At 35.6% G+C, this 144,179-nt stretch overlaps 5 protein-coding genes and 2 long non-coding RNA genes across 29 annotated transcripts in view; 3 read left to right on the top strand and 4 right to left on the bottom strand.

Annotated features, from left to right (window-relative positions):
• LOC125673836 (uncharacterized) overlaps positions 1 to 383 on the top strand; it is a 22,464-nt gene extending 22,081 nt beyond the window's left edge. For all 9 annotated transcript variants that reach the window (XM_048910686.2, XM_048910679.2, XM_056158121.1 and 6 more), the window contains one exon: positions 1 to 383. This exon is cut by the window's left edge. The gene's annotated coding sequence lies outside the window, so the exon portion shown is untranslated.
• The window catches only part of LOC125673845 (uncharacterized), a 10,417-nt gene extending 2,347 nt beyond the window's left edge, over positions 1 to 8,070 (bottom strand). The window contains exons 1-3 of one of the 2 annotated variants that reach the window (XR_007369799.2): positions 7,955 to 8,070; positions 7,762 to 7,816; positions 4,490 to 4,646 (exon numbers count right to left, since the gene is read on the bottom strand). This is a non-coding gene — a long non-coding RNA (uncharacterized LOC125673845). The other variant, XR_007369797.2, reaches the window with a different exon arrangement.
• A 1,780-nt stretch (positions 8,071 to 9,850) lies between these two features.
• On the top strand, positions 9,851 to 13,116 carry LOC125673834 (snRNA-activating protein complex subunit 1-like). Its single transcript, XM_048910678.2, has 2 exons — positions 9,851 to 10,950; positions 11,467 to 13,116. The coding sequence occupies exons 1-2, from the start codon at positions 9,924 to 9,926 to the stop codon at positions 11,766 to 11,768; spliced, it is 1,329 nt and encodes a 442-aa protein (XP_048766635.1). The 5' UTR covers positions 9,851 to 9,923; the 3' UTR covers positions 11,769 to 13,116.
• Positions 13,117 to 20,152: 7,036 nt separating this feature from the next.
• On the bottom strand, positions 20,153 to 21,694 carry LOC125673842 (uncharacterized). The gene is made up of 3 exons (XR_007369794.2): positions 21,483 to 21,694; positions 21,211 to 21,307; positions 20,153 to 20,299 (listed from the first exon to the last, which is right to left on the bottom strand). It is a non-coding gene; the product is annotated as an uncharacterized LOC125673842 (long non-coding RNA).
• Positions 21,695 to 27,129: 5,435 nt separating this feature from the next.
• LOC125673838 (ashwin-like) lies at positions 27,130 to 42,446 on the bottom strand. Of its 2 annotated transcripts, none has more exons than XM_048910688.2 (4): positions 42,284 to 42,446; positions 34,409 to 34,602; positions 31,643 to 32,039; positions 27,130 to 27,431 (listed from the first exon to the last, which is right to left on the bottom strand). In XM_048910688.2, the coding sequence occupies exons 1-4, from the start codon at positions 42,410 to 42,412 to the stop codon at positions 27,369 to 27,371; spliced, it is 783 nt and encodes a 260-aa protein (XP_048766645.1). In that variant the 5' UTR covers positions 42,413 to 42,446; the 3' UTR covers positions 27,130 to 27,368. The 2 variants fall into 2 exon arrangements, with proteins under 2 accessions (XP_048766645.1, XP_056014095.1); XM_056158120.1 differs by lacking the exon at positions 42,284 to 42,446 and adding an exon at positions 41,382 to 42,174.
• A 16,879-nt stretch (positions 42,447 to 59,325) lies between these two features.
• Positions 59,326 to 131,631, bottom strand: LOC125673833 (palmitoyltransferase ZDHHC14-like). Of its 13 annotated transcripts, none has more exons than XM_056158117.1 (13): positions 131,423 to 131,631; positions 108,373 to 108,671; positions 104,155 to 104,315; positions 96,654 to 96,809; positions 95,565 to 95,702; positions 81,344 to 81,392; positions 77,837 to 77,939; positions 77,271 to 77,380; positions 75,484 to 75,613; positions 71,360 to 71,489; positions 69,905 to 69,958; positions 69,608 to 69,644; positions 62,564 to 62,739 (listed from the first exon to the last, which is right to left on the bottom strand). In XM_056158117.1, the coding sequence occupies exons 1-12, from the start codon at positions 131,480 to 131,482 to the stop codon at positions 69,619 to 69,621; spliced, it is 1,416 nt and encodes a 471-aa protein (XP_056014092.1). In that variant the 5' UTR covers positions 131,483 to 131,631; the 3' UTR covers positions 62,564 to 62,739; positions 69,608 to 69,618. The 13 variants fall into 13 exon arrangements, with proteins under 13 accessions (XP_048766628.1, XP_056014091.1, XP_048766627.1 ...); XM_048910675.2 differs by lacking the exon at positions 69,608 to 69,644 and adding an exon at positions 69,521 to 69,571; XM_048910671.2 differs by lacking the exons at positions 69,608 to 69,644; positions 77,837 to 77,939 and adding an exon at positions 78,384 to 78,486 and having other exon boundaries at positions 59,326 to 62,739.
• LOC125673839 (transmembrane protein 242-like) lies at positions 108,787 to 143,716 on the top strand. Its single transcript, XM_048910689.2, has 4 exons — positions 108,787 to 109,088; positions 112,289 to 112,392; positions 121,171 to 121,293; positions 140,953 to 143,716. Exons 1-4 carry the CDS (start codon positions 108,953 to 108,955, stop codon positions 141,121 to 141,123), a joined length of 534 nt encoding a protein of 177 aa, XP_048766646.2. The 5' UTR covers positions 108,787 to 108,952; the 3' UTR covers positions 141,124 to 143,716.
• Positions 143,717 to 144,179: the final 463 nt, after the last annotated feature.

Raw genomic sequence — 144,179 nt, 5'->3', positions numbered from 1 at the left:
CGATTAGGGAAAATTCCCGCTTCTGTGCAACATCCTCTTTGAAAAGAATTGGATTGGTAGTTATCAAGAAGTTAAAAATGTTCCATTGTTCACATATATATTTAATATCTGACCATTTCGGCCCCATCCTATGGTGTCCGGATAGGGCCATTTGCGAAAGCGTGACTCCGCGTTAGTCACAACACGCCGTCACGCCAACAAGCAACGCGCCTTCGCGCTCTCACGACAACAAGCAACGCGCCTTCGCGCTCTCACGCTAACAAGCAACGCGCCTTCACGCAGACAAGCAACGCGCCTTCGCACTCTCACGACAACAAGCAACGCGCCTTCGCGCAGACAAGCAACGCTGCGCGAAGGCGTAATGCTTGTTGGCGTGAGAGCGCGAAGGCGCGTTGCTTGTTGGCGTGAGAGCGCGAAGGAGCGTTGCTTGTTGGCGTGACGGCGTGTTGTGACTAACGCGCAGTCACGCTTTTGCAAATAGCCCTATCCGGACACCATACCATCCTGATACTGGGATCATCAAATTTACAATTTTAGTAAAGGACTACCTGCTCTTTCTAAATACCCGTTTATTTTAATTCAGTATCAATAGCACTAAAGAAGATTTAAATGTTTTACACATAGACGCTATGTACCAAGTTTGACCCCGCCCTGGGGTCAGAACCTCTACCCCGAAATGAAATTTACACTTTTGGTAGAGGCCTTTCTCTCTACATCACTATGTATTTAGTTTATTTTCCACATGTGCGGTTGTAGAGAAGAAGATTTTTGACAATAGATCAAATTTTGGCAGTTTTTTTTCCAGCCCCTCAGGCCCCAAGGGTGCAGGAGTTCTGAAATTTACAATTTATGTCCCCCTTGACCCAATGATGATAAGAAGTTAAAAATGTTAAAATGTAAAATTTGTTAACGCGTGGCGCACGACGATGGATGACAACCAATTGCAATATCTATGAATATTGGACATGCAATATCTTTCTATATAAAGGTTCCACTTATTTTATTTCCTTCGTTGTTTTTAAGGTAACTCCATAATCGTAGTGTTATCTGATAAAAGTGTATTTATTTCCATCTGTTAGAGTTAAAACTAGTAAAACTAGACGTCACCAACTGTAGGTAAAGTACCACAAATTTATGCTCACACTTCTATACCTAGGTAGCAGGGGACAGTTTCGCACTATAGGCCCGGTCAACTTCTTCAAAAAATGGAATTACCCCGTATTTGAAGTGATATTACACGTGTAAAAATGTATACAATAATTTTAGGATGCATGTCAAATGTAGCTGAGTGCTTAGTAAAAATGTTGATATACAACATGTAGGTGTCACCATGATTCCTAGCATATAGATGGGTGCAAATACGAAACTAAGACACGTGGTCAGTTGCTGAAGAAATTCCGGTGAAAACATGCAGGGTCTAGCAAAAGGTCTGTAGCTGTGAGGGAAGGTGGATGGCCCCATATAAGAGGTAGATTTTTGAGAAGGGTAGATAGAGTTCTTGATTGTGCACAGTGTCTAAATCCCCATGTTTGGTACTGTGATGGTGTGGGGGTGGTGCGGATTAGCCCAAATGAGGGAAAATCAAAGCAAAAAAGGGGAACCTGCTCAGAGCATGTTTTGTGCACCAGCACCAGTATTTATAGATTACATGTAATTTAGGGTCATAATTTATTAACTACACTAATATGAAATACAAGTATTGACATAAAATGGAAATATGATTTTTCATTAGTCTGTCATAATCTGACTTTGGTGTATACCCCCTATCCACATGTTTCAAAACCAAAGAAACTGTCCCCTGCCACCCTAGCGCCGTAGCAATGAGGTTTCTTTTAAGTGCCAATGCTTGCCGCGATACGGGACATTCCTCGTGTGTTTTTGTGTGTGTGGATTTTTTTGTTTTTGTTTGTTTGTTTGGGTTTTTTGTTTGGTTTTGGGGGGTTCTTTTTATTTATTCTGCTGTTGTTTTCACTTTAGGTCATATCTGAAAGACCCGTGATTCCCATTTCTAAATGTCGAGGGTTTCCGTATCATTACATGTTTACGTTGTACATGTAGGTCATGCGAACGCAGTGGTACGTATCGTTTTCCAGAGAGGGAGGGGGTATGGAAGTGGGATTCTTAAAAATACTGGAGCAGCCAAAAAAGGAGAAGTTTTTCGCTGATCTTCAAAATTCTAAAATCCTGATTCGGGGGATGAGGGTAGGAGGAGAAGGGAGCGTTGGAGTATCTTATTATGACTCACTACAACAAATGAATATCCCAGACCTCGTTTTCTTAAATCGTACATGTAAGGGCGTGGGGTAGGTTTGGGTCTTCTACCATGAGTGCTTAAACATTTTTCACTTGATTCCTTTTCTTAAATTGTGGAGGGGGTCTTTTACTATTACAGCTCAGTACTTCGCTAAATAATTCTCATTCATAACTGTTATGCTTACATTATTCCCATTCACTAATATTGTTAAAAATAGTTGGGGCGAGGTGGGTAGTCACCCAATATATCTTTAATTTGCATTACAAAATAACAGATGGTCAGTCAAAAAAAAGAAGAAGAGGGGGACAGCCTGCTCTACCATTGAACTACCGCGTCCTAAAATGAAAATACATAATGTACATGTATGATAAATGTTGAATACAACAGTGTTAATTATAACATGTTTCATTTGTTTCAAGCACCAATAGCAAAAAGTTCCAAGTAGAGAGTGCACCTTTTACGGGTAATTTATTTTTAATGTCGGACAACAACACCTGCGATACTCTTTAACTCCTAGCGAACCCCCGTCCCAACTATTTGAATTTAGTTTTTTGTTTTTTTTTTTAAATCAGGCGTCAATCTCTAATAATATTTTTTAAAAGTCAAAACATGAACAATCAAAGCATAGGATTTTCAGAGATATGTATCGAGATGTGAATAGACAGGAAACATTATCTTGATAAATGTCGAAGTGAAAGGTGAGGGTAACAAACAGTGATCAATCTCACAACTCCCGTAAGCAATACAAAATAGAGAGTTGGGCAAACACGGACCCATGGATACACCAGAGGTGGGATCATTTGCCTAAGATTTCATTATGATTTCATTTTGTGAAGCATGCAATTTTCATATGAATATTCTTAAAGATACATGCACTACTAGAAATGATACACTTGAATACTACTTGAACATCTTTGAGATTTTACATGAGTAGTTGTACTCATGTACATATCATCCGGTGCGTAATTTCAGCCAAATAGTCTCGAATGAATTATGAATATTTTAACCACATATATTCATAACCAAACAAACAAACAATCAATAAAAAATGCCCTAGTCATCAGGTGAGTCTGAAGGTAGTGCTATATTTTGTTAAACCTTTGTAAAGACAAACGCCGATGACAAGACCCACCCTGCTTCTCAAAAGTTCAAAGCAATAAAACGACGTCATTGGTCATATATAGTTATTGTCTTTGATTACCTGTAAAATATTAACGATACTGAATATATCTTTAATATATTTAGGGAATGATGCCCATGGAGTATACATTCATTCAACATCAAAAAATAATTTTCGAAAAAAATTCACATAAAGAGGTTTTTGGGTTGGAATGCCTCAAATAATTATCTCATGATTACGAGATAGTGGAATGTGAATTAATTTCTTAACAGGATACCAATAGGCTTTCGTACTATTGATAATGTTACACTTGTGTAAATCTTAGTTGGTTGGCAGTCATCTATTTGCGTAATGAGTTGATTGACATTTAATGTAAGTTACAGAATTGTAATGTTTGATTCTACATGTAATAGATTCTATTGTTTTACAGCATCTGGACTTCCTAAATAATTCTACATTACATCTTGGAACAATAAACTGATCTTTGTTTCGGGTATAGTACTTACATGTAGATACATTTTCATGCTTTTGGGCAATAATATCGCGTAGAATATTCACTGGTTTTCCTATATTTGCGCCCAAAGAATCACTGTACTTCGAAACTGGCTGAGAAACTTTAAAAACAAGGCGTTATGTTGCAAAAATGACTACCATCTTCAAAAGTAACATTGGATTTAATTTTACATACCTGAAATTTACGCCATATCATCCTTAAACAAGCATGAAATTGTAAATATCCAGGTACGTTTCCAATGTTAATTTTAAAAATCGCAGTCATTTCTGTGCACATACAATGTAACGTGTAATTTTAAAATGGCGGGAAATCTACATGTTTGTGATTACGTTAAGTAATTTTAAGGTACCAAATAGTTATTTATATCAAACTTACTCAACAACTAATTTACATATACTAGTATACATTTATTTAAAAAAAGATTGTCATTTCGATAGCTTTTTAAAAATCATTTCACAATTTGGGCCCCATCGCTAGTCTTTGGGACGAGCTCAATCTTCGTTACAATGCGGTAAACATTCGAAAGAATTACACCTACCATTATCATAAAACTGGTCCATTATTTCATTATTCGCAGAGCATATCACAGAATTGCACCTACTATTATCATAAAACTGGTCCACTATTCCATTATTCGCAGAGCATATCACAGATATCGCCATATTCATCACAGAACTGGTCATATTGCAGATCCATCCTCATCAGAAGAATTTCAAAGCAGAATCTGATAGCCTCTTTATTCCCTTCCACGTCCGTTACTACAAAAAAATTGACACGTCGATTCAATACAAGTATGTCATCTATCACTATAAGTTCTATCATTATAAGTTTTATCATTATAAGTTCTATCATTATAAGTTCTATCATTAATTCTCTCATTATAAGTTCTATCATTAGTTCTATCATTAGTTCTATCATTTTAAGTTCTATCATTAGTTCTATCATAAGTTCTATCATTAGTTCCATTATTATAAGTTCTATCATTATAAGTTCTATCATTAGTTCTATCATTATAAGTTCTATCATTATAAGTTCTATCATTAGTTCTATCATAAGTTCCATTATTATAAGTTTTATCATTATAAGTTCTATCATTAGTTCTATCATTATAAGTTCTATCATTATAAGTTCTATCACTATAAGTTCTATCATTATAAGCTCTATCATTATAAGTTCTATCAATAGTTCTATCATTATAAGTTCTATCATTAGTTCCATTATTATAAGTTTTATCATTATAAGTTCTATCATTAGTTCTCTAATTATAAGTTCTATCATTAGTTCTATCATTATAAGATCTATCATTATAAGTTCTATCATTAGTTCTATCATTATAAGTTCTATCATTAGTTCTATCATTATAAGTTCTATCATTATAAGTCTATCATTGTTATAAGTTCTATCATTAGTTCCATTATTATAAGTTTTATCATTATAAGTTCTATCATTATAAGTTCTATCATTATAAGTTCTATCATTGTTATAAGTTATATAATTAGTTCCATTATTATAAGTTCTATCATTATAAGTTCTATCATTGTTATAAGTTATATAATTAGTTCCATTATTATAAGTTTTATCATTATAAGTTCTATCATTATAAGTTCTATCATTAGTTCTATCATTATAAGTTCTATCATTAGTTCCATTATTATAAGTTTTATCATTATAAGATATATCATTATAAGTTCTATCATTAGTTCTATCATTATAAGATATATCATTATAAGTTCTATCATTATAAGTTCTATCATTATAAGTTCTATCATTAGTTCTATCATTATAAGTTCTATCATTATAAGTCTATCATTGTTATAAGTTCTATCATTAGTTCCATTATTATAAGTTTTATCATTATAAGTTCTATCATTATAAGTTCTATTATTATAAGTTCTATCATTATAAGTTCTATCATTATAAGTTCTATCATTAGTTCTATCATTATAAGTTCTATCATTATAAGTCTATCATTGTTATAAGTTATATAATTAGTTCCATTATTATAAGTTTTATCATTATAAGTTCTATCATTATAAGTTCTATCATTATAAGTTCTATCATTATAAGTCTATCATTGTTATAAGTTATATAATTAGTTCCATCATTATAAGTTTTATCATTATAAGTTCTATTATTATAAGTTCTATCATTATAAGTTCTATCATTATAAGTTCTATCATTAGTTCTATCATTATAAGTTCTATCATTATAAGTCTATCATTGTTATAAGTTTTATCATTATAAGTTCTATTATTATAAGTTCTATTATTATAAGTTCTATCATTATAAGTTCTATCATTATAAGTTCTATCATTAGTTCTATCATTATTAGTTCTATCATTATAAGTCTATCATTGTTATAAGTTCTATCATTAGTTCCATTATTATAAGTTTTATCATTATAAGTTCTATCATTATAAATTCTATTATTATAAGTTCTATCATTATAAGTTCTATCATTAGTTCTATAATTATAAGTTCTATCATTACATGTTCTATCGCACAGTGGGTAGGAATTGTGTTTGAAGTTAGCAGAATCGTCTCTTTTCTGATTACCTAAACTTGCAATGTTGAAATACATTTAAGTTTCTGTTTATATATATACGAGTATATATATAGAGAGAGAGAGAGAGAGAGAGAGAGAGAAAGAGAGAGAGAGAGAGAGAGAGAGAGAGAGAGAGAGAGAGAGAGAGAGAGATCAGTCAAAAGTTTCACATTTATTCCAAAGCGTTTTCACTTTACGGCGCTCTTCAGTGGAATTTGAAAAACAACTGAAGTTAGAGATGTGAAATCTTCAACCGATTCCCCCCCCCACCCCCTATAGTTTGCCTATACCAAGGACTCCATTCCAGTTCAATCCCATGTTAATATACGACAATCAACAAACAAATCAACGTTGGCTCGGAATTTGTGCTAAAGGGGGGAAAGCGTCTGGTTAGCGACGACACATGAACCAGTGAGGAATTTATTTTTAAAAATTATATCTATGGAATTCTATTACTGCCATGTGTTCCATCGTACCACCGCCACAATGATGCTACGATGGCGATGGCACTTTGCTAGGCCTACCATTGTATTATCACCATCGTCCAATTGCTTTTCTTAATTTTTGTATTTACACATGCGTAAACAACTAAATGCGCAACCGTTCACGAGAGGAAGGGTGATATGAAGAAAAAGCTCAAATTTTCAATACATTTCTTCTATAAGCATTTTCACTCTTCTCTGTGGTTCAAAAAATATATCTATACATGCAGGCCAAGTAGTATCTATTATAGATTCTGTTATATATGATATTTTTTCCTAATCTTTTATACATTACCCATATATTTATATATACATGCAATCGTAACTGGGATGTCAGCAGTGTCCCGCTCGTGTCATGGCGGCGTCAAACCTAAGACATTTAAAAAATAGTACAGTGATTGCTCCTTCCCTAAACGCTCGGCACTTGCAAGTGAGAATCACGGGTCTTTCAAATATGACCTTAAAAACAAGAGGTCCTGTGTCGCGGCAGGCGTTTAATAACTCTCCCTACTACGGCCCTGAGCCCTAATCACAGGTCTAAAGGTACTTCACCTAAAACAGGTGACTTCTCAGTATGAGTGAAAATTCCTCGACTGGACGCAAAACAAACAAACAAAACAAAAACATATATAAGCATTTGTATCCCGATAAGGTAGCATCGTGCCACCGCCATAGTATCATCGTGTCATCGTACCTAGGATGGAGCACAGGACAGCAATAGGGTTCTATATATATCCGACGACATTTGGATTTCCCACAGGTGTGTGAAAACAACAGAGTACTTGATCACAAAGACAAAGTCTAACCTTTATGAACAAAGCAAAATTACCGCGGCTCTTTACTTACCGAACATCAGTAAACAGGCTATAGTACAGATGTACACAAAGAGTCCCATCTTCTTCTATTTTAAAATATGTACAATCAATGCAAATATGAATGATCAATATATCAGTCATTAATAATAAATCATTGAACATTGTGCTTTTTCAAAAATATCAAAATTTGAGTTTTTATTTAATTTAAATTCAACCACACATACCTATTTTGAACGCTATGCTTTGAGTGACCTGAAAAATCTCGATCGGAGAATGTTTTATACTTTTTTTCTGTGTACATGTTATCAATACATTCAAACATGCTACAGTTTTTAATATAACAAATTACACAAACAGTTGTTAAGGAGTGTGTGGTGGTTATAAGTTTTCTGATATTTCTCATCAGAAAAACGAGGTCTTCATCGATTTTGGAGAGATAACAATGAAGCGAGCCTGCTGTCGGGACGTGTATGCACGGTCTGCAGCAGGTCAAATTGACAAACTAATATGTTATGATGACCCTAACTGACACCAACCATTATACATGTTGAATAATTTTTCTGCGCAAAGGTGTTTATGTTTAAGTCATTTTTCTTGAAGAAAGCCTCAGAATCGATATCTTTAACTGAAAGAGTGTTGATGTTAGATTTGGGGAGCGTCTATTCGTGTAAAGAGAGAAAAATAACCAGAAAGTGAATTTTCCACCGCATGGAAATGGGGTACAGTGCATGTTTCAAAATTTAAAACGATTTGGTTTAAGTAAATATATTTCAATGTAAGCATACATTTCACTCACACATGCACGCACACGCACGCGAATATAAATAAATTTCAATCGCTCCTGACGAGAGAGAGAGAGAGAGAGAGAGAGAGAGAGAGAGAGAGATTCTACTACAATTGTAAAACACAAACTCAAATACACACACTATATATAAATCATGACACGAAGATTTGTATAATACAAACTCAAACACACATCATGACACGATGTGAGAGAGAGAGAGAGAGAGAGAGAGAGAGAGAGAGAGAGAGAGAGAGAGAGAGAGAGAGAGAGAAGGGGGACTAAACTCAAACACGTCATGACACGATATAAGAGAGAGAGGGGAAGAGAAGAGAGAGAATTACAATTGTAAAATACAAACTCATTTACTGTAATTAATTCAACAATGTCTTACAAGAGACTAGCTATGACACATAGTAATTTGGTATTTTGCTAATTTCTATAGAAATATACAATCTGCAATCAGCTGTGAGTTCATACTATCATTAAGAGATCGTCATTTGAAAATTTGGACACATGCAAGTGTGGTCAATTAAAGAAAATAGACTGTACCAGTTAGATCGTGACCCCCCCCCCCCCCCCCCACCCCCCATCGATTATTAGGTTTCATAGAAGGCAGGCTTCAAGTAATAGATAATATTTACATTCATTGAATGTTTTCTCTTAAATTTCTTTTGAAATTCACATTACTTTCATCCTCGACAATGAATACATGTTTTGTTGCAAACTAGTTTGATCCGGTTTTCTTTGTATATACCAACCTTTATCAAATATGGAACGTCGTCAAGATTTAAAGGGTTAAGTTGAGTTGTTAGTTTGCCGTTTTAACATCTATGTTCAATAAAATATCTTAGTAGAAGAAGATGTGGAAGAATCTGAGGCGTCTTTTAGTTCACTAGGATATAACAAATCGACATATGAATGGAAATCAATTATGATTATTGTTAATATATTGCTGTTCCGTTTAAAGGAATGGGTCAACGATATGATATTATATATATACAGGTCAGTGTAGTTTATACTTTTTAAAAAGATACATGAAAATATAAATAAAACAATAAAATGTATTTCTATGTTGCTTTATTGCAGAATATTTTTTTCCCTGTCCAGAATGCTTGCTACCTTCGTCACCCGATAAAACAAAGAAAGCATTTATTGTTGAAATGAAGACAATAATCCCCAAAGATTACTCACTAGAAACTTATTTTGGGGAGATTTTCGTCAAATTGTATTAATTACATGTATTTGAATATATTTTAAAACTTAATTTTATTTTCTATCATGACAGTGAAAATATACGCAGAGAAATTTTTCTGCACGAATAAGTTTTGACGCGAATTGCTAAAGAATCAAACAAAGTGAAAGTAGGACAATATAAGCAGCACAGACTGACAGAGCACAAAATCGTGACAATGAAGCGCCGATTTCCTCCATATAATCCAGCAAATGGTGTACGGACAGATTTTGAAGCTCTTTTACAACGATTTACAGAAACTGATTCAGTAAGATATGAGGAATTCGCTGAAATATGGAAAGACATGAAATTTTCCCAAATATACGCGGGACGACAAGACGATAGAGAAGCGCAGGACTTTGTTGACGAGTGTTTGAAGATAGCATTAAAATTTTACTTACCACCATGCAGTTTTCAAATTCGGGTCGGTGGTTTGTACATCTTATATGGGATATACTTCACCCAGCCAATTCTTAGGAAACGGAAAATTCGAGTGATACCAGATATTTGGAATAAAATACTGGAATTTCAAGCCGAGGCTCATTTACAGGAGCATTTAGATGTTGAATTCATATTTCACAAGTTGAGATATTTTGAAGCGTTTGAGTTTTGTGCAACAGAGTCGCATGTGTACCCAAACAAAAGTGACACTATAGTGGAGGATGCAACGACACGGGAGGAGTTCAAAGAAGAACAGAGCATGTTGTATGACTTATTCTCCACTGACGTGTTAGAACAGTTAGCGGCTGTCCATCAGCATTACCATCACATGAAAGTGGCCATGGAGAACCAGAAAAACATCAGCCGTGGAGGAAAAGAGACAGACATGCCAGCAAAATCCTTAGATGTTATTCAACAAGACTTGGTGCCGAGCATCACAAAAGCTGTCATTCACTATCAAGAAAAAAGGAAGACTGTGCTCAACACTAAGAAACACACTGCGGAGACAGAATCTGAGGATGAACATGAAGGGGATTACTCTGTGTTTTTACATATAGGAGAAGGATCATCTCGTCAGTCATCTGTTAAGTCTAAGGCCTACAAAAAGTTGGCCAAATCTAGCAGGTCGAGGAGGCACAGACAAACTCAAGAGGATAGTAGTGAAACTGAGGACAGTCCACAGAAAAGAAGAAGGAAGCAGAGAACATCCTCCACAGGGAGGGGCCAAAACCAGGAATCACAAATAGAGAGCAGTTATGATACAGGTGTGATGTGTTTTCATTTCTTTCAATATTAGTTTACTTGAAAATGTGACTTGAATCGATTTAATGGTGACAGCATCTTTTTGAATACTTAATTTAAGTGCAGCGTCACTCAGGTCAGAGTAAAGCTGCAACAGAAATGTCTAGGAATAGATTCTAGCTAAAATTTGCCGATTTCAACATACTGTATGTTTTAAAAGTACATGTATTATGGATCATTAGGTTTTGTCTCTGAGCAAACTAAGTGTATAACAGATTCAGATTACATCCATACATCTCCCTCTTGAAAATCTTGTCAAAAATCAAAAAATCATTTGTTTTATATGTACATGTATCTCTTCTAGTTAAATCCTTCAACTTTTGTATCTACCTATACAATGAATGAATATTAATGATAAAGAATATAAATTGTAACTTCTAGCAAAAATTTTTAATCAGTCAGTCAACTTTCTACAGTCAGTTCAAATGACTTTTCTTTTAAAATAAAACAGTCAGTGTTCAAATGACTTTTCATTGCAGATGGTAATCAAGTCAAAGATGAAGCTGCAAAATTTGATGAACATGGAGACACCATTTTAATGAGTATGCCCACACTTACTGAGGAGGAGCCCTCCAAAAGCACTGCAAGTTGCAAAGGAAAGTCCCCTCAGAAGGGGAAAAAGTCTGCCAAGACCACAAGGTCAAAAGGATCTAAGGGAACCAAGTGCAATCCACCACCTCGGGTGGCTCCTGATGAAGATTCAAACATAAAGCCATCAAAGCTGAGAGTCAAACTGAAATCTGGTGCTAAAGCACGGGGTAGACCCCAAAAACGTACATAAATGGAAGAAATAGAAACAGAAAGTGATGTGACACTGTACTAAATAGTGATGCTGATGGTTTAATGTTATCGGTGCATGATGAATGCAGACATGAAGGCCTTGTACAATTCATAAGATATACATCAGCGATGCAGCTGTTAAGGCTAAAAATATAAATTATTGTGTTTTCACTAACATTCAAGTCACAAACTTCATTTTAAGAGTTACAAAGAAACATTCTGAATATTTTCTGATCACAAGATAAATGTTGGAAGTCTATTAACATAATCAACATGAGGGACTCATTTTCAATGCAGCTGTTGAATATGAGCACTTCAGTATATAACCCACAAAGTAATTTAAGGTCAGTTGGGTTAGTGGAAACGGAGCAATTTTTAACAAAGTTTGGGGGTATACTGGAATCACCCTGTCCGTCTGTTTGTCCATAGACATCATTTTTCCAGAGGATATCTTTAAAACACCTATGAACAGATTTCATTAAACGTTATGTACATATCTTTTATATGAATTGTGAAGTTGTGCATCTGCTATTTTGAGTGAGATATTTTAATATTCAAGGAGTTATGGATATTTTTTTCCATTTTGATGGGGTGTTGTCAGTTTCCAGAGTATATTTTAAAAACTAACGAACAGATTTGATTAAAATTTTGTGTATATATTATGTATATAATGAAATTGTGTCCCTGACATTTTTATCGAGATTCAATTTCATTAACATTCAAGGAAATTATTGATATTTTCATTTTACGGGTGTTTTTTCAACTTCATTGACTTAGTCGTTTTCATTTACATTTTGTAATGATCAGGGGGTATTAGTCCCGGACCCTCGGTAGGACAGTTCCACATGTAGTTATTTTAGGCCTGATGTATTTTCAATATTCATTGACCTACGCATTGCAATCTGTACCAGGAACTTATTAAACATGTTTAAATCTGTACTAAGTAATTCTTGGTAATTACTTGGAGATGAAACAGTACTGATGTTAATGGTTTCTTGTTCATGATGAATAAATTTTCTTGTGTTGATGCTTAAAGATTGAAAATTTAGAGGGGGTATTTTGAAAAAAAATATTTTTATTTTTTTATGTTAAACATTAAAAACTGAATTCATTTAATGTTGACTGCCAAAATTTGGACCTTCTGAAAGCATGAATAAATTTACAGCAATATGTTAGCCTTAACTCTGCTATTAGATGACACATTTTACTGAAAGAATACTTGAAATGTGATAGATATAATAAACTGAGATCGATATCCACTTATTTTGAAAACTTTGTAAACAATAATATACCACTATCTTTGTTTACAAATTAAATAATAAACTCTTTAAAATGAGCTTCTTTGGTCATGTATGAATTCATGTTTTTTGTGAAACCTTTTCAACACATTAGACAGTAGATTTTGATCATAAAAAGTGAAAAACAAACTTTGGGGGGAAATTGTGAACCAGTCCCTTTTACTGTCTGCAAGTTTAATCTTTATTATAGGTATTTGAACTCTTAATTAAGATACATTTAACTGGGGAATTGTAAGATCTAGGTCAAAAGTATATATGATAATGGCCAATGACATTCTCAATAAGGTCACTACAAAAGAAAAGGATAGAAATATTTATCTGGATCACATTGACAACTTCGTAATTGAGGAGTGGTATAATTCACATTTACCACAAAGTTTGCCTATGACTAAACAATATGTTTTGACCTTGAACCAAAGAATTATGAAAAATATTTTTCCATTCAAGAACTAGTTGTTCATTAATATTGAAAAAACTTGAAATAATGTCTGTAATTCAGATACATTAAAAGCCCATACTTGACTATAAGATTGGTTATTGCCAAACTTCTGAGCTGAAGACTTTTGAATATTTTTTTGTGGTATTAACTTTGAATGTACAGGTTGTGTTTGATTGGACAATATGTTATGATCCCTGAACCAAGGTCATTTTGATATTGTCAAGGATAGTAAAATGTGAAAAATATTTTTGTAGACTTCATATTTGTTATGGATATCGAGGCTCATTGTTGGCTTAAAGGTCTCATATAATCAGACACTGTGTCATGATCTCAGACCATGGACATTTTGATCAAGGTCTAGCAACAGAACTGTAGCTCAGGAGGGAAAATATCGGGACAGACCAGAGAACTATACAAACTTCTACGTGAGAAGAAAAAATCTCGCGCTGTGACCTTCAATTCGACTTTTAGATATATCGATGACGTTTTGTCTATTAACAATGATAGCTTTCATTCATATGTCGATTTGATATATCCCCGTGAGCTCGAAATAAAGGACACCACAGAGTCGTCCACTTCTGCTTCATACTTAGATATTTTATTGAAAGTAGATATTAACGGCAAACTGACAACTCAACTGTATGACAAACGGGATGATTTCAGCTTCTCCATCGTCAACTTCCCACATTTATGTAGCAATATTCCATTATCACCTGCATATGGTGTTTATATATCTCAACTGATTCGATATGCAAGAGCTTGTTCTGGGTATAGTCAGTTTTTAAATCGAGGTAAGCTACTGACAAACAAGTTGATGGTACAGGGATTTCAACAGTCTCGATTGAAGTCAGCATTTCGCAAATTCTATGGTCGTTATAACGATCTAGTTCGTCAATACAACCTCGCATTGGATCAAATGCTGTCTGACGTGTTTCATACCGTTTGTTAAGCCGTTCTTGGCACACTGATTTTGACTGTGGATAACTCCGTTTACCTGATCAGGATATAGGGCTCACGGCGGGTGTGACCGGTCAACAGGGGATGCTTACTCCTCCTAGACACCTGGTTCCACTTCTGGTATATCCAGGGGTCCGTGTTTGCCCAACTATCTATTTTGTATTGTATACAGGAGTTATGAGATTGATTACTGTTCGTTATCTTCACCTTGCATACATCCATTCGTTATAAAACCCTTCGTTTTACAGCACACTTTTCTTGCGCTTAATTAAGGTCGTATATCTCTGTACTTTCTAATTTGACATCACAGCCTCAGAATTACATACATGTATGTCCTCAGAATTACATACATGTATAATATTAAGAAATTCCTAACAGATTTTCCCACTACACTTGTATCAAAGCGACCCGCTCCAATAATGATGTAGCTGTAAACTGAAAAGGCTTGCTATATGGAGTCCCACCTCCCAAAAGTGCCAACTACTGAAAGTTACCAACAAACATAGATCAGAAGCCAGCTGTTATAAAATCCGCCGTCACAGATTGGACGCTGCCAAGAGCCTCAGATAGAATGGACACCACCACAAGGAAAACCGACTCCATCATAATAAGGGACATTTATGTCACTGTCCACAGTGTATTACATCCAGAAGCTAGAAGACGTACAAGGAATATCAGCCCGATTTGTGATGCACATCATCTCGCAAACCAGCAGTGCTGGATACTTACCAGCTGTCATCATTAGAGGAAAGACGAACGAGATGTAAAGCAGTGATGGTGTACAGGATAATGCATGACCTGCATGGTAGTCATCCCAACATCAGAGCTACACCCAACCACGTTAGCAGTCAGAGGTCACACCAACAGATTCCTACACCCAACCACGTCAGCAGCCAGAGGTCACACCAACATATTACTACACCCAACCACGTCAGCAGCCAGAGGTCACACCAACAGTACACCCAACCACGTCAGCAGCCAGAGGTCACACCAACAGATTCCTACACCCAACCACGTCAGCAGCCAGAGGTCACACCAACATATTACTACACCCAACCACGTCAGCAGCCAGAGGTCACACCAACAGATTCCTACACCCAACCACGTCAGCAGCCAGAGGTCACACCAACAGATTCCTACACTCAAACACGTCAGCAGCCAGAGGTCACACCAACAGATTCCTACACCCAACCACGTCAGCAGCCAGAGGTCACGCCAACAGATTCCTACACCCAACCACGTCAGCAGCCAGAGGTCACACCAACAGATTCCTACACCCAACCACGTCAGCAGCCAGAGGTCACACCAACAGATTCCTACACCCAACCACGTCAGCAGCCAGAGGTCACACCGACAGATTCATGGTGCCGTATGTAAGGACCTAAATCTACAATCTTTTTCGCCCGATGGAATCAGAATCTGGAGATCAGTGGACTGGACCCATATAGACAGGAGGTCCTGACCTGGGTCTGTTTAGACAGGAAGTCCTGACTTGGACCTGTTTAGACAGGAAGTCCTGACTTGGACCTGTTTAGACAGTAGGTCCTGACCTGGGCCTGTTTAAAATTGAGGCATGATCCCCTGCTGACTACGTTGGTAAGATATGTAGTTGTGAAAGTTTCCAATCATTACTATTGTATTTGGTCAGCGTCCGCCGTGCTTTAACAATTGAACACTTTTAATTTCCGATAACTATCATTACAATTCTTTTCAAAAACTGCCAAAACTTCACCAATTTTCAAAAATCTTTTTCTCTTCAAATTCACATCTGTAAAAAAAAATTAATTGCATGTAGAACAGGAAGGTCATTACCAAAATGGTAAATTTCATTATCTTCGAGATAGAGGTTCTGACTCCAGGGCGGGGCCAAACTTTGTATATATAGTGTTTATGTGTAAAACATTTCAATCATATCTGAGATTTTTTAATTTTTTATTTTTTTTTGGAATATGTTTTATTGATCAAATCAAAAGGATTGGGAATAAGTTCCAACAACTTACTAGTCCCTCTTCTAAAATCTCTAATGCTTTTGATATATATATACTAAATTCAGACTAAATAGATATATATGAGCAGGTAACCATTTACTAAAATTGTAAATTTCATGATCTCAGGGGTAGGGTTTTGGTTGCCGGGTTGGGCCAAAATCATTTTAATGACTATTATGTTTATCAACGTCATTTCAACATGGTTAATAGTTTCAGGACATTGTTTCCCATACATATCTGTTAAATGTATCATTTAGTTGTGTGAAAATAAAGAATAATGAACGAACTCCCTGTACTTCCTCCTCATTAGCACAAGAATTCAGCTTTGTGCTTTTCAGCACTTTGATTTGTTTTCTCTTTGGGTGTCGACATTTTCTTTCTTGTTAAAGATTATATGATGAAATATTTCCGAGTATATATAACCACTGCTCAAGTTCAAATATCTCATGAAACATTGATAGAAGTTCGTTTAAAATAAATTATGATATGATATCCTATTACACGCTAGACAGGTAACATTTATATATACTAGTAAATACGAGGGGGAGGGAGGGGGAGAAAGAGGTTTAATGGGGAGGTTCTTATACTTTTTTTTTTTCATAACTCCTCGTTTTTCCTTTTTCACCACTGATCACATCGGATATACGTATTCCATGCCGTTCCCATTGTGTTTTGATAGAAAAAAGAAACAATTTATAAATACAGAAAATAAAGAATACATTTGCAATATCGCGTAAGCCTGTTATATTCAAATGTATTATAACCATACCGCGTTGCGGTGCATATGGGTAATAAACTGGCATGCAATATGCTTCAGTATCCAAATGAAATGTAATTTATCACTATTTAGGGGGAGGGGCTACCCCTGTCCGCCCTTTCATATACATGTAGATATAGAATAGTCATTCACTTTGAAGTGTAGACAGAATATCAGATCTGGAAAATGAAAACGTTCCAAACGTTGAAGTAATATGTAATATGTTGGTTGGGTTATAACTAGACTTGCTCAAGTCTCTATGTTTTTATTACATTATCATTTCATCCAAATTTTACTGTGTTTCTCTGCTCTCTACAGTCTCACCAAACATCTATGTTTGGCATTATCAAAAGTATTAAAGAGAGCACTGATTATTAAACATAGAGACTTGAGCAAGTCTAGGTTATAACATACATGTATGAAAGGATGCAAGAGGAGAGAGAGAGAGAAAAGAGAGTAAATATTAAGGTAATTCCACCTTTCTAGAATTATAAGTTAAATCTTTTATTTGATTGTGGATTCTTCAAATAATATATCTTGGTAACAAATAAAACTGATAAAATAAGTATGTTGCGGTATTAATAAAATTGTTATCAATTAACACAATATACTTGTTATCAACGTCAGAAAATTGCAATTCAGCAGTATCAAAATTTCACAAAAACTGGTTGTAATGATATAAGTGTTCATAAATATTTCATGAAACTGCTTCTTTAGAAAAATATACACAAAGTTGGTGAAAAATAAAGGAAATATATCGCATAATGGACTTGACAAATGATTTCATGATAACAGAGTTATTGCCCTTGGATTCAATATTTTAAAACATAATTGATTATTCATATACATATATAACTTACACTTTTGAAATATTTTACGGTTAACAAGATTTTTTACAATAACTATTGAAAAGGACTTAACAAAATTTATGTTCCTGTCATGCATAAATCTTATTAAATCATTGTCTTTGCAAAATCTTATGACGTCACAGAAGGGTGGAAATACCTTAAAGAGACACTACAGCTCATTTTCCACATTTTAATAAAGTGTTTTTTAAAACATGTATTGATAAAATGATAAAATTCATATCGATACTGACAATTTTGAACAATTGGGATGCATCAATTTACTCTCAACTGCGCTTTGAAGATCGTTCGGAATTCAAAGGTTTCTTCATTCTGACTCGGACTTTTGAATGCTTATTTACATCACGTGGTTTTGAATGACAGCAAAGGTGTTGTGTAGGAAATTATTTAAATTCCCCTTCAAGGAGGTCCACACTCACCTTTCAAGTATAAGAGTATTCCCTGCTCCTTAAAATAAGTAATTATATCAATCATTATTTCAACAGAAACCCTTCCATGTTCCCATTGACCGATGTTTTTACAACTAACACGTGTCGTGTTCAGATAAAAATAGCACTTACTTTTAAAAGTAGTGTCTTCGCAGCTAATCTCAATGGCAGATTTAGGGGGGGGGGGACAGGATCCCCCCTCCCTTTTTACGCCACAGATTTTGAATGAAAATCCAAATTTTGCACCAGAATGGCCGATTACTGTGGCTAATCTTTGACTTTCACACCCCCTTCGGAAATCCTAGATCCGCCACTGAGTTACATGGGTTTCTCCGAACTCTTTGCTTTCCAACGGTCAAACTGATACCATGGTAAATTTTATTTCACGTATGAGTTTTATCTCATTCTATTTTTACCTCTTTTCTCACAGAATCTGTCAAAATTCTAGATCTATCAACTACACTTTCTCTCACTGGACGACATGCTGCACTGTTTACTGTCTATGCGCATGCGTCTGAAGACTGAAAGGAGGAGACTCGATATTTTTTGTATAGGCCATCAAAAAGTATTAATTTTTACGTTAAAACGATAATTTTTTACTTTAGATAAATGTTATTTTCGCAAAGTTCATACTTTCAACAATGCAACAAAAATTGAGAAAGCACTAGGAAAATTGTCATTTCATGATTTTTGCGCAAAATGAGCTGTAGTGTCTCTTTAAAGTTGAACAACCTACACTTTTTTAAAAAACAAAACCCTGACCGTGGTATAGGTAGAAATATTTTGCATATAGAAAGGAAACAATTTGAAAATTAACTGTAAATGGCGTTCGGCAGAAAATATAGCAAAGGATTTCCAATGGAGTTTCAATCAAAAGTGACATCTAAACTTGTTATATATAAATGGTGCCTAAAAATAACAGCTATCCCTTCAATATTTTTTCTGAACTGTCATATCTGTTTAATGATACATTAACCTTTCCAAATATGATACAAATCATTGATTGATTGATTGTATCTTGCTTAACGTCTCGTTCGAGAATTTTTCACTCATATGGAGACGTTCGTCACCAAGACCGGTGAAGGACTTCAAATTTAGGTCTATGCTCGGCGCTTACGGGCATTGAGCATGTGAGGGTTCTTTAGCGTGTCACACCTACTGTGACACGGGACATCCGTTTTTAAGGTCATCTCCGAGGACCCGTGACATTCACACCTGATGCCGAGCGTTTGGCGATGGAACTACATGTATCACTATCTGTTTTAACGACTTCGGTCTGTCGCGGCCGGGATTCGAACCTCGGCCTTCCGCATGCGGCGGGGCGAACGCTCTAACCTCTCGGCCACCGCAGCGGTAACTGTTTCAATACAAACAAGGATTCTAATAGAAATTTCAAATTTTTGACGATTTTTCATCAATAAATGGTGTTTTAGCCTCAAAATAACAACTTTCCCCTAAATATATTTTTTAAAACCTTGTATAATGTTTAAGGATATATAATGAAAAGAAAGCTATTGTTGCAATTAGTTCCCATTTCCAATAAAATTTCTTTATTTCTACTAGACTATTAGCTTCCCGGCCCCGAGTATAATAAATCCGAAGTGTATTCCTGGATCCGCCACTACCAATGATAAATAATGGTCCACACAAGATGCATTTCAAACTTTAATATATCTTATATCAAAGTCATTCCACTTTGAGCGATTGACAGTAATCATGACACTCCACAGCGAACTCCTTACAAACGTCCGACCCACCCATTTGTTTCTGCAAACAATAACCAAAGCCTACGTAGCTCCCTGAAATTCAAAAGCATTCATGTGTATCACTATAATATACACATTTTAGTAGTAAACATTGAGACCAATCTGTAATATATTACGAGTATACTTACTATGACAAGAAAAGAGATATATGTATAATATTGGCACGTACTGGTAATTAAGATTCTGAAAATTCCTATTGATTTTGGGGTACACAGGTCAAGGTCATTACGAGACTTCATAGAAAAAGTTTGTAAATACTCTACCGATACTCGATTGGTTTGATGCTTCACGTGTAGCTTTATTATCAAGAGAGAAAGAACCTTGCGAGGGGATATTCCTTGCGAAAAGTCTCTTTTGAGAATCTTAACATCATGTATCTTTAACATTCGCGTTCAACTAAGACGTTTAAGATAAACAGAGACTGTTCCTTATAATATATGCCAAGCACCCAGCATTGTTCGTCTGCTGACAGAATAAAGCGCCCTCTATAAAGGTGGCGTCTCTATATGACACAGCAAACAACAAACATTTTATTGAAATACCAATAAAGAAAGCGCCAAGTTTTGTAGTTTTCCAAAAACAGGGAAATGTGCATCGTCCAACATGAATGCCTGCACATGAACAACACTACATATGACTAATCTAATACCGATCTGGAAGTTGAGCGACTCAAAAAGGAGGGGAAATTTGTTGCGTTTAAGGTGTTTTGAAACAAATACAGAAAACTCTATCTATGCTATATTGTGATCGCTTTTTCTCTCAAGAATTTGAGGATATGAGACATTCGTGACTGTACAAGGTGTCATTATTTTTGTCGACATTCTGTAAAAATAGCTAAATTTAGGTTTAAAAGACTAAAAAGTAGTAGTACCTAGTTCTTTCACATATAGCGTATGGTATTTCAGATCATTGAAACGTTTCAATAGTTCAAATGCATCACTCACTTGGCATGGGGACAGGTAACACCTCTGCAATGGTTAGGAAAACAAGAGCCACGCACAGGAGACTTATAAAGGCACGCATACTGACGTCACTCAAATCCTGTGGAGAACAGCATTAAAGCTAACATTGCTCAGTTTTATCTATCATGATATATTGTAAAAGAGTTTGAAAGATTTATGATTTTATACCAGGTTTTTTTTTTTTTTTTTTTTTTTATCTCAAAGCACTAAAATTTTAACCCCACGCAAATAGTGATCTATGGTATCTCGCTTACCTTGTTACCCAGAATGACACTTAACTCATGTAACTGGAGAATGCGTCAAGTTGTGACTCTGTTTAAAGAAAATTTAAAGATAAGGTACCTGGTATGTTAAAACAAAGTTCAGCCTGTGTCACACGTGACTAATAATGATTCGCGTATAATTTGCCATTATTAGTCATTTATCATTTTCAGTGCATAATTATACATTTTTCATCATATCCCTTCAATCATGTTTTCCCCTTCAGTATTTCTCAAGAAATCGATAGCTACATTGTATTTATATAAATCACTTCTCCTTTATGAACAGCCGCTACCCCGAGTTTATGGTCAAGTTGTTATGCTCACGCAGGCCCCGATATTGAAATTTAAAACGAGAGGGGGGGGGGGGGGGGGTGTATGTTCCGTACGTTCCAACAAATATTTAAAGTAATTTCCTTTGCCTGCAGATGTTGAAACGATTTTAGTGTGAAGATGTATATTGGTGATGAGTTACAGAGAAAGTTTGTTTTTTGTTCCAAATGTGTACAGTATACAGTAGTAATCCACTTTTAACAAACGTATTGCCCTCTATAGAATTCATTTTTCAAACGTTTTAGACTGGTTTACAAACGTTGACGTTTTCCGCTGTGTCGATGAATTCCAGAAAAAATTGTTTCAAATGACCTATTTTCACCAATCATGTACCTTGAATTTCTTAGAATTCACACAGGATGTATTTCACTATTCATGTACATCTACTCAAACTTTGATAAGGATTACTAGGTTATATGTGTGTAATTTACCACTAACATAACAAAAGACATAAATTTAACTCAGAAATGTGTTTACTCAGGTTATGAATGAAAATTCATGAACGGCATGAACTTTTATCAATACGGAATGCTTGAAATCTGATAACAACACCAAAAGCCATTTCATTACAAAAAGTTAACAGCAAACCAGAGAAAGAATTATACAGTTTTTGGGGATAGTCCATCATTACACTTAGTCGATGAAGTGTCAATACCGGGTATGGCCTCCCCTTGCATCAATGACGGCTTGACAACGTCGAGTTATGCTGTCAATAAGCACCCGGATGTTTCCAATGGGAAGGTTGTTTCACTCTTCCACGAGGGCGTTTCCGAGCTCTGCCAAAGTCGTGAGTTGTGCTCTACGGCGTGAAAGGGCAACCTGCAGCATGTTCCATACATGCTCAATCGGGCGCGCTGGCCAGTCCATACGGACAATTGTCTCCTGCTGAAGGTACTGCTCCACCACCCTGGCGCGATGAGGACGGGCGTTATCATCCATCAGGATGAACTCAGGGCCAACAGCACCAGCGTAGGGTCTGACGTAAACATCGAGGATCTCATCCCGGTACCGCACCCCCATCATTGTTCCTCTCTCCAGGACATGAAGATCTGTTCTTCCATCCCTGCTGATTCCACCCCAGACCATGATGGAACCACCACCATAACGGTCATGTTCACTGATGTTGGCATCATGGAAACGTTCACGTTGTCGTCGCCACATTCGGTGCTTCCTGTCTGTAAAGTCCAAACAATACCTGGACTCATCGATGAACAGAACTTGAACCCAATCGTTCTGTGTCCAAGTGACATGATCTTCAGCCCAGTCCAATCGCTCCCGCCGGTGTCGAACAGTCAGAGGGACTCAAACACATGCCCTTCTCGAGTTGAGACCTGCATTGTGAAGCCGATTGGACGTATCGTCTGAATGGACACATTCACCCCCGAGGCGTTCAGGAGGTCGTTACGTAGGCTGGTTGCTGTCCAGAAGGGATGGCGTCGTGCCTGAAGAGCCACAAAATGGTCTTGGCGTTGGGTTGTCGACCTCTGACGACCACCCCATTGTCGGTGTGCTGCTGTACCAAAAGTTTGCTGTCGGTTCCAGGCCCTTTTTACAACGCTCTGACTGACGTTTAGTGCATTTGCAACGTCACGTTGTGAATAGCCAGCGCCAAGCATTCCAATACATCTACCCAGTTGTTCTGTCGTCAGGCGACGCCTTACACGTTGAGGGGGCATTGCGTTGATAAACGTAGTGTAAACACTCAAGTGAGTTTGAAATTTTTGAAAGAATCAGACACCGATGCCTGAGTGAGAATCGTGCAATGGTAGCAAAAGCATAAACTGTGATGAGAAACGCATTTCCCATGGCATGAAATGCACGTGCAAGTTTGTTGAAGACGTTTTTGATTTCACTTGGATACAATATTGCCAGTTATGCAGTTATTAATTTTTTAAACAGAAAAATATCTATGATCCTTATCAAATTTTGAGTAGTATATATTGAGCTGATACTTAAGTGTGTAGTGATATATCATTGAGCCTCAGGTAGCATGACTAGTTTGCGCCAGCGTTGACAGATGTTTGTACTGTTGGCTAACGGTTGACGTTGGGTATACTAATTTGGGCCGACACCTTTTAAGATAATTTTTTGTACCAAAGTAGTAACATACTGTTGGACCAGTGTTGGCCCAACAACTAAATCACAAATACAATTGCATTTTGGAATTTGGTTGAGAATTATTCTGACCAATCGTTAGTCCTGTGTTGTCCACCCACCCCCCTGTTATTTCCTTTATCAATGGTTGAATATGATTGTTGGATATACTACAATGTATAATACTACTTTTAGCAGAAGTTGGTTCTGTACTGAAGCATGCCATTAATCAACCACAGTACATACTGCTGTCCCAACAACTAAATCCTACAACTGAATTTGATATAAACAACACTCTAATTTGACGTTTAACCAGAATTTATAATAATCATGATTCAAGATGTTGAGAAAACAATATTGGACTAATTTTGCTTCTACATATGCAGTCTGATATACTCTCTGAATGCAGCAAATCTCACTCAGATTCTATAGCTGAATCAACCTTTCAATCTTTTTATTATTTTTTTTTTTAATTTTTATTTTAGAAATACCTCTTCGTGAATTCTAGTGCTCTTTGAAAACTAATTTCACCTTGGTAAATTATTCTGATTTTTAAGCATGTTGATATTTCCAGAATACTGATGACTTTGATAAGCAATTCATAAATGAGATAACAAAGAAGCCACAGTTGATAGTTATTCTATAATTTACATAAATATATTCATGCTTCAAATTGACCATAAAATGCTCTGGTAAGCACGTGGCGCACGGGCCCCTTATGTCAGTATTTCATATAATAAATCATTATACAAGTCTGAAATAAAAGAATTCAATGATTCATTATCAGACAAGTATCGTGATATTGGTTGAGATTCCCAACCCTAAACTATAGTTATTCTTGCTGTTATGACACGATGAAGTAAATGTCGGCAAGTACCCCCTGGGTCACTGCGAACCCGCAATCTCTAAATGGTCAAATATTTTGAAAATGTTTGTTATCCCCATCCTAAATCATATCTTTTTAACTACTTCTGTCATTCGTTGATGCATGGTAGGTTGGGCAAGTGGTCCGACGTCTTCCTTCCCCCGTCTTTAAATTGATGAATTTAGGAATCGCCATGTTTGAGAGGTGTATTGGTATTTCACGCTGAACAGAAGTATGCATTAGGGTAGCTCATTACACCAAAGCTATATTGGAAGTATGATTTCACCATCAAAGGAGTAATACTTTTACAAGCTCTAAATTATTTTGTATGGTTTTTATCCCCCCCCCCCCCCCCGAATGATAATAAAGATGTTTTGTTCGCAGATAAGATACATGTATTCAACTGAATGTCCAGATTTCGCTGTGATTGATATATGGTACGAATATGTAGTGATACATGCCTAAATGACTCCGATAGACGGTCGAATTCTTTTTAAATAATTGAAAACGTTATTTATTGAGGAAGTCAGCTCCGGAGTTTTTTAGGAGAACTGCGCAGGATGTTACAACTAAGTATTTAGTGATTCAATATTGATCCCATTGGTGCAAACATATTACATATAATTTATGATACAAGTAGTTGAGACCTGGAAGTTGGAACTAGTTCAAACGTTGTAATTTATTAATTTGGTTGATATATTTTTCCAAACAGCTAGAACACCAATTCAAAAAGTCTAAATTAATTTACTCGAAATTTTGTTTAAAAATTCAGTATTTTGGCCAAGAATTTGAAATTTTGATCTCCCACTTTTTATAGTTCCATTTCAAATTTTAAGACAAGACTTTGAAAATTATGTGAAATTTTAGAAATTGACATTAGCCCTAATATGTCCTTTTAAACTCTCAAATTCGATATCATGGATTTTTCCGGATATCAAGTGCAAAAACGTCATTATTTCCATTACTAGCTTCACAACAAACATTATGACCCCAGTTTTTCGTTTTAATTTCCTTATTAACCTTCAACGTTGAAATCAAAAATACACTTTCCAAAAAACTGATATTGCTACAAATCTCAGGTGCGAACCTCTTTAATATCTTTTTTAAATCTACGACTAAAAACATGTCACTTGGAAAAAAGATAAATATGTTTTTATAAGAATTTGAAACAAAATCGCCAAAATTCAAAAATATTTCGATTTTTCAAATTTTAACCAAGCCTGATCGAAATCGCACATGGAAGATCCCAGATTTTACAAGAGGCTCACCGTTACCTTATTCAGAAGTTACATACAACAGCCTTCTGTATAAACATAAGTTACCGGTATCAATAGTTACATGTACATACGACAGCCTACTGCTTGTGTACAAGTTACCGGTATCAGAAGTTACATAAGATAGCCTACTGTACATACATAAGTTACCAGTATATGATTAATTACATACGACATTGCAATCTTAAAATACTTGTATTACAGCATGACTTCTGTAATTTTCACAGAGAACTGATTTTCCCTCCCCCCCCACCCCCCCCACCCCCCCCCCCCCCCCCCGAAAAACGATCCACATAGAATATCACAGACAGCAGCTGGTGTTTGAGCCTTAGCTGTCTCTAACATTACAGGGTACAGGTGTTTCAATGACAAATTTTGAAACTTTCAAACATGCCTTGGGGCCTGTCATTATAAAAAGCAAATGCGCAATGCCATCCGTTATGTTTTCATAATTAAAGACACCCATGGGGGAATTATTGGAAATTTGTGCACCATCTGGCTCCATTAATTTAAACGATGAAGTGTCAACACGGTCAGAAGAAAAGTCATTGCTGGTGCCATTACTCACCAGTGCCACCCACGGAAGCGAGTCTCTCTAAATCAATACCACATGTCTTCCGGACATACCAAACTTTGCAATCCCTAATTTTCACATAATTTACCTGTGATTCAACAACATCAACACCCCCCCCCCCCATTGTAATAATGATCCCCCATTATAATAATGATAAAGAAAGAAAACAAATATGTTTGTGAAACACTGATGTCCCCGCAAAGTAATTTTGGTACACAAGAGTTGTCTTGTCAGGCATGTAAAATATGATAGCCCTATCACTATCAAATGTCATGGCCTAGGTTTTACAACACTGTAAACAAGAGGTCCATGGCCTGATGGGTCACAACATTCACCTGAGTAACGCTAGCCCTGCTGTTCTTCAGAAGAGTTTTGAAAGATTTGACCCAAACCTAGCCCTCTGGTATTGGAGTCTCTGTTCTCTGGAAAGAGAACTCGTGCTCAAACCGTGCAGCAGTGCATTTCCGTAATCCAATCTTGAAGTGACAAATAAACACAATAGGGTCTTGCAAGCACTTTCCATCATAAGTTGATGTATGCGATCAAATTTCATTCACAGAATGTTACATTTCATACATATGCATACCGTTTTTACAAATATGTCCTCCTTATATGAAAAACATTGCAATCCATCATGACTAATCATACTTTATCACCTACAAATTTAAAATACACGTGCACCATTTCCCCAATGCATTCAATATTTTAGCTTAAAACAACTGAATACTTTAATGTCCATCTTATGGCCATGATATCTTGGCTGCTTTAAATGTCTTTTTAGTGGAGATTTTTGTTGAAGTATCCTGTAAATGAGGAAATAAGAAAACAAATTAATTACATATACTACATCAAAATCATATCACAATAATAATAAAAGCTGACACATGATAATCAGGAGAGAGCGAGATGTTAATTACATATACTACATCAAAATCATATCACAATAATAATAAAAGCTGACTCATGATAATCAGGAGAGAGCGAGATGAGTAGGGGTCACCCCCCCCCCCCCCCAACTACTACCCACTACTTCCCATTCTCCTCCATCCCCTGTTCCTTACCTACCCCTTCTCTAACCTTATTCTGTTTTCCCCATTTCCACCTCCCTTTTACATTGCCCACCTCCACATACCGGAAATTGTAAGACTAGGATTAGAGTACTAGTAAAACATTCAGACACTGCATACCAAGATTCCCCAAAATTATTACCATTTTAAAAAGTCAAAAACTAAGCAATCTGTACCCCTATCCCTTTAAATTTTGGATCCACCACTAAAAATCTCTCCTCACATTAAATCTGATAATAATCAAAATAAGCCTAAATAAAACCTATCTTTCATGCAAAGTTATCTCTCTTTATTAAGGAATCATCCCATTTCCCCACAAAATTCTGGCCTCACACTGACTATAGTCCAAGATCTTGTCAGTCATGAAACTCGTATCTAGTAATATGAAGGCCTCAGTCACCAGTCAGTCATCATGTGTTATACATGTACTCAGTCACCAGTCAGTCATCATGTGTTATACATGTACTCAGTCACCAGTCAGTCATCATGTGTTATGTATGTACTCAGTCACCAGTCAGTCATCATGTGTTATACATGTACTCAGTCACCAGTCAGTCATCATGTGTTATACATGTACTCAGTCACCAGTCAGTCATCATGTGTTATACATGTACTCAGTCATCATGTGTTATACATGTACTCAGTCATCATGTGTTATACATGTACTCAGTCACCAGTCAGTCATCATGTGTTATACACATACTCAGTCACCAGTCAGTCATCATGTGTTATACATGTACTCAGTCACCAGTCAGTCATCATGTGTTATACATGTACTCAGTCGCCATTCAGTCATCATGTGTTATACATGTACTCAGTCACCAGTCAGTCATCATGTGTTATACATGTACTCAGTCATCAGTCAGTCATCATGTGTTATACACGTACTCAGTCACCAGTCAGTCATCATGTGTTATACATGTACTCAGTCATCATGTGTTATACATGTACAGGGTGTCCCAAAACATGCGTTACACTTTTAATCATCTATAACGTTATCAAAACAAAAGCAATTACAAAGATATTTTATCAACATCTAGTGTATTAATATAAATTTTATTTGACAAAATTTCGGGAAATTCAGTTAAATAGTCAGTTAATTATGACGTCATAATGACGTCATCCCATTTTCAAGATGGAACCTTCATGTGAACAGCTGGCAGAAATTGCCAAACTTTACTATGAGTGTAAATCTGCTACTTTAGTCATTAGAACCATGAGAAAACAACATCCTGGAATAAAAGTGCTCAACAGAACGCTAATTTACAGACTTGTGAGGAAGTTTGAATTTAAAGGCACCACAAATGACACAAGACGCAATTCTGGTATTGGGAGACCAAGGAGTGCCCGTACCAAAGAGAACATTGATAGAGTTATTACTGAAACTCCACAAAAATCAGTTACACGGGTATTGTATGAACTGAATGGCACCGTTAGCAAATCTAGTATTCATAGAATGCTCAAATTTGATTTAAAATTGATTCCATACAAGATAAGTGTGATGCAGCATTTAAAAGAGACAGACATTAGAAATCGTTTAGAGTTTGCCCATTGGATTTTAAGTAGACCCGACTCTGAAAATTTTACAGATGCCATATGGTTTTCCGATGAGGCCCACTTCCATCTTAATAATGTTGTCAATAAACAGAATTTTAGATTCTGGGGTTCGGCGAAACCCAATTTTTATGTGGAAAAACCTCTTCACTGTGAGAAAGTTACTGTATGGGCTGCATTAAATTCAAGCGGAATAATTGGCCCTTTTTTCTTCGAAGACACCGAAGGCGATGCAGTGACGGTAAATTCTGAACGATACTTAAAGTTAATAAAATCAAAATTTCTACCAGCTCTTAGACGAAAATTTGTAAATTTCGATAATGTGTGGTTTCAACAGGACGGTGCTACGCCACACACTGCAGGTTGTGTTCTTCAGTGGCTTGACAACACGTTTGGTGATCAATACATTTCTTATCGTACCGCAAATGTTTGGCCACCGCACTCCCCCGATCTGAACCCCCTTGATTTCTTCTTGTGGGGTTATCTAAAAGACAGAGTGTACTCTCCTTCCCCACAAACAACAAAAGACTTAAAAACAGCAATTGCACGAGAAATAAGATCAATCCCTGTTGATACATGTAAAGCTGTGGTAAAAAACTTCAGAAATCGTGTTCAAATAATGTTAAAGACAAAGGGACGTCATTTGGAACATATGTTGTAAAATGACATATATTATTCCGAAGAAAGTTTTTGTTGATTAACAAGGAAGCTGTGGCAAATGTATGCATTGACAAAAAATTTAAATCCTTTTTGATATATTGTGTTGTAAATTTCATAATTGTAACTTAAGGTATTAAAATGTTATAACAGTTTAAAAGTGTAACATATGTTTTGGATCACCCTGTACTCAGTCATCATGTGTTATACATGTACTCAGTCACCAGTCAGTCATCATGTGTTATACATGTACTCAGTCATCATGTGTTATACATGTACTCAGTCACCAGTCAGTCATCATGTGTTATACACGTACTCAGTCACCAGTCAGTCATCATGTGTTATACATGTACTCAGTCGCCAGTCAGTCATCATGTGTTATACATGTACTCAGTCATCATGTGTTATACATGTACTCAGTCACCAGTCAGTCATCATGTGTTATACATGTACTCAGTCATCATGTGTTATACATGTACTCAGTCACCAGTCAGTCATCATGTGTTATACACGTACTCAGTCACCAGTCAGTCATCATGTGTTATACATGTACTCAGTCGCCAGTCAGTCATCATGTGTTATACATGTACTCAGTCATCATGTGTTATACATGTACTCAGTCACCAGTCAGTCATCATGTGTTATACATGTACTCAGTCACCAGTCAGTCATCATGTGCTATACACATACTCAGTCACCAGTCAGTCATCATGTGTTATACATGTACTCAGTCACCAGTCAGTCATCATGTGTTATACATGTACTCAGTCGCCAGTCAGTCATCATGTGTTATACATGTACTCAGTCACCAGTCAGTCATCATGTGTTATACATGTACTCAGTCACCAGTCAGTCATCATGTGTTATACATGTACTCAGTCATCAGTCAGTCATCATGTGTTATACATGTACTCAGTCACCAGTCAGTCATCATGTGTTATACATGTACTTGAAAATAATAATTTTTAAACTTCATTCAAAGTAAGGGGCAAATTTTAATCAAACTTGGTAAATAGCAATTTTGTAATTATGAAATAAAAATGAGAATGTCATGAAACCTGTCAGATGAACATATCAAAGTTCTGTGTGCTTCTTGTATTTCAAAGTTAGGTCAAATTTAATCTCCATATAGTTGCTGTATCTATATCATTGTATTGCCAAGTATGTTTATGGACCAACAAAAAACACACAATTAGCACATAAATGCCACAGAAATAACCCTAACTTTGGAAATATGCAGTAGATTACCCCTACCTCTCCTATGATATATACAGTAGATTACTCCTCCCTCTCCTATGAAATATACAGTATATTACCCCTACCTCTCCTATGATATATAGAGTAGATTACCCCTACCTCTCCAATGAAATATACAGTAGATTACCCCTACCTCTCCTATGATATATACAGTAGATTACCCCTACCTCTCCAATGAAATATACAGTAGATTACCCCTACCTCTCCTATGATATATAGAGTAGATTACCCCTACCTCTCCTATGATATATAGAGTAGATTACCCCTACCTCTCCAATGATATATACAGTAGAGTACTCCTCCCTCTCTTATGATATATACAGTAGATTACCCCTACCTCTCCTATGATATATACAGTAGATTACCCCTACCTCTTCTATGAAATTTGGCTTATGTGAGCTTCACAACATGATCATTTTTTTTACTTTACAATCTCATTCTACAAACTAACCATAAATATCATAATTCTGAAAACTAACCATGCACTCCGGTTCCACTTGGTCATTTTTTTTCTCTGGCACACCATCACTTGTTGTTTGACTTATTTTGCAGCCTGTTTGTGGTCGTTTATTGTTAAGCTTAATAATTTTCTTCTCTGGAAAGATGGCAGATTTTGTTTGCTCTGTTACTTTAGATAATTCTGAATGAACTTCATCCAAACTTGCTGCAATTTCTTTTAATCTGATAGGTGATGTAGTCTTTTCATCTGATGAAACAGGCAAAATTCTTTCTTTGGTAGAACTGCTGCCAGATCCAAGTTTGATCTTTTTCTTTCCAAAGTCAATGCAAGAGGGGGGTGGCTTGATCCGCTCTCCAGATAATGGCAGGTTGTAAGGGGTCAAAAAACGGGACTCACTGTCAGCACTTTTCATTTTCCTATAATACATCATGTATAAACTGGTAAGCCTATAGAAATTGTGGACATTTTATGTATACATACACTCATAACAACCCATCCTTACAATACATTCCTATCAGTTAGAGAATAAGAAGAGGGGGGGGGGTAAATCAGCAAGTAAATATACTTCAACAATTTCCACCATCCTAAACCTGTATACCTACTTTATATCAGAGCTACCTGTCTCTACCCCCTGTACACCTACATTATATCTGAGCTCCCTGTCTCCACCCTAAACCTGTATACCTACTTTATATCAGAGCTTCCTGTCTCCACCCCTGTACACCTACTTTATATCAGAGCTTCCTGTCTCCACCCTAAACCTGTATACCTACTTTATTATCAGAGCTTCCTGTCTCCATCCCCTGTACACCTACTTTATATCAGAGCTTCCTGTCTCCACGCCTGTATACCTACTTTATATCAGAGCTTCCTGTCTCCATCCGCTGTACACCTACTTTATTACCAGAGCTCCCTGTCTCCACCCTAAACCTATATACCTACTTTATATATGTAAGACTCCAAAGTGCGATGGTCGCTCCAAAGTGTGATGGTCACGCCAAAGTGCGATGGTCTGCGCCAAAGTGTGATGGTTTGTTAACGTTACGGACGCCAAAGTGCGATGGCCACGCCAAAGTCCGATGGTGCGGAGTTCAGTAACGTTTGTGACGCCACATCATTGTGACGTCATTCTTAACGTCAAAATGCAACTCGGACGACAGCAACGGCAAGGTATACAAGGTTGAGGATAGTGAGAACGGAAAGTACATTTGTTGTCGAACTATCTTCTTCGCCCAAACATTCTATAATTCATGATCATTTATTACTTGTGACGTACACGTAGATCAAAAAAAAAAAATCCTGGGAATATGCTATAATACAAAACATTCTATACGATTTCGCGTTGGAAAGTTTTGTGTTTAATAACAAGACAACTAAATGGTAATGAAATAAGTTAAACTTCTTATTTTTATGCATGGATTTTGCACTGATATTTTAGGGAAACAACACATGGTTGGTACAGTATGTACCACAACACTGTGTCATTTACAAACCAATGGATTTCCGCATGCCACACCATCGCACTTTGGCGTGTCAGACTATCGCACTTTGGCGCATGAATGTGGACCATCGCACTTTGGCGTGTCACACCATCGGGGTTTGGCGTGACCATCGCACTTTGGAGTCCCATCGCACTTTGGAGTCTTACATATCAGAGCTTCCTGTCACCAACCCCTGTACACCTACATTATATCTGAGCTTCCTGTCTCCATCCCTGTATACCTACATTACATGTATATCAGAGCTTCCTGTCTCCAACCTAAACCTCTACACCTACTTTATATAAGAGCTTCCTGTGTCCACTCCTGTACACCTACTTTATATCACAGCTTCCTGTCTCCACCCCTATACACCTACTTTATTATCAGAGCTTCCTGTCTCCACCCCCTGTACACCTACTTTATATCAGAGCTTCCTTTCTCCACCCCTGTATACCTACTTTATTATCAGAGCTTCCTGTCTCCACCCCCTGAACACCTACTTTTTTCAGAGCTTCTTGTCTCCACCTTAAACCTGTATATCTACTTTATATCGGAGCTTCCTGTCTCCACCCTAAACCTGTATACCTACTTTATATCAGAGCTTCCTGTCTCCACCCCTGTATAACTACATTACATGTATATCAGAGTTTCCTGTCTCCACCCCCCTGTACACCTACTTTTTATCAGAGCTTCCTGTCTCCACCCCTGTACACCTACTTTATATCAGAACTTCCTGTCTCCACCCCAGGTACACCTACATTATATCAGAGCTTCCTGTCCCTACCCCCTGTACACCTACTTTTTATCAGAACTTCCTGTCTCCACCTCCTGTACACCAACTTTATATCAGAGCTTCCTGTTTCCACCCCCTGTACATCTACTTTATACCTGAGCTTCCTGTCTCCACTCTAAACCTGTATACCTACTTTATATCTGAGCTTCCTGTCTCCACTCTAAACCTGTATACCTACTTTATATCAGAACTTCCTGTCTCCACCCCCGGTACACCTACATTATATTAGAGCTTCCTGTCTCCACCCCCTGTACACCTACTTTATATCAGAACTTCCTGTCTCCACCCCTGTATACCTACATTATATCAGAGCTTCCTGTCTCCACTCTAAACCTGTACACCTACATTATATCAGAGCTTCCTGTCTCCACCCTAAACCTGTACACCTACTTTATATCAGAGCTTCCTGTCTCCATCCCTGTACAACTACTTTATATCAGAACTTCCTTTCTCCACCCCTGTATACCTACTTTATATCAGAGCTTCCTGTCTCCACCCTCTGTACACCTACTTTTTATCAGAGCTTCCTGTCTCCACTGAGCTGCTCTTTCTTTTTTTGGCCTGGGCTATCTGTCTTCTTGTCATCTCCCGGCCCCGCCGGTTGTTCCGATAAGTCCTCTGGGGTAGAGGGATGATGTATGTATAGTATAAATCCACCAGCTGATCTTTATCGAGCTTCATTAGATCTGTGTGTCTGATGTACCTCTATTAAATAACAGAGATAATTAGAATGTTTAAGTTTGTATTTTTGTAGTAGGAAGTACATGTATAAATTGAATAACAAACATGTAACAAATATAAATATAATGCAAGTCACATCATTGTTCATGCAAATCTAGTATTCCAACTGAAAGGACCTTAATAATTTCAATGTTATTTATTACAAATGTTTGATTAGACAAAAACAAAGCTAAATGAAAATTTACACATCAATAAATAAAAAAAACAAAACAACCAAAAAACAAAACAAAATCCACAGGCCTTATTGGTCACATGAGTACTAGTGAAAAAGTATCACTACTTCCAAGGGCTATGAAATCTAGAAAAAATTTCCTGTTCTGAATATCTAAGATAAATTCTAATGTTCAGCAACAGTATAAAACAAGATGTGTTCTTAAAACTTCAATGCCCTCAATAGTGCATACTCTGATGAAAGGCTTCAAATAATATAATAATATAATACTAAATAGGCGTATTAACATTACAAGATATGACTAATTTGGACCCATCCTAGAGTCAAAACCCTGGGTTGTAAAATTCACCTTTTTTTTTTTTTTTTTTTTTACATCCTTTTCTGCTATTCTTAAGTGTGCTTTTAGATTTTATTCAGTACCAGCAAACTAACACATAAATACTATATAATAAGTTTGGACCCATTCTGGGGTCAAAACCCCTACCCTGGGGATCATCAAATTTACAATTTTGGTAAAGGACTACCTGCTCTTTTAAATATCCATTTAGTTTCAATTTAGTATCAATAACACTAAAGATAAGTGGGGTCAAACCCCCTACCCTGGGGATTGTGAAATTTACAGTTTTAGTAGAAACCTTCCTGCTCTACATCACTATGCATTTAGTTTTTCTTAAACATGTGCGGTTGTAGAGAAGAAGACTTTTGAAAATTGGTAAATTTTTGACAGTTTTTGCCTCGCCCCTAAGGCCCTACTCTCAAGATTTTCATTCTACTCCTACAAATGAACATATCATAAACGGATTGCTAAAAACTCATGTTTGCCATCTTCTTTGGTCAAAGCGAAATAACAAGAGGCCAGCAGGTCATATCTGTCATCTGAGTATTACTTAAAAGTATCGGTAGCCCCTAATCAATAATAATTTGCTTTTCTGCATATTTTAAAGCTAAATTCTAATATTCAGCAGAAGTATAAAACAATACGAAAGGCGAAGAACAGTAATCAATCTCATAACTCCTATAAAAAATACAAAATTAAAAGTAGGGCAAACTCTACCCCTGGATATACCAGAGGTGGGATCAGGTGCCTCCCGTCAACTGGTCACTAACACCCACCACGAGTCCTATATCATGATCAGATAAACGGAGTAATCTGTAGTCAAAATCAGTGTGTTAAGAACATCCTAACAACTGGTATGAAACACTTCAGATAGCATTTGATCCAATGGCAGGTTGTAGAGGTAAATTAGATAGTTATAACAACTACAGAATTTGTAAAATGCTGACTTTAAACAAGACTGTTGAAACACCTGTTTATTTTTCAGTAGCCTGTCTTGATTTAAAGACTGATCATATGCAGAACAAGCTCTTGTGAGATTGTTGAGAACTTTGATAATCAATAATCAGTTGAGAGATATAAACACCATATGCAGGTGATAATTCCTACATAAATATGGGAAGTTGACGATGGAGAAACTGAAGTCATCCTGTTTGACAGGAAGTTGAGATGTTGGTTTGCCATTAATATCTATGTCCCATAAAATATTCAAGTATGAAGCAGATGTAGAAGACTCTGTAGTGCCCTTTATTTCGAGTTGACTGGGATATAATTAAATCAACTTTGTTAATAGAAAAAATGTTGTAAAGGGTGTTAAGAAAATTCGTTCCGTTTGTAAATTAAAAAAATTAAATAGAAAAACTAAATATTTTTGTTTCAAATTTTTACTGGTAACACTTTAGAATTTGTTTTCCATTATATCGATAGTTATCCTTCCCTATGTGCACTCTCTCGTGTTGCTATGGAGTGATGTAAACATAATGTCTATTACGTCATGAAATAAATATGCCGAGTTCGTTGAAAAAGCAGACGTCCTGTACAAGTGTCGATACAATTAATGAACGAGCTCAAGCTTTGGCTTTATTAGATGCAGGATTAAGTGTGAAGGATGTGGCTAAGCAACTATGTAAAAGTGAGCGATGGGTAACAAAGTGGAGACGAAGGCGAGAGCAAAATAAACAACTAACCGATCAACCGAGATCCGGTCGGCCATCGAAAATAGTGGGGGTAGTAAAGAAAAAAGTGGAGAACATAAAATACAAAAGAGGAAAATCAACAAGAAAATGCAGCAAGGAACTTAAGAACTCAGGCTTTAATGTAAGTCATGTAACTGTTTATAATTATTTGCGAAAAGTTAAAAAATGGAAGGCATTTAAAAGATCGAGAAATCAACTACTGACAAAAAAACAGAGGCAAAAGAGATTGAAATTTGCTCGTGATCACAAGCATTTGACGGCTGAAGACTGGGAGAACTACATCTTTAGTGATGAATCTACAAAATATTTGTTTCATGTTCCGAACCGACAGGACGATGTTGTATGGGGGTCCCAGTCAGATGAGGTTCCAGACGTAAGCTGTGTCAAGTCAAGCGCTAAAGTCATGATATGGGGTGCGATGGGAGTTCAGGGTTTGTCCAAACTTCACATTGTTCCAGTCGGCAAAACTATTAATGCTGACTATTATGTGAAGAAAATTCTTCAAAAAAAACTAAAACCTGCTCTGAATCGACAGAAAAATAGTGGTAGGATTGACGAACGAAAGTTGGTTCAATATCCAGGACACGCTACGTTTGTTCAAGATGGAGTGACACCTCACACTGCCCTCCTAACACAAAATTGGTGTGAAAATAATTTACCAAACTTTATTTCGAAAGAAGAATGGCCAGGCAATTCCCCAGACCTAAATTGTATAGAAAATCTTTGGAGTATTCTGAACAGCGAGGCCTACAAAGATCCGCGCCCAACAACAATGAACCAATTACGCCGCCGACTTCAACGTACATGGAGGGAGATACCTCAGAAACATTTGATTTCTTTAATTCATTCAATGCCAAACAGAATTAAAAATGTATTGAAAAACAAAGGTGGACTGTCTGGTTATTAAAAACATAAAAACTTGTATATGAGTTGTTTATAAATAAGTTTAGGCATGATGTGAATCATGGAACGAACTTTCTTAACACCCTTTAGATATATCTAAATGTTGAGTTGAAGGACACAGCAAGAGATTTTTTCCTCTAATGTATAAGCTTTTGAATAAATTCTGTCTTGTAAGAATATAAAAATAGTTCAGCTAATAAAGGAGCATGCTTTGTGCCCATAGAAATTCCAGCAGACTGGTGTTCAAACACAAATGTTCCCCAAAGTGGTGTTTTATTTGAAAATAAATGGCAAATTCTGTGCAATGCTGAATAAGTGCGACACAAATTGTTTCTATAATATTGACAACACAGTCAAGAAATTTCATATCAACAATGCTGCGTAAGAGGGAAGGAGGCTAAAATACAATGCACATCGTAAGTGCTTTTGTTTTGATTTATATATTAGCAGAAATATCAGATATTTTAGCACTTTTTCTTCTTTTCACGTGAAACATGAAGAGATGTACTCTGTGGGTGTTTTTTTTCAGTTGTACAGGATATATTTATTTTCACTAAAGAGGGATAATCGCATTTTCGTGAGAAAATCTCGCTGTAAGAGAAGTGTTCCCAACCTGGTAAAGGTAGCTCCATCCACATATTATCTCTATGAGTAAGCTTCATTCTGAGTGGTCCTCTTATCACGACTAGTGGAGAAGCCAAGACAACACTAACAAGTACATAAGTAACTAGCAGTCTACGATTATTCAAACATGGTGGTCTGATTGTAGTCGTGTTATTGTTTATCTAGCTACGTTCTTAGGTACAGTTTCTAAAGTCATTTGGCCCAAAATATCGATGATTTCACTTGGAGCTCAAACCCTGGCATTCAAATAAGGAATAGTGTAGCAAAACCAAAATCCGCTCAGTTTGATCAGCAAAATGATTTGTGTCATATGACGAGAGCTAGAAGTTGGCATAAAATTGCAAAAATGCCATTTTCAATGAAAATATCCACAAATTCAGGTGGTTTTCCTTTCAGAAAACATACAGTGCATGCGTCAAGCAAATTCATATTCAAGTATGCTTTTCATCTTAAAACAAGAGGCCCATGGGCCACATCGCTCACCTGAGTCACCTTGGCCCGTACCTGAAGACTTTCCATATATATTTGCATGTAAAACCTTAGTCCCTATTATGGCCCCAACTACCCCTGGAAGTCACAATTTTTGCAAACTTGAATCTACACTACGTCAGAAAGCTTTCATGTAAATGTCAACTTCTTTGGCCCAATGGTTCTTGAGAAGAAGATTTTTAAAGATTTTCCCTATATTTGTATGTAAAACTTTGAACCCCCCCCCCCCACTTGCGGCCCCATCCTACCCCCCACGGGCCATGATTTGTACAAACTTGAATCTGAACTATGTCAGAAAGTTTTCTTGTAAATCTCAGCTTTTCTGACTCAGTGGTTATTGAGAAGAAGATTTTAACTATATATTTGTATGTAAAACTTTGATTCCCTCGTGGCCCCATCCTACCCCCGGGGGCCATGATTTGAACAAACTTGAATCTGCACTATGTCAGAAAGTTTTCATGTAAAAATCAGCTTTTCTGGCTCAGTGGTTCTTGAGAAGAAGATTTTTAAAGATTTTACCTATATATTTGTATGTAAAACTTTGATCCCCTATTGTGGCCCCATCCAACCCCCGGGGCCCATGATTTGAACAAACTTGAATCTGCATTATGTCAGGAAGCTTTCATGTAAATCTCAGCTTTTCTGGCTTAGTGGTTCTTGAGAAGAAGATTTTTAAAGTTTTTCCCTATATATTTGTATGTAAAACTTTGATCCCCCCTTGTGGCCCCATCCTACCCCCGGGGGCCATGATTTGAACAAACTTGAATCTGCACTATGTCAGGAAGCTTTCATGTAAAAATCAGCTTTTCTGGCTCAGTGGTTCTTGAAAAGAAATTTTTTTAAAGTTTTTACCTATATATTTGTATGTAAAACTTTGATCCCCCTTGTGGCCCCATCCTACCCCCGGGGGCCATGATTTGAACAAACTTGAATCTGCAATATGTCAGGAAGCTTTCAGGTAAATTTCAGCTCCTCTTGCCCAGTGGTTCTTGAGAAGATTTTTAAATGACCCTACCCTATTTTTGCATTTTTGTGATTATCTCCCCTTTGAAATAGACATGGTCCTTCATTTGAAGAAACTTGAAAGCCCTTCATCCAAGGATGCTTCTGGCCAAGTTTGGTTGAAATTGGCCCAGTAGTTCTGAAGAAGACGATAAAATTGTGAAAAGTTTACAACAACGACAGGCAACAGACAAATCTTGATCAGAAAAGCTCACTTGACCTTCGGTTCAGGTGAGCTAATAATACACAATATATATCATTTTCATTTTGCTCTACAAATGCGCACATCTTTTCCTGAGCAATAATCTGTATGACATTCAGGCTTATTTTGAAATTTTTTTTAAAAAGGCGAGAAATGTCTTATTCATGATGTCATAATGCTATCCAATTAGGAATATCATTCTGGGGCGCGTTTTACAAAAGAACTTATGACTTATGACCAACTTTACATACTGGAATTTTCAAGTTTATTGTAAGTTCATTCGCTCCAAATGCAAAATATTTTTTTTTAAACGTTGAAAATTAAGCCTACAAAAAGTTTTACTTCATTCTTAAAGTAATAACTGTGTAATAAAATTTAAGACTTGCGACTTTATCGAAGTTGTTTTGTAAAACGGGCCCCAGACTTTGTTGACATAGTATACCTAGCATATATTTTACTTTCTTAAAACGCTGAATAAGGTCAATTCCAGACACATTTTATATAGAGAAAATGTTTGAGCCTTTTTATGTATACAATCGGGCCTTGTTCTTTGGTTGAGATATGGCTCAGAAAGCGCCACTGAGTACAAATAGCTAGCTGGATTAATCTCACCCTAGTTAAAATAATCTAACTGTGTCTTGGAACAGGCCCTCACCGGGTCCATAGGACAATATTACTTTAACGATAGAACATTCTACAGGTTGGGAACACTTCCCCTACAGCGAGAACCTCTCGCTAAAACACGATTATCCCTCTTTAGCAAGAGAGAATTGGAAAACATTGCCATAAATAGGTGTTTTGTTGGTTTTATCAAAAGTAATGGAAAATTCTGGGCAATGCTGAATGAGTGTGACACACACTCAACACGACGAGAATTGACTCTATAAAATTGAGAACAGAGTCAAGAAATTTTACATCAACGTTGCTGCGTAATACAGGTTGGGAACACTTCCCCTATAGTGAGATCATCTTACTAAATTGCGACTATCCCTCTCTAGCGAGAGTAAATATATCCCGTTACAACCAAGAAAAACACCCTGTGGAGTACATCTCTTCACGTTCCATGTGAGAAGAGGAAAGTGCTGAAATGTCTAGTAGTTTTGCAAATATATAAATCAAAACAAAAACACTCACGATGTGCACTGGATTTCAGCCCGATCCGATAGTTGAATTTATCTATTTATTTTTAAATTTTCATTATAGAGGGCAAAGCCCTCTCACGGCCCGAAGGGCCGTGAGAGCTCCGCTCTCCCTATAGGTAACACGTATATACATGTTTAAAAGGGAAATATAGGAAAATAATGAAAAATTAAACCATACCTATGGAACTTGAAAAGTTTGGTACCAATGGCGTCGATTCGAATATTAGCGCGAGGACATGTATTCCTCCATTTTGAATCTCGTCTACCCTAGTTCACGTCATTCTGAGATGTTACATAAAATCCGTAAAAGCATGTAAATCTTATTTTCGTAATCATATATAATCACTCCACCATTAACGCCATGTTTGTTGTTGTGGTTCAAACGCTATGTTTGTAAATTTGCTTAATAACAACGCTGAATATGACGTCACAATGTACTGTTGACATCAATTGCGTTATATTTCCCGCGTTCAATATATGGGCGGATCAAATGTCCAGGATGCTTTGATACAGCTCCGTCCGCGTGCTAACTTCGAGTTGTTTTTGTCCTGTTTTGGATATAGATACTAATGCCAAAACTTTTTTGCTTTGCCCTCAAACACGGTCACGCCGTAAAACATATTATATTGAAATGAGTTTTGTGTTCAAAGGCAGTGCTGTTTAAACATAGTTTTACAAACTTGAAAAGTTTGGGCATTTTTATCATACAATTATTATCTTGAAAAGATTGAGAGTAGAAAAAAAGGAAAGTAGAGGCTGAGAACATACAGTTCAGAACAAGTCGTGCATCAAAGGTTAAGCAAGTCACAGTGAAGGCAGCAGAAATAAAATGTATATAGATCTATAGCATAAAAATATTTCAATCACATTCATGTATACATGTTTTAATGATTTTTAATAAAAAAAACCCTTGGAGGAAATTCATGTAATGAGTATTTGGCAAACAGATATTGTTTAAATTGAACCTGATCAAAGCATGAACATTACAAAATATGTATACATGAAGCTGCGCTCGTTCAAACGGTAGCACCGTCAACATATTAGCTATGCATTGTATTACAAAGGGATTTATTTAAACACCTGCTTAAGAGTTTCCACAAGTTTGTCCTGAGAGAGAAGTTCTGGATACAACCAGTCATGGCTATCACTACCCATCAACGCTAAATCTTCCTTGTTACTGTCTTTCACATCCATGTTTCCAGTCCACATTTCCTCGAACCTTTTTTCGAGTTGTTGGGATGTCGAACCCGATTTCTTTGATGAACGATGATTTGGACCTTCAAGTTTTAGAAAGAAAAAAGAAAAATCTAGTTGGCCTTAGTTTTTAAATTTTTTGTAGGTTAAAGCTGATAAAAATTCTGAGGTTTTGTTTTCTTTGATTTCTTTCATTTCTTTAACCCGCAATGTACGATACCAGATAATATATTATAATCTTTTATACGGTATATGGCACATCATATTTATATTTATTCCTCTGTCAAGATATCTTCTATAATTTATGAAATGTCTTCTATTTTCAATAAGATATCTAATAAATTTTATAAGATATCTCATATAATTTACAGTTTATGATACATCTCATAAAATAAACTATATAAGATATCTAATAATAAGATATGTTTTATAAGATATCGTAAAAAGAAAAATAAAAATATATAAGATATGACATATCTTTTAGAATTTCTCTTATATATAAATATATAATATTATGGAATTGGGATACAGCTATTTAACGTACATTTAAGAAGATCATACAATATACACATTGCATTTGAAATATTTTAAATATAAAGTTAACTCTTAAACATAACTGCCCTAAGTGAAGAAATATTTAATATAAAGCACATAAAATTTCATTTTATTTAGATACCCACTTCCGCCCCTACCCGGGGTTGAACTCACGATCTGCGGAACCAAATCTCCTAGCAGCATGTAACCAGCGCGCTAGACCGCTCGACCATCTATGCACGTCTAAAAACTTGCTTTCGATGACGATGGAATTCTCGCCACGCTGTGTAGCGTGGCGTCATTCATATGTCAAGTAGATATATCCCTGTGAACTCGAAATAAAGGACACCACAGAGTCGTTCATTTAATTATGCTTCATACTTAGATATGTTATTGAAAGTAGATACTAACGGCAATCTAGCAACTCAACTTTATGACAAACGGGATGATTTCAGCTTCTCCATCGTCAATTTCCCATATGCATGTAGCAATATTCCATTATCACCTGTATATGGTGTTTATATCTCTTAACTTATTCGATATGCAAGGGCTTGTTCTGCGTGTGGTCAGTTTTAAATCGAGGCAGGCTACTGACAAACAAGTTGATGGTGCAGGGGTTTCAACACTCTCGTTTAAAGTCAGCATTTCGCAAATTCTATGGTCGTTATAACGATCTAGTTTGCGAAACGAATACAACCTATCATTGGGTCAAATGCTGTCTGGCGTGTTTCATGCCGATTGTTAGGCCGTTCTTGGCACACTAATTTTGACTACGGATAACTCCGTTTACCTGATCAAGCTATACATGTAAGACTCACGGCAGGTGTGACCTGTCGACAGGGGATACTTACTCCTCCTGGGCAACTGGTCCCGCCTCTGGTGTGTCCAGGGTCCGTGTTTGTCCAGCTCTTTATTTTGTATTGCTTATAGGAGTTATGAGATTGATCAAAGTTCGTTATCTTCACCTTTCTTCACCTTTCATTTTGTACGTCTCCTAACATTAATCAAAAGCTACAAGTTTCCGTTGGAAAAAATAATCCTTTAAGTTGAGCGATGTTCCAATTGCAGCGGGCGTACATGTATCAGGGTAGCACGTGGCCGTACAAGTCAGCTGGGCTGCGCTGCTAGACTAGACATCTAGGTCTACTGAACACACTGTATGAAATAACGCTAGTTATTCCTACGTAGGGTTAGCCTACATTTCCGTTCTAGTACTATCTGCACTACGTAGCCGCTACGATCTTGAAGCCGTGGTTTGTTTATCGGATTCGGTAATATTTCAAAAACCAGAGAATTAAACAAGAGGCCCATGGGCCACATCGCTCACCTGAGTCACCTTGGCCCGTATCTGAAGACCTTCCATATATATTTGCATGTAAAACCTTAGTCCCTATTATGGCCCCAACTACCCCTGGAGGCCACGATTTTTGCAAACTTGAATCTACACTACGTCAGAAAGCTTTCATGTAAATGTCAACTTCTTTGGCCCAATGGTTCTTGAGAAGAAGATTTTTAAAGATTTTCCCTATATTTGTATGTAAAACTTTGACACCCCCCCCACCCACTTTTCTGACTCAGTGGTTATTGAGAAGAAGATTTTTCCTATATATTTGTATGTAAAACTTTGATCCCCTATTGCGGCCCCATCCAACCCCCGGGGCCCATGATTTGAACAAACTTGAATCTGCATTATGTCAGGAAGCTTCCATGTAAATCTCAGCTTTTCTGGCTCAGTGGTTCCTGAGAAGAAAATTTTTAAATGACCCCACCCTATTTTTGCATTTTTGTGATTATCTCCCCTTTGAAAGGGACATGGCCCTTCATTTGAACAAACTTGAAAGCCCTTCACCAAAGGATGCGTTTGGCCAAGTTTGGTTGAAATTGGCCTAGTGGTTCTGGAGAAGAAGTCGAAAATGTGAAAAGTTTACAGACGGACAGACAGACGGACGACGGACAAAATGTGATCAGAAGAGCTCACTTGAACCTTCGGTTCAGGTGAGCTAAAACCGTTCTGTTTGGTTTGTGACAAACAGCGATTAATGTTATGAAGTTTAATCTATTCATTTGCACATAGAACTGTACATAACAACATATTCACATCAACAACTCTCAACAAAAGAAAGATTTAATGATGTTCATGTCTTAAAATGGACATCATTTGTGAAGTTGTACTTAGCTTTAGAAAAGAAAAACGAAATTCCAGCTTGTGAGAATCAATATTCATATATTTTAATCCAAAACATTTTCCGCCCGAGAAAAAAGAGAGGGGTTGTTGAAAAAGACAATAAATGACGTACTGTTTTATAAAAAGAAATACTAATTAAACCAAGTGATGAGTGGGTTGCAACACCCATGACCCCCCCCCCCCCCCTAGATCCGACCCTGTCATTGTTGTCTGATGTATACCACTGTATTATGTACATGTACATATATGAAGCTTAAACTTAGACTAGGAAAAAAACCCGCTTTAAATCACGTTTTTATTTCAACCTACTTGTAGAATATCTTATATAAAAGTTTCTGTTAGGAACACGTACCTATGTAGACTATTTTATATAAAAGTTTCTGTTAGGAACACGTACCTATGGTCCACATATTGTTGACCTTTTTTAAAGGAAAGCAATTTATCTGAATTAATAGTATAAAGCTATGGGATTCGAAACTTTAGAAATATACAGTAAATGAAGATCTGAAAGTGTTCGGTGCCCAAATCATTAAGTATCCGTTATTTATAACTGTCAATAAATAATGTGTACTAGCTTTAAAACACAATTTCTGCAAAATTATTCCTAGTATATATATAAAATTCCATCTTGACCACCAATGAATTATCAAAAGAGGAGAGAGATATGATTATTATTGGTAAACTTTCATAGTTTTGGAAGCAGTACACAGTGTGAAGTCTTATGTCAGGTCATAGATGTTGTGGGAAAGACTGCGAAGTCCAACATCTTCATCATAATTATACACTAATGATGCAGACGAATATTCTAAAAAAAAAAATCTCAAACTTAAGTTTGAGTGTTTTCTTTTATTTGAGCAGTCAAAATTTGAGTAAAATCTTAAACTTAAGTCCAAGTTTCGACATATCAATGTTTTTGTTGAGAAATCCAGGTGAGATTTCATGAAAGTGGTACAACTGGAAGATATTTACCATTACCTTGAATCATGTCCGTCAAAGGCATACGAAAGATACAACTTACAAGACTTCAGATTTTCATCTCCAGGTTTTCATGACGGATTGTCTAGATATAAATTTCAATATATTTGATGTGATAGTTCCATATAGGGTAGTATCAAGATTCCATACCCATGGTTTACTCGTAGTATTTTTACAACTATCGTTTTGGAATACTTCATAGATCAATCTATACACAGTGAAGCTGTTTGTCAAGAGTGATACAGAAGATATATAGAGAGAATTCATTCTGCTGAAGCCCACCATCAGACCAGAAGATTTGACAATAGGAACTTAATGCCTGACATTCCTCCCAGTGGATTGCCTTCGGAGCGACTCTACCAGTTCCGCATGGTCCGTGACCCGAACAAGGATACCACCTTTTTTTAAAATGTTGAAGAGTGATGATGGTGAAATTCAGTTGTTGATGATTTACGATATTCGTTTTTCTTATCAACTTTGCATTATTTGTATAGTCATTAAAATTGTCACCATTGGTATATTCTTTGATTACATTTGATAAAATTCAATTGCATTGAATATTTAAGTCTTTGTTTTCTTTACAATGATGTTCCAATGATATTGACGTTATATGACGTTATTGAATGATTTATGACGTTATCTCAGGATCAATGCTTGCATTTCATATCAGTGTTACTATGGGTTATGTGTAACGTTCAAGGTAAACTTTGGTATCAAAATAATCAGGAAGATGTATGCTTTCAGACAAAAATAAAAACCTAGTTCTGAAAATATTGTCCCGAAGGTCCCTTTTCGCTTGACGCAACTCATATATACATATAATACGCCTGTCGAAGCTATAGAAATTTCAGTTTAATTGTAAATTCCATCCAAAATGCGAGACAATGTCAGTGTGCCACGTGTGCGAGATCAAAATTATATTTATTATGAGGATATCGTTATAAAATGAAAACAAATCAAACTTTCAACATTGAAATTAATATAAGCTACATTCCTTGGAAGGTACTATTCGTTTTAAGTATAAACAAAGATAACGTACAGAGCGTGTTATGCAGAAACAGCAATTTCCTCTGAAAGCGTCCGTTGCTTTTCTCTGAAAGTGTTTGTCAGTTATGCCTATACACAGATATAAGTCTGAGAACACTGTTCAAAGTCGGTTCTGGCGATGTTGCAGAGTCAGAGCAATGCTACGAACAGGTCTGCGCGCTCCAGTCCCAGCATCCAGTAGTCGATTGCGAACAGTCTGATTCTAGCTGCGAATCCCAGGAATGGCAGATGCTGTAGTGAATCGTTGACAGGGATGATGCAATCGGATGATCCTGTTTTGCTGACGTTAAGCGTGGTCTACCTGCTCTATGACGATCGTTTGTTGAACCATGCTGTTGATTATCTGCTTCAAAGGTGAGATATGGTGCTTTGCGCAACATTGAAATCTCTTGCAACTGCAAACTGTGAAACATCTGCCTCCAGTTGCTCAATTGCGTTGTTGCAATGAGTATCATTTAGACGCGGCATTTCTCGAAAACGGTTACAATTAAAGACAACGCAACCAAATATCGAGAACACAGGCATTTGATAGTGTACTTTTCCGGGTAGTGGTGCTTCACAGATGTCACGGAGACCTCCACTGAAAACCGTGTGAGTTCTCTTATTTACTGCCTTTGTGGATTGTGTGTCGTATTTTCTATTTTCATCTCCAACGTCGCTTTATATTGCATTTTCTTGTAAAGACAACGAATACCGAGCCAAGCTACTGGACGAGCACCGAGTATTCGGAATCTACGACAGTTGTTTACGACAGTTACGAGACAATTTTCCTGATCGTAGTACTCTTTATTGATGTGACATTTATTTAGTCCTTTCATTGTAAGATCCGAAATGTATTTAATCTAACCTTACTAAGAAAACATAATGGAATAATTATGACCTAATCAGATTCTTGGGCACGAGTTGACTTTTACCTTTTGGGTACGAGTTGACCTATTTGGTACGAGTTGACCTATTTGGTACGAGTTGACCTGGGTACAAGTCGGTCAGGGTACGAGTTGACTTGACTCCGTATAGATTAGTCCCTCCCCTAAAATGGCTATATAGTAGATCTTCCTACACGGAAATGTGGCTATATAGTAGGATTTTCCCATTTTATAGCCAGAAGACCCCCTCAGAAAATCTATCATATGGTAAATCCCTCCCCATTTTCATTTTCCGGTTACGTTTACAGCGGACCATTCCCATACAATTTCTTTCCATTCTGAAATTAATCCTTTTCTGGCTACTCATTTCTTTTATATCCTGAATGTAAAATGAGTTAATTTCCGAATTCCTTTGATTAGGATTTTTGGAAATATTTATTATTCAACAAACATCCATTCAGTCAAATGTTATGTATTAAAACAATCATATATTTAGAATGTTAAATCAGAATAGTTCGTGCTTGTAAAACATCTATTTAAGCAACACAAAATTTGTTAAATCAAAATTGTCTTTCTCCATTTGATTAACACAAAAACTTTTCATACAGATAGTGGAGTAAAACTTAAATTTTACAATTCTGTTGATTGCCTACCCCTATTTCCTACTTGCCGCTACTAAGGAATCAACTTGCTCTCTCGCTAGACAAGATTCTTAACACCTCATAAGGGGAAAGTGGGGTTTTTCAATTGAATTAGAGGTTTCTGAGAGGACACCTTGACACCAACTATTCTCAGGTCATTTGTGGATTAATAAATGTGAACATGTTATCTATATAATCGTAATTATACCAGGCGGTGTAAATCCAAGCTGTACTCTCAGTACTTTGATTTATACACATTCGTTCACAAAATTTCTTCATAGATGACTTTATTTTGAATGACAGATGGACAACGTCATCATATTTTAGTCCCAAAAGAAGAATATTCTTGAAAAGTTTTGATTTTTAGCATGCACTGCTAAAACTTATTAGCTCATCTGAGCTAAAAGTTCAAGCGAGTTTTTCTGATCACCTGTTGTCCGTCTGTAACATTTCCATATTTTCGACTTCCTAGATTAAAGAATGGTCATAGGACCTCTACAGGGGGAGATAATAATTGAATTTTAGGTGTTACATGTACCTTTGAATTTTTATTTTAAATCAAAGTGCTGGTATAATGATAGTTTTGCTCAAGCTTGTTTATGGCTGGGAACTGCTCCTCAGGTGAGCGATGTGACCTATGGGCCTCTTGTTACTTTTCATTTGAAAATTTTCAAAAAAAAAATGTGATAAAATCCTTTAAGTGTTAAAACTGCAGCCCTTCACCTGCATTCATATGCGTTTCTTATTTTGTGGATATTGTTTTGGTAATATTCTTTTTACAAAAATGAAAAAGCGACTATTCTTGAATGTTTTAACTCATTTCTAGAATGCAACTGAAAAACCTAAAAATATTCATCTAAAAGTGAATATAAAAGATTCACTTATTGTTCTATATCTCTCCGACAAAAATGCTTGTATAGTTTAAAAAATACCATTAGTATACATGTACAAATTCAAGATTTTTCTTTATTCTGAATGAAATTAAACACCTACATGTATATAGAAAGACCACATACTATTTAACTTAAATTGTTTATTTTGTAAACCAGGTTGCAGGGTTTCAGGATGGGGGGGGGGGGATAAATGGTCAAAGAAACTTAATGTTTATGATGCTTAGAATCTTGTGTTTAGTCCATTGGTACCGGTGTTTGATCTAAAACTGAATACATAACTAGATGAAGTGATCAAGACGCTGTCTACCCGAGTAATACTTCGGGGAAAGACTCAGAGGGTGTCTGAACTTCTGTCTATTAATCTGCCAAAATGTATTGATATATTGAATGCTGTTATAAAGAGATTATGATGCAGTCTACCAAATATTTCAATTATAAAGTCTTGGGGAGATTATGCAAATAAGAGCCTTTCAGACAGGTCCATGCATGGGCTCACGTGACCGTCAAGGCCTGTGGGCCTCTTGTTTATTCAATATATCGATACGATTAAGACTGTATAATATTGTTGAACGTAAAGATTTATTCTGATACATTGTAAGTGGACTTACTCTTTGTTTTCCACAAAATGCTATTTATGAAATTTCGTATGATTTATACTTTCTCAGTAAAACCGTAAAGCATATCTCTAAACTTTGTCTCCATAAAATTACATGTATTTAAATTCAAGCTATCAGCTCAACATTTACTTTTCGATACTCAGATTCTTTTCCCTGTTTTTGTTACATGTTTACACTTTTATGTTAGATACTTACATGTACATTAACAGATTAGAAGTACCTCTATTTTGTTAACATAACTATATTATATATAGTGATTGTCATACAAATATTCCACTCTTACATTATTTATACATGGTACATGTCGGTCTTCCTATATGCGACCAAACTTATTCAAGTTATTGTTAGCCATTCTCTTCCACAGAGTTATCTGTCCTTTCTCTCCTTTATAAAGGAGAGTAAGGACCGATAACTCTGTGAATAAAGGAGAGAAATGACCGATAACTCTGTGGATAAAGGAGAGAAAGGACCGATAACTTTGTGGATAAAGGAGAGAAAGGACCGATAACTCTGTGGAAGAGAATGATTGTTAGCATGACCATATATAATGGGTAATACGTTCACACAACACCGACCCGCAATAGGGATTTTTTATAGGTCGTGTAGATGTACAATAAGAACAGTTAAGTTCACACCTCTTAATATTAAAATCTGACTCTTGCTAGAATATTTTGTAAGAGTTTCAAGCTTCTTAAAAGTGGCCTCCAATGTACTGCCACCTTATCTGTATATATATGATTTTTTTCATCCAAATTGTATTGTTGTGTGGTGACGTTGATTTAAATCCTGGACCTTTGTATACACACGATAGTGTTCTTGATATTTTTCTCTTAAACATCAGAAGCATTAGAAATAAGATTGATGATCTGTTCACAATTATTCAAGCTTATGATATTCTTTGCTTTACTGAGACACACTTAGACCAAAGTATTAGCAATGATGTGTTGCATATGGACGGTTTTAATTCTGTATTTTGTAAACATAGAAGTTCATTTGGAGGTGGGGTTGTGGTATATTTGTCAAATACCATTCATGCTATTCGTCGTGTTGAACGTAGAATGTATCTGGGTTGAGATTGTTGAGGCTTCTCATTTCACCTACGGATGCTAACTTTTGGAGAAATGTTTAATAGAGTTAGCGCAATGTCAGATGATATTATAATTGTTGGAGAACTAAATGTCTCATATGGAGACGTCATCATTGCCGGTGAAGGGCCTCAGTTTTTGCGGTCTCATCCGAAGTACCGCCCTATTTAGTCGCCACTTGTACGACTGCGTACTGAGGACCTACTGTAGAATCATTTAAATTCATGGGGGCCAATTTTCGTGGATTGTTGAATTTTTACGGTTCGTGGGGACGTATTTTCGTGGATTTATATATTTGTAAGATTCTTGTTTACTAGTTGTCTTTATTCGTTGAGGATGGAAATTCGTGGGTGAGGGGCACCCACAAATTCCACGAAAATTGAGTCATCACGAATTCTAATGATTCCAAAGTATTCTAACCCGGAACCCCACGGGACTAAAGTCAGTATGAAACAATAACAATGCCTTATACTTACTACTTATACTTACTACTATCTAAAGCACTATAATGTACATATGTACTTGACCATTTTAAATTGAAATAATGTAAATATAAGCGTTGAACGATATCGATTATATTTTCAAAAAGATATGTGCGTGTTATAATGACATGAGGGAGGCATGTAGATTGCTTTTAGGTAAAGATAACGAACAATGATCAATCCCATAACTCCTATAAGCAATACAAATTAGAGAGTTTGGCAAACACAGAACCCTGGATATAACAGAGATGGAATCAGGTGCCTATAAGGAGTAAACATCACCCGTCCACCGGTCACACCCGCTGTACGTGGGCCCTATATCTTGATCAGGTAAATGGAGTAATCTGTAGTCAGAATCAGTGTGCCAAGAATGGTCTAACAATCGGTATGAAACACGTCAGACAGCATTTGACCCAATGAAAGGTTGTAATCGCAAACTAGATCGTTAAAACGACCATAGAATTTGCGAAATGCTGACTTAAACAAAATTGTTGAAACTTCTGTAACATCAGTTTGTTTGTCAGTAGCCTGCCTCGATTTCAAAAACTGATCATAAGCAGAACAAGCTCTTGTGAAATGAATTAGTTGAGAGATATAAACACCATAATTCTAATTGCACATTAGAAGCGCTGTTCGCTAGATCTTAAAGATGCGATTTAGACAAAGCTTTTATTTTTATTTGCAGTAATTTATATTTGGTTTCATTTTATCTATAACTTCAAACTCAATGATACATTCATTTTTGTTGACAGATCAGTTTGATTAAGATCATTGTACATTGTATCTCATGAATGGTACCACCATCTGATCACTCCTAGAAGTAAAATCAAGTGCGTGTCTTGATGGCGATTCTAACCCGTTGAAAGTGGTTGACACATTCTAGGAATAATCACGAACTCATTTTTTTTTTATCGGGACTCTCTCTCTCTCTCTCTCTCTCTTATTTCAACCACATAGGCCCTATATATATTGTTATATGTTACATTATATACATCCCTGTTTCAACAAAATAGAGGTGACACATTTTAGAATATCTCATTCTTGATTTATTTCTGATTATTAATCACGTGACTATTTTCTACACACGTACAGTCGTTTTCTCTCTGTAGGAGAAAGGGCGGCTTTCTTCACGCTTCCTCCTGGTTAGTCTACTTCCAACGGTGTTCGCTCGAAATAAGCGACCAGATCTATACGTTTGGGTCATGTGATCATCCAAGAAAATACTATCTTCACTGTCAGAAGAGCACCCATCAGAGTGAATATCAATATCTCTCTGACTCTTACGCCGACGCCGCTCGGCGTCTGCTTTTTTCATATCCTTTCTTTCTTGTACATGGCGAATTTGTTGTATAGTTCTGTTACCAAGGGAACTTAATCGGAACCGTCTGACCATACTTATTAACTGGTTTTGTTCGGCCTTTTCTGTTGGCAGTTCAGGTTTAATATCTTCAAATTCTAAGACTTCCGGTTCACTTATCAGATCCTTGTGGTGGTTTCTTTTATCACCATCGTCATCATTGTCATCGTGTAGTTTATGAGACCTGAGTCGCAAGAATTCTTCTGCTGTTGTATTCTGTTTCAAGTTTCCCGATTTTCTTTGTTTGGACCGCGGACGGATCTTTGTGTATCTGGTAAGAGTAATTCGTGGAGACCCTATCCGATTGTCATCATCTACTTTTTTTGTAGAATCTAAATATTTGATAGACTCCGAGTTCACTCTTTTCATCTCCTTCACTTCTAAAATCAAAGTAATTTTCCGTTTGCTTAATGACTTGACATACTTTTGTCTTTGCTCCAAGATGTTTCTACACGCATTACGAAGCTGGACGTCAGCACATCGGTTTTTCCGTTCGACATAAACTGATGGCAGCATCACAGAACTCGGAAGTTTGTGTGAATGTAGTAATTTAAGGGGCACCATTTTGATTACTAATATCAATTCCTTAGGATTGGTAAGACAATTCAAAACAAAATTGGTTTCAATTATGAAAATCCATAAAGAATGTACACAGCCCCGTGCTTTGATCAGAAACACTTTATGTTTGCATGCACTATAGGTGCACATGTATATACTTATTCACACTGGTGTTGAGACTTGACGTATTCCATTTGGGGATTTGATTTGAAAAAGGAAAATCAGTGAGCATGCAAGCCCAGAGAGGTATGGTTATGCAGACCTTTATTAAGGTTAATTAAAGTCATGACTTGTTCTTTTGTTTTACCCGAGTCTGTTTTGTTAAATGAAACAATGTAGGAACAAAGCGTTGTGTCGCTCCCTTTGGTTATATGGGGTGGAATCCCCCCTGCAATGAAATAGACACCTCATATCCAACATACTGTTGATTTCTTATTTGATGGTTTCCACACGACCTTGGCCGGGTACATGTACCTGCATGACATTCGTGTGATAGTCAACACACGGCCAATAACACATATTGACACAAGTGATAAAAAATGTTTGTAATGATCAATTTCTCAATTTCGGACTACAGAAATGTACTTTAAACCTTTTAAAAATATATTATCGAAATATCACTTACACGTCATTTAAGTTAGCTCCTATCAATATAAATGGTTGAAAGTGGAAAAACTATAACAATTTCCACTCAATATCGTTAAATTTGATTAATAACCAAAGAAAATGTGTATGTTGCCACCATTTTAAAGATGTCAGACATACAAAAATGAAATTATATGTCAGCATCAGAAAATCACACATTTTCGTTATACAAAATAATAAGAATAGATAAAGATTTGTTGAAATGACAAATTCTAAATGTCAACAGTTCAGAAAACCTGCTAATACATAAATATGTATAAATCTATTGTGGATATTAGGGAAATCTTTGTGTATTAGACATGCAGTAGAATACCAACATAGGAATTATTGCCCTTGGCAACATTTTTATTATTAAAAATAATTGATTATCTATGAAATTTTTTTTTTTTTAAATTCAGTATCAATAGTTTACCAATTTTTATTTTATGCAGCGAATGAAATTTCTTTGAAAGATACATTTCTATCATGCGCAAAGTTTAATTTAATAATTTTTTTGGAAAATCCTTTGACATCACGTGAGGATCAATCAACCTTAATGATTATAAAAGATAATTTCTGCAAATATTCTTTTCCGTACCAATATCAAATGTATTGCTCTTTCTCACATCTACAATATGACCATCTGCTTTCAACGCCCCCAAACGCATTGGACTGGAGATAGCGGGGCTTCATTTGGGTGCCACAATGAATAGAATTTTGCAGGGTCAGTTTGGGTCATTCACCGAACTGGATATTGTGGGATATTGAGGTTCAATTTGGCATCTCTCTGGACTGTATGTTGTGGGGTTAAATGTTGGTCCCTTTCTGGACTAACTAGAGGTCGCGGTGTTAAATTTGGGCCCCTCTCTGGACTGCAGGTTGTAGTTATAGGTTATAGACTTTGTATGGGAAAATATGACGACCGAGTTTTTTGGCGCGTAGACGGACCGAGCTTGCGAGGTCCGTTCGCGACAAAAAACGAGGTCGTCATATTTCCCATACAAAGTCTATAACCTTTTTATTATATACTCTCAGTTTCATTTAGAAACTAACAATTTTATTTTTAACAATAACTTTATCGGTTTAACTGAGTAAAAGATGAAAAACACGAAAAATTTGAAAATTAACGGCATAGAAATTTGATTGTGACGTAATGTTTGCGGGCCGGAATGTTTCCGGGCATATATCGTGTGATATATGCCCGCAAACTTTTAAAGAAAAAAGAAGAGATGAAATTGAAAGTATATAATAAAGTTAAATATGGGCCCCTCTCTGGACTGCAGGTTGTAGGGTTAAATTTGGGCCCCTCTCTGGACTGCAAGTTGCGAGATTAAATTTGGATCCCATCGCCAGTGAGTTACAATTATTGAATTCCTCAAAGAGCGGACACTTTGTTAATTTAGGCTGCTGGAAATTAGTGCTGCTATACTCATGAATGTAGTCTCAAGGCTGATAGCTGCTTACCCGGGGGCCCGTGTCACAGTAGATGTGGCACGATAAAGATCTCTCCCAGCTCATAGGTCGTACGCGCCGAGCATGGGCTGAAATTGTGCAGTCTTTCACCGGCAATGGTGATGTTTCCATATGAGTGAAAAATTGTCGAGCGGGGCGTTAAACAATATACAACCAAGCTTTCCTAGTAGAAGTAGATTCGATTGACATCAGCGTATCAGAGAGAAACAATAACTCTGTACAGGGAGGTGTGATTAGTATATAACAATAACTCTGTATAAGGAGGTGGGATTAGTACATAAAAATAATTCTGTATTCTACTCCCGATAATTCTTTCCTTATTATCTGTAAAAAGAAAATCTGAATCTTTTTTCTTCTTCAAATTTAATGACATGTTTATATAATCATGAGTACAAATATGTCGGACATTATATCGGGATCTATACGTCAGGTCTTAGTTGTAGTATGTATGAACAATGACAAAGGGCACATGGTTAATTATTGCACAAAACGTTGAACGACATCATTTAAAAGCCTCGCTCGTCGTATTCAATAGTCCGGTGGTAGAAAGTGTACAGTCTTCATCAAACAGTAGTCAAACACTTAATTAAACAAAGACATGTTTAACCGTTTCAGAACATCATGAACACCTTTAAGTTGATACAAGTATACGAGTTTGTTTCTTCTGAACTGAAAGCACCATACATGGGGTAAGACCATCACAGCACCATTTTGTTTTTCTTTATAAAAGAAGACAGTCCTCCTCAGCTCTCCCTGTCCTGCTCTACAGTCACTGTTTGTCAAATTTCAGTCTCCTATGAACATTCACTATAGGTTCTGTCCGTATTTGTCACTGTTTGTCAAATTTCAGTCTCCTATGGACATTCACTATAGGTTCTGTCCGTACTTGCGCTGAATACCTTCTCTGTAAATTTGTGATTCGGTTATCCAGCAATCTGTCTTCGAATGATGACTTTTTAGCACTAAGTTTTCCTTCTGAAGGCATTAAAACGGTTCCGTGTGGCCTTTGTTTTGACGCTGGATTTGGTGACATTTCTTCCCCCTCATCCTCAAACGAGTAGACACTAGAACCATCGTCCGAGCTGTTGCCGTCGGAACGGTAATCGTCCGTTTTGGCGTTTTCTTTCAACAGTCGGAGTCTTGCCTTTTCCTTAGCAAGAAATGGCGAGCACACAGGTGTCTTCTTCCTTCCGGAATGACCGTCTTTCACATTTCTGATTTTGGCAATATCTTTCAGTAAATCTTTTTGCTCTTTGGACATCTTCCCCACGGACAGTTGCCTTCTGAATTCGATCTCGGACACAGTCTGCTGTGTTCTTCTCTCCACCCATTGGTTGATGTGTTCAGCGAAATCATCAGCAAGAGATTTTCCTTGTGGAGGACAAATAAGACTAAAATCGGTCATCTTCTGGCAGCAAAACTTGGATCTGATTTTGATGTGTATTGATGATCGAAGAAAATTGTAATGATGACAAACAATGTTGTTTCGGTCGTATATATAGCCATCACGCACGCGAGCTCTCCCGCTGAGATGTTACGAGACATGCCACACACCCCTCGTATACTTCAAGTGTTATAAAGAGTACATGGGTAATCACTAGACATATATCATATTGCACCCCTTGGTGTGAATGAACGAGTGCAGGTATTCTTCAAACGCAACAGAGCTGAGAAAAAGGAAAAGTAAATATCCTCGGCGGGCCTGTTCGATCTTTGCGATAACGACCGCGGGAGGACGGGGGGTTTGTATTGATTGTGCTTGCTTACTACACGTCATTATTTGGCGTCTACCAAAACTGAGTATTGGCTACGTATAAATCACCAGACAAAATGGACAAGGCAATGGCAAGACGCCGTACATTTCTGTAAACATACGTCTACACACGTCCTCCTTCCTTTGAAAAGTGTAGAGAATGAAAACACTGAACAAAGTGTGTATATTTATTAACAAGAGAATTGTACAGAACGTATCATAATGAACACCGTTACACGATTTAATTTCAGCAATAGTTAACATGATACTAGTCACCGAGATTGAATTATCGTACCTGTAAATATCTTTATTTTCATATTTTATGTAATCTTTCGCCCATGCCAGTTCTCGAATGTACACGGTACAGGTTTAATTTCTGAGTAAATCTCGAAAATTTCAAATAGCATCAATTGAAAGAAACATACCTCATTACAATGATCAAATTCATGTACACATATTTAGTAATCAATGGGGTGCATTTCATTATATAGGTCTGCTATAAAAATAAGTTTTCTTTCAGAAGCATGAATTCTTTATATTGACAATTTTTATGACTATAAATCGTTTAGAAACATGTATACTCATATGACAACCATAAATTGCTAGCGTTTCTCAGTCGTAGATACACACTTCCCATGCCAACAGAAGTACACCTCTTATTTTGATGTATGGATCAAATCTGCTCTTCACTGTTGCTCAGATGCAAATGATTTATGTAAACGTGTACACAAACATCAAATAACAAGATATTTACGTAGAAGATATTGATATACCCCATACGGCGAATTTATTCTTTTCAATCAACATTGTATTCGATATAAAACACCGTCATGTAGGAACAATGGGACGAAACGTATACATGTAAACGTTTAAATAATAGAAAAGATTAACATACAATTAATTAATGTTCACATTGGAAATCAATGAAATCAGAACCAAAATGTGTGGACTCCTGGTTAGTCAGTCTGTTCGTGTAGATTGCATATCTCAAAAAATTACTTTCCTAGACCCACCACCGTGCTTGTAACTTAGAGAGTTTTAACGAGAGGGATGATTATTACAGCGTCGCCATCATCGGCTGAAATGTACGCTCCTCTCTCCTTTCAAGGGCGACGATAATGATTATAGGACCTTATTTTCATAGATTAGAAGTATCCATTCATGAAATTAGTCAGCAAAATTTAAGTTTATTTGATGAGCTTAATATAGAGATCCTCGATGTTTACTTCAAACCCTACGCTGGTGCTGTTGGCCCTGAGTTCATCCTGATAGATGATAACGCCCGTCCTCATCGCGCCAGGGTGGTGGAGCAGTACCTTCAGCAGGAGACAATTGTCCGTATGGACTGGCTAGCGCGCTCGTCGGACTTGAACCCGATTGAGCATGTATGGAACATGCTGCAGGTTGCCCTTTCACGCCGTAGAGCACAACCCCTAGGGGAAAAAATTGGGCCTGGGTTCATTCTTCCAAGGGGGGGGGGGGGGGAATTCTATGCCAGGCCCATCTTTTCGGGTGGACTGTCTATCCCGGGCGGAAAGTCTAAGCGGGGGAAAATTTTATGCTACAACACCGGTATACCAGTATATACTAGCAATTCAAAATGTCTACTCACTTCAATTCAATAGGCATAACAAGCAAAATCAAAGTTTTCAAATAGTGGGTCAAAGCTCGATGTCAATGTAGCACTGTTAGAATGGCCTTGTCCAAGGACATCTACTAAAGTAATTGGCAATGGTCAAGATTTATGCTACTAAATGACAGGCCAAAAACTAACATGTCCCAAATCTTCAATTTTAGGTGCATATAGTGGACTTATTCACAACCCTAAAATTCAGAACTTTAATAAAACCAATTTATTCCATATTATAGAATACAAAACTTAAAGATGATCACATTTAAACCTCAATTACAAACAGTCTTCATACATTGTAAACAAAAAGAACCTCTGATGTCTGATAAACACAATCATATATACAGAAAATAAGATTTTCGATAGAAAACAATTTTTAAACAAAAAGTGGAGACTGAACCACTGTCAACTGTAGATTCCTGAATATACACGAGGAATTTATTATCGCGTAATTAAGCGACAAGCACCACTCACGAAAAATAATGTCTCTTATTTCTAAATTGCTGAAATACATGTAAATATAGGTGAATTGATATTCTCGTGAATCTACAAGTCAGTTTGCGATATTAAGAACTCGCCTACAGGAATCTGCAGTAATTTCATTCCATGATATGAATCCATGCATGTGTCATGGTTAAGCATATATAATTACGCATGGAAATCTACATCAATTGATAATTCTGACACCAATACAATATCCTATGTCAGCTTCACAAATTAGAACACAACTGCAAAGCTATATAGAACTTGATGGTGTATGTGTGGTCTTACAGGGATTAGCCTATTGCTCATTTATCAATGACTGTGTTGAATCCCCATCACCTATATACTAGCTGATACACTTTATGGGACAGACAGACTGATTAGTAAATCATCGGTGGTGACTGAATCAATGAGTATGATAATGGTGTATCTTCATAAAACATGTATATCTGACCATACTCAAATCTTCACTTAAAATGTCACTGTAATTAATGCAACTTATCATACTATTATATCCCAAATTTAAATACCCTCTCACTAAAACACAAATCTTTAATAGTGTGATTCCAGAATATTTTATGGAATAATCAAAATTTTATGTTTCCATAATCATATTAAAACCAAGAGAAGACAACTCCAGTCATCCAGATTCATCACACTGCAGCCATGTTTAGAATTAATCAATACTGCTGCATTTGTTGACCATTATTTGAAAGTATCTTATTTTTGACCTATTCACAATTATCAGAAACATCTTTTACTCAAAAATCTATCCTTTACATAATTACAATCATTCTGAATTACAACATAATTATTCTGACAGACATAATGGAAAATATGAGGATATGATGAGGTAAGAAAAAATGATGCAATGAAACATTGAATGTTAGTTACTGGAATGTTTGTCCCTGCCAGAATCTGTCATTAAAAAGAATTGATTAGTAATGTTGAAGTTACAGAATCTAAATGTGCAATACTTTCACACTGGATAAATAACTGTATACTGGGACCCCCCCCCCCCCCCCCCCCCTTTAATCTGCTCTTTCTGTCCCTCGTTTTCTTTAGCTGAATTTAAAAACAAACATTATAAAAAATAATGGAGGTGGCTTTCATTAGCAATGCCTGTTGCCAAATTCCGTATTCATTTAGAAGAAATATATAATCTATATCAAAAACATTCAAAGATGGGAATTAATAAAGTGTTGGGCTATCAAATGTAGAGGTGTAGTTTATGAACTTCAAGCGTAAACTACCCTCCATCATTTCATATCCCCTTTAACATGATTTGCTATTTACATATATCCTTCCTATTTAATTCTGAATTCACATCCAATACAATTCTTAATGCATCAATTTGAGACATCCCGCAAAATTGTGAAATAAAACAGTGAATAATTCTTTTTTTTAATTATCGAAATTGGAATAAAATGGCTCTGTTTATAAATGGCCTACACATAATTCTTTATTGACAATAAATCATTTCTTCAACTGAGTACATTTATGGAAGAATAAGGCATGTAGTAAATTTGTTTTTCAATAAAACTGCTACATTAGAACATATGAATTTCATGTGTGTACAGCCCACAATCCAAAAATATTAACGATTTTTACTTATCATTATTAACAGTTTTAATAAAAAAACTATCAATAAATTGCAGGGTTTGATCTATTAAATTTTGGCTATTTTGAATGAAAAATTGACAAAATGCCTAGGAAGTGGTACTCCTTGACATCATAATGTACAATCTACTGTGAAAACTATAGTCAAAGAAACACATTCAGCGTATAGCATTTTTATGCAGAAGAGAAAATAATCATCTTTGAATTTTTGAAAACATAAAAGGGTCAAATATGGTCATATGTGAACCGTGCTCTTTTGCATTACAATGAAAATTTGAAATTGAATTCAACAAAATTCTAATGATGCAAAATAAAATTGGATAAATTGTAAATTTAAAAGGAGAGTAATAATTAGCACAAGGTGAAAACGTTCCCAGTATACACCTAAAACATCTAAACAATCCAAATCTAATCATCTGTTTAAATCAATTCTTAACCTCAAAAATCCTGGGTATACAATTAGATATTCTTCAGATATAGAAGGTTTGTCTTGATACATGTATGAACTACATAAGCTGGGTCATGAGATGTCTGACATCAATATATACATGTGCAGTTGTAACATACTCAAAGTAACAACAACTTAATACAATTAGCATATATTACACAGACAATATCTAAATAGTGTATACAGTTTTCTCCTTTAATTTGCTGGTTTTGATTTACACATAGCATTGGTCAATAAGAGTATAAAATTATCCCCACTGTAGATTCCTTGTCATATGTGAGTAACCATTATTCACATTAATTTGCGAGAAATATCTCTCGCTACTTTCGAATTCTTGCTTTTATTCATTTATCGCCATCATATATAGATTGAAGTCCTGCATATAGCACCTGCTTTTACTATTTTCTGTAATGACATTTAACATTAAGTACTCACCCAACACAAGGAATCAACTGTATCAAATAATTTTTTTGGATATTTTATAGTTGAATACAATGATGACTACCCCTAATTCCACTTCACACCCTACTTATTTTTGCTTGCAACTTTTTAATTTGTATATTCAAAAGAAGCAGACAAAAGATTTTCAACTTTCTAATATACTTGTTATAAATTCGTTCTGCAATTCAAATCACAAAATTTTATAAATAAATTATAGAATATATGTTATAGTTTAGTGATTGAACAAAGTACCTCAAATCAAGGCTACATACACTATATATTATGTGCATTCACAGTCAACTTGTCGTTTTGATCAAATGCATAATTTCTATTACACACTCTCTACACACACAACAGAAGTTATATGAAACTCTTAAACTAAATTATCACATAGCATAAATAAACTGGAAGCATTCCCAGATATAGTATACACAGTAAATCAAGGTTCAATGGATTTCCTACATATTAAATTGTCAAAGTGTAATCATGTGTGAAATGATTGCTGTTGTGTTTTACTCCCTTGGTTGCTGTGGGGACGTGTGCTGGTCCAGTGGCCCCCCTCTGATTCTTCAGTGTACATAACATTATGTGGCTGCTGAGAATCTTTGTACGCTACAGCTGAACTGTTTCCTGAAATAGATATTAAAGATACCTTTGAATATTCTCCTTAAGAAACATATGTCTCTCTGCAATACCCTCTACTATGGGAATGAATTTCAATTTAAATGTACAGTTACAAGATGCACTTTACAGCTGAAGTTGAATGATAAATGGTTTGCCAGAAAATTGATTAAATCTTTTCAGAATTTGTTCACAAGTTATAAACATATACAATATATAGGGAAACTTTTGACCAATATTATTTATGCCTAGCTACAACTGTTAGCTCTTTGGGAAAAAAACTGGGATAGACCACAGAGCTATATATAGATCCACAAATAAAAGAACTAGGGATCTGATGAACAACTTTCTCTGCTCACGGTTCAGGTCTTAAATCCTTGTATTTTATATTGCCACTTTCAAATCAAAAAAAATCTTAACATACTTGTGTCAAGATGCATCTTCAAAGGATAGAATCAATGCCCCATTCAGACTGAAAACTCACAGCTTCAATTGAGTTTTACTGTTTACGTATTTATGTAAAACTCACAGTTTCAATTGAGTTTTACTGTTTACGTATTTATGTAAAATTCACAGTTTCAATTGAGTTTTCCTGATTATGTAGTGATGTTAGGTTGCCAGGCAATTTGAACCTAAATGATTACATTATATTGTATTTATTTCATATTTCCAATACTACAATTTTCATGTTATTTTCAGCAAATAATTACAAGTATTAATTGTGATGGGGACAGTTACAGATGTTCCCCTAACATCCCTATCTATGTATGTACCAAGTGGTGCCATTTTCCCCCAGTAATTCCAGCTGAATCGTTCAATAGACACTAATCAAATTTATATACAAACCATGAATTTCAATCTATTTCCTTCCTTTAAAAGACTAAATCATTATCCAATAATAAAACAAGAGGCCCACAGGCCTTATTGGTCACCTGAGCACTAGTGGAAAAGTATCACTACTCCCAAGGGCTATGAAATCTAGAAAAAATATCCTGTTCTGAATATCTAAGCTAAATTCTAATGTTCAGCAACACTATAAAACAAGATGTATTCTTAAAACTGCAATGCCCTCAAAAGTGCATACACTGATGAAAGGCTTTACATAATATAATAGGTGTATAAACATTACAAGATATGACTAATTTGGACCCATCCTAGAGTCAAAACCCTGGGTTGTGAAATTCACCATTTTTTGTACATCCTTTTCTGCTATTCCTAAATATGCATTTAGATTTTATACAGTATCAGCAAACTTACACATAAATAAATTACTATATACTAAGTTTGACCCCACCCTTAGATACCAAAACCCCCACTCCTGGGATCATCAAATTTACAATTTTGGTAAAGGACAACTTGCTCTTTCCAAATATTCATTTAGTTTCAATTTAGTATCAATAACACTAAAGAAGATGCTATTGAAGTGTTTAACTCATAAACACTATATAGTAAGTTTGATCCCACCCTGGGGTCAGAACCCATACCCAAGAGATCATGAAATTTTCAATTTTGGTAGAGGCCTTCCTGATCTACATCACTATGCATTTAGTTTTTCTTAATGCATATGCGGTTCTAGAGAAGGAGATTTTTGAAAATTTGTCAATTTTGGACAGTTTTTGGCCCGCCCCTAGGGCTGCAAAGGTGCAGGAATCCTGAAATTTTCAATTTATGTCCCCCTTGTTCCAAAGATGTTTCATACCAATTCTGAAAAGAATTAGAATGATAGTTATTAAAAATGTCTATTGTTCACACATTTAATAACTGATCATTTTAGCCCCACCCTAATACCAAACCCCTACCCCTGGGATCATCAAATTTACAATTTTGATAAAGGACTACCTGCTCTTTCTAAATATTCATTTAGTTTCAATTTAGTACCAATAGTACTAAAGAAGATGTTACTTCAGTGTTTTACACATAAACACTATACAGTAAGTTTGGCCCCACCCTGGGGTCAGAACCCCTACCCCAGGGATCATGAAATTTACAGTTTTGGTAGAAGCTTCCTTGCTCATCATTACTATATACATGTACTCACTTTCTCTACTAGATGCCCAGGAGTACAGAAGAAGATTTTTAAAGAAATACATCAATTTTGCAATTTTTAACCCAAAATTAAGGCCCCTTGGAGGGGGGGGGGGTTCATGAAATTTACAATTTCCGGTCTCCTTCACCTACCGTTGCTCTTCATCAGAAGATTTTTCCTGAATATCCACATGTAAAATTTTGATTCCCGATTGTGGCCCCACCTAGCTGCAATAATGTAGCCCTCTCTGAATTTTTTTTTTTTTTTTTTTTAGGGAGAGGGCTACAACTCCTTAGGATCTCCATAATGGTGCAAATGCGGGAGTGATTCATTCCCGCAACATTTGCGCTCATTCTAAACATTTCCTGACTTTCTTTGTACGTAAATAAAATGATATTCTATGTTTCTTAGTCAATATATAAATTTACAACCTGCAACTTAAGATTTGTGAGGCTCTATTCTACCGTTTTCAACAATTTCGATAAATTCCAATTTCTCGATTCATATTTGTGCACCATGTTTGATGTACTGAATTTTCAACTTCCGATTGTCAAGTCATTTGCATATGCCATATAAGGTAGTATTTACATCAATCGACAAGTATGGAGGCGAAAGCTATTTCGTCGGTATTGAAAAGGTTTGAATTTAATATCAAGTTAAAAACCAAACAGCAGAGTGTAAATTCTTTCTGCAACAATATGGTTTTCCTTTCTTTGTCGAAGTGGCTCGAGTAACTACATTTTCGCGCTGATTGTCAATGTTTAGGTTTTTCATTAGATCCACCTACGAGATCTCGCGATAACAAGCATGGCGGAGCAGACGAAGAATTTTGCATGCTGTACATTATATTTAATGAAAAACACCTTTATTAGACATGCCCGAGCACAAAGTCGGTACTCCTTTTGGTGTAAACAACATTTGGGACTAATACACAGAGTTTATTATCGGTTATTCATAAAATTATTTTGCACCATTACGGAGATCCTATGGAATTGTAGCCCTACCCCGAAAACATCAGAATAAAAAAAAAATGGATAGGGCTACATTATTGCAGCTAGGCCCCACCCAATCCCCAGTAGCCATGACTGAAACATTTGAATCTACTTTGTTAGAAAGCTTTCATGTAAATTCAAACTTTCTGGTCCAAAGGCTCTTGTAAAAATAAATTCTTAATTATCTTCCTCTGAAAATTTTCATTTGAACAAACTTGAATCCTCTTTGCCTAAGGATGCTTTGTGGCCAAGTTTGGTGAAATTAACATCGTGGTTCTTGAAGATGTTGAAATTGTGAAAAAGTTTATGGACAGACAGATGCCAGGCAAAAGGTGATCAGAAAAGCTCACTTGAGCTTTCAGCTAAAAAAGTTATGTTTAAAAAATGCGTTTGGATTCACTGTGTATTTCAGTATTTTTAGTCATTTTATTCTATTTTTGAAAAGTAATTCAAGTATCAGGAGAGCCATGAAAATTTAATACAATATTCAAACCTATTTAAACAACAAGTGACTAAACATTTACTGGAATTTCATCCGAAATATTCATTTGAAAAATATTTGAAGGAAAATAGTGACCATTTGTAAATATAGTGGTAGGAATATGGAAAAAACAATGGACAGACAGGAAGCCTAACACAGGCCTCACTTTATTGAAGCTGTGAGTTTCTCACTCAAATGATGCTTTTATCATTTGAAATTTTGAGGCAGGATGAAAATATACACACCCGGTAGATATGACCTTGATCTCTGTAAATCAAAGGTTTTATAACCAGTGGATCTGTAGCTGTCTGGTCTACCCAAGTTTTCTCCAGAGAACTAGTTTTGCAGGTAATTTTTGCCAAAAAGATTCTTGACCTTTAAATTTGCTGAAACTTTTTATTGATTGTTCCTATAGAGAAATCAATTAATTCAATTTGCCAAATGGTCAAGAATAAAACAGGGCCAAACATCCCCTGTATACAGTAATGCAAAGTCCATCACAGTCTTTACCAAGATAATATTGTACCCATTAAACCTGAACTATATGTAGGCAATGACAGGGGTGGATTCAGGGATTTTCAAACCCATGGGTGCAGTGCAATTAAACTATGGCAGTCCTAAACCAATCTGATTGAAACCAGATCCTGAGATCCGCTCACTTAGATCGTTACACTAGGATCTGACATAACCCCATAGGGGGTCATGTCCGTATGACCTTTCGCTTGGAATATTCATGAGAACTATCAGCCAGTCAGATTGCGCCATACAGACAATGATGGCTATTTAGGCGGTAAACAAATTGTTGTAATCTCTCTCCCACGAAGTTTATTCCACACTGTAAATTTGTATATTCTCGCATAATGAATTTTAAACTTTCGCAATAATGCCTAATCTATTCCGTTCTTTCAAACAACAAAACGTACAATATGAAATATACCCAAATTAAATTAATTGTGAATTCAGATTTATGTATGAATAGGGACGGGTACGAATTGAATAGTTTTCAAGATGGTTTACTTAAATAACGCGAGGATTATAACGCCAGTCGACGTAAACGGTGCATTGTGACGTCGAATCTAGCTGCGATATGTTTTCTTTCAAATCAAACAATCGCAGCCATTTTCCTTGAATTGTGAACTCCATCGGGATTTTTGAGCGTTTGAATGGAAGAAAACCCGCAGAGAAAACAGACGTTGTTTAAATCGCATGTTTTGAAAGGTGTGCAGTCGTCTGTCAAACGCGCAGCCATTTTTTGTTTGTTTTTTATTTTGCATCTCTAACGTAAATAATGACGCAAAGGTTCATGGGAGAAAAATTATCGTTGGTATAAATCTACAGGGTCAATTTGATTGGCTTAACGAAAGGTCATGCGGATGTGACCCTATATGGGGTTACGTCAGATCCTAGTGTAGCGATCTAAGTGAGCGGATCTCAGGATCTGGTTTTAATCAGATTGGTCCTAAACAAAACAATATACAGCTGCAGATATAAGAACACACCTAGTACCGGGCCCCACCCCTGGAGGAAATTCAAACCATCAGGGTATAAATATCACCAACCCAAACATAATAACTATAACTAGTTATGAAAACCTACAAGCTTATATATACAACACATATACACTGCACATGATTATGAAAAATCATCCTTACTTGGCAATATACATGCATAAATAATGAGAATTTGCATAGTATGGTATGAACTACTTCACTTAAAGTGGCTGCGTGTTGGTTATTAGATGCTTACATTCGATTCAATGATGAAAATATGTTTATGATCTTTCAAAATGTCCAGTCCATGATGTATCATCCCCAGTGTCCTATAAACAGCACTAATACAGTCAAACCTGTATTGATCAAGATTTGTCTCCACCCTATTTGTCAGGATCAAGATTTGTCTCCACCCTATTTGTCAGGATCAAGATTTGTCTCCACCCCATTTGTCAAGATCAAGATTTGTCTCCACCCTATTTGTCAGGATCAAGATTTGTCTCCACCCTGTTTGTCAGGATCAAGATTTGTCTCCATCCTATTTGTCAGGATCAAGATTTGTCTCCACCCTATATGTCAGGATAAAGATTTGTCTCAATCCTATTTGTCAGGATCAAGATTTGTCTCCACCATGTTTGTCAGGATCAAGATTTGTCAGGATCACACATGCCCTACGTTACTCTGACAGCATTTTTGTGTAAAATTGACACAAATTAGTGACTAACCAAAAACTGTTTCTTTATGAGCGTGTTCTGTATATTCATCCAAAAATGCTGAGTAAAACATGAAAAACATTGAGTGTCTCAATACTTCTGAATGAAGATTCAGGGCACATGACATTGTATTTCTGACATTCCGTCAGGAAGCAAACAAATTTTGGATTTCGATCAGCAAATTAGTCACATAATATACCCATACAAGAAAAGGTTACATAAGGAAAATAATGAACTGAAGTTGCCATTGATGAAAAATTTGCAACAGAAAAATGTGTGAATGATGGAACATGAGAAGGACCTAATGACGGAGGGAACATGAGAAGGACCTAATGACAAATGGAACATGAGAAGGACCTAATGACGGAGGGAACATGAGAAGGACCTAATGACAGATGGAACATGAGAAGGACCTAATGACGGACGGAACATGAGAAGGACCTAATGACAGAGGGAACATGAGAAGGACCTAATGACAGAGGGAACATGAGAAGGACCTAATGACAGATGGAACATGAGAAGGACCTAATGATGGATGGAACATGAGAAGGACCTAATGATGGATGGAACATGAGAAGGACCTAATGACGGAGGGAACATGAGAAGGACCTAATGACAGAGGGAACATGAGAAGGACCTAATGACAGATGGAACATGAGAAGGACCTAATGATGGAGGGAACATGAGAAGACGGAACATGAGGACCTAATGACGGACAGAGTGTGAGTACAGGTGTACAATAATAATTTCTTGTGAAACGATAAGACATCAAATGATGTGCATGTATTAAAAGACTTGAATTATACTGCCAGTAAGTATGAAATTTTAAAAGGACATCGCATTCAACTCAAAGATAAAATAAATAGCACTACATAATGTACTGCAGTTGCATATAACTGACAAAGAAATCTTCCTATAATTTCATCAAATAAATGCACTACCAGCATTAAAACCAAATATAAAGCACTACTGCACAATACTGTGTTAAGAACTAAACACATCAACATTGTACTACTTAGTTAAGCTTTATGAGCCCAAACTGTTGTGGTGGTATTAAACCACCACAGGTGTGAGTACTTAGTACTTACCTGGCCCCCCATTACCAAAGCAGTTAGTAAGATGTTAGGGGTGGTGAAGGGCTGGAAGGAAAGTGTTAATTGTTAGCCTGTTTTTACCTGACCCTCCTCTATAATTTGATTTCCAGTTCAGACACTGTTTTATAAAAATATGTACATGTACATATAATTACTCTTACACAAAATTTAGAAGCTAAATTTACTAAAACTTTTCATAAGTTGTTTTTCCAAAATAATAGCAGGTTTTTGACCTCGTAATTTTGCTTTCCTTGATGTTTTGTTTTCCTTTTGTACAGATCTGTATCACATACAGGACCCCCTACTGAAAATGTTAATCAGTCTGAAGCCTAGGAATGCTGCACTCACTGCAGGAGTGTTGAGCACCCAACAACTCACCATTCTGATACGTCAGCTGTGTCATGGTAGTGTTCCACAGGGGGTTTTTACCAGCTGATAGAAGCAGCATTAAGAAAAGAACTCATCTTAATTGACTTCTTTGTAAGATGTATCAGTGAAGAGAGGTATCATGATTTACTATTTTATTTACCACTATTTCATCAATCTTTTGCATAACAATAAATCATCTGAATATTACTGTAATTTACTGTTTCACTTCAGAGTTGAAAATCAGAATTTTGTCATGTTATCTTATTGCAAGGAAATTTATCATTCATTGATAAACTAAAAAAAAAATGTTAACAGCAGTCCAATTTAATGATATCCAGAGTTCTAATATCCGTAATGTGATTGTGATGCAGAGTTCTAATATCCGTAATGTGATTGTGATGCAGAGTTCTAATATCCGTAATGTGATTGTGATGGGCCTCATCACTCACCTGAATCACCCTCCAGTTATAAAACAGATACTTTGCATTCCATCTAATGTTATCCTTAAGGGCCATGATATCTGGGATTGTTTGCATATCTTGATTCTGTTGTGAACTCTAAAGAAATCTTTTCAAAGATACATGTATATCTAACAATGTTTTCAATTTTGTATCCCTACCTCGGAGGCAGTCGGAAATTGAACACATTTGTATCCCTACCTCGGAGGCAGTCGGAAATTGAACACATTTGTATCGTACCATACAGGCAGTCGGAAATTGAACACATCTGGATTGACAACAATCCTACTATGAATTTTCAGATTGGTATAATGATTGTATCATATTGAATTACAACCCACGGTGTGACCAACACTACACTAACATTGGATGCTTTCACAGGTATCTGGTCAGTTCTCATCATGAAGGACCCCATTGAAAATAAGCCATTTGTTTTAACTATGTGTTCCTCTGTGATATTGTCTTGTATTTATATTGTATATGTGCCTATTCCTAAATAAATAAACTAAAAAACTAAAAAAAAAAAAATCATCTTGGAAAAGGGCAAGGCCTTTACATTTCTTTTCATAAAATCTGTAATAAAAAATTTATTGCGAGAGAAAAATATCAAATTCCCTATGCATCCTTTGTGCCAAGTTGGGTTGAAATTTGCTCAGTGATTCTAAAGTAGTAAAAAAATTTCAGAAGCTCACAGACATACAGAACATGGACAAACTCCAGTCAGAAAAGCTTTCAAAATGAAACCAATTATAACGTCTTATTAGCAGAAAAAGGAAACTAAAGTCTGGTCATATCTGAACACAGAAACATGTGCTATTTGTGAATATTTTTGTACACGCCAAAAAATAGTGTCACACGGTTAACTGCATTTTGCTTCTTTTAGAGCTGATGGGTTTCTTCCCAGCCATGTAACTTGACTCATGTACAGAGACAGAAATGTGCAAAGTGAAGAGGACAGTATTTACAATTCTATGACACGGTGTACTTCACAGCTGGACAGACCTACCATTTGTGGGAGGGAGTCTGCTGTTGATTGAACCGTCTGGTGTCTGGTAACTAATCATCTGTTTCATCACTGGCCCAGTGCCGTTACTTCCTGTCACATGACTACCAGTATTTGTCCCAACATTGTTAGTCTGTGAACAGTGTAAATTTCTATTAGTAATTGTGCAAAAATGTTTCAAAATCCATTTTAAAACAAATGTTGTAAAGTTCTTACATTAAATTCATTTTTCCCCCTCTACTTATTTTTGAAATTCTATGATAATCTTATTGCAAAGGGAAGATATGTTTTTTTGGATAAAGAAAAGAAGTCATAAAACAATTTCTATTGCCTATTGTAAAATATTCTATCCAGCATGCCTTAAAATAATAGCTGTAAATATGATACAAATGACCAAGGCTGGTCTTGGGAGGGACTCAGATAGACTGCTGCCCAATTCTCTGTATATACATGCATGTTGAATAAAATACTTGAGTCTTGTTAATGAATTAACCCTTCACTACTGACATGGATTCAGAAACATGCAGGCCTCAGCATCATGTCCATCAGTTCATCAAGCATCCACACAAGTAGGAGCAAGTTTGATTTATATTCTATTCCTTTAGAGTAGACAGCAGACATTAAAAACTCTCCTTAATCACAGTCACTGAAGCATGAAATGTAGGTCCGAACCACGAGTTCAATGAAACATTCCGAGATGTTTCAGTCCTTACAATGGTGTTCAGAAACACAGACCAACAGCATACTGATTCCTGCTCAACAATATCTTCATTGCAAGTGGTATAATAAAACAAATGTTACCACTGTAAGATGACTGTCATTTGAAGGTCATACATCAAACGAAGGAGGAATAGTAGATAAATCAGTGTTTTAAAAAACTACAAATTAAACTGTTGTGTGATGGGATTGTAGTTATGTTGAATAGATAAGACAGGAATTATATAACTACAAATTAAACTGTTGTGTGATGGGATTGTAGTTATGTTGAATAGATAAGACAGGAATTATATAACTACAAATTAAACTGTTGTGTGATGGGGTTGTAGTTATGTTGAATAGATAAAACGGGAATTATATAACGTATAAAGTTGAATGGATATGTCAGGATTAAACAGATGAATCAATACTTTTTAATTTTGTTGAATATGGTCTGTTGCACTCTCACATGGGAATTGGTTCTGTATAAATAATTTGAGTTGTACAGGTGAATGTTAACGTGTTCTGTATAAATAATTTGTGTTGTTCTGATGAATGTGAATGTGTTCTATATAAATAATTTGTGTTGTTCTGATGAATGTGAACGTGTTCTATATAAATAATTTGTGTTGTTCTGATGAATGTGAACGTGTTCTATATAAATAATTTGGGTTGTACTGGTGAATTACAATAGAGTATTATAAGCATTTGATAAACTAAGTATCATCAATCATGAATAAATCTTTCTCATCCATTTAGTATAAACCACTAATATGTGTTACTGTGAATTTACAGTAAGTGTGAACGACTCAGCTTCTCAAGTTCATTCGCCGTCCCGGATAGTTGATTTCAAAACAAATCTGTCAATGATGACGCATCAAGGAAAGAACAATCACTGCGATTGGACCAATATTTAAAGGTGTGGGAATAAAAATAATTTTAGATGGGCACACGTGTCTTTACACTAGCGTGTCATTACATAATCTTTTAGCACGATGGAAGAGACTCTGCAAAAAGGGAAAACCAATACCAACTAAAACAATGATGTTGATTTTAAAATTACATGCCGAGGGTTTATTTTATGGTAAAATCAGTAAGAAATTAGGCGTCGCAAAGGCCACGTTATAAAATTGTCAGTCATGGGAACTCTTGCACTGAAAGTGTAGCCAACGAAGCTCACACCGGATGTACCTTTGTTTATTGAGTATGAAATTAAAAAGAAATCAAGTCTATATTAATAGAGAAATCAGACAAAATTTATTAAGAAGAAATATTTGTACCCCTGACAATGTACCATCGGTGTCTTTAATTTGTAGAGCTGCGAGAAATTTTTTGGGAAATGACTTTCAAGAAACTGCAAAGAAAATCCAAGAGAAGCATATTTCTTCTGAACACAGGGGTTCGTCACGAAATTTTTGTCTTCTTAAAATTTGACATCGTCTATTCTATATTTACAAATAAATGTAAATATAGAATAGAGAGGGTCAATTCGTGATGGGCCCCTGTGATCTGAACACAAACGAAGTGTTGAAAACTTCTTTGCTACTGATTTTATTGCAATTTAGGCCGAGTCAGTTATATATACGTGTATATATATATATATATATTGACGAAGCGAGTGTCGCGTTCGTACAATGGGTAATCGCAATCATGGACATGCAGTTAGGGGTGGACCAGCGATATAGGTTCAAAGGTACGCCGGTAACGCAACATTAACAATCAACCTTTGCTGTGGTTTATTATGACGTTATAGAAGGCGCGTCTAATGCTAACGAAATGCTGAATTTCTTTAATAATGTGTTACATGTACAGGCGAGGGATGGTTTGGGGAATCTAGTTTTTGCTAGAATTCACAGAACTTGCCGTTGTTCATTCAATTAACAGTATCTAGCGATGGTTACTTCCGAATTTCTTACGAAAATGTGGGTATATATAACAGTAAAAGACATCAAAGCATCCAACTGCCATGTGTTGAAAATAAATGTTTTCTCGAAGTAGAATATCTATTGACTTAATATGACAATACTTAATACTTAATATGACAAATTATTTTAGGGGCGAGATCAAATGTTCAATGTTTGAGAAAACTGAGTTCGCATAGTTCTCACCAAGACACCCCAAAACTAAATATGAAGTATGTTGAAACTAATCGATTAACAAGTACAACAAATGAAAGTGTACATTGAAACTATTAAATGTTTATTAAAATGTATTATTATGTGGTTTTAAAGTCAGGTTTTTCCCCACTAAAGTGTAATCGATGTCGGATGCCAGAAACTTACGAGTTTTTACCCCCTCTTCCCCCTAACTATTTGAATTTAGAAATTTTTCCGACATCGATCTTTTGATCTCGCCCTTATCCAATGCTTTGTAAGATTTCGAAAATATCCTCTGAGAGAATTATTTAAAAATAACGATATGGAAACTGCGAATGTGAAAGAGGCAACAAAACAAAAGCATTGTTCTTAAACGGACAAAATTGCCTATAGAAACATGTACTGAAATTTCTGATCACTTAAAACTGACAAGTATCTACAGGAATTTAAGGGAGTAACCTTTCAATTTTTATTGGGATATAGAGGCAACTGCGGATCCTGCCTTTTCCCGCAGCATTTTCGATCCCGTCTTTTTCTTTTCTTTTCAATATTCAACACTATTTGAATTCTGGGATATTGCTATCCTGCCTTTTCTTTACATATCGGAGGCCGCCTTTTTCACCCTGTATCCCCCCTCCCTTACCTATTGATACTGCGATGGATTATAAGTATGGCACAGTTATTCCTGTTTAAAAGATCAAATTTATAAGGTATCTCATAAAAGTTATATCTTCTAAAGTTTACAAGATATCTTGTATCTTTTTTTTCTTTATAAGATATCCCATTACTTTTATACATGTAGATTTCTAGTATAATTTATATAAGATAAACTTTACAAGACATTTTATTAACGTAATCTCAAATCTCCGTTGTCAAATCAAAACCAATATTGAATCTCACGCTACGTACTGTGCAACTTACACTGAAATCAAACAGTGAAACTTACACTTGTTAAGCACGAGATAATATAATGCCAAATACTTGGGAACGCCTACCTATAATTTAACCGACCAATCAAAAGCGCTCTTTAAAATCACTCGAGAACTTTCCAATGAACTATCTGGAGCACGTCATGTACTTGCCGATATGTCTCGTTCAAACTTACTGTAAATCCACAGTAATTCTATAATATACAGGAACTAATAATAAAATATGGGAAACCAGAACTCTGTATCTCAAATCAACTATAAAAAATCTAAAGGAAAAACTCTAATCTGATTAAGTAAAAACAAAGATCTGTCCAAACAAATAAACGTGTTTGTTGTAGCTCTATGAAACTGAGTGAAATTGTAAACTATTTGGTGTTTGGGGGTGCTGGTTAGTACTAGGTCACACCTTAGTATTGTTAGTAGATCCATAGTACTCATGTTTAACATTGACAGCATTGCTCTCTTTGCCAGTTGATGTATTTACCCCTTGTGACTGTGAACTGTCTGGGATGACATAGCCTCGACTGTCTATCAGGCTGAAAGGGAAATCACAACATACAAAAATTACCATACTATAAAAGAGGTAGACTATATACAAGTAATATTATACATTCAAATGACATATACTGCTATATCAATTTCCAATGTGGTCACTTTTTCCTCTAACATATTTCATGCATGTTCAGTTTGGTTTTCTGACTTTGCAAGCACTTGTTTTTTGAAAATCCTTTTCTTTTAATTCTTTGATATATTTACATGTACAGACCCTGAAACGTGCTACTACACCTTAAAAACGAACCGAACCGTTCCGTGCAAGAAACGAACCGTACCGTTCAAGAAACGTACCGTACCGTGCAAAAAACGAACCGTACCGTTCAAGAAACGTACCGTCCCGTTCAAGAAACGAACCGTATCGTTCAAAAAGCGTACCGTACCGTGCAGAAAGCGTGCAGGATAATATTATGCAAACCCCGCCCCCAAAAGCCCGAAAGCGTACCGTACCGTGCAGAAAGCGTGCAATTTATGTCACGTGACCCACTTTTTCAGCCACAGTATATTATTTTCACAATGGCGCCCGATGGGAAAGGAGGTCGTAGACTATCGCTGGCTATTCGAAGCATTATCCTCAAACATCACGAAGCTGGGTTATCAACTGTGAAAATCACCGAGAAGTCAGGGAAATGAAAATCGGACTTCGCGTGATAAAGGATAGGAATATATATGTATTATCATCATTTTATTTGATTCAAAGACAAATGCAACAGATATCTAACATTATTAATTATGAATGACTGAATGCTGACAAAAAAGGACGTACAAACTTCACGTGCAGATATCCTGGATCTTTCATAATGCCGATGATAAATCACAATAAATGTGAAGTGCAGAAAATAATCATTGTGTCATTTGCGACTTTAGTGTATTCAAAACAAAATTCACTTCTTCTTAAAAACTTTTCCAATTTAGGCACTGTAATTTATATCCGGAAACTTAATACGCTTTGTTTTTACACTTACGCACGCCCATGACGGGGAGCAGTTCATGTAACAACTTTTTATAAAATCGTAAATTAATAAATGTCTGATGAGAAATGAAAAACAAATTGAAACGTAATAACAACCATTAAGACTTAGACTTAAGCAAATTCTAAAAACTTTTATTCATAACTCTTATGTACGTTATCAATATGGAATTATTCCATCGAAGCAATAAAAAATAACGTCTCATTTCCCCATGTGCACATTCTAACACAACCACAAATCCTGCAGCCGATAATCAAAGAGCCGAATAAGACCGATCGAGTGAAAACAAACTATCGAAACGTACAATTTATACGAAGTCAAAACGTTCAGGCCACGCCCACCTCATTAATAAAACGTGCAAACCGTTCACAAAGCGTGCAGCTATTTTTAGCAAACCGTACCGTGCAAGAAGCGAACCGTACCGTTCAAGAAACGAACCGTACCGTTCAGAAAACGAACCGTACCGTTCATAAAGCGTACCGAACCGTACCGTGCAACTGGTGTAGTAGTACATTTCAGGGTCTGTAGTTCTCTTGTAATACCAAAGCAACACATAAACTCATCTCCAGACAAGTGATCAAGACATGTACGTGCTGGTCTGTCTTCCTCTATCATTTACAACACTTTATCTCATTTCAACGAATTCTGCTTATATGTCCCATCTCATTACCTTGGGGGCGTGGGACCACATAAAACGCCCAGGCAGTTTCTGAATATAGATCCTTGACTGAAGGGATTGAAATTCTCCTGCCCTCTCTTTGCAGAGTAGGAACCTTTTATCTGAAATTACAGGATCAGACAGTAGCCTAAAATATACCCTAAAAAGGTAGGTAACAAGATAACCAAAATGGCCAAGTTATGTGTCAAGTTATAAGACAAATGATTTGATCAATTTCCTTAACATAGTTGCTTGGTCCTTTTCATTATAAGGTATAACATACTGTTTTAGTTACAGTTAATAAACATTGAATATTGATAGGTATATGGTGTCCTGTGCTTTTGAAAGACAAAATAATTCTCATATAAATTTCTTAGAAATCACTATTTTCTTCTAGCAACAAGGCAATGATTAGCAAAATTTTGATACACAAAAATAAATTCATAGCATTTTGACCTCAAATCGCAAAAAGTATGTTGATAGAAAAATTTCCAGTATATGATTTTAGTCCTGAATAATAAAATGTTGAAACCTAACTATGCAATATTGACAGACAGAAGCACATGTGTGGTACTTACATCTTCATTGGTAGTTTGTTCTGAAGCTACTAGATATGAATGAAATCCTGCTAAGCCGACCACAGACCACACAGAGAAGAAACAGATAATGGCCTCTATCACAGTACAAACCAGTCAAGGAAAATAACAACAACACTAATGACAAATAAATACATCAAATACATCAAAATGGCAGATTGTAAATAGGGATACTATTTAGTGACATCATACAAAATAATTGTAATGGAATAAGTATATTTAGCAACTTAAAGAAAAAATTACATGTAATCCATTTCCAGATGTCTCCAAAACAATACTATCCTCAGTAATATATTAAAATCACACAGATGAATTTCCTATGCGACTCTGAGGTAAACTTGAGTATTAGTTTAAGAAAGCACTACAGGAAAATAAAATATACAAAAACAACTAAAGCAAGACTGTCTGGGTCTGGTAGTCTGAGCAAGGAGAAAATATTGTGTAAAACACTGATAATAGTGAGAAAAATAAAAGGAACAAAGACGTTGACACATCGACATTGCGAATCCTGTTGTGATGATTTACTCACATCTTCATTTGTAGTTTGTTCTGAAGTGGCTAAATAGGTATGGAACCCTGCAAGCCCAATGATTGACCAAACCGAAAAGAAACAGATTATAGCCTCAATGATGGTGACACATCAGTTAAGGAGAAACATGTTCCAGAGAAAAGTATTCTTAGCAATATATTCTGAACTGAGCTAGGGACTGTGAGGTCATGATTTAAGTTAGGTCAGATATTGTGAAATCATGAATTTGGGGTTGATACTTCATTCTCTCAGTCTGTGCTCTACTGAAGTTTAATGGAGACCACAACTCCGGTGAGTAACAATAAAGCATCACTTAGGCTGGAAAGATCATGAATCTTGAGCTTTTTTACAGTAAATAGAAAATCTTTAAGAAAATGAGTGGCTTTATTAAAATGATTTAGAGCTACATGTTCAGGCTATAGATATTTGACTGTGAATTCTGAGCTGCATACTCTCAAATCAATCAAATTCCTAGGGTCAATGTTGCTCTCCTATTGTCTTTTCTTTTATATAGACCTACTGTCAGAGATTGCAATACTGATCAGCAGCGGATCCAGGATTTCCGGAAAGGGGGGTGGGGGAAGGGGGTGCACATGTGAAAGTCAAGTATTAGCTAAAATACTCAGCAATTTTTGGTGCCAAATCAGGAGTTTTAAACACATTATTTTAAAGAAAAAGAAAATAAGGGGTTGGGGGTTGCCCCCCCCCCCCCCCTAAATCTGCCACTGCTGATAAGTTCTAAATAGTGGATTAAACCAATAATTTGTCAAAACTAATAAAGCCATATTTGAATTTAGTTTGCTTTGTTGTCATGAATTGCTTAATTGAAAACAAATCATAAAATTAATTCTTTACATTAAAACCAGAGGGTGTATCACCATTTTACCTTGTATAGTTGTTAGAACTTATGTCCAAACCATTTGTATTGGTGTATTATTAACTTGTATAGTTGTTAGAACTTATGTCCAAACCATTTGTATTATTCAACAATATCTTCTGAAGAAATCAAATCAATACAACTAGTATTGCTATGTTGAAATCTTGTAAATGAGTGCGTTGTGAAAATTGATCTGTGCTCGGATAAGATAAATAATTTACTGATATGTACAACATATATTTGAATGATGTAGAATTTTTTGTCTTCTCTTCCACACATCTGTGAATAAGCTTGACTAATGAGGGCATGGCCAAAAGAATTTCTGCACATAATATATCTACATTTGATTTCAACATATTATTGTATATACTACAGCCCAGTTGCTAAGTACTTCGTTACTAGCTTGAAAATATGGATGTATATTTAATTGCTGTTATAAAATTTAGAAATTCATTTCAAAATTAAGTATTATCTCCCTCATGCATAGCTCTTATCCTTGGACGAATTTGGCTCCACTTTTTTGGCACGCTGTTTTTGGCTATACATGTATTTAGCTCTAAAACTTCATAGTTATTTCGGATTTCAAACATTTCGGTTGAGCATCACTGAAGAGACATTATTTGTCGAAATGCGAATCTGGTGCATCAAAATTGGTACCGTATAAGTTTTACATACAAAAGATCTGACAACTTACAGGTTCTTCCATTATCTATAATGCAAATGTATGGAAACATGATCTGATCTCTCTGAAAACTAATAACAAGGGGAATACTGAAAACTATTGTGACTTTTCAACACGAGTTCCAATTTCTTGAGTACAAATATTGATTGCTCTTTGTACAGATACAGAAATGATGAAAATCTTATAGACATGCAGATCTAAAGAATTCACAAAGAAAATTATTGATCCTTGATACACTAAAGATCAACAGTCATTTCTGGTTTACAGACATTATGCTCTTCATTTAGTATTCAACACACTAAGTTTATCTGATCTACTCTATAGCAATTAATAATGGGTCAGAAAGCAAAGATATGTCAGCTTCATTTTACTATGTTTTAGACATCTACTATTCATTTTTCTATGATAAACTTAGAAAACCCAAATGGCAGCATGCTTTTTATCGAGTAATGATACTTTAAATACAATCACATTTAATTCTTAAATTTGGTAATATTCAAATAGAGGCATTTTACATATATATCACAGAAAGAGATAATTATTTTATGCATTAAAGACAAATACATTCACCTTTAAAATAAATATTGAACATTGCATTAGCATGTTAGTATAATGACCTGAAGATGCAATTCCCATAAACAGTAAATATGCATACAAAGTTTGAACATCCCAAATCAACAAATGACAACCATGGAACAGTAACTGAATACATAGTGAATGGCCATCATCAGTTTATTCTTATAGGGTGGGAAAGACCCTGGAAAATCCTCTTGCTAAATCCATCTAATCTAGCCATTATACTCACCAACAGCCTTCAGGTAATCTAGCCATTATACTCACCAACAGCCTTCAGGGAATCTAGCCATTATACTCACCAACAGCCTTCAGGAAATCTAGCCATTATACTCACCAACAGCCTTCAGGAAATCTAGCCATTATACTCACCAACAGCCTTCAGGTAATCTAGCCATTACTCACCAACAGCCTTCAGGAAATCTAGCCATTATACCCACCAACAGCCTTCAGGTAATCTAGCCATTACTCACCACAAGCCTTCAGGCCAAATCACTATCAGCCATTACCCACCAACAGCCTTCAGGTAATCTAGCCATTACTCACCAACAGCCTTCAGGTAATCTAGCCATTACTCACCAACAGCCTTCTGGCCAAATCACTATCAGGAAGAGGGAAAATATTTTGTTTTTCATTATTGTCTGAATGATTATTGTCTAACGGATTGAAGAACAACTTCCTTCAAGGAAACCCAAGAGGAAAATTGCTATTTCTTTTTATTCCATTATCTATATGATTCAAGTCTTTCCATCCACATTAATGCTGTGATCAACTGAAACTGATAAACAAGCACATTTCAGTCAGTAGACAAAATGTTACAAAGGATATCTAGCTGGAGAGTCTCGCATTGCATGTAAGAAATTGTCTTCCTGTGACCCTGAAACAGAAAACATAGGTATTACTCAAAAGCCAAACTCTTGTACTCAGACATACCATAACTGTTGTCTAGCTAGACTTTGCACATGCATGCAAGTACAGTCTCTCATTATAATGAATCTTCAGTAAAATGCATTTTGTACAATCATTACACTGAAGATCTAAAAAAAAAAAATAGTTACTCATCTAAAAATTTCAAGCCTTAATAACATGCAGAATCCCTGCATAACACCATCGATCTACACATTTGGTTAACTCCCCAACTGGCCAGAATATAGCCTTCACTCTGATCAGAATATAGCCTTCACTCTGATCAGAATATAGCCTTCACTCTGACTAGAATATAGCTTTCACTCTGATCAGAATATAGCCTTCACTCTTCACTCTGACCAGAATATAGCTTTCACTCTGATCAGAATATAGCCTTCACTCTGACCAGAATATAGCCTTCACTCTGACCAGAATATAGCTTTCACTCTGACCAGAATATAGTTTTCATTCTAACCAGAATATAGCCTTCACTCTGGCCAGAATATAGTTTTTACTCTAACCAGAATAGTTTAAATAAATAACTACAGAAATGATATTGCATTTCATTACATGCATTTAGATAATTTCTTTCACATGGTATGTATTACTTAATAATTTAGGTTGTTCAAAGAAATAACTAAAGGAGTGACAAATCATTTCCACAGCCTTCATTAATTAATATCTTTCATTGACAAATGCAATTTGGCTCTAATCAAAATGATAATGTCCAACTGAACTCCTTAAAACACTGTAGCTTAGATCATTACTAACATGGGACAAATGCAATTTTTTAACTGGACAGATGCAATTTGGTTTTAATCAAAATGACCTTTGCATGCCCAAGTGAACTCCTGGAAACACCATGGCTTAGGTCATTTATACTCTCATGGTACAAATGGAATTCACTCTATCTGTTGTGTGATGTGCTCAATGGCTTAGGTCATTACTCTCACGGTACAAATGGAATTCACTCTATCTGTTGTGTGATGTGCTCAATGGCTTAGGTCATTACTCTCATGGTACAAATGGAATTCACTCTATCTGTTGTGTGATGTGCTCAATGTGGAAGTCTTTGCATTATTGTTGGAACAAAATAATCATCTATATCCATTGTTATATAGCTTTGTTCTATGGGGAAAAATGTATTTCTTGATGTAATCATTTGTTTAAAAAAAATCAATATATGCACCCAGGGGTGCATGAGCCGAGTTGCATGGGATACATTGTAAAGTCAGGAATGATGTGGCATATTTATAATTGTGAAGAACTAATTTCAGTTTTAAACTTTTCGAGTTACTGTCCAGAAACCATATTTGTCTGAAGTTTTCAATCTATTTTCGGTCACTATGACCTTGACCTTTGTTCTCCAAAATCAATAGGGGCCTTGCTTTGCTGCTATCCAACAATATATCCAAGTTTCATTTAATTCAAATTAAAATTTTTCGAGTTACCCTCTGGAAACCAAATTTTTTTAAATTCTAAATCTATTTTCAGTCACTGTGACCTTGACCTTTGACCTATTTTCTCCAAAATCAATAGGGGTCTTCCTTACCTGGTACATAACAATATCTTTTAGTATCATTTGATTCGGATTTAAACTTTCTGAGTTATCATCCGGAAACCAAATTTTTCTGAAATTTTCAATCTATATGCGGTCACTGTGACCTTGACCTTTGACCTTTTTCTCCAAAATCAATAGGGGCCTTCCTTACCTGGTACCCAACAATATATCGAAGTTTGATTTGATTCAGATTTAAACTTTCTGAGTTATCATCCGGAAACCAAATTTTTCTGAAATTTTCTTTCTATTTTTGGTTACTGTGACCTTGACCTTTGACCTATTTTCTCCAAAATCAATAGGGGTCTTCCTTACCTGGTTCATAACGATATCTTTTAGTATCATTTGATTTGGATTTAAACTCTCTGAGTTATCATCCAGAAACCAAATTTTTCTGAAATTTTCAATCTATATTCGGTCACTGTGACCTTGACCTTTGACCCTTTTCCTCGAAAAATCAATAGGGGTCTTCCTTACCTGGTACCCAACAATATATCAAAGTTTCATTTGATTAGATTGTAAACTTTTCGAGTTATCATCCGGAAACCAATTGTTGACGCCCAACCGCCCGCATCACCAAACCAATAGCCGAGTTCAACTTCGTTGCAACTCGGCTAATAAACATGTATGCTCTGGCTGTATTCGTCTTAGAGAGGTGGACAGGCATAGCTTACATGTGGATTTGGGTTATGTCTGTCCACTTCTCTAAAGAGAATAGCTCTGCCTGTAAACTATTCATTGAAAAGGAAAAACATGTTATTGTCCTGTTAATGATAAATTTCATTTATATACATGTATGACCAATGATACTGTGGTGCTGACCCCATATAAGAGATTGTTAATCCTGAAGAATTCAAATCTGTAAATACTAAAACCTGAGTGTGACTATATCTACTGAAATGTTTTATGCACAGGAAACAAAACACAAGTCCTTTTATAGACTGAATGACTCTCATTGATGTCTAGCAAGCTGGTTAGAAATGATGTTGTTGATAGTTTTTCTCATGACTTGTATACCAACATGGATATGTGTCAATAAATATTACTTATAAAGATATCTAGGATATTAAACAGTTTAATTTATCACGTCTAAATAAATCTCTGAAAGTCATGGCTGTTTTACACTCTACTTAACCACAAAAATTGACTCACTAATGCTATAAAACAAAACATCAGGATTTTCTCACTTAAAATTTCCTTTCCTCTGCTTAAATGTTATATCAAAAGACTGCAATATTATAGTTGTTATTCAATGGCACCCCCTATAAGATCTAAAACCGATTTCCTGAGGCTTTCCACCATCTCTCTTTTTTAGCCAAAATAAATCATTTATATCTATCTAATTCAAAAGTTGTATGGTCCAATGTTCGTCTATCATTTTTCTTCAGTGTACAAAATTACTTTAATGCTAGCTGCTAAATAAGTTTTAAAAGTTATTAACGTTCCCTTAATTACATGCTTGAAAACATCTGCATGTAAAAGAAAATAGTGAAAAGATTATTTGAAAAGTAAATATAGTGGGAACCCATATGAATATATTTGCTGTTCATTAAGCCTGTCAGGTATCTAAAAATAGCCCCATGCGACACAATGTATATAATCATACGCAAACTGTTTACATGTAACTTGAAAGAGCATACAACATCGAATAACGAAGAGGTATTTGATATTTTTATTTCTCTTAAACTTATGGCAAGGTACTGTAGTAACAAATTACACAGCTCTACACAGATAAGCATGAGATGGCTGAGAGACAGTTGTTTGTAAACACCGATTTAAACCAAATAATTCTGGTCAAAACAGATGAAATAATGTATGACATGTCATACAGCCTCAAAGATACTTATGATAATTTAACAGTGTTTTTACACAGTGGACAAAATCTGTCGATATTTGGACCATACAACTTTAACACATATATAGTGAACATAATTTGTCTATTTGTCAACAGCATGTCATCTAATATAAAACAGGATTTATCAGTCAGTAAATATTTTCTTGCTTACGATGACTATGTTTCCTGTCAGAGTGTACATATCCAGTTATATATATGTTTTACAACAGAATTTTAACATATATTTGGAAGTATCCTAACATGATATTTTTCACCCATGGTACAAGTGTGTTTTTTAGTTTAAATAAAACTTTCTTAGAACACATTCATTGTTTTAGTGGAAAAAACTCTAATTCTAAAGCATTTTATGAGTAGCAAGAGGTCCATGGGCCACATAGCACACCAAAGTCAACCTGGCCCTCAGCATGCTGTTGTTCAGGGCTATTCCAGCAAAACAAAAATATGGGGGGGGGGGGGGGAAGGAGGGAAGGCACTTTATTTTTAAGACAGCCACCCATACAATTAAATTTTCCTCTGCTACCACCACCCATACAATTAGATTCTCCCCTGTCACCACCACCCATACAAATAAGATCATAAAGAATTCAATACTGAAATTGCCTGTAAATTAAGATTTAGTTTCAAAAAGTTCAAATTGGTTTTAATCCTATATATTTACATTCACTGAATCTTTCCTCTTATATTTCTTTTGAAATTGGCATTGTTTTCAACATACAATGAATACATGTTTGTTGCAAACTAGCTCGATTCGGTTTTCTAGTACCACCTGTCTGCATAATCATTACCAAGTCAAAGGTCAAATGGGGTATTGGATCAACCATATGATATTTTAGACTTAATTCTAGTTTATATTTTTAAAAATGCATAAAAATATAAACAATAAAATGTCTTTCTTTGTTGTTTCATCGGGAGATGAAGGTATAGCAGTCATTGCAGAAAAATTTACATATTTTGGTTTCCAATGCAATTTTGGTATGGAGAAAAAAAGGATGATCTCAGCATATAAAATGAAAAAAAATGCAATTAATTTTGTATACTTTGGAAACATGTGAGTTGTAGAAACCTAGCTCTGTTTGCTTATTATAAACAAACAGTTTCACTAGACTAATAAACCCAACCTAACCAAAAGCACCAACCAAATCCAACCTAACCAAAAGCACCAACCAAACCCAACCTAACCAAAAGCACCAACCAAACTCAACCTAACCAAAAGCACCAACCAAACCCAACCTAACCAAAAGCACCAACCAAACCCAACCTAACCAAAAGCACCAACCAAACTCAACCTAACCAAAAGCACCAACCAAATCCAACTTAACAGAAAGTTCCTAATGAACCCAATCTAACAGAAGCCATCAATCAAACCAAACCTGACAGAAAGCTCCTAATGAACCCAATCTAAAAGAAAACCGACTTGAAGCAAACCCAAGGTCCACTTTCTTGTTCTGTCTGCAGCCTACCTCGGCTCTGAAGAACCAAGACCTGAGTCAGACCGAGAAAGAACCTGAATTTAAGTTGAAACCAAAGAGTAAACCCATTTGACTGCAAAGTTATTTTTGACACCTAGTCCTGACATAATTCCAACATCCAGCATGTGAAAATCTGGTCATTACCCTCTTAGGGGAAAAAAACTGGTCATAATGAGTAACACCATTCTCCATATATGTACCATTAGAAGTGTTCACATTTTAAATGAACATACAACAATAATGTCTGTATTGTGAACTATTACATTGTCACTTTGTTTAGTACAGTGGCACATTTGGATTGTTCTTTTTAAAACTTTTTGAGAAGGGGAAGATTCATAGCTAGACAGAAATTGGTTGTGTTCTGCTAGAAAATTAGAAAAAACAATTTCTATTACAGTAACTTTCCTTTTTGAGATCTGATGATGGTATCAGAAAGACGACTGTGATTTAGAACACTTTAATGCCAAAGCATTATTTTCTTGATTTTTGTAATTTTGCATAGAACAAATGTTAAATCATGACTATGAAAAATAATACACCAGCTCCTATTGTGACATTATTAGTATCTACAATCCACTTAAACAGAAGGCTTAGAAATGAACATATGTAGGACATATTTCTAAGAATACATAAACAAGAGGCCCATGGGCCACATCGCTCACTTGATCCACCTTGGTGCTGCTGTTGTTCAAGGTCAACACCAAAGTAGGCCTTGTCATAGAAAATCTATATACAAACAAGAGGTACTGTGAGCAATGCTCACTAAGAATACCCCCCGCTTACCCCAATCTCCCAAAGAGTGTTGATAATAGGTATAAATTACCTCTTTCCTGAGTGTAAAAATATGGTATGCCTTTGTAGAAGAAAATGGAAGATATAGTCCGAACACAAATATATGGTATGAACCTATAATTTTGACCTTGAGATCAAAGGTCAAGGTCATAAAGAGATCATGAATGTACATGACACATAGTCTCATGGTGATACACCCATGTCTTATGGTATGACTATGTCAAAACCCTGTAATCAATTTTGACCTTGAGGTCAAAGTTCAAGGTCATATAGAGGTCATGATGGTACCCGACACATTGTCTCATAGTGATACACTCATGTGTCAAATATGGTATGCCTATGTCAAAGAACAAAGAAGTTATGGCCTGGACACGAATCCATTGTAAAAAACCTTTAATTTTGACCTTGAGGTCGAGGTCATATAGAGGTCATGAAGATACTCAACACATCGCCTCATGGTGATCCACCTGTGTGCCAAATATGGTATGCCTATGTCAAAGAACAAAGAAGTTATGGCCCGGACACGAATCTGCACAGACAGACAGACGGACAGACAGTGATTCCTATATACCCCCCTGAACTTCGTTCGGGGGGTATAAATATAAAAGCCCTACCTTAAATAGTTTAGAAGATATTAAATAGGTCAGGTTTATCTTAAAGTAGGTCAAACTCCAAAGTCAAAAGATAAAACACCATTGTGTCCGAGTGCCATAAACAAGAGGCCCACAGGCCTTATCGGTCACCTGGATACTTATGAAAAAGTACTACTACTTCCATGGGCTATGAAATCTAGAAAAAAATTCCTGTTCTGAATATCTAAGCTAAATTCTAATGTTCAGCAACAGTATAAAACAAGATGTGTTCTTGAAACTTCACTGCCCTCAAAAGTGCATACACTGATGAAAGGCTTTAAATAATAGGTATATTAAACTAGAGCAAAGCTCGTTGCAAAGCAACGAGAGGTCTTCCGTCGGAGCTGTGTGACATAAAAACCTTGAACTTGACCATATGTCCTTGGGTCAGGTCCTAATGCAGCCTCAATTAACATGAAAATCTGTTGTAAGTATGAAATCTAAATGTTTCTTCATTACAGCATATGGTCAGGACAGGGTTTGTATTTTCAAAAAAGTGAACTTGACAATATGAGCATGGGTCAAGGCCAGGACACTTTCTTTAATCATATGGAAACTTTTCTTTCAGTATTAATTAAAATTTGCCATTAGTTAGATCTATTAAGACTCTAATCAATTTTTAACTTTTAAACCTTTAGAAATGGTGCAAATGACCTTACATCAAGATTATTTATGTTATTGTCATTAATAATCTTTATGTGAAGATTGAGCTTACGGTGTATTTTTAAAAGTTGCGGTCTGGGCACATTTGCACGGATAGGCGGACTTGGTGATATCTTAAACTTTGTTTGCTGGAACTATAATTAGTGTTCGGTAATATTGCTATCTGTTCTTCCGGCTCGAAGAGACAGTCTCTTTTGTTAGATTGTCAGATATTAATGGGAAGGTTTTATGAAAAGTAGTGTTTTATGATGTGGATATCATAAAAACATTGCTTTTCACCAAGGTGCAATGGGCAATAAATAAGGAAAATGTCCGTCATTCAAATCGTAATTAAAAAAGCGTAGGGGACAAGCTTCTCCTCTCACACCCCACCCCCTTCCCCCGATACTACGTGCGCACATCCTTCTAGAACACATATTTTCATTTCATTAGTATCAGAAAAGTGTCTGTCATTCAAATCGTAAGTAACACGTTTTTTATTTTGATATACAGTGCTTATGACCTATAGGCCTAAAGAATGTAATTTACAATATAATAGCACCTTTTTTCACTGACCCTATAGTTCTCACACTTTTAAAAAAATATCTAAAGGAAATTATCTTTCCCGCCAGATGACCGAAAATTGAAACTCTAATTATTGTTTTGAACATATTGACACAATCAATAGATCTATCAACTTACGAGTTCCACACTTTAATTGTGAGTGTGTTTTGGAGGTCCTCCCCCCCCCCCCCCCCCCCCCTCCTCGAACTTTGATAAGCAACAATTGCTTTTTTTCTCATTGAGTTCATCCCAGTGATTATATGATCTATTGTATATGTTTTACGTCCTATACAGGTCTTTGAAAATGTCGACATCTTTGTTGTTGAACTGCTCTGGCCTTGAATCTCGAAGCCCAGGAAGCAGGTTTTTTGAATTACTATAAATTAAAGTAATACATGTATGCAATTCAGAATCTGTGTTCAAATTTTCATGTTTCAACAGGAAAATATGATTAATCAATTCTTTAATAAGTAAATCTTAATAAGGTTTTTTCATATATAAAATGATGTATCAATTTAAAGTCCTATCTCAATTTTTATTTCTAAAAAATCTAAATTCAAACCTTCCATTGACCGGCAAGTGTATTCATTTTCAACAACGAAATGAACGCGCAAAGACATTTTCATCAGCGTACTATCATTATAAGAGTCACGAGTCAAGTCCGTAGAAAGCAATATAGTTAGAGGCAGGCAACCAAACAGAAAATCCTCAATAGGTAAAAACAAAAAAGGTAGACATAAGGCAGATTGAAAGCAGGCACGTAACATCGTTTTTGAAAGTGGGGGGGGGGGGCAGCCAGAAAAAAAAAATTCCACTTACCAAAAAATCTTTGACAAGCAAAAAAAAAATAAAAAAATAAAAAAATAAAAAAGAAAGAAAACGGACAATTTCCCAAAGTCAAAAATCCTATTTCGGGGTGGGGTGGGTGGGTGGGGGTGGGTGGGGGGTGGGGTGGGGTGGGGTGGGGTAGGTTCCAACTTTTCTGTACACCAAAAAATTTGTTCTTTACATAACATTAGCGCATTTCACTACAAAAGTGGGGGGGGGGGGGGGGGGGGGGGGGGCGGGGGGCAACAGGCCTTCCAATGACCATTTTCATAGTAAATTAACAGTAAAACATTAGGTTTCCTGCCCCCCCCCCCCCCCGGGTTTTACGTGCCTCGAAAGGGCATGACCGTAAATTAACGATCTGTATTGTATACTGTCAAGCATATGTTGGCAAAAATATTGGAGGGTGGGAACTGGAACTTCCTGTCCTTCCACCAATCATTTGAAAAATCCGATTTTATTAAAAACATAATTTTCTGTAAATCGTTGTGTTTGCAAATTACATTAAAACGGTAATGTTTTTGTGTGTACATGTATTGCCGCTGATCGCTGGTACACATGCGATGGCTCCGAACTCGGGCAATCGAGCCATGGGTTACGTAATTGTAAACAAGAACAAACCCCGGTGTGTATGTAAAATGCTTGCAGTTAATGACTGAATGAAATGAGGCTGATTCGATGTGGATTTCTGATGATTTTCTATACATGTTTAGAGTTGGTATAATCATGATAAGAACCCGTGATTTAAAAAATAAAGTTTATAAATTATTTGTTATGCTTACAAAAAGGATCCATTTTTTTCACTTTGTAGAGAATGCAGAAAGCTTGTGTATCAACTGGCTAAAGTAGAGTTAAATCACAGATTGCTTGTCCACATGTGATGAATCTCCAAAATTAAACACAATAAGACGCTTGAGATGTATATATATATTTAGGGCGCTCTTGCCTTTTTCATTTCACTTATAAAAACTGCATCTACTTGCACGCATGATTGTATTTAGATGAAATGAAATGAACCGACAAATAAATCCTTCTGTATGCAGACAATTATAAGTTAATAAAACTTAAAACTACTTCATTTTATTTAGTACGATTTTTTCTGACAATTAGAAACGTCACATACCCTTACCGTAAACTTATTGTGAGGAAAATGACAACCCGATAAATAATCAGGAAAATTGTGTAGGTTTTTTTAAATGTATGTATAACTTGACACAAATATTATGAGGTCCATTGATCACTAACTCGAAATGTTTGCGGTAGCATCTTTACAATTACTTTATAATTGAAATAAAACATAATATAATTGTTAATTAAGTATGATATAATGTAAAAGGATTCAAAATGATTTCAAACATAATTTTCCAGTAATTGATGTGTTTATTTATGCGATGGACGAAAGCCGAGTTAGCTTCGATGTTTTTGTTTTGATTATGCAAGCTTGTCACTCTGGCCACCTGCGAGCGAGGCGAGAGTTGGGTTACATAACTGTATAAACAACGCTGACCGTGAAGAATGTAAACAGCTTGCAGTTATTGACCATGATTTATTTTACGTTTGAACGTTTTATTTTTATGTATATTACTTATTTTAATTCTAATATGAAACAAATAAAAGATAATTTATCTCTCTCCTTTTGTTGTTGTTGAAGGTTTGTTTATGTTAAAACGAAAGAAAAAGAGAAATGTATCATTAAATAATTTGTATTTGAACCACAGAGCATGTTAAAAACCTTATTTAAAATGAATATTAGTATCTATTGTAGTCAGGTATGTTATTTTTAGCAAGTTTATTTCAGTTATACGCATGAAGAGTTCTCGCTCACTTGCCAAATGAAAATGGCTACTTGTTTACGGGTATAGCTTTTTACTCTAATATAACACAAGATTCGAACAAAATAACAATTTCATGAGATAAATAAGATGTTAAAGAACAACTTTTCCATCGGAAGCCATATCGAATTCTTTGCCGTTTTTGAGCTATAAAGCGAAAACTTTTAGGGGCTGTAGATCCCTAATTTAAGGGACCAGCCCCTTTTTACTGGTGTCAAATAAAAGCTCTTGAAATTCTACACAACTTTTATTCTACATGTCTTAACAAAATATTTTTAGTTTAAAAGATACAAAGGAAATTATGTGCAAATTTTCGCTCTTTCAGGCGTCCTGATTTTTGACCCCTCTCTATCGCCATTTTAAATGGCGAAATCAAAAAACAAAATATGATGTGCACAACTACAATGCTTCTACTTTACCAATTCAGTGTTTTCTCTGCTCCAATTATTATAGTCTCGGAGCCTTTATCTGGAAACCAAAGCCCCTAAAATTTCACTAAAAGGGAAATAACTCGCAAGCGGAAGAGAATATCCAAAATGTTTAAAAGTATTTTGAAAGTCTTTAGTAAAATGTATTAAAGCTGAAAATTTGAGCAAAATCGGTTGAGGAATGAGCGAGATATGAAGCTTCAAAGTTAGCGTCTAGGAAAAAAAAAAAAAAAAAAGAATAATAAGAATAATCTTAACCAGCACAATAAGTAGAAGGTCTTCCGTTGCTACGGAAGACCTTAAATAAAACATCAAAATATACGACTAATTTGGACTCATCCTAAAGTCATAATCCTGGGTTGTGAAATTCACCATTTTTTGTAAATCCTTTTCTGCTATTCCTAAGTATGCATTTAGATTTTATACAATATCAGCAAACTTACATTTAAATACTATATACTAAGTTTGGCCCCACCCTGGGGTCAAAACCCTTACTCTGGGGAAAATCAAATTTACAATTTTGGTAAAAGACTACCTGCTCTATCCATTTAGTTTCAATTTAGTATCAAAAACACTAAAGAAAATGTTATTTAAGTGCTTTACACATAAACACTATATAACAAGTTTGACCCCACCCTGGGGTCAGAACCCCTACCCCGGGGATCATGAAATTTACAATTTTGGTAGGGGCCTTCCTGCTCTACGTCATTATGCATTTAGTTTTTCATACATATGTGTGGTTCTTGAGAAGATTTTTGAAAATTGGTAATTTTTGCCCTGCCCCTAAGGCCCCTAGGGTGCAGGAATCCTGAAATTTACAATTTATGTTCCCTTTGTTCCAAATATGTTTCATACCAAATTTGAAAAGAATTGGAATGATAGTTATCAAGAAGAAGTTAAAAATGTCTATTGTTATATTGTTATATTTAATAAGTGATCATTTTGGCCCCACCCTGATACCAAAACCCCTACCCCTGGGATCATCGAATTCAAAATTTTGGTAACGGACTACCTGTTCTTTCTAAATATCTATTTACTTTCAATTTAAGTTTGGCCCCGCCCTGGGGTCAGAATCCCTACCCCGGGGATCACAAAATTCATAATTTTATTAGAGGCCTTCCTGCTCTACATCACTATGCATTTAGTTTTTCTTACATGTGTGTGGTTCTTGAGAAGAAGATTTTTGAAAATTTGTCATTTTTGGACAGTTTTTGCCCTGCCCCTAGGGCCCCAGGGGTTCTGGAGTCCTGAAATTTACAATTTATGTTCCCCTTGTTCTAAATATGTTTCATACCAAATTTGAAAAGAATTGGAATGATAGTTATCAAGAAGAAGTTAAAAATGCCTATTGTTCACACATTTAATAACTGACCCTTTTGGCTCCACCCTGATACCAAAGCCCCAACCCCTGGAATAATCAAATTTACAATTTTGGTAAAGGACTACCTGTTCATTCTAAATATCTATTTACTATCAATTTAGTATCAATAGCATTAAAGAAGATGTAATTTAAGTGTTTTACACATAAACACTATATAACAAGTTTGGCCCCACCCTGGGGTCAGAACCCCTACCCCGGGGATCATGAAATTTACATTTTTGGTAGAGGCCTTCCTGTTCTACATCACTATGTATTTAGTTTTTCTTTCATGTGTGTGGTTCTGGAGAAGAAGATTTTTGAAAATTGGTCAATTTTGGGCAGTTTTTGCCCCACCCCTAGGGCCCCAGGGGTGCTGGAGTCCTGAAATTTCCAATTCATGTCCCCCTTGTCCCAATGATGCTTCATACCAAATTTGAAAAGAATTTGACAGGTAGTTATTAAGAAGAAGTTAAAAATGTTCAATTGTTAACGCGTGACGGACGACGACTTTACGGAGGATTTCTGTGTTTTCTTTTCATATTTCTTAAAATATTATTATTCGATTACTGAGACTCTATTTCAATTTTGGATATATATATATCAGCATATAAAATTTCAATCCCCTATTGTGGTACGGTGATTCTAACAAACTTGAATTTGCACTACCGTATATACTTGCCTATAAGTCGGATTTTTGGGAGTCAATTTTTGGTCCAAAACTCAATGTCCGACTTATAGGCGCGTCCTAAGAAGATTGGTATTTTTCTGGGCGGCGTAATGTAGTGTTTTTTAAACAACTCCGATGATCATCATGGACTACCACACAGATGATTATTGTTCACAAATATCTAGACAATTATTGTATTGTTTAAGTATTCTAAAATTATGTATAAAGTACAAGTATTTACATATTTTTATCTAGTTAAAAATTATTTACATACTGGTAACTAATACTTTCAATTCAACTAATCCATCGTTTATCGGTAAAATTGAATTACGAACCCGATTTAATATTGAAATATTCATATGTATACCAGCTGAAATATATTTCATAAAAGATTGAATATTGTTAACAGATAATTTAGATTATCATTCTTGACTCTTAAAAACTCTATTGTTGATACAAGGAATTATACCAGAATCCCACAATAACAATTTTCAAGAGGCATGTGCCACTATTTCAACACAGTGTCAGGTACTGGTAATTAGGAGACCATAATTGCTTAGGTAAACAAGGGATCATCATCCATAATAGATCAAGGGATGCGTTTAAACCCCAAACAGATATGGCTTGGATATTGAGCACCTCATAATTATTAATTTCTCAAAATATTATTTGAAACATAGGTAAAATGTCAACCGATTCTGACAAAATTTTTTACCGACTTATAAGCGGGTCAATGACAAATTCCTACAAAATAACCTTTAAAAATACAACCGACTTATAGGCGGACCGACTTATAGGCAAGTATATACGGTATGTCAGGAAGCTTTCATGAAAATTTCAACTTTTTTGACCCAGTGGTTCTTGAGAAGAAGATTTTTAATGATTTTTCCTATATATTAACATGTAAAACTTTGATCCCCTATTGTAGCCCCACCTTAACCCCTAGGGCCATGATTTAACAAACTTGAATCTGCACTATGTTAGGAAGCTTTCGTGTAAATTTCAATTTTTCTGACCAAGTGATTTTTGAAAAGATTTTTAAATGACCCCATCCAATTTTTGCATTTTCATGATTATCTTCCCTTTGAAGAGAGCATGACCCTTCATTTGAAGAAACTTGAACCCCCTTTACCCAGGGATGCTTTGTGCAAAGTTTGGTTGAAAAGTCTCGCTGGTTCTGGAGAATATTTTAAAAACAATTTAAGTGTATTTTTGCTATTTCGTAATTATCTCCCCTTAGAGAAAGGTGTTGCTCTTAATTTGGACAAATTTGAAATCCCCTTCACCCAAGGATGCTTTTGGCCAAGTTTGGTTGTAATTGGCCCAGTGGTTCTGGAGAAGTCGAAAATGTGAAAAGATTACAAACAGATGGACAACGGGTAATTAGTATAGACAGACAGACATCAAAATGATCAGAAACAATTATTGCTATAATTAAAGGAAAATTATAAAATTTCAATATTTGTAAGATTTCTAAGCTACACTATATTATTGAAATTGAGATGTTGATACTTACGTAAAATGAGATGAGTAAGCACACAGGCAAATATATAGATACAGAGAATGGATAGGGAGAGAATGAATAAATAAAAGTATCGGTAATTCCTCCTTCCCACGCAGTTCCCCACCCAGGGGCAGTGGTGGTCAAATCTCTCTGAAACAGCAATTCAAAACCAGCCATTAATTTCACTATCTAAGAACATTACATATTATAAATGGCTAAGGTATCAATCTGTGTATGAACAAGAGCAACGCCAACGTGGCATAATACGCCCGTAGATTTTGCTCAAGGAAAACATATTTTAGTGGGATTCATATTTTAGTGAAGTTAGCACTGTCCTCTTTGAGCTAATTCATTATTATGCTTGTAGAAATGGATATCAAGATATAAAGAGGGATAGCCTTAGAATGCGCTACTTCATAAATATGCTAACGGTTCGGTTTGTATCCTGCCCACAAGGTTTTCCTAATAAGTGATACTACGACCTTGACCTTGAAAAACAATAGGCACCTTCCTCTCATCATGATGATCAAATATACAAAGTTATAATATCCTGGAGCTTACGGTTCGGTTTGTATCCTGCCCACAAGGTTTTCCTAATAAGTGATACTACGACCTTGACCTTTGACCTTGAAAAACAATAGGCATTTTCCTCTCATCATGGTGATCAAATATACCAAGTTGTAAAGTCCTAGGGCTTATGGTTCAGTCTGTATCCTGCCCACAAGGTCCGGACAGACAGACGGACGACGCCATACCATAATATGATATGGCGTATAAAAATCAAACAGATGCCACATAACAAATTTTATGTTGGAGAACAGAATTATATCCAATTCAGATTTATACAGTTAGTTGTACATGTAAATGTCATAATGGAAACTACACGTACAAAGTGCTCCTTTGCAGACAATTTTCCATGATGGCAAGTTCCTGTTTAACCTTGAACCTCTCCCTGAAAGTTTCGCTAAAAACTATCCAACACAATTATCACACAGACTTACCAACACAATTATCACACAGACTTACCAACACAATTATCACACAGACTTACCAACACAATTATCACACAGACTATCCAACACATTTATCACACAAACTTACCAACACAATTATCACAGAGGCTGCAATGGGAGGCCCGTGGCGGTCGGAATATCTTACAAGTAAAACAGTACTTTAATTTGACGACCTGTCCCTTAATAACTACTTCCTTAGTTCTTGGAGGAGGGCGGTAAGTCCCTGGGGTAGAGTTGGGAACCTCTGTAATGAAGAAATAAAACTAGTCAATAACCAAGCCAGGTTAAAAGAATAGTCAAACACCACTGCCAATGACATTTACAGATAGTTGATCACATTGGTATTGAAATTTTATGCAATAATTTTTCAAACTGTCCTTGACAGATGAGTAAGGAATTCAAGATTCAATACTGGTACCCCTTCAATGGAAATTAAGAGTCTCCTATTAAGTTGATAAGATGTTTATTATGCAAATGTATTGAAATTAGGGTATTAATTTAGATTTGACTCATTTGTGTTTGGCTAATTAATTTCCAAACATTAAGCAAATTTGCACTTTTTTAAAATTTCATTTTGCATTAATGATGAGATCTACTTGTGTACATGTTCAGTTTCCTATACTCATATTAATTATGTCATAATCACTACTTTTAAATCAATTTGATATTCAGTGATGTGGGTGGTTACTTTCTTTCCTTTATATTTCCTTATTGTGCTATAACGTCACGCCAGACCCTAATGACTCGCAGAAGACCCATAAATACTGCATTATTGACAATGCAATCATTCATTTCTTACCACTGTTATAACAGTGCAAAGGATACGACTTTTATGTGAGTGCTAACAGGTAAAATTCTATTATTAGACAGTGTTAGAATAGTGTGTTACATGATGAACACAATTAGCAGAATCGTGTTATTAATATCTATATGAATTTACTAAGATAATCTCTTTCACCTCACTTAAATGTTTTCTAGTGTCATTTGTTTTTTCCCTGTAAATGGAATCTATAGAACAAAATTGCATTGTGTACCAGAAAAGAGTTAATTAATGTTTATCAGTTCTATACTGTTATCAAACAATTTAACAATAGAATGGGACTTTCATTTTAGTGTGTTTGTATGTGTTGTTTAGATGTCCATTTGAGAATTCTTCATTCACCTGCTTTAGGTGAAGTGACACAAATTTTGACCAAATCACAGCACTCAGGGTTACATGTCAGTCTGCAGCAATGTGTTAATTAACGCCTAACATGACAAGGGACCTCTGTACTAAGGTCAAATCAGAAACATATAGGCCACAATCAAATAATTGTTGGTTTTGTGTTGCTAACCCACACCTGAAACTGCTGGGTTGGTAGGTTGAATTATTTTTCTTGGTGGAGATGGAAGGACATGCAGTACAAATAAATTTGACTTTATTATACCAACTGTTTGAAATAAGATGTTATAATGTTCAATCTCTGTTGCACTATAATTACAGAGAGGTTGTCGGTCCTGAATCTTATTGTCAAGCACATGGAGTGATTACACGCTTGACATTCCACCTTCTCATTCAAATAATCGGATTACTTACAGTGTCAAAGTTTGGATTCAGTAATTCCCAATGAAATATACTTTTTTATGCATTATATATTGAGACTCTCTCAAAAACAACTTTTTAAAACGTATCTATACATAATCATGATAATATACTTCAAGTTTTTAAAAAAAAAAAAAAAAGGTCAGAAAGGAAAGTTTAGGAGACCCATTCTTTTGAAAGAGTTGTGTGCAATTAAAGGGGCACGGACACGATTTCAACTGAAAATTTTTACATTTCCTTTTTCCATTTTTATTGTTTACAATGCTTTACTAAAGTATTTCTAATAGTCAACCAAAATTTGAATATCAGTTGTTGAGTTACAAGTGAGATACAGCACTCACAATTCTGTGTTATGTACATGCATGTATATAAAGAAGGCTCGTGCCATGTTTTTGTTTACACATAGATTGGCAATGCTTAATAGAAAATAGCATGTTTACATAACAATGAATTGTGAGCTCTGTATCTCCCATGTACCTCGACAACTGACATTAAAAGTTTTGCTGACGATTAAAAATACCTTTTCTAAACATTAAAAATTAATTTGAAAATTTTCAGCTCAAATCATGTTCATGCCCCTTTAAAGTTTCACTATTTTAGTAAGAATCTATTGCAAAATTTAACACGGGAACACAACCTTTACATTACAGCATGTGCAATGTCTGCAGCTATGTTGTTTGTATTTCATAATGTACATACTTAGTAGGTATTAGAAATCTTTGAATTTTAAAAAAATCACAAATCTTCAAGTGCACAGATGATTTGGATTGACACTGCATATAGTTTAAACATTCAAAATTGTGGACTAATACAGTTAAAAACAAATTCTTGGAATTAATAACAGATAAAATTTTCTTAGACTGCACCAGTTTTAGTGGGTCCACTACTACAGCCAAACAAATCGAATTTTATTCTGGGCCACATGACACTTACAGTCCCTGAAACGTTCTACTTTACCATTTTCCCGTTCGCTCACCGTTCACAAAGCGTTCAGTGTGCGCTCACCGTTCGTTTATTGTTCAGTCTTTTCATTGTCATTCGGAACACCAAAGTGAAAGGACCAATCTTGATAGCAAGGCGAAAATGAAAATTGAACGTGTGCGTAAGAGTGGAAGGATACTTTCTTACTATATCAGAAATTTAATTTTGAAGTACAAAATGTCAGGATTATATCCACTGTGAATGCTGAAAGGTTCATTTGAGCTTTTGTTAAAAACAATTCTATATGAGAGACGAATATAAGAGCTTGTCATTATGAATTTAACCCAAGTACAAAAAATAAGGCAGGTAATGAAAACCTCTTCCCCTGTGTTCACGATTTAGCATTTACAAGTTCGGGCACAAATTATCATAATCATTTTGCATTGCTTGACAAGAAGAGTTTTAAACAAGTCACCCTCCCCCCTACTTTGAAAAATTAAAACAAACGATGCTACATAATGAACATTGTACCGTATGTACGTGTCAGAATGTCAAACTGATATAGCTATTTTTACACCTACATGTATATTTATGAAAGACATTGTCAATAAACTGATATTTACTACTCTTGCTAAATTTGAAACTTTTGTAACATATTTGTCCTTAATGCAAAGATGTAATTGTTTATCTGGTACGTTTCTGCATTAGCCTTTAAACATTCTACGGGTAGTTCAGTATAATAAACAGTTTTATCTACATCAAATATATACAAATATTGCATGATCTAACGTACTGCAATCTATGGTCACATCAATAATAAAAATAGAAAGTTTTGTACTGAATATTTCCTGTAGGTGTGACAAATGAATGACACAAAATGTAAGTAGGAATATTTAATACTGTTAGGAGTGTTGAGGTGTTGACACAGGGTATACTGTCCCTATTTTTTGTTTACTGCATCTATCTTGACTCCTTTCCTGCTGGGTGTTTGTTAATTACAGGTATCCCAAACAATGGAGCTCCTAAAGTTTGAAGCCATACATGAATACCTTAATTCTGGATGTCACTACACATGTAGACTATAGTGTTTTCCTTTTCACAGGCATTGTTTATATATTATACCCATGCATTAAATGTATCTGTACATGTAATGGTATACACAATGTACATACGAAATTTGCTTTTGTTTGTGTATGACTGTTGTGTGTATTAATTAGTGATGGGCAATCGGACCAAAAACCATAATCGATTATCGACAATAATCGGACACAAGTAATCGATTAATAATCGATTATAATCGGAATTGACATTTAAGTGTTTCCCCCTCAAATTAGATGTAACAGAATCATTAAATGTATGGAAACAACATTTGAATTCTTTCTTGTTTCATTTGTTCACAGGTAAGTAAATCAGGTTTCCAATATATCAAGTGATGAAATTTATCTATAATCTCAATGTATCAAAGATATCAGAGATAGGCTCCTTTATTTGACTGTTGAATGTCATTGTTGATACCGTCCTTCATATCTCCCGCCATTTTGTTTGCTTATTTTTGATCGGGTTTGACATACAGAAAATAAAATTTGAACAAAGTTGAAGTGATTTCCGGATTTTGTTTGGTCAACGATGTCAGCGACTTTTATTTTGTAATCGATTAGTAGCATCGTTGGTCTCTGAACGACCGACAATCGATCATCGGCGACAATCGTTTCATCACTAGTATTAATGTACAATTTGCGATAATTTCATCAAATATATACATGTATACTCAGTACTTGTACAAAAATATGTTACATTGAATATATCCAGAACTGTAAAATATGCTGTATCATGATTCCGGTTTATTTAATATTTTTTATTAATTGATGAAATATACATGTACATGTATTTTGTTACTTGATTATGAAATAAGTAAAATCCCTGGGAAAAATCCGAAACATTCCAAGTAAATAGATCATTTTGCGTTCAGCGTGAGCTCAGCGGTCGTTCACCGTTCACTTTGCGCTCTGCGTTAGCTCACCGTTCACCAAATTGCGTACACCGTTCACTCTGCGTTCGTTCACCGTTCGCTCTGCATTCGTTCACCATTCGCTCACCGTGCGTTCACCATTCAAGTGGGAAAGAAGAACGTTTCAGGGACTGTAGCAAAGATAAAGTGTTAATGTCTGAGGTTTGATGCAGTGCCATGATCAAGAACTGAACTACATTGTGATTGTCTAAAGCCTTTCTGCTTTAAAGATGATAATGGAACAAGTTTTTCCCAATTGATCTCAACATCGACCTTCAGTGAAAATAACAACACATTCCCAAACCATCCTTTGTGTCAAGTGATCATCATTTATTCCAGTGTCTATGACATCATGGCATGGACAATAATTACATCAAAATACTTTTTCTTTGTTTCACCATGACAATGTCCAAATTACCTTGGACTCAGTCATAATATGTTTACATGTCATAGTCTAGTTTGTTTGTCTAGAGCTTTTTTATATGAAAGATATGGTCCAAACAAGAGCTTTATACAGTCAAAACTGCCATAGCGACCCACTGTATTAAGCGACTCACTGTCGTATGTGACCATAAAAAGTTCCCCCCAAGACGTTACTCTATATATTGTACCTGTATTAAACGACCACCTGACGCGACCAACGACCATGATTTTTACAACCTTTTCATGTATTTTCACGAAATTTTACCTCTATTTAACGACTGTACATTTTTCGATTACAGCACGATTACTACTTTCGATTTCGGTTGAGCCAACTATTCTGGGAATTATCGCCCCTAACACTTTCGTTTTATGACGCATAGCTTGGCGGTGATCTTGTTTAGTAGGCCCTCTGAATTAATTATTATACCCATGAATCTGTCAACATGCAGGGTCGTGTGTGGTTAATTAATAAAACCCAAGTTGTTGTTTATTTAACAAAATCAAGGATCAGGGAATCAAGGCTGGTGTATTTGAAGGTGTGAATATCGACAAACTTTAAGAAAAGCCGGGTACACTAGATCGGAAATGAAAATCTACCACTTGTTATACCATTATGTGAAAAATTTACCCGATTGCGATATAAATCAGGTAAATATTGTGCTTAGGACTGAAATTTTAAACGGAATATTCGCAGTTTTCCTGCATGAGATACTCGAGGTTTCCAGAATGACCGGAACTAGCAGCTCACTTCGACATGTCCCGAGTATTTGACACGTCCGAGTTCAAGAAAGTTGTCTGCATTAGTACAAAGCTTAAAAGATTTGCTGTGCATGTACAATGGATACTGTGATTTATTTAATGTTTCTCAAATTGAATAACATATTTCCAGCATGTATTGTACAAAACGAGACGCAACACTTCATCATTTGCTTTCTTACCACATGCATTGCATTTTTAGTTACACTGTACAAGTAGGCTATACATAAATACTCTTTACAACAAAGTGTTTATAAGTTTTAGAAAATTGCCATGCAGTTCATAAATGAGACTTAAATCTTATGTAAATGTGTAATATGAAATGCATGTTTATCATTCTTAAACAGATTAAATGTAATTTTTGATGAATAATAAATTATGATACAACACATTGTATTCTAGATTTTTAACTACAGTGTATTAATAATTTTATTTTACAACTATCTAAACCGTACTTGATATTCTTAATGATAAATTCCTAATACATGTAGTCATTTTCTCCATTGTACAAATTATTTGCGAAATTTTATCCATGAACTGCGGAAAATAGGCAACCTGTATTAAGAGACCACCTGTCATGTGACATTTTTTCCATTTTCCATTGAATGGTCTCTTAATACAGGTTTGACTGTATATATTTTCTTTGAGTGACCTTGGCACTGCGCAAATCACCTTCAAGGAAAGATCAGAAGACACTCTCATTTCAGAGGCATTTCTTGGTCAAGTATGAGCATGTGTTTTTCCCTATGTGATTTTAGTCACAGATATGCAATTTACATGTGTGAGAAAATTGATTGCATCAATCTGAACTTAGTGACTTTCAAGTCCATCACACATAACCTAGTGACTAGAGTCCATCATACAGAATCTAGTCACTACCGAGTCCATCACACAGGACCTAGTGACTACCGAGTCCATCATACAGAATCTAGTCACTACCGAGTCCATCATACAGGACCTAATGACTACCGAGTCAATCACACAGAACCTAGTGACTACCGAGTCCATCATACAGAATCTAGTCACTACCGAGTCCATCATACAGGACCTAATGACTACCGAGTCAATCACACAGAACCTAGTGACTACCGAGTCCATCATACAGAATCTAGTGACTACCGAGTCAATCACACAGAACCTAGTGACTACCGAGTCCATCACACAGAACCTAGTGACTACCGAGTTAATCACACAGAACCTAGTGACTACCGAGTCCATCAAACAGGACCTAGTGACTACAGAGTCCATCACACAGAACCTAGTGACTACTGAGTCCATCATACAGAACCTAGTGACTACCGAGTCCATCACACAAAACCTAGTGACTACCGAGTCCATCATACAGAACCTAGTGACTACCGAGTCCATCATACAGAACCTAGTGACTACCGAGTCCATCACACAAAACCTAGTGACTACAGAGTCCATCACACAGAACCTAGTGACTACCGAGTTAATCACACAGAACCTAGTGACTACCGAGTTAATCACACAGAACCTAGTGACTACCGAGTCCATCATACAGAACCTAGTGACTACCGAGTCCATCATACAGAACCTAGTGACTACCGAGTCCATCACACAAAACCTAGTGACTACCGAGTCAATCACACAGAACCTAGTGACTACCGAGTCCATCATACAGAACCTAGTGACTACAGAGTCCATCATACAGTCTGTAATTTTCCATCCCCAAACATGCCTGACTCATGACCAGTTGTGCAAAATTCATAAAATCACACAGACATGTAAATTCTAAACATTGAAGAATGCCATTATACCATTTCAATTAATGTTGTAAACTTTTTTATTTATTATGCCATGCAAGCACAATTCAGTTTTACAGACTTTTTAGGCTTGACAACTGATACATAAATTAAGTAAAGAAATCACACCCACCGATCTGCCTCTCTATGTCTGCAGCCTCGTCTGGAGACGCCCTGGGTATCACTCCAGGATCACTAAAACTTGTTCTGAACAGGGTTGACATGACAAAAATAAATAGGGCAATCCCAAATGCTGGAATAGCTGGGGTTACATTTTTTGCCAAGTAAGGGCAGCTGAAAAAAAGAAAAAGAATACTTTATCATGACTTGCCCAATAGATATACATTGTTTGATACAGATATATATATTATGGTTATCATAACTATGCAATAAGTTTGAAAAGAATTTTTTGCTTCCAGTGACCCTACCCCTCAGGCCTGGATTGAACATCTTTGAATGAATCCATTCCTCAAGACCTTTCCAGCAATTTGTCGCATGACTGTCTAAATTTTGCTACTCAGTGACCCTGTCCCACCCCACACCCAGGCAACCATTTTCCAGTTCTGTTTTTCAACAAGTTCAAAATATTTCTTAAACACAGTAAAGTATCTGTATCTCAAAGTCGAAGGGTCTTCGACAAAATTTTGATATATCAAGGGGTTCGAGATAGCCAAACTTGTCTTTTGATATCGTTTAAGTGACACCCCCCCCCCCCCCCCCCCCACAATATCTTTCTATACGTTCAATTAAATGACCCCCCCCCCCCCATGTTTTAATACATTCATTTAAGTGACACCCCCCCCCCCCCCGTGTTTCTATACATTCATTTAATTGACACCCCCACCCCCAGTTTTTAAACATTCATTTAAATGTCACCCCCCCCTTGTTTCTATACATTCATTTAAGTGACACCCTCACCCCCCTGTTTCTATACATTCATTAAAGTGACACCCTCACCCCCCCTGTTTTTGTACGTTCATTTAAGTGACACACATCCCCCCCCCCCCCCCCCCGTTTCTATACATTCATTTAAGTGACACCCTCACCCCCCTGTTTCTATACATTCATTTAAGTGACACCCTCACCCCCCGTTTTTGTACGTTCATTTAAGTGACACACATCCCCCCCCCGTTTCTACACATTCATTTAAGTGACACCCCCACCCGTGTTTCTATACGTTCATTTAAGTAGTGACCCCCCCCCCCCCCCTGTTTCTATACATTCATTTAAGTGACACCCCCACCCCCCTGTTTCTATTCATTCATTTAAATGACACCCCCACCCCCGTTTCTATATGTTCATTTAAGTGAACCCCGCCATATACAATTAATTGTCCTTTGAAGTTTTAATTTCAGTTCACTTTGAACTGTATTTTCTGTGTTAATGATAAAGCGTATCTTACCAGAATAGATATATTTATTATCATTTTTGTGATTATTAAATTCAAGTGCACTTTGAAAATCTTTATGTTTATCTATCAAACTTGTTAATAATATAGGGTGCATCATTAAAACACTATTCACAATATTGGGTGTGTTTATTTATAAATGGTTGTGAATTTATTAATTCTATGTTCCAAGACTGCACTAAATATCCAAGCTGTCATACAAATTACCGTAATATTGAAATATTATCTCCCATATGGTTGAGGTTTATTCGCAAATTTGCCAGTTCTATCAGGTGTGAATAGCCATGGACAAGAATGTGTGAAGTAACGAGACAAGACCCCAAGACAATAAACTGAGAATAGATTCAAGTCAAAATTTTGATTACACAAGTGGGGTATTTGAGATTACCGTGATCGAGATATCAGGAGTTTTAAAAATCATTTGCAAAGGAAATAAGGCCAGGACCGGGTATCGACTTCGACGTAAGCGGGGTAATTGAGATAACCCATATTCGAGATACATATATTTTACTGTATTGTCATGATATGACAATCTTTCTAAAATATTGATTCATGGACAGTATCAAATAAGATTTTATTCATTTTCAATATGGAAATTCTATATACATATATAAAGTCCCTCCCCATCCATTACAGCTATGCACCCAGCTCACCTTGTTTCACACTGAAGTCTATAAAGATTACATGCTATATTATTGGGAAGTTTTTGCCCCATCCCTAAGGCCCAAAAGGTGATATGGACCTAGCAAGTTTGAAATTTCAAAGAGTGAGAAAATTGACTAAATGAAGTAGTTTCAAAGAAGTTGTAATTTTTTTTATTAATACTGTATATATATTATCATTAAAACAAGTGATGAATCGGAAGATAGGCCGAGTAATTCAAGTGACCTAAAAATGCTCCAGCTGCTGAATAGGGATTTTCATTTGAAATCCTTGTAAAGTTAGTGTTCACAATCATTATCATATTCTTATTAATAATCATTTCGGCATAGAGTAGGTGTCTTGAAACAGTGTGCGAAATTAACCATGGACCGATAGACAATGTCTATAGAAAATCGAGTTGGTCTATAACAATCAAAATAGCTATAGACTAACTTGTCTATAAGAATTCTGAGTAAAAAACTGGTTCCCCGCTGCTTATTTAACATATGAGAAGTGGGACCAGTTTATATGTAGTACGCTGATGTTTCTGTTCACCCCTTAGCTGTAATAAAATGTTCCACAATGTAATTACAAATGATAAATCCTTCGAATCAGATTATTCCATTTTCAACGGGGGGGGGGGGGGGGGGGGTGTTCAATTTGATATTTACTTCAATGTACACCATTTTCGTGCAAATTCGGAATGTCCTTTTTGAACGGTTTTAAAAATATGTGGAAGGTGCATGCACTTGAATCAAACGGAAAACGTTCAGTACAACAAATTCCATCAAGGCTAAAGTCGCAGAAAATCATGAGAAAACGAAACGTAGTAGAACTGACTTAGATGAAGAATCAGACAGTGAAACTGAGCTGGAACAAAATGAAAAAGAATATGAAATTCGAATTGAAAAGCTTGACGTGCATGAAATTGAAAAAGAATATAATTTAACTATAAACAAATTGCCAAACCGAATTTGTGTCTATTGCATGTTAAATTTTGGTCTATAGGAATTTGTTGTGGTCTATAGGAAATAAAATGACTATGGACCAAAAGTCTATAGGACTTTAAAGTGGGTGCATAGAATCACCGAAATTACCGCTAATCACCAAAGAAATGACCGAAATTACCTCATTATATGTTCATCTATATACCATCTAGTCACACATCAAATTTAATGAAGATTGGTAACGATTTGAAGGAATTGTTTCCATAAAACTGATTATTGTGATGTGTGAATCTGAGTTACTTCCCTTTACCGACAAGTACTCAGTAAGCGAACTATAAATAGCCAGTAAGTTCCAAATGGCAACATAAAATTCAGGACAAATATTTTATTTTATCTATTCATCTGAATATCACACTATATTGTATAAATCAATACCATGAATATGATATATAAAACATGGGAAATAACTCGTATAAATTTATGCTTCACATTAATTGGTTTAATGACCATAACTCCTTTAAATCGTTACCAATCTTCATGAAATTTTATGTGTGACTAGATAGTATATAGATGAACCACAGGAGTCTGAAGTTTTTTCAATAATAGAGCTAAAAAAAAAAAAAAAATACGCCCCCTACTAAAAAAAACCACTTTGTTTTTTTTAGTAGGGGGTGTATTTTTTTTTCTCTTTTAGCTCTACTATTGACAAAACTTCAGACTCCTGTGGATGAACATACACTGAGGTAATTTCGACCCCTTTATTGGTAATTTCGGTCATTTCTTTGGTAATTTTGGTGATTAGCGGTAATTTCGGTGATTCTAAGTACCGCTTTAAAGTTAGTTTCGCACACTGTTGAGATAAGTAGTTTTATAAAGATTTATTGAATTACTGGTGTGTTATGATTTGAATCTCTCAACACTTTAAATGTATTGTAAAAGGAACTGTAAAACACTAGACTTTGGACTCGGGAAGGTGCTAGCACCTGGATCGGTCCATCATGTTTCACATAGACCAAGAAGATCCATATCCAGGTCTGTTTAGTAAACATTCTACCTGATACCCCATTACAACTGTCATATCATGTGCTTGTGTTCTGACTATGTATCATGAGCTAGTGTGATCTGAATGTCCATGCATCACAACATATTACCATATTACAGTACGTAAGAAATGCAGCTCCAAGACTAATACCTAGACGTGACCCATGCGTGTCATTGGCACCTGTTGGAAACAGACATTAGTGCCACTGCCATGCAAGCCACATCTCACCCACATTATCTGTATTGTATCTTACTAAGAAACTAAGTATGGCCTTAGATACAACATATTTCAACACAACACCCAGGCACTCACTCAAATCCAAAAAATAGGCCACATGTAACAACGATCAAGATACACGTGAAGTAGAATATTCCAGTATTCCTTGCCATCATTATCCGACCATCACAACAGAACTTATTTTTTCCTGGGAACACTTCCCAATTTCGAATCATCTTTTTCGGCATTTTCTTTGTCGAGCTTGTGTCAGAATACTCCGAGACCCTGTCTGTGGCCACGGCAACATACGAGCCTTCCTTCACTGGGAGTGGAGACGTATCCATATCCCACGCTGAGCTTTTATCGGAAACCTTGTCATTGCAAAGTCTGTGTTTCTACAAAAACAGAAAATGACAATATGTACATTACTCCGGGCTACACCACCACGGTTATTTCGACATGATCTCGTTCCACAGGAAACTGTTCTTGTTTGTTGATAAATTTATTTGCGCATGCGCGAATAAATAGTTATATAGCATATTAGCAGAAAAGTTTATATTCATCGATATTCCTAGTTTTTAGATGTTAACTATGATATGTATATTTAATTACATTATTATTTTTCGGTTTCTATATATTATTGAGAGATAAGGTTGACCTTGGCATTGTAAACAATATGGCGCCGCCCATGCGGCATGTTGTTCACGCGGATAACGGAAAAGATGATGGTCAGAACGCAAATCCTCGCACGACAAGTGCTGTCATTGAATCTGCGGCTGAGAGGTGGAACAGGAGGAAAGATAACGTTAAAAGTTAGTTTGTTTATTCATTTATTCTTACATTGATTACAAGGTTGGTTGTTAATATTTAGGAAGACTGCAAGGTCAAACATTTCTATATGGACGTAAAAGACTGCTTTACGTCTATGCTTTCTATGATACTGTTATTAATTGTTTTAGCTAAAATTCGAATATGTTTACTAGAAACATGTATGCACATCAAATAATCAACTCGCAAACACATAATATATACCATTAACAGGTCCAGTCCAAAGACTATTTCTTCCTACATAGCTATTAATAGCTACATAGGTATTTAAACCTACTTAGAGTAGCTACTTCTATCTGCTTTTACCTGTTTTTGAAAATATAAATAAATAATAATTAAAGCGCATCTTTTAAACAGGTCAGTCGTTTCATGTATCATGTTGTGGATGTGCATGGCAAAATTCAGAGTGTAAATTTGAATACTTTACGAGGGTGACGGGTGGTTTCGTCCCGATTACATATTCGCACCTAATGGATTCGCACCTTTACCTGTACGCCCCAAGTGGATTCGTCCTGAGTGGTTTCGCCCCTATTGAGTATGTAGCAACAGTGGTCGGAACGATTGATCAGTGCATACTCTCTGTTAACGATGAGCAATTAAATTGAATTGAAATTAGGGGATGAATGTTATATATTAATGTACCAACGCCCAAGGTATGTTCATTTTGATCATTATACCAACAATTTTTGGATCTTTACATATGGCAACAGTGGTCGGGACGATTGCTCAGAGCATACTCTCTTTTAACGATGAGCAATTGAATTGAAATTAATGAATATTATACAGTATATTAATTTACTGATGTCCAAACTATGTCCATTTTTATCATTATACCAAGAATTTTTGCCATGGCATTTAAATGTTACTACCCATTTTAAATTTATGGGGAATTTTTGAGAATGCAGTCATGAGGTTCCAGGGGTGGGGAACATCCATGGAATATAATATCCACAGATTATTACAGCCATATAAATTGATTGATTACTCATTTTATCTATATTGTAAGTCTGACAATTATAGAAAATGACTTGGAATATATAAAAATGATTTTTGTTGAAAATTCTTATGCAATTTTGTCAAGTTTCTGCAAATGAAGGGTATTTTTTTTATCTGTGGAAGGGGAAATATCCATTTGTTGCCAAAGGGGAAAGGTACCTTATACCGGTAGTAAAAACAACCTACATAAATCCCTGCAGATACACATTAAGCCATATTATTGACACTTTCAGTTTGACCGCCATTATATGTAGGGTCAGGCTGATAACAGGAAGTGTCCAACAGTATAGGGTTTTACTAAAATCCGAAAAATACAAACAGGAGAGACATTCTGGAAATTTGATTATTAATATAATATTTACAAGATAATGGGTACAAATGCTGGTGAATTAATAATTTATTATTTTCTTTATAATATTAGACAATAAGTATTTCTTAGAAAAAGTAAATAATATTTATATTTATTATAATGTTAAATAATTATTTATTTTATGATTTTAAATCAGATCTGAAATAAACCTCAAACAAAAAAATTGTTATTTGATTATTTTATGCATCTTTACCATTTTAATTTACTATATGAATGATTTTTCCCAATTTGAGGAAAATGTCGCTAATTTTTCCCAATTCAAAAGGAGGGGTGGTAGTTTGAAAAAAAAAAAAAAAAATCACTGATGTTTATGTCTTAGGTTTGACACGGCCAATGCATGAATAGGACTTGAACTCATGACACCTGGTCACAAAGTGTATGCTACGAGTGGACGCTAGATCTCTGGTACATCTTATTATTTTAGATATACATGTATCACATGAATCAATGAGATCCTTAATATGTTACGTACAAATTATTTAAAAGAAATCGAACAAATAACAACTACTGGTACATGTATACAATGACTTTCAATCAATTTTACTGGGCTTGCTGAAAATAGCCAATATGTATAAACCAACAACATCTGTGATTTTATTTCAGCATTATATCCACACATTTGGTAGATTAAAGAGGAGAAATATTGTTTTACTCCCTTTTGACCTTGGGTTGACCCTGCAAAAGGGACACAGCAACTCAATTGTTAAATTTCCAGTTAGTGTGAATGGGACTCTAGTTTACAGAGGAACTATTAATTTGATGTTGGTAGCTAAGATTACTTCCTGAGATGCACTCAGGCTCATGTTTACAATTATACCTGTAAAAAACTTATGTCATGTAGGTTTAACATATAGAACATTTCTGACTGAATTATTTTTATACCCCCATGATCAGAGATTTGTGGGCATATAGTTTTTGGTATGTCTGTACCTTTGTCTGTCTACAAAAACTTTGAATATTTGGAAATAAGGCTTTTAATATTTCACGTGTGTATTCCTCTCTACTAAACCTTTCTTTAAGTAGCAAGATTTTTACCTCATGACCTTGGAGTTTTACCTACTTTTGAAAAACTTTAACCTGTTAATCTAGGCCATCACATTTGAATGGTTAGTGATTGCTTAAGGGCTTTCATGAATATTTCACATGTGTATTTCTTTCTTTTCATACTAACATTTAGACCCCTTGACCTTGGACTTTGACCTACTTTTGAAAAACTTTAACCTAAGGCCATAATGTTTGAATGGTTAGTGATAGGGCTTTCATATTTCCAATATGTATTAAATTTTGTTGTGATAAGAGACCTTTACTTTGCTGCCTTATTGGGGGCATCAGTGTTTTACAAACACATTTTGTTCATTAAACAAACTTGTTTTAATGATTTTTTTCTCCATGTGAGTGTGTGTTTGTGTATGTGTGTATACACATACAAGTGTGAGAATATTTCTATTTTCAATTAGAATCACTTGGGACATACAAATGACCATTTCATGCTCGGTCCAATGGTCACATCATTATACATTTTAGTAATAAAGTGAAAGTAATGACTCAGGTTTGATACCTTGAAGTCAATCTATGTGGTAACAGGTTTTAGCTGCAATCATTTGAAAACTTGAATTAAAGTGGTATGTTACTATATGAATAAGTGTTTATGTGATGCCATATAAAAAACTAAACTCAAAACCAAATACTGGACATGTAGAAATGGTATATAGATCTACACAGAGGTCATGCAGGTCAGAAAATTCAATGAGTTTCACTAAGAATGAGTTAGAACTGCCAATTTAAGGTCAATTCAATGTATATAAAACTTATTTCCAGAGGGATTTCTTTTGACATCAGTGGTAGGCCTTGCAACATACTTCCAGTTCAAGAGTGCTTTTGCCATCGCAGCCAAAAAAGGGGATGGCAGTGCTATAACTCCGGTAAGTGTAAAGTATCACGACGTGTTGGACACTGTGCTGTTATCAGGTTATGTTCTGATCTGTCAGATTTTAACTGTCTCAGTCTGGTAGCATTGATCTGATCTGTCAGATTTTAACTGTCTAGGAGCATTGGTCTGATCTGTCAGATTTTGACTGTCTGGGAGCATTGCTCTGATATGTCAGATTTTGACTGTCTGGGAGCATTGGTCTGATATGTGAGATTTTGACTGTCTGGGAGCATTGCTCTGATATGTGAGATTTTGACTGTCTGGGAGCATTGGTTGATATGTCAGATTTTGACTGTCTCAGTCTGGGACCATTGGTCTGATCTGTGAGATTTTGACTGTCTTAGTCTGGGAACATTGGTCTGATATGTGAGATTTTGACTGTCTTAGTCTGGGAGCATTGGTCTGATCTGTGAGATTTTGACTGTCTTAGTCTGGGAGCATTGGTCTGATATGTGAGATTTTGACTGTCTGGGAGCATTGGTCTGATCTGTCAGATTTTGACTGTCTGGGAGCATTGGTCTGATCTGTGAGATTTTGACTGTCTTAGTCTGGGAGCATTGCTCTGATCTGTGAGATTTTGACTGTCTTAGTCTGGGAGCATTGGTCTGATATGTGAGATTTTGACTGTCTGGGAGCATTGCTCTGATATGTCAGATTTTGACTGTCTGGGAGCATTGGTTGATATGTCAGATTTTGACTGTCTCAGTCTGGGAACATTGGTCTGATCTGTGAGATTTTGACTGTCTTAGTCTGGGAGCATTGGTCTGATATGTGAGATTTTGACTGTCTTAGTCTGGGAGCATTGGTCTGATCTGTGAGATTTTGACTGTCTTAGTCTGGGAGCATTGGTCTGATATGTGAGATTTTGACTGTCTGGGAGCATTGGTCTGATCTGTCAGATTTTGACTGTCTGGGAGCATTGGTCTGATCTGTGAGATTTTGACTGTCTTAGTCTGGGAGCATTGCTCTGATCTGTGAGATTTTGACTGTCTTAGTCTGGGAGCATTGGTCTGATATGTGAGATTTTGACTGTCTCAGTCTGGGAGCATTAAACAGAGAACCAGTACTTCATGTACTCTGGTCAGTTTTGAAGTGTTATGAACGTGCTGCTACTCCAGAAAGCAAATTTAAGGTGTTGGGGAGTATTTATATATAAACACAGTGCCATCTATTATTACGCCAGTTCACTGAAGTCAGTTTGAACTCTCGTAGAGCACGAGATGCAGTACTTTTACACTAGTTAATCAGTCTGAAGTGCTATGGAGTGTTAAAACAGTGTTATTTATAGGATCAACATGACAGTTTCATACATCACATCAATAAAGTATATCATCACGAGGGCTGTTCGATATGTAATGTGTATTGTACCACATTGTACCACACCGCGATAACGCTTTGCACGATTTTGTGGATGATGATATTCTTGACTAGCTCTATTCAATACCTTTCCAACGGTATAAACACAAGCCTTCAACTCCACATAGTTTTAAACTTATAGTCATTTCAACAGAGCCAGTCGTTGACCACTGTTGTAAAAATGGTTGGGAAACGGTTTGAGAATATTGAAGAAATTAGAGCTTATATAAAAGTTCGCACAAAACTCGGTCATTCGGTAATGCAGATTTTTACTGAATTGGGGGAAGTTTATGGGTCTGATAAGGTATCTTATGAGACAGTTTGTAGGTGGAGAAAGAAATTTCTGATTGGCAAAGAGTCTATCAAAGATGCAGCAAAATCTGGCTGACCTGTGACTGCAACAGGCAAGGCAAATGTCTCAAAAGTCAGGGAAATAATTGAAAGTGATGGCAGATACATGATTGTTGATATTGCCAAAGCTGTTGGCATATTGCTATCGCGGGTACATTTCATTTTGAAGCGTATTTTGAAATAACGAAAGATTTCAGCTAGATGGATACCACATATATTGACAGATGACCAAAAACAGATATGAGTACAAACCGCTAAGCAATTGCTCAAAATGTTTCCCAAATTCAATCAAAGATAATTTGCAAACATTGTTACTGGTGACGAAACATGGTTTCACTATTTCGAACCAATAAGAAAAATTGGAAACAAAATATGGCTAACTAAACACGATAGAAGGCCTGTAGTTGCCAAAAGAACCATAAGCACAAAGAAGGTTCTTTATTGCATATTCTTCTCATGTGATGGTATAGCCGTACAAATTCTGGTGTCAAAGGGCAAAAGTGTTACAGGTTGGTATTACCAAGATGTTATACTAAAAAAGCTCAAGAAATATTATCATAAACGACGCCCGGTGTCAGGATGTAGACATGTTCGTCTACTTCATGATAATGCTTCATCACATACATCTGAGCTTGTGAAGCAATTTTTGAAGTCGGAGAAGGTTACCGTCTTGCCACACCCACCATACTCTCCAGATCTAGCTCCATGCAACTTTTTCCCTTTTCCAAAACTTAAAAAGTTTTTATCTGGTCGTCGTTACAAGTCCCGACAAGCCCTTGACTCAGCCGTCAGTCAGTGCCTCAGAGGTCTACCTAAATCAGTGTACCATGATGCATTTCAGAAATGGATTCAGAGATTGAAATTATGTATTTTAAACCACAGAGAATACTTTGAACATATGTAATGTTCATTTCACTATTTTGAGTCAAATGCTTTTGAGATATCGTATAATACACATTACATATCGAACAGCCCTCGTATATATTCTGTTCACCAAGCAACATCAACTTTTCCCATCAAGCAACACATTTCAACAGAAAGTTATATATTTCTGCATATCTGCCATGTTGATTGTTTATTGTAAATCACTTTCTTGTTAGGTCATACAAACACTTTAAATGAAAAATGTACAAATCTTGAAGTGAAGAGATGATTTGAATTTAAAGGGACTGATTCACGATTTCCCCCAAAATTTTGTTTTTCACTTTTAATGATCAAAATCTACTGTCTATTGTGTTTGAAATATTTCACATGAAAATTAAGGTTATATATTATCACAGAAGCTCATTTTAGAGAGTTTATTATTTGTTTTGTAAACAAAGATTGTGGTATGCTATTGTTTACAAAATTTTCAAAAGAAATGGATATCGATCTAAGTTTATTATACCTTTCACATTTCAAGTATTTTTGGTGTAAAATGTGTCATCTAAAAGTTAAAATTTGTCACTATGCAAAATTAAGATGCATTATATTACAAAATCAATATTTCACTTGTTTGTTTGTTTACATAAAAAGTCTTTGTTTACATAACACAGATTTAAGGCTAAAATATTGCTTTTATTCTGGCATTCAAAAGGTCAAAATTTTGGCTGTTAACATTAAATGAGTTATATTTTGAATGTTTAACATCAAAAATGAAAAATATTGTTATCAAAAATCGTGAACCAGTCCCTTTAAGGTCAAATCAGAATGTTTTACATTCCCACTTAATGTAATATTGTAACATTTATTCACAATGTTAAATTTTCTATTAGAAATTTCATGTACATGTAAAAAGAATAGGTACTCTTACATCAAGGTGTGTATTGAGATTGTCATTATCTTTACAATAGGTGATTATAGAAGTATTCTGGAATTATTGGATGGTTTTTATTTAATCAAAATTGGAATAGAAATGAGTTCAGGTTTTGTATGAAATGATCAGGAAATGGGAACAATTTTTTGGCCATGGCGTGGATCTACAGGTTTTTTGAGTCAAGTTGAAATGTTAGTACTTTAATTCAGAGAAATAATTACATTGAAACACCACAGGTTTACAAAATATCAGTAAATGTCAAATATGATTGAATAGTACCCTGTAAATTAAGGAAAAAATCTGTCAACTGCAATGTTATGTGAGGCTCATAATGGGCAACCTGAGTTTCTGTGTAATACTATCATCTCATGCAAAGTGTCACATGACATTAAATACGGTAATGAATGTTCAACATCTTTAAATGGGATGATATTCTGCATCTAATTGGATGTATCATGTCTTCAATGAGCTTGCATGCTGCAGTTTGTCTGGTGTCATTAATTAACAGCAGACTGTCATTCAGGTCATTACACTGTATATCAGTGTACCTGTCTGCCATGATGATTTAAGATTATCACTCCTAATTATCATTACACATCTCTCATCAGTTACATAATTAATGTATAGGAAATGAAACAGAAAGTTCTGGAACATAATCAGGTCATCATTATTTAGTTTGGAAGTCCTCAGGCGATCACTGCAATTGTAATATTTTAATCAGTATGTTCTTGGCTCTACAGATTAACAACACCCTCATTCTCCGCCAATCTTGGTTATTTTCTTACCTTTCCTTGGTGGTACACCATGGCTATTGATTCTTGACTTGCCATACACTTGTAATTTCCGGTAATGAAGAAATTCCTTTTTTTATTTTGCCTAGGAATTGATTGGATGGAGAATGTACAATTTTCCTAAAGTCTAACTATAGTGCTTGTTACAGTCCTTTTGATGCAACTTGCTGTAATGGTATTGATTTTTGAGAGAGAGCTATATGCTTTCAGAGACTGCTTCATGTAATGATAAATTTCCAATGATTGTACTGAAAACGATGGAGAACTTGTCTGGCATAACAACATATGTCCTGGCCAGCCAGGAATTTTCTGAAGAGCTGAATAATTCAACAGTTGGTGTCATTTGTCACATGCATCTTCATCAAGATAAGAGAGGTTTTAACTCTGGAGGATTTTAAGGACACATGCTGCAAATGTTTTATGCCCTGCCATGAAATGCCTTGGACATACAGTGTTGCCCCTTTCCATCCATACATTATTCTGTCCGTCTGTCACAGTTCTCAAAATGTTTTTTTTTTTCATCTTAATTTTCAGTGTGTACTGTCAAACAGTGGACAAAAGTATAAGAATTTCACTGTAATTTTCATGATAGATCATATTATGGTATGTGCAGTCCATCTGTCTACCTGTCCATCTGACTGACTGTCGATCTGACAGACCATCTATCAGCACTCTTTGATAGAGAAAGTAGCTGAAGAACTGACTGTCAGAGCCATTTTTAGGTCACCTGAGTAAACTCAGGTGACCTATTGCAATTGGTTTTCGTCCGTCGTCGTGCGTTAAAAATTGAACATTTTTAATAACTTCTTCTTAATAACTACCAGTCCAATTCTTTTCAAATTTGGTATGAAGCATCATTGGGACAAGGGGGACATAAATTGTAAATTTCAGGACTCCAGCACCCCTGGGGCCCATGGGGCGGGGCAAAAACTGCCCAAAATTGACCAATTTTCAAAAATCTTCTTCTCAAGAACCACACATATTTAAGAAAAACTAAATGCATCGTGATGTAGAGCAGGAAGGCCTCTACCAAAATTGTAAATTTCATGATCCCCGGGGTAGGGGTTCTGACCCCAGGGCAGGGCCAAATTTGTTATATAGTGTTTATGTGTAAAACTCGTACTTAAATAACATCTTCTTTAGTGCTATTGATACTAAATTGAAAGTAAATAGATAATTAGAAAGAACAGGTAGTCCTTTACCAAAATTGTAAATTTGATGATCCCAGGGGTAGGGATTTTGGTATCAGGGTGGGGCCAAAATGGTCAGTTATGAAATGTGTGAACAATAAACATTTTTAACTTCTTGATAACTATCATTCCAATTCTTTTCAAATTTGGTATGAAACATATTTGGAACAAAGGGAACATAAATCGTAAATTTCAGGATTCCTGCACCCCTGGGGCCTTAGGGGCTGGGTAAAAACTGCCTAAAATTTACCAATTTTTGAAAAATCTTCTTCTCTAGAACTGCACATGTGTAAGAAAAACTAAATGCATAGTGATGTAGGGTAGGAAGGCCTCTACCAAAATTGTAAATTTCATGATCCCCGGGGTAGGGGTTCTGACCCCAGGGCGGGGCCAAACTTGTTTTATAATGTTTATGTGTAAAACACTTGAATAACATCTTCTTTGGTGCTATTTATACTAAATTGAAACTAAATGGATAGAGCAGGTAGTCTTTTACCAAAATTGTAAATTTGATGATCCCCAGAGTAAGGGTTCTGACCCCAGGGTAGGGCCAAACTTAGTATATAGTATTTATGTGTAAGTTTGCTGATACTGTATAAAATCTAAATGCATACTTGCAGATGTTTTAATGTTAATACACCTATTCTTTAAAGCCTTTCATCAGTGTATGCAGTTTTAAGAACACATCTTGTTTTATACTGTTGCTGAGCATTAGAATTTAGCTTACTTAGATATTCAAAACAGGAAATTTTTTTCTGGATTTCATAGCCCATGGAAGTAGTGATACTTTTTCACTAGTATTCAGGTGACCGATAAGGCCTGTGGGCCTCTTGTTTGTTTATTTGAACCTTTTTCTTTCTTTGATTTCTACTTCATTTCTGAATATATTGGATGGGCATATTTTACAGTGTGATCATTTTTCTTAATATCATCCAAAAAATGTTTTATTAACTATTTAGATGTATAAGAAAAGGGAAATAATTTAGAAATTTCTCAGCTCTTTGTGATTTCTTGATGGCCTTCACTGGGGTGATCAGCTATGTGGATTTATTTTACTATCATTCCAGGATCACCACAATCATTCCAAACTACAGACTCATTTGATTTGATGGCTGACTGTAAAGGACCAAATATGTTACAATGGCTGATTCGAATGACAATGCACTTTTTCCTTAAGCTTGTGCGTTTTCTAAAACAGGTGCACACCTGCAGACTATAACATTCCCATGCTCTGCATGCATACAGCAATTGACTCAAATGATGTGTTGACTATCAAGTGACTTAAAGTGAGCTGTGAGCGACTTTACTGATTCTGGTTAGCCTGGAATGATTCTATTAGGTCACTTTAGTGAACCAGGTGAGCTACTCATTGTCTGTGCAATGTCAATTTCTTCCTAATTTTCACCCAAAATGGTGTGTAGCATCTTCTAGGGTAGTATTGATGTTTGATCTCTTCCCCTGAGTATAGCCCTGTGAGTGTGACTGAAACCTCAAAAAATACTACATCCCTAGAAAAGTCTTCTTTACTGGAGGATATCTAGCTTACATACCTCAGATGCATAGTTACAGCCCCTGCTATGGTATATGTGTGTGATTATTCTCTGTCCATGCAGTTTTCTCTCCTAATCTACTACATGTTGGGGCACATTTGTATGTCATAAATCAGTTACAAAAGTTTCTTAGTAGGACTAATGACTTGACCCTGGACTAAATATAAGGTCACAAATGGAAGCAGACTTATAAATATCAGAAGATATTCTTTATTCACAATCAGAGGATATTCTTTATTCACGATCAGAGGATATTCTTTATTCACAATCAGAGGATATTCTTTATGCATGATCAGAGGCATCGTTGGAAACCCATGATCGGTCACTTTTCTTTTACCTCCTGTGGGACACAACACCGATATTTTCGCTGGAAGGTGTGTCTCAGCTTCTCTATGTGATTGGTTGCTTTACCATTCCTTATTGTGATATTCAACCAATGAAAAAGCCCACTATTTCCAGTGTTCAGGAGCATAGAAAAACATGGCTTTTGAAGCAAAGATTTTGTCAAGTTAAAAAGCTTTCAGCAAAATTTTGCTTTACAACTTCTTTGTCATTTTGTTTTGAAATTAATTTTATTCAAAATATAAATATACCTAACAATTTATCTCTTTCCTCCTTCATCTGGTCCACTTTCGCAACCATTGATTCGTTGAATTTGCTTACCTGATTTAATTTATTTGTACAAAGACTGCACGCAAATGATGAGTCTGTTGGGTGAAAGTTGAGGCACTCTAGAGCATAGCTGTATTGTTTAAGTGAAGTTTTTGATGACAGAGCCCAGTAACCCCGACCTTTGATAGAAGCACAACAAAACAAACATTTTCATGGACGCCGCCGCCATTACCGCTGATGCTTAGAGTTTCAGGTATACCTACGTCGATTCCCATTAGTCCTCGATAAGTCTCATAAGGTCATGCATTTTAATGAGTTAAGTGAAAATATCGTCATTGTGTCCCATGAGAGGTAAAAGAAGTGCGACCGACCATGGGTTTCCGACGATAGATCAGAGGATATTCTTTATGCATGATCAGAGGATAATCTTAAAATCTGAAATCACCTCATTTGGATTTGGTGAAAGTCTGTCATGCACTTTTAAAGAAGGAAAGAAACATTTCTTTGGTCTGCATCGTAATATATTAGAACAATGAAACATTTAAGCTTGGCAAAATAGCTGTCCAGATAACTTATTACTTTGTATTTATGGAGATACATTGGGAGCTCTTTGATTACTTGTGTCATGTCCATGGGGGGAAAAGGGACATATGGCTAAAGGCAAGATCAGTGGTAATAATATCATGATTTCTAGGCCCTTAAATTTGAATGGAGTGATGTCAGAAGTTAAATCTTGAGACAAAAGGTTGATGCAAATGATATGATCTACAGCAAGGTTAAATTTACTTTTAGGAAAGAAAAAAAAATATTGTTCTAGCTAGGTCTCAATGAACACAATTTAATAATACCAGAGGTAGTGATTAATGATAATTATTATACCACTAATTGTATGTCAAAGGTTTTTTAAAAGTACTCAAATCAGTAAAGGATACAATTCTTTTGGAAACATTTTGATAATATAAATAAAGAATTTTTTGCATGATTGTTTAGAGGATATCAAGCTTTAATCACCCTCGAAAAATCAATTTTGATTTTCCTTGGGTTAATTATCATACATTGAATTTCTATGTGTAGCTAATCATTACAAGACTTTCATAGGCTTGATATCCTGTATTTATTTTTTAGATCAACATTGGTCGAGCTGATTTGAAATGGGCATCAAAGGCGTTGGCGTATGGGACTTTTCTGGCTGTATCCGGTACTGGCCTGGTCGTTTTTGTCATCAAAAAAGCAATGGGGGTCAATAATGTAAGTCATGTCAGAAAGTATTCACAGTTACATATCTAGAATTTAGTCCTGTCAGAGAATTATTCAGTTACATATCTAGAATTTAGTCCTGTCAGAGAATTATTCACAGTTACATATCTAGAACTTAGTCCTGTCAGAGAATTATTCACAGTTACATATCTAGAATTTAGACCTGTCAGAGAATTATTCAGTTACATATCTAGAATTTAGTCATGTCAGAGAATTATTCAGTTACATATCTAGAATTTAGTCCTGTCAGAGAATTATTCACAGTTACATATCTAGAATTTAGTCCTGTCAGAGAATTATTCAGTTACATATCTAGAATTTAGTCCTGTCAGAGAATTATTCAGTTACATATCTAGAATTTAGTCCTGTCAGAGAATTATTCACAGTTACATATCTAGAATTTAGTCATGTCAGAAAATTATTCACAGTTACATATCTAGAATTTAGTCCTGTCAGAGAATTATTCACAGTTACATATCTAGAATTTAGTCCTGTCAGAGAATTCAGGGCTCAACATTAACTTTTTTTCCTACTTGTCCATTTGGACAAGGGACAAAGATACTTCAACTTCACTTGTCCGAAAATTTTTCCAAAAAGATCAAATATTGTCAACTTGAAAACTGTATTTAATTTACTTAAGATATAGTCCATTTTTATACCTGCTTAATTGATTTTTGATCTTATTCTCTTAATAAAAACAACAAAGACATAAAACAAAATTTTATCTAGACTTCCTGTCTTGAATCAATGACTTCATAAGATCCATGGATGATTGAAAGTAGTATGCAATAAGTGAACACCGATCCCAATAGAGTGTGACTCAGCTAGTTTACATAGCAATTGATATCGGGATTGAAGTTCATTTTTCATGCATTACTTCCGACTCTGAACTACTGATAAACTTTTCACCAAATTGTTTTGTAGACTTCTTTACATAAAAAAGCACTTGTCCAATCGGACAAGTGCCCATCAATACTCACTTGTCCGAAATGTTTTTCAACTGGTACCGGAAAAGCGGACAAACGTTAATGTTGACCCCTGAGAATCGTTCACAGTTACATATCTAGAATTTAGTCCTGTCAGAGAATTATTCACAGTTACATATCTAGAATTTAGTCATGTCAGAGAATTATTCACAGTTACATATCTAGAATTTAGTCCTGTCAGAGAATTATTCAGTTACATATCTAGAATTTAGTCATGTCAGAAAATTATTCACAGTTACATATCTAGAATTTAGTCATGTCAGAGAATTATTCACAGTTACATATCTAGAATTTAGTCCTGTCAGAGAATTATTCACAGTTACATATCTAGAATTTAGTCATGTCAGAGAATTATTCAGTTACATATCTAGAATTTAATTAGTCCTGTCAGAGAATTATTCACAGTTACATATCTAGAATTTAGTCCTGTCAGAGAATTATTCACAGTTACATATCTAGAATTTAGTTATGTCAGAGAATTATTCACAGTTACATATCTGGAATTTAGTCCTGTCAGAGAATTATTCACAGTTACATATCTAGAATTTAGTCCTGTCAGAGAATTATTCACAGTTACATATCTAGAATTTAGTCATGTCAGAGAATCATTCAGTTACATATTTGGATTTAGTTATGTCAGAGATCTAGAATTTAGTCATGCCAAGGTGTTGTATGTGCTAAACAGGATAAACACCTGAATAATAAATGTATATAACAACATGAGCAAATCACCCAGGTTAACTGTAGAACGTGAGGTAGACCTCATTGTAATTCAAAACATCCATTATGACAAACAGTCAGGGTCTATTATAATGTCATGAGTTGATATTGTTATGTAAACAAAAATACCTGTCAACGATTTGAATCATGAGAACCTTATATATCTGGGGTACATTTCTCAAAAAGGCATAGATTTTGGCGTCCGACTAAGTTATGCCAAGATTAAAATGAGCCAAATTGTGTTTCAGAAAGCAGCTTAAGACTGGTTTTAAATGTCCAAAAACTTGACCTCTTTGCTGAATACTTAAAGCATGTGCAGATCATAAAATTTATTTTCTTAGAAACTGATTACATGAGGTGGATTAATACTTTCTCTTCAAGAAAAATAAAAACATTACAAAAATACATAAAATAGTATAAGCAATTGTGAATTAAGACATGCTTACACACGTACAATTCAAAATGACGTACAGAAAATAGTACAAGTGATTGTGAATTAAAACATGCTTACACGTACAATTCAAAATGATGTACATGTAGCATGCACAGGATTGGATTAAAGAAAGTTTTCAAAGAGGGGTTGTGACCCAAGCCTGTATACCATTTTAGCCCAGAAGGGGGAGTGAAGAGCCTTAATTGGGATGTGTTATGGTATGGCATTCTTGTCATGTCATGATTGAAATACTAAGGTAACGAGGCCTAGGATCATCAAACTTAATTGTCATCTGGTGCATCTTGGGTAGAAGGTGGTTACACTTCAGAGTTAGGGCATTGTGACCTTTATTTAAGATGATATATATAGCCAAAATATGGCAAAACCCTATCTGGTTAAGAACTGGAGAATTAGTTGGCCTACAATCATCAGTTAATGCACCTCAGGTAAGAATGTTGCACCCTACATTAAGGTCACTGTAAATGTAGATCAACAAACATTGTCAATTGGTACATCTGCAGAGGAATGTAAATTGCAGCATTATTAAAAATCAGGAGCCAGTTGCACAAAAGTTAGTTAATTTTAACTGATAGTTAATGTCTAGTTACCACTGTATAAATGTAAGAGTTATTGGGAAGTTAACTGTTAGTTAAAGTTAAGTAACCTTTTTGCAATTGGGTCTCTAAAGAAAGACCAAGTATTAAAAAATAACTGTTTTAAGGGAGGTAATCCCTACAGATGTAAGAGTAATGCATTAATCATATCAAAATATAATTACATTAAGAAATACACATATTCATCATAGAATATAGCTATACATGTATAACAATATAGATTTGTTTTCCAACAATAATACAAATATACAATATATACTGATTTTACACTACAGATAGAGGAATTCTATTTGTCTCAGGGAGTAAATGATCTTTTAAGCCACAGTGTTACAAGAAGTTCAGTTGGACAGGCAAAGATAATTTTGATGTGAGCCAAATTGCATTTGTCAATTAAAGAGTACAGTGCTCCCTCCATATATTGCCAACTTTTGTTCAAGACAAATTTGGGCAATAAAGCGGGGGTGGCATTAAAACGAATTCATCATTACGGACAAGTCACTGAGCAGTCAAAAGAAATTCAATACCATCAAGTTATGTGGACTCCATTCTGTATAAACATTTAGATTATCTTGAGTTTATTTCAGCAATTATTAGAGTACAAGTGTGATTACTGATGGGTGTTAGGTAATTGGCATTATTATCCAGGGTAAACCCTATAAAATTTGACCATTTGTTTGTGAAAATCAATGGCATATGGCATTATGTGGGATTGGCATTATAAGGGGGTGTTAACATGGGAGGAAATCTGTTCTTTAGGATTTTCAGGCAATAAGTGGGGATGGCATTATAATGGGGGGTGGGGGGTATGTATATATACTGCAGTTAATGAGTCCAGTCTGGCTGTGGAAATGATTTACTTATATGGGGCATAAAATGATTTTATAGTTATTTGAACAATTCAAAAGGTATCTTGACAAGTCAACTGTTGCACCAAGGTTGGTATGATTTTGTGTCATACACACTCATCTGATTATGATTGATAGACGTATCAGGTGCCGCGACAGTGCACTCTACTGTGTAAAATATTCAGCTCAGTTACATGTAGGAGAGGGTTGCTGAGTGAACCCCCTATCCCTGTCTAAATATGCCACTGATGCATACATGTGAAGATTTTACATTGCAAAGAAATAATCTTTACTTTGAATATTTTTCAAATTGATGTTTCAATAATTGATATACATAATTTACATAGTGCACTTTCAGTAGTAGCAATGACGTAGGAAATGACCAAATCAAATAGACAATCGATCTGTAGATAAGTATTTGAAAAATAACCCTACCATTCCATATATGCTAAAACTATAGAATTCTTTACTTTAGATTAGATAAACTAAATGATATATTGTATCAAATGTAAATATGCATGGAGATGGTAATTTACACAGCTGATGTAGAAATGCATGTATATTTCCATTATTATTGTCATTAATAACAATATTGATGGCAAAAAAATGGAAGCCACAATGGGATTATATCCAAAAGAAAATTCAGTTGAACTGAAAGACTTGCATGATTAACAGCATAAAATCGCAATATTTTGTTGTCAAAGTTTTCTTCAAATGTTACAGCTTAAAACATGAAAACGCTGTTTGGAAAATCTGAAAAATATATTAATATATAAGTAATATCATATCATATTCATTGGAGGTAGATATGAAAAACACAATCATGCATTCATATACCTTAAATAACTGAATTTTTTTTTATCTATGGGAGAGGGTTCAGTCTTAAGGAATCAGGCAGCAAAGGGGGGCCCTGGATTGACATAGATATTTGTCTTTTTGATTTCACATGTAAATTTTTCATTTCCTGACCGTTTGCCCCCACCCATTGTTTTCTGACAGAAGTAAAATGAGATTGAAAATGTAAGATTCTGATTGCAGAATTGAACCTTGCCTCCTCCACCCCTCATGTAAGATTGCAGAATTGAACCTTGCCTCCTCCACCCCTCATGTAAGATTGCAGAATTGAACCTTGCCTCCTCCACCCCTCATGTAAGATTGCAGAATTGAACCTTGCCTCCTCCACCCCTCAGCTGATTTAGCCATTGAGGAATTCGTGGATTTCTTTCAGGTTTCAGTCAATATTTTTCTCCCCCCACTACGACAAAAAAAGCTACATGCCTGAGAACAACATTAGATTTAAATGAAGGTGGGATATAAATTTGCTCTCTATATATCAGACTGATCACCCAGTCGACTAGGGAGAAATCTCTTATGTCTCTCAGTTTGTTGCTGAGGAGCCTGTAACATCCTCCCAATGACTATGTTTAGATCCGTGCCTTGTCTCCTGAATGCAGCAATTGCACACGTAATATATCATATTTTTCACATATCATGGTACATGTACATATAGATCTTATCGTACATATTATATTAATTCATCATGCTATTGGGTTTTTTTCCCCCCAAATCTTTACAAAGTAAAATTCTCAATTATCAGTCACCTATGGGACCAGAGATGGAATGATGGAAAGACATAAAACTATAGGTAAAAAAAGAAAAAAAGCTGCATGAAAACAAGTGCAAATAACTGAAAAGTAAGAACTGATGCCTGCCCATAAACAGGCGTAGGTTTAAAACCTGAAAAGTATACTGACTGATGCCTGCCCATAAACAGGCGCAGATTTAAGCCAAGGTTTAGTCTAGAGAAAATATCTGCCTTTTTGTGAAACGCAACTTAGTCCCATTTTCAGGTTTAGTCCCTGATTTATTGCAAACTTATGCTTACACTTGGTAAATTTGTTACTTCACCTCACCAAGTATGAAAAATAATAGAATATACTTACCGGGTATCATTCCTTACTTAAAGTCAGTAAATGACTAACCCGTCAACATCTACTCTCCCCCCCCCCCCCCCCCCCTACACACACACACAATATTGGGAAACCTAAGAACACTCAGAAAGAGCAATCTTCGTTCCAGGGACTGATCTACAATGTATGGCACCAGATTTAGTAGGAAGGAAAAAGTGGATTATCTCATATTACCAACATTCAATGATACTTTAATCAAGAATAAATTGTTGAGTATTCCTGCATCTGTTTTCATATTACAGCTTATTCCAGATGTATCTCAAACTCTTGGCATTCCAGAGTTCCAGAAATCTAAAGGTTTTGACTACCAAGCTAATTCCTTCATTGTGGTAAAAGGAGACAATATGTTTCATTGTTTATACTGGTAGAATTATTAAAATGACTATGGACAGATTTTTGAAACTATACAATTATTTGCTGACCACATAAGAGATAGATGTCTCGCAGACAAACTAATGAATAAGTGTGAAATGTCATCACCCCATGACAGAGAATATAAAGGGGAACTATTCCCTTGGTGATTTCTTAAAAAGAATGGAGAGAAAAACATAAACATCATTGTGATTAATTGCAAACCAATTTTATAGCACACAATACCCAAAGCCAGTTATAATCAAAAGTACTGAATTAGTACCAAGCATATGAATTTTGTCATGTACATGAACTATGGTTTTACTTCAAATGGCAACATTTTGTTATAACAAGTTGTGATACTTTATTAGCAGTTCTGAATGTGACCTTAATGAAAAGGAGAAATGGATACTAGATCATGTATGTTTATGTAGACGCAAGTTCTTCAAGTCCACTGTCAGTAAGGTTGGGTCTCGTCAGTTATACAGATATACATCATGCAGCCAGCTAGTTAATGGCAATGGATGCAAAACTGCATAGATGTCCATAAAACACCAAGTTAGATCGACTGGTCCCCAACACTATCTGATATCTCATCGGGAAATAGTTGACAGGTAGACTTGTTTTCAAAGTTGGGTTATTCAGAAATACTAAAACAAAAATAGAAATCCAACTAGTGATAAAAAGGGCTGCAGCTATGCTTATGCATAAACAGCAGTTTCATCCAAATATGAAATAATATCCAAATCCTGTCATTACAGTACCCGCAACGTTATTCTTGACATGATAAACGATAGAACACGATACACGCACGATAGGATAGGATACACGCACGATACGATAGGATACACGCACGATACGATAGGATACACGGTAAACCTGATAAACGCAAAACCTGATAAACGATCTTCACGATAGACCTGATAAACGCAAAACACGATAAACGATCTTCACGATAAACGGAAAACCTGATAGAAATGTTGTAAATTTAGAAACAATTTAGACAGAACGAAAGTTTGATACGTACAAAATAATTTCATTATGTTGATAATAATATTGAAGGATTTCAATACTTAATATATACCTAAAGCATATAATGTAATTATCCACGGTTGTACGTTTATTTTTTATTTTTTAAAAATTCTATTTATGTTTTCTTTAACGTCATTACAGCTAAAATCCGGAAGCTAAACTATATACGGTATTGAATTCATTATTAGATATCTATATGAATTTTCTCAGCCAATGATTCTAAAACGTATATTGTCACCTTGAATGTTTAATATATGAATCATAAATGGAGTGATTGATTTTTATCTTGCTTAACGTCTCGCTCAAGAATATTTCACTCATATGGAGACGTCACCATGACCGGTGAAGAGCTTTTAAATTTAGGCTTATGCTCGGCAATTACGGCCATTGAGCAGTGAGGGTTTTTTAGCGTGCCACACCTACCGTGACACGGGGCGTCTGTTTTTAAGGTCATCTCCGAGGACCCGTGGTATTCACACTTGATGCCGAGTGTTTAGCAATTAAACAGGGAATTAACAAAATGGAATATAATGTAGTGTTATCATGCTTCAATAGCTCTCTTATTCTATTGTCTATTATCTTGGATATCAAATAAAACTAAGTAATATTTTGTGTGTAGCGAGGAGGGGGTTATTTTGCATCAAGCTCCGAGTTCACCGCTCTTTCAACAACTACAATTATTTTCATAATGACCGCTTTAAATTCAATCCACTGCACTACACCATATGCTCATATGTTAGATATTTCTACACTATGAGTGATAATTGATAGTCACAAGTAATTGGAACATATTCATATGAATTGATATTTTGTTAACAAAAAATAAATAAACTATTAAAAACATATACGAAACCCGGCTTGATTTAAAGTCGCAATTTAGAAACGCTTTAAATTAAATGTTTGTGTTTAGCATGTAAAAAATTCAAATAATCATCAAAACCGGCATACATTTCCAGTATCTACACGTACGACTATTGGTATATGTGTACATGTACATGTACAAATAAAAAAAACAACGATGACAGCTGAATCGTGCCCAATTGAGCAGAACTGTGGGAGATGCAATATACCTTTGCACTCTTTTAAAACTTAATCTTCTAAATGTGTGAAATACAATGCCCCTGAGAATGTTTACTGTCAAAACACGGGTGATACACAAAATCAGATAGATAAGAACGCGCACAAGTTAAGTAGTTGGTATATAAGTTGAATACAGGTGAACAAAATCGAAAGAAAAAGAACCATTATTAAAATATATGCAATAAACAATGTAATTTACTGATTTTTCCTTTCAGATCGGAACTTTCTATTTCTCTGTTAGTGTTAATTACAAATAATTGTTTCTAGACAAGGAACTGTTTATGAACTCCAGATGAAGGAGCTTTCAGTTTTATTGTCCTCGGTTTGCTCGACAAACCACTGCCTACTTTCTAGACAGAATGAAATTGCGATAAATTTTCACCCTCTCTGGATAGACATATAGCTCTTTTTCTGCTTTAAAATCAACAGCTTTATGTTCTCCTTCAAATATACTGTCTTTCCTCGATTCCTAAAAATAGGTTCTTTAACAAAACGAATAAAGCTTTCGGAAAGTATCTTACTTTTTCATTAGATTTAATATACGATCCCGATAGTTTCCGAAGCTACACGATAAACGATTTTCACGATAAACGGAAAACCTGATACACGCAAAATACAATACACGATAGACCTGATAAACGCAAAACACGATAGAAAACGGAAAACCTGATACACGATAGGATAGGATACACGCACGATACGATAGGATACACGCACGATACGATAGGATACACGCACGATAGAACACGATAGGAATGTCAAGAATAACGTTGCGGGTACTGTATATACCAACTACCCAACTCTGGTTGTCTCATACTAATGCCTGTACCACACAATACCCGATTCCTGTTGTTACAATTTCTACCACATAATACCCAGATTTGGAAGACTTAGGGTAATAGATTTATCCATTAGAGATTTCGGATATCAGTTACCAATAAGCCACTCCGTGATATTGATTTATCCATTAGAGATTGTGGATATCAGTTACCAATAAGCCACTCCATGATAGATTTATCCATTAGAGATTGTGGATATCAGTTACCAATAAGCCACTCCATGATATTGATATAGATTATGGATAACAGTTACCAATAAGCCACTCCGTGATAGATTTGTCCATTAGAGATTGTGGATATCAGTTACCAATAAGCCACTCCGTGATAGATTTATCCATTAGAGACTGTGGATATCAGTTACCAATAAGCCACTCCGTGATATTGATATAGTTTGTGGATATCAGTTACCAATAAGCCACTCCATGATAGATTTGTCCATTAGAGATTGTGGATATCAGTTACCAATAAACCACTCCGTGATAGATTTATCCATTAGAGACTGTGGATATCAGTTACCAATAAGCCACTCCATGATAGATTTATCCATTAGAGATTGTGGATATCAGTTACCAATAAGCCACTCCGTGATATTGATATAGATTGTGGATATCAGTTACCAATAAGCCACTCCGTGATATTGATTTTCATGGCAAAGTACAAGTCATTATAATGATTCATAGCAATGGTGCCAATCTATACACTTTATAATGATTCATAGCAATGCTGCCAATCTATACAATTGAGACAGAGAGTGTAACACCCTCCTCCATTTTAAGATTTTCCACCCACTGGGATCTAAAATTATATCTTTCATGTATGATTTAGACAATATTTATCTCTCATCCTGCAAAACTATGTACTGTACACCATCCTGACCAGTTGATCCAATTTGACAAGGTACTCTGACATTAATACATGATGGTGATAACCTAGAGACCAGGATTAATTGATAAACAAACACCTGTATATCTAGGAACCAGGATTAATTTATAAACAAACACCTGTATATTTATATGTATGCCAATGCCTTCTCTGTACATTCGATTTCAAGGTGCTTCTTGTGGCTAAATTTACCACAGTCTAGAGAAACATTTATATTGAAATATGAAAAATTATAAAGTACTTTTAAGCAGGAAATACTGGAGGCAGAGATATTACCATTAAATATAATAATTAGACAGTTAAATGAATGAAATTTCTATATGATAAATTCACTGTGAAACTTATTTGATATAAGTACATGCTCCTACCTTAGGTCTAACAATGGTTACATATGTTTGTCTAAGATGCTGTCCATAGGAGTCTGGCATCTTCTCATGTACATTATTGTCCACTAAAAACTACCATGCACTATCACAGTGTGAATCAGCAGAACCAAAGTACATGTACTTCAATGGAAAATTGAATGTTTCATCGTCTGGTGGGAAGCGTACCTGCAGTGCGTCGCATTTCATTGATTTGTTTGGAAAACCATGCATCTATTGACCTATTTGTGGTAGGCTCTTTCACCAGATAATTTAGCATTAGGGGAGGTGTTCTAGAAAACACTTTTCATTACTCCCTCCTCCTAAGAAATGGGACACATTACTTATGAGTTCATTGGAAGTTATATTGATTTGTCTGTAAACAAATTTTGTCTAAGTGATACATCTATAACAAGAGAACCCTTCATCTGATTGTCACTAAACTGATTCTGGTGATTTGAGTTTCAGGGTACAAGTTCAAAGGTCACATTGCTTTAGATCATGCATATCTCAATTGTTCAACTGGGAATTCAAAAGAATCCTATTAGTAAGATTATATGATATTATCAAACTTCATACTAAGCAGGTTGGTCATGACTATTAAATGACCCCTAATGACCTTAAAGGGACTGATTCACATTTTTCTTTTTCACTTTTTATGATCAAATGTGTTTAAAAGAGTTCACATAAAAATTTAAAGTTATACATTATCACAGAAGCTCATTTTAGAGAGTTTATTATTTGTTTTGTAAACAAAGATTGTGGTATATTATTGTTTACGAAATTTTCAAAAGTAATGGATATCGATCTAAGTTTATTATATCTTTCACATTTCAAGCATTTTGGGTGTAAATGTGTCCATCTAAAGTTAGAATTTGTGACTATGTAAAATTGAGATGCTTTATATTAAAAAATCATCACTTGTTTGTTTGTATACATAAAAAGACTCCAATTTTAAGTTAACACCCCCAAATCATAAGCTGCCTGTCAATCAAACATTTAACAATAGATCTCAGGTGGAGGGACATCTGCAGACACTGTGGTCTGGAGCTACCCCTAGAGAGGTGTTTTGATAACAATAACAGTCAGTACCTACAGGCATTCTTTAGATCTTGAGGAAGCCCAGTATACCCAAGTTTTGATAGCATTGACCTGTCCACAGCTGCTATTTTCTTGTAATTCAATTGTTTTTAAAAAGACTCCTTAACAATGCAATTTCAATATAATTGTAATTATTCCCCTCTATATACATGTATTATAAATTACACATTTAGAAATCAAACAATAATTTGCACAATAATCATCAATTTATGACATCTCTCTATTTATATTCATTGAGTCAGAGAGAGAGAGAGAGAGGGTGGATGTAGAATGTGTGTCAGCTACCCTTAGGAATACAACCATTATTCAAACACTATGACCACAGAAACTCTACAGAGGTCCCTGAGACGGGTCCTGTGTATCTCAATACTATAAAAAATAAAAATAAAAAAGTAGGGACAGGTAGATTTCTACCATGTTCTGTCTGGATCACCTCTGTCTCTGTGTATTCTTTGAGTGCTGTGGGATATAGCAATTAACACCTTGGTAGACCCTGGCCACTCCAGGTAAATAACATCTGTTTAGATTAGGCTCTTCCTACATTTTCACCAACCCTGTCGTCATGAGATGGGTCTTTAACACAGATTTAAGGCTAAAATATTGGTTGCTTTTATTCTTGCATTCTGAAGGTCAAATTTTTGGATGTCAATATTAAATGAGTTATATTTTTAATGTTTACCATCAAAATTGAAAAATATTTTTATCAAAAATCATGAACCAGTCCCTTTAATGTGACCTACTGTAATACATGTGTATGAAAGTCCATATTCATCCTTCAAGTGACATACTAATTGATTGTACATCTATATGAATCTCCAGGTGACTTACTGACTGTATCAGGTATCTGTGTGTTATATGAATCTCCAGGTGACTTACTGACTGTATCAGGTATCTGTGTATTATAGGAAACTCCAGGTGACTTACTGACTGTATCAGGTATCTGTGTGTTATATATGAATCTCCAGGTGACTTACTGACTGTATCAGGTATCTGTGTGTTATATATGAATCTCCAGGTGACTTACTGACTGTATCAGGTATCTGTGTGTTATATGAATCTCCAGGTGACTTACTGACTATCAGGTATCTGTGTGTTATATATGAATCTCCAGGTGACTTACTGACTGTATCAGGTATTTGTGTGTTATATGAATATCCAGGTGACTTACTGACTGTATCAGGTATCTTGTGTGTTATATGAATATCCAGGTGACTTACTGACTGTATCAGGTATCTGTGTGTTATATGAATCTCCAGGTGACTTACTGACTATCAGGTATTTGTGTGTTATATGAATCTCCAGGTGACTTACTGACTGTATCAGGTATCTGTGTGTTATATATGAATCTCCAGGTGACTTACTGACTGTATCAGGTATTTGTGTGTTATATGAATATCCAGGTGACTTACTGACTGTATCGGGTATTTGTGTGTCATATGAATCTCCAGGTGACTTACTGACTATCAGGTATTTGTGTGTTATATGAATCTCCAGGTGACTTACTGACTGTATCAGGTATCTGTGTGTTATATGAATCTCCAGGTGATTTACTGACTATCAGGTATCTCTGTGTTATATATGAATCTCCAGGTGACTTACTGACTATCAGGTATCTGTGTGTTATATGAATCTCCAGGTGACTTACTGACTGTATCAGGTATCTGTGTGTTATATGAATCTCCAGGTGACTTACTGACTATCAGGTATTTGTGTGTTATATGAATCTCCAGGTGACATACTGACTGTATCAGGTATCTGTGTGTTATATGAATCTCCAGGTGACTTACTGACTATCAGGTATCTGTGTGTTATATATGAATCTCCAGGTGACTTACTGACTGTATCAGGTATCTGTGTGTTATATGAATCTCCAGGTGACTTACTGACTGTATCAGGTATCTGTGTGTTATATGAATCTCCAGGTGACTTACTGAATGTATCAGGTATCTGTGTGTTGTATGAATCTCCAGGTGACTTACTGACTGTATCAGGTATCTGTGTGTTATATGAATCTCCAGGTGACTTACTGACTGTATCAGGTATATGTGTGTTATATATATGAATCTCCAGGTGACTTACTGACTATCAGGTATTTGTGTGTTATATATATGAATCTCCAGGTGACTTACTGACTATCAGGTATTTGTGTGTTATATGAATCTCCAGGTGACATACTGACTGTATCAGGTATTTGTGTGTTATATGAATCTCCAGGTGGCTTACTGACTGTATCAGGTATCTGTGTGTTATATGAATCTCCAGGTGACTTACTGACTGTATCAGGTATCTGTGTGTTATATGAATCTCCAGGTGACTTACTGACTGTATCAGGTATCTGTGTTATATATGAATCTCCAGGTGACTTACTGACTATCAGGTATTTGTGTGTTATATATATGAATCTCCAGGTGGCTTACTGACTGTATCAGGTATTTGTGTGTTATATATATGAATCTCCAGGTGGCTTACTGACTGTATCAGGTATCTGTGTGTTATATGAATCTCCAGGTGACTTACTGACTGTATCAGGTATCTGTGTGTTATATATGAATCTCCAGGTGACTTACTGACTGTATCAGGTATTTGTGTGTTATATGAATCTCCAGGTGACATACTGACTGTATCAGGTATCTGTGTGTTATATATGAATCTCCAGGTGACATACTGACTGTATCAGGTATCTGTGTGTTATATGAATCTCCAGGTGACTTACTGACTGTATCAGGTATCTGTGTGTTATATGAATCTCCAGGTGACTTACTGACTATCAGGTATTTGTGTGTTATATGAATCTCCAGGTGACATACTGACTGTATCAGGTATCTGTGTGTTATATGAATCTCCAGGTGACTTACTGACTGTATCAGGTATCTGTGTGTTATATGAATCTCCAGGTGACTTACTGACTATCAGGTATCTGTAGTGATGGGCAATCGGACCAAAAACCACAATCGATTATCAGCAATAATCAGACACATGTAATCGATTAATAATCGATTATAATCGGAATTGGCATTTAAGTGTTTTCCCCTCAAATTAGATGTAACAGAATCATTAAATTTATGCAGGGACCTATATACTAAGTGTATAGGTCCCTGATTTATGGAAACAACATTTAAATATTTCTTTGTTTCATTTATTCACTGGTAAATAAATCAGAATTCTAATATATCAAGTAATGGAATTTATCTATAATCTCAATGTACCGCAGATATCAGAGATAGGCTCCTTTATTTGACTGTTGAATGTCATTGTTGTTACCGTCCTTCATATCTCCCGCCATTTTGTTTGCTTATTTTTGATCGGGTTTGACATACAGAAAATAAAATTTGAACAAAGTTGAACAAACTCCCCGTCGAGGCCTCATTACGTCACCTACGAATAGACCTCTCCTATGTGACGCAGCACAATATACAGATTTGTATATTGTGAGTCCGCGATTATCACGCAGGCAAATAAACTAAAGAAGTAGTTCGCAGTTAAAAGTTTGAAGATATTGATATTAAGAGCATTAATATAAAAGTATGGATTTTTTTTAAAACATAAAATGATCAAAAGATCATTAAAAAGTAGGGAGACTCTGTTCAAATTATTGTGTAAAGTAATGAACTTGATGTTTACGTTCTTGTTTTGAACGTTGTTTACGTTTGACGTTATGTTTTTTCGTCATTCTACAGTGACGTCACAGTATACGCGGCCTAAGAAATCGCTATCCCATAATGCCTAAGTGGAAGAGTTTGGTTTGTAAGCAAACGAACTCTGGCGGAAGTTTACAAAGTTGAAGTGATGTCCGGATTTTGTTTGGTCAACGATGTCGGCGACTTTTATTTTGTAATCGATTAGTAACATCGTAGGTCTCTGAACGACCGACAATCGATCATCGGCGACAATCGTTTCATCACTAGGTATCTGTGTGTTATATGAATCTCCAGGTGACTTACTGACTGTATCAGGTATCTGTGTGTTATATGAATCTCCAGGTGACTTACTGACTGTATCAGGTATTTGTGTGTTATATATGAATCTCCAGGTGACTTACTGACTGTATCAGGTATCTGTGTGTTATATATGAATCTCCAGGTGACTTACTGACTATCAGGTATTTGTGTGTTATATATGAATCTCCAGGTGACTTACTGACTGTATCAGGTATCTGTGTGTTATATATGAATCTCCAGGTGACTTACTGACTGTATCAGGTATCTGTGTGTTATATGAATCTCCAGGTGACTTACTGACTGTATCAGGTATCTTGTGTGTTATATATGAATCTCCAGGTGACTTACTGACTGTATCAGGTATCTTGTGTGTTATATATGAATCTCCAGGTGACTTACTGACTGTATCAGGTATCTGTGTGTTATATGAATCTCCAGGTGACTTACTGACTGTATCAGGTATCTGTGTGTTATATGAATCTCCAGGTGACTTACTGACTGTATCAGGTATCTTGTGTGTTATATATGAATCTCCAGGTGACTTACTGACTATCAGGTATTTGTGTGTTATATATGAATCTCCAGGTGACTTACTGACTGTATCAGGTATCTTGTGTGTTATATATGAATCTCCAGGTGACTTACTGACTGTATCAGGTATCTGTGTGTTATATGAATCTCCAGGTGACTTACTGACTGTATCAGGTATCTGTGTGTTATATGAATCTCCAGGTGACTTACTGACTGTATCAGGTATCTTGTGTGTTATATATGAATCTCCAGGTGACTTACTGACTGTATCAGGTATCTGTGTGTTATATGAATCTCCAGGTGACTTACTGACTGTATCAGGTATCTGTGTGTTATATGAATCTCCAGGTGACTTACTGACTGTATCAGGTATCTTGTGTGTTATATATGAATCTCCAGGTGACTTACTGACTATCAGGTATTTGTGTGTTATATATGAATCTCCAGGTGACTTACTGACTGTATCAGGTATCTTGTGTGTTATATATGAATCTCCAGGTGACTTACTGACTGTATCAGGTATCTGTGTGTTATATGAATCTCCAGGTGACTTACTGACTGTATCAGGTATCTGTGTGTTATATGAATCTCCAGGTGACTTACTGACTGTATCAGGTATCTGTGTGTTATATGAATCTCCAGGTGACTTACTTACTATCAGGTATCTGTGTGTTATATATGAATCTCCAGCTGACTTACTGACTGTATCAGGTATCTGTGTGTTATATATGAATCTCCAGGTGACTTACTGAATGTATCAGGTATCTGTGTGTTATAGGAATCTCCAGGTGACTTACTGACTGTATCAGGTATCTGTGTGTTATATATGAATCTCCAGGTGACTTACTGACTGTATCAGGTATCTGTGTGTTATATGAATCTCCAGGTGACTTACTGACTGTATCAGGTATCTGTGTGTTATATGAATCTCCAGGTGACTTACTGACTGTATCAGGTATCTGTGTGTTATAGGAATCTCCAGGTGACTTACTGACTGTATCAGGTATCTGTGTGTTATATGAATCTCCAGGTGACATACTGACTGTATCAGGTATCTGTGTGTTATATGAATATCCAGGTGACTTACTGACTGTATCAGGTATCTGTGTGTTATATATGAATCTCCAGGTGACTTACTGACTGTATCAGGTATCTGTGTGTTATAGGAATATCCAGGTGACTTGCTTAAACAACAAAGCAGAAAGACTTCCGTCTGTTGACATTTGATCAATCACTGTCATGTGATATTTCATATATTAATGCGGGTATTCGTGTTTATTACAAACGCTCAAACAACGTCGTCTAACAATCTACGGCGAACCGTATGCGCATAAATTTGACGCATGTGATAATTTTTTATAATATCACCCGTTGTCAAGTACTGTTACACGTTGCTAGATACTATCACCCTGGAGCGTGTGCTTTCTGTTCTCAGAGGGTAACAACATGTTTTTTCAAATGCTTCTCAACCAATCAGATTCAAGTATTTTACATGAAAGTATAATAAGAATATTTTACTTTGCCATGTTTCATAAATCATAGAAAATATATGACGTCACAATCAAATGACGTCACAGCAGTATGAGACAGAAAAATCTCGCATGGCTGTCTCACATGGGTAAAGTCGATCTCACCACTGGTGAAAATGTGAGAAAAATAGCATTGTGTACAGACACCTAAAGTGATCAGAATATTTGAAAATGTAAAATCTAGAGTTAGGGGTACCCACAAAATCCACGAAGAATGATGATTCCACAGTGTCCATATTAATGGTCATATCAGTAACATCTACTTATCACTATATAGATATAAAAGTTAAAGGGACTGATTCACGATTTCCCCCCAAATTTTGTTTTTCACTTTAAATGATCAAAATCTATAGTCTAACATATTTAGAAGGTTTCACGAAAAAATTAAGGTTATTCATCATGACAGAAGCTCATTATAGAGAGTTTTGTTATTTCAAAATAAATGGATATTATCAAAGTTTATTAGATATATCACATTTCAAGTATACTTTAGGTAAAATGTGTCATTTAAAAGTTGAAATTTGTGATTGTACAAAATGAAGATGCTTTAAATGACAAAATTCATGTTTTACTGGTTTGTTTGTTTACATAAAAAGACGAGAGTCTTTGTTTACATAACACTGAATCAAAGCTAAGATATTGCTCTTATCCTTGCATTCAGAAAGTCCAAATTTTGGTTGTCAACATTAAATGATTTACAGTTTTAGCTCTTCTGAGCCGAAGGCTCAAAGAGCTAATCATATGGCCATATGTCTGGCGTGTGGTGTGCGTCAACTTTTTGAAAAAGGGCTATATCTCAAGAACCCCTTGGCCAATTTTTGTCAAAGGCTTTCATTTGTACTAAAACTAGGGTTGTGAGATAATTAGGAAAATGCAAACAAAAGTAGTGGTTGCTAAAAAAATCTTCTCAAGAACCACTGGGCAAATTATCATCAAACTTATGCATATTAAGGTTGAGGATAGGTTGTAGATAAAAAATTGTTCAAGGCATCATCCTGGGGCAAAGGGTGTGGTCTCAAGGTCACTTCAAAGTTGACCTTAAATTTTGTTTTGTTGAAACTTTGATATTTTGCTTAGTATAAGGTCTAAGATCATCAAATTTTGTCAGTTGATGCATCTTAGGACCTAATATCATGTTGTCTTAAAAGTAGGTCATGGTGACCTACTTTTTGAATTTCGCAGGTAATTATTATTAAATGGATTTTGATGCATATCTTGGACACTTTTGAGCCTATGATCATCAAAAGTTGTCAGTTGATGGATCATGGGACCTTGAAGTGCGTCATGTGAAAAGTATGTCACCATGACCTACTTTTTGAATTTTATAGCTAATCATTTATGAATACATTTTAGGTTGTTATTTCAGATACCGAGAGGTTTAGAATCATCAAACCTTGTAAGTTGATGCGTAAAGAGGCCTCGAAACATATTTATAAAAAAAAAAGTAGGTCACAGTGACCTACTTTTTTAATTTTGCAGACATTCAAATTTCACATTTTCAATTTTAGATGCATATTTTGGACACTATGAAAGCTAGGATAATCAACTTTGTCGGTTGGTGCATCTTGAGTCTTCATAGTTTGTTGACCAAAAAGTAGGTCACCATAACCTACTTTTGGAATTTGATGGCTATATTTTAATATTTCAGATACTATTTGACTTACAATTATCAAACTTTGTCAGTTGATGCATATTGAGTCTTCAGAGTGTGTTGACTAAAAAGTAGATCACCGTGACCTATTTTTGGATTTTGACGGCTATACTTGAAGATTTCAGATACTATTTGACTTACAATCATCAAACTTTGTCAGTTGATGGGTCTTGAGTCTTCAGAGTGTGTCGACCAAAAAGTAGGTCACTGTGACCTACGTTTGGAATTTGACATTTATATCTGAATATTTCAGATACTATTTGACTTCAATTATCAAACTTTGTCAGTTCATGCATCTTGAGTCTTTGGAGTGTGTTGACCAAAAAGTAGGTCATTGTGGCCTTCTTTTGGAATTTGACGGCTATATTTGAATACTATTTGACTTGTCAGTTGATGCATCTTGAGTCTTCAGTGTGTCGACCAAAAGTAGGTCACCGCGACCTACTTTTGGACAGTTACATTTAAATTTTCAGGTACTATTTGACTTAACATCATCAAACTTTGTTAATTGATGAATCTTGGTTAGTGAGAATTTTTGCCTGTTCTACAATGTATCAGAAGAGTGATTCTAGGCCCATGGGCCTCTTGTTAATTTTTAACATCAAAAATAAAAAATGTTCTTTCGAAAAACATGAACCATGCAGTTCCTTTAATGACAAGCTAACTGTTAGTTAAAGTTAACTAACCTCCTTGCAATAATTAGTTTGCCGTTGCAGTTTGGCAGGTTTCAATATATAAGTTACAATGTAGAATATTAATGGGAATTTTTCATGGTTGTGTTTTCAGTTGATAGAATTCAAGCAGAGAATGCATGAGATCTTCCCTCAGGCCAAGAAATCACCATCTTCTGGAGATGACTCTGAGAAAATAGAAACTGTGGAGGACTTCATCAAATACATAACAGAGGACAGAAAGAAAAAGGCTGCTTCAACAAACTCTAATTCTGAAGACTCCTGATGAAAAGTTAATCGATAAAAATTTACAATTGTGTGTGTGTTTGTTGGTAGTTAACAGTGTATGTGAAAAAGAGAAAGTTCTGTAGGGATGTTTGCTACAGTAACAGTTCCTGTGGAATTTTTGCTACAATAGTTTCTACAATGTTTGCTACTGTAACAGTTCCTGTAGGATGTTTGCTACAGTAGCAGTTCCTGTGGGATGTTTGCTACAATAGCAGTTCCTGTGGGATGATATCCTGCTTCAAATGTAGGAGAAAGAACCTTATTGATTTTGGGATCAAAATTTCATTGTTTCTACGGGACATCATAGAAAACATTGTGAGGGGATGCCTTGCAAAGCTTTTGTTTTTAAAGATTCACCATAACATTAAGTCTATACGAAATGGTGAAGTTTGATTATTGTCCATAGTTTATCATATCTTTTATCATACTCCACAAATGAAGTTTATAGGGGGTATATTTGAATCAGCATGTCCATCTACATGTATCTGAATGATTTTGTCTGGACAGATTAGCTGTGAATTTTTCTGAAAATTTGTACTCTTTATCCATTAAGATATAAATAGTGCATCCAAGAGAGGAATTGTCACCCTAAAAAGACAGTTGTCAATGGTTAAGGGGTAACAATTTCTAATGTTGCCCTCTCTTGTTTACACTATTTATTACATGTATATGAATACTTGAATACTTATTTATTATACTGAATGTCTTAAGGGGCAAGATCAATGTCGGATAAAAATCTAAATTCAAATAGTGGGGGGGGGGGGAGTAAAAACTCCCGTAAGTTTCTGTCATCCAACATCAATTACACCTTAGTGAAAAAAGACAAGTTACAATGAAAAACCACATTCAATGAACATTTAATAGTTTTAATGTACACTTTCATTTGTGAATAAACAATAGAAAAGGTATACAGAGTGTTATTTATACTTGTATGTTTTTACTAGATAAACAATTACTTTCAACATTCATCATATTTTTAAGAGGGTGGGGGGGGATCTTTATGAAAACTATGTGAATTTAGTTTTTATCAGACATGAACTTTTGATCTCGCCCCTAAATAAATTGTATGACATTTTGTTACAAAGAGAGAATTGAACTTTTTGTTATTTCTTCATTAATCATAAGTCAACATGTTTGAACAAATAAATAAAATTGATTGAACAACATGTAAAACATTACATCAGACCACACCTTTTTCTGCACATAGTGTATTTATGTTATATACTTCCGAGTCAGAGTTTTCTCAGATTCTCTGGAGGCTTGTGGTTGATCGAGCCAAATCCTTTTTTCTTCATGTCTGTAACTTTTGCCTTCAAAACTTTTTTGTAGAACTATATTCTGGGTCACTGATTGAAGTTATAAACTGCTGTTTTTTATCTGATGGGCATAAAAAAATGTGGATTTGCTTTGAGTCTCTCTTTGGAATGACTTTCAAACCTGTATTGACATCTCTCAAAATCTGAAAATTTTCTCATGAACAGCTAGGCTATGATGGATTCCAGTTTATTTAATCCATGGCCTTAGAGGGTAGAATGGGACTAGAATTTGGAATCAGAGTTTTACATTAGGATATATAGGAGAAAATCTTTTGGGGCAAGAATTGAGAATTGAATTTTACATAATACATGTACATGAAGATCATTGTAGGCAAAAATATTCTCCAGAACAGCAAGACCATGTGAGTAGTATTGCTAATGATGCAGCCTTATTTTGTGTGAATTCAAGGTCATGACCATCTGGAGGTGGAGTCAAAATGAGAGGGTAAATAATCTTCTAATCTCTTTGGATGGCAGGGCCAATGTGACTCAGGTGAACATTGCGGTCCATGAGTCTCTTGTTTTTCATGGAAACTTTAAACTGGGCTTTGACAAACTTCATATTTATACCATAGATTTATCTTTACAATACACATGTGATACTAAAATTTTGTGTTTCCAATGCTGTGCTCCATGTAACTTGAAAGAAATACTTTCGAAAGAATCAGCAATAGAGTTGTTAATTTTTGTCACTCCAATTAATTGTAAATATTGGAGACAATGTGAACATGTGTTGGACATGGAAGCACTGGTTTGTGAAAGTTTATCACTGATATTCTCAAGAAAAGGGTAGTCGCAAAGCTCACAAATATTTCTTGCATGTAAATAAAAGTTGATTTAAAAGTACTCTATACATTGTGACTTATTACAGAGCAGAAACACTTATTTTCTTTGGGCCATTTTTTATGTTTGAGAAAATAAGCATGTTGATGTTTTTCATTTTGTGATTTGAGCGTTTTTATTCTGTTAGTTTGAATTGTGGGTATTTTCCTACAATGAAAACAATGCAAATGAAAACCTCGCAAAAATTAATAATTGTACATGATAGTCATGCACGTAGAGAGTTGTAATAATACAGAACTGACAGTTAGATACAGATTCAATGTTTATCACTGGATTTTATGAGGAAGCTGTGACTGCAATGGGAGTTTATAGAAGGAACAAAGCTGCAATTCAGTTGTATATCAGGAAAAATATTTTGCGTGTAATACTCAAATTTTTTGTAAAACATTATTTAAAATTACTTTCCATCAGTAAAATTGAAGTTTCCACCAAGATGGTTTTTTTTTTTTTTGTTTTTTTTTTTAATCTTAGATAAAAACATGCATATTATGAAAATAAATATTTTGTGGATTATGCTTTATGTGGTTCAAGTCACCGAGTACGATATAAAAACAATGCAAGTCAAGGAGAAAGAGAGATAACTTTACAAGATTCCGTACATGAGGATTTTGTAGTCGCATGAGGATTTTGTAGTCGCACGTCGATTACACCCCCCCCCCTCTCTCTCTCTCAATCAATCAATCAATCAACTTTTAATATTAGAGTATCTTGATATTATTGAATGTGTCCAGCTACATACGTATTTTAAAACACATTCTTAATTTGAAAGGAAGCACCTTTTATATGGACGTTTCCCTTTGTATAAATATTTACACAAAAATTGAGCATATGTAATATTACAAACAATGACTGTACCCAAAGGGAGAGGAGTAAAAATTGGATTTCTTGTGTTCAA

Source organism: Ostrea edulis, chromosome 3, assembly GCF_947568905.1.
Source record: "Ostrea edulis chromosome 3, xbOstEdul1.1, whole genome shotgun sequence".
Classification (NCBI taxonomy): Eukaryota; Metazoa; Mollusca; class Bivalvia; order Ostreida; family Ostreidae; genus Ostrea; species Ostrea edulis.
Note: the sequence above shows the minus strand (reverse complement) of the source record. Positions and strands in the feature narration are given on the sequence as shown.

Coding starts and splice junctions, on each gene's coding strand:
- LOC125673834 (XM_048910678.2), top strand. CDS start 9,924: ATGAAGCGCCGATTTCCTCCATATAATCCAGCAAATGGTGTACGGACA. Junction 10,951..11,466: donor AGAGAGCAGTTATGATACAG/GTGTGATGTGTT, acceptor TTTTCATTGCAG/ATGGTAATCAAGTCAAAGAT.
- LOC125673838 (XM_048910688.2), bottom strand. CDS start 42,412: ATGTGGACTGGAAACATGGATGTGAAAGACAGTAACAAGGAAGATTTA. Junction 34,603..42,283: donor TTGTGGAAACTCTTAAGCAG/GTGTTTAAATAA, acceptor GTTATTTAATAG/AGGTACATCAGACACACAGA. Junction 27,432..31,642: donor AAGTGGAACCGGAGTGCATG/GTTAGTTTTCAG, acceptor CCTCATTTACAG/GATACTTCAACAAAAATCTC.
- LOC125673839 (XM_048910689.2), top strand. CDS start 108,953: ATGGCGCCGCCCATGCGGCATGTTGTTCACGCGGATAACGGAAAAGAT. Junction 112,393..121,170: donor ATGGCAGTGCTATAACTCCG/GTAAGTGTAAAG, acceptor TTTATTTTTTAG/ATCAACATTGGTCGAGCTGA. Junction 121,294..140,952: donor AAGCAATGGGGGTCAATAAT/GTAAGTCATGTC, acceptor TTGTGTTTTCAG/TTGATAGAATTCAAGCAGAG.
- LOC125673833 (XM_048910671.2), bottom strand. CDS start 131,482: ATGCCAGACTCCTATGGACAGCATCTTAGACAAACATATGTAACCATT. Junction 96,810..104,154: donor AGACATAGAGAGGCAGATCG/GTGGGTGTGATT, acceptor TCTTCATTACAG/AGGTTCCCAACTCTACCCCA. Junction 75,614..77,270: donor TGTGGTCCCACGCCCCCAAG/GTAATGAGATGG, acceptor TTTCCCTTTCAG/CCTGATAGACAGTCGAGGCT.